The sequence below is a fragment of the Pseudophryne corroboree genome, chromosome 2 (assembly GCF_028390025.1).
Source record: "Pseudophryne corroboree isolate aPseCor3 chromosome 2, aPseCor3.hap2, whole genome shotgun sequence".
NCBI lineage: Eukaryota > Metazoa > Chordata > Amphibia > Anura > Myobatrachidae > Pseudophryne > Pseudophryne corroboree.
Window position 1 is genome coordinate 407645445 of NC_086445.1, and position 129027 is coordinate 407774471.

At 44.1% G+C, this 129027-nt stretch overlaps 1 protein-coding gene and 1 pseudogene across 1 annotated transcript; one reads left to right on the plus strand and one right to left on the minus strand.

The window, feature by feature from the left end:
* Nucleotides 1–9973: 9973 nt before the first annotated feature.
* LOC134992196 (sodium/hydrogen exchanger 4-like) lies at nucleotides 9974–111416 on the minus strand. Its single transcript, XM_063950767.1, has 10 exons — nucleotides 110970–111416; nucleotides 73279–73538; nucleotides 62094–62311; nucleotides 57904–58106; nucleotides 54291–54377; nucleotides 30924–30994; nucleotides 19659–19817; nucleotides 12520–12613; nucleotides 11061–11180; nucleotides 9974–10078 (listed from the first exon to the last, which is right to left on the minus strand). Exons 1-10 carry the CDS (start codon nucleotides 111399–111401, stop codon nucleotides 9974–9976), a joined length of 1749 nt encoding a protein of 582 aa, XP_063806837.1. The 5' UTR covers nucleotides 111402–111416.
* LOC135051390 (5S ribosomal RNA) lies at nucleotides 20708–20827 on the plus strand (annotated as a pseudogene).
* Nucleotides 111417–129027: the final 17611 nt, after the last annotated feature.

Consider the following 129027-nt stretch of genomic DNA (forward strand, 5'->3'; position numbering starts at 1 on the left):
AAGTCGTCCAAATACGGCAGTATCCTGACCCCTTGATGGCGGAGTACCACTGTCATCACCGCCATGACTTTTGTAAAGACTCGCGGAGCCGTTGTTAAACCAAAAGGTAACACCCGAAACTGGTAATGGCAGTTGCCAATTGCAAATCTCAGGTATTGCTGATGAGACACTGCTATAGGAATATGCAGGTAAGCATCCTGTATATCCGGGGAGAACATGAAGTCCCCAGGTTCCAAGGCCAGAACTATAGAGCGAAGGGTTTCCATCCGGAACTTGGAAACCTTCACAAACCGGTTCAATGCCTTGAGGTTGAGAATGGGCCAGGAGGACCCATTCGGTTTCGGGACTAGAAACAGTGGAGAATAGTATACCCGGCCCCTCTGCGCAAGAGGCACCTGTACTACGACTCCTGTATCCAGGAGGGTTTGTACCACCGAATGTAGAGTGTTTGCCTATGTCTTGTCCAACGGGACATCTGTCTGGCAAAATCGATGAGGGGGATGGTTTTAGAAGGCTATGGCGTAACCTCGACTGACAACTTCCTGTACCCAGGCATCTGAAGTGGTCTTCAACCATTCCTGGGTATACCCAAGAAGCCGGCCCCCCACCCTGGGATCCCCCAGAGGGAGGCCCGCCCCATCATGCAGCAGGCTTATCTGTCTTGGAAGCTGGCTGACGGGCCGCCCAGGCTCTTTTGGGCTTAGGCTTACCAGGCTTGGAAGTGCGGGCCTGCTTGTTGTACGCCTGACCTTTTGCTTTACCTGAAGGACGAAAGGGACGAAAGGAAGTACCTTTAGCCTTCGACACAGTACTTGGCAGACAGGCAGTTTTGGCAGTAGCCAAGTCAGCCACAATCTTATTTAAATCCTCCCCAAACAGAATATCTCCCTTAAAAGGGAGTACCTCAAGGGTTTTTCTAGAGTCCAGATCCACAGACCAGGATCTCAGCCACAATATCCGGCGAGCCAGGACTGACGTAGTAGAGGCCTTGGCTGCCAACATACCGGCATCAGAAGCCGCCTCTTTAATATAACGAGAAGCTGTGACAATATAAGACAAGCATTGTCTAGCATGGTCAGAGGAGATTTCAGCATCTAACTCCAAGGCCCATGCTTCAATGGCCTCTGCAGCCCAAGTAGCTGCAATAATGGGCCTTTGTGCAGCACCCGTGAGGGTGTAAATCGCTTTCAAACAACCCTCCACACGTTTATCCGTAGGCTCTTTTAGAGACATGATGGTGGTGACCGGTAGAGCTGAGGAAACCACTATCCTAGCCACATGTGAGTCCACTGGAGGAGGCGTTTCCCAATTCTTAGACAGCTCCGGCACGAGGGGATAGCGAGCCAGCATCTTCTTTTGAGGCACAAACTTCGTACCCGGGTTTTCCCAGGGTTCATGACGTATATCAATTAGGTGGTCAGAGTGAGGTAAAACTTGTTTAATCACCTTCTGACGCTTGAATCTATCTGGTTTCTTAGGAGGAACGGATGGCTCGGGGTCATCCGTAATCTGTAAAATTAAGTTAATAGCCTCCAAAAGATTAGGCTCATTGTAAGGGCTTGTATTTTAAAGTGCTGCTTGGATTTGTAAGTGTGAGTTGGTAACAACAAAAGGTGAGTTCTGATTATTCTCTGTCTATCCATATAGAGATAGTAATATTGTGAGAGAAAGTTAATCTAAATCTGATTGTATGTATCTATACTGGTTTTTTTTTTTTGTATCTGTACTGGGTTGTTTTTTTTGTTGGAGGGGGAAAAAAAGTGTGAGGAGAAAGCCAGGGGGAGGGGGTTGAATCAGGTGTGAGTAATCAGGAGGAGGAGGAGGGGCTGACTAAAGCAGCTGGCTGAGCCTATATAATCAGTGTTTAGACTCATTGGAGCTTGCTCATTGTAAGGGCTTGTATTTTAAAGTGCTGCTTGGATTTGTAAGTGTGAGTTGGTAACAGCAAAAGGTGAGTTCTGATTATTCTCTGTCTATCCATATAGAGATAGTAATATTGTGAGAGAAAGTTAATCTGAATCTGATTGTTTGCATCTATACTGTTTTTTTTTGTTTGTATCTGTACTGGTTTTTGTTTTTTGTTTTTTTTGGAGGGGAAAAAAAGTGTGAGGAGAAAGCCAGTGGTAGGGGGTTGAATCAGGTGTGATTAATCAGGAGGAGGAGGGGCTGAGTAAAGCAGGTGGCTGAGCCTATATAATCAGTGTTTAGACTCATTGGAGCTTGCTCATTGTAAGGGCTTGAATTTTAAAGTGCTGCCTGGATTTGTAAGTGTGAGTTGGTAACAGCAAAACGTGAGTTAGAATACAGAAAAAGGTGAGTTTTATAATTCACAATCAGGAACACACATATTTGCAGTACCATTAAACTTCTGGTGAGGCTGCAAGGGGCTGACCTTGTGAGTGAGTGAGAGGGTCTCTTACTTGGAGTAGCAGAGGGGCTGTGATTGTGCGTGGGTGAGAGGCATTTTTTTTTAAGCAGAAGCTGTAAGCCGAGTGAAAAGAAGGTGCAGTGAGCTGGAACAACTGCAACTGCTAAGTGGAGTATCGGTGCCGCAGGAGAGAGTACTACGGCTGCATAAAAGTGAAGGACCAAGAACCGCACAAAGATAGATAAGTATAAGCCAGCTTAATTATTGTATAAGTGAGATTGTTTGTCTTCTACTTTTTCTTTTTGCTTCTTTTCTTTGAGAGTAACAGGGAGTTAGACCTTACAAACAATATGGGAGGGGCTGTGATTGGGGACCTCACTCAGTGCATGTCGTGCAAGATGTATGCACACCTGGAGCTACCGGCCCAGTGTCATTACATCTGCACGAGGTGTATGCGAACGGTTGCCCTGGAAGCCCAGGTAACTGATCTAGAGCAAACTGTTACGTGACTGAGGGAGATTCACAATCTCGAGCGAGGTTTAGACAGAACGATGGAGGAGTTGCGGGAGGGGTCACTGGTAGAAGAGGATGATGATCAGGTAGCCAGCTGGGTCACAGTTAGAAGGAAGAAAAAGAGGGGGAGGCTCGACATCTCCGAACTATCAAACCCGAACAAATTTTCCCGACTGGACGAGGAATCGGAGGATGATAGTGAAGAAATGACGGTGCCGGAGGAGACTGCTACCTCTAGCATCCAGAAGAGCGGTCCCTCTGGCGCAGTTGGGATAAAAGATAGTGAGGTACCTAGTCAGATGGTGGTGGTAGGGGATTCTATCACCAGGAAGGCAGATAGGGCAATCTGCTACCGGGACCGTGATCGCCGTACAGTCTGTTTTCTCCCAGGTGCTCGGGTACGGCACATCGCGGACTGGGTAGATAGATTGTTGGGAGGGGCTGGGAAAGACCCGGCGGTCTTGGTGCACATTGGCACCATTGACAAAGTTAGCGGAAGGTGGGATGTTCTTAAGAAAGACTATAGGGACTTAGGAAAGAAACTTAAGGCAAGGACATCTAAGGTAATATTCTCCAAAATATTACCCGTGCCACGCGCTAGTCCAGGGAGGCAGAGGGAGATTAGGGAGGTAAATGTGCGGCTTAGGGATTGGTGTAGGAAAGAGGGGTTTGTGTTCCTGGAACACTGGGCAGACTTCTCAGTCAGGCGCCATCTCTTTTGTCGTGACGGATTGCACCTGACTGAGGAGGGGGCAGCGGTGCTGGGGGGAAGGATGGTTAGAAGGTTGGAGGAGATTTTAAACTAGGAGCCTGGGGGGAGGGTTTAGCTAGAAACTACGGGTCATGCAGTGAGAATAGTGGGGATGGCGGTAGTAAACAAAATGGGGGAGAAGTTGGGGGGAGGGTAAGAGCAGGCGGTAAGGTTACTAACATGGGTACTAAAAGAGATTTTACCAAAGCACTAACCAATGACGATTACAGGTCATCATTGCTACATAAGGTGAAAGATGTCCCTAACGCAAGGGAAAATACTTATCTTAGTTGTATGTATGTAAACGCTAGAAGCATTACTGGTAAAAAGGGCGAACTAGAAATACTTGCAGCAAGAAAACAGTATGATATTATAGGCATTACTGAAACTTGGTGGGACGAATCTCATGATTGGACAGTCAATCTAGAGGGCTATACACTGTTTAGGAGAGACAGACTAAATAAAAAGGGTGGAGGGGTGTGTCTTTATGTAAAGCCGTTTTTAAAACCTGATATACGGGAAGATATTCAGGAGGGGACTGTAGACACTGTTGAGACATTATGGGTAGAAATTGCATCTGGGGAAAAAGGAATAAAAAAGTTAGTATTGGGTGTATGCTATAGGCCGCCTGGTATCAACGTATCTGATGAGGAATTGTTACTAAAGCAAATTGAAAGAGCAGCAGGAGTAGGAGACATAGTAGTGATGGGAGATTTTACCTATCCAGAGATAAACTGGAAAAACGATTCATGTGATACTGCTAGGGGCAATATGTTTTTAAACACACTTAATGATAACTACTTAGTTATACTACTTGAGGAACCAACTAGGTACAATGCAATCTTAGACCTGGTACTAACAAACAATGGGGATTTGGTATCAGGTATTATAGTAGGGGAACCCATAGGAAACAGCGACCACAATATGGTCACATTCAATATCAGTTTTCATAGACAGCCCTATGCTGGCTCAACTAGGACTCTAAACTTTAGCAAAGCGAATTTTGAAAAGATGAGGGTATTTTCCAGGGATATTGAATGGGAAGGTTTGTTTTTAGGAAAAAATACTACGGAGAAATGGGAGGTGCTAAAATTCCTGCTAGCTAAAAATACACTCAAATTTATACCTAAGAGCAGCAAAAAAGGAATAAAAATCATAAACCGATGTGGCTTAACAAAAAGATAAAGGAACTTATGGGCACGAAAAGGAGAGCATTTAAAAAATACAAATCTGACGGGGAAGCAGAGTCATTTCAGCACTATAAGGAATGTAACAAAATAGGCAAAAAGGAAATAAGAGCGGCTAAAGTAGAAACTGAAAAACTAGTAGCAAAGGAAAGCAAAGCGAATCCCAAAAAATTATTTAAATACATTAATAGCAAGAGATTAAAGAAAGAGAGTATAGGCCCTTTAAAAGACAAGTTGGGAGTCTTAAGCAAAAATGATAATGACATAGCGGACACACTAAATGAGTTTTTTTTAACAGTATTTACTAGAGAGGACCCAATTCAGGGACTAACACATAATCTCAATAATGAGAATATCCCACTGATAGGTACTTATTTATGCAAGGAAGTAGTCTGTGACCGATTAAAACATTTAAAGATTAATAAGTCACCAGGTTCCGATGGTATTCACCCAAGGGTTCTAATGGAGCTTCACTCTGAACTTGCAAAACCGCTATTTTTGATCTTTAAGGATTCAGTAATGTCAGGTATGGTTCCCAAAGACTGGCGTATAGCGGAAGTAGTGCCTATATTCAAAAAGGGAAGTAAAGCTGAACCAGGTAATTATAGACCAGTTACTCTTACATCTATAGTGGGGAAAGTATTGGAAGGTATTCTAAGAGATAGTATTCAGAAGTTCCTTGAAGTCAATAAGGTCATTAAAAGGAATCAACATGGGTTTATGAAGATTTCCTTATTCTTCTACAAGTCCACCTTCTTCCAAACAATCCTCACATCCAAGAAAAAACGTCCTGTGCAATAGATGTCCTTGCAAAAAGGGAAAAATATAAAGGCACATATAGTGTAGTATTTTTTGATTTTAAAATTGATAATTTATTTTGATTCCAAAAAAATATATAAATGATGATAATTTACATAAAAGTGAAAGCAATCACTTTAACATTAATAAAAGATGGAACCGTACCGTGCCAAGCTCCCAGCATGGAGCATTGGAAAGAGCAACAAATGTTGGAGTTTTCCGGAATTCCTCCTTACTCCTTCCAAGCTAGACGCCGACAGCAAGACTGGGTAAGTTCCTTTCCAATTGTGGATGCAGGTAAATGGATCAGGAAGCCGCCAACGCGTTTCGAGTTCTTAACAACTCTTCCTCTGCCCTGAGGAAGAGTTGTTAAGAACTCGAAACGCGTTGGCGGCTTCCTGATCCATTTACCTGCATCCACAATTGGAAAGGAACTTACCCAGTCTTGCTGTCGGCGTCTAGCTTGGAAGGAGTAAGGAGGAATTCCGGAAAACTCCAACATTTGTTGCTCTTTCCAATGCTCCATGCTGGGAGCTTGGCACGGTACGGTTCCATCTTTTATTAATGTTAAAGTGATTGCTTTCACTTTTATGTAAATTATCATCATTTATATATATTTTTTTTTTTGGAATCAAAATAAATTATCAATTTTAAAATCAAAAAATGCTACACTATATGTGCCTTTATATTTTTCCCTTTTTGCAAGGACATCTATTGCACAGGACGTTTTTTCTTGGATGTGAGGATTGTTTGGAAGAAGGTGGACTTGTAGAAGAATAAGGAAATCTTTCTGGGACAATATCACAGACTTTTCTCACCCAGCCATTTTATTCATATGTGTTTAAGGTGGTAGCGCCCAAGCTATATTCAAAAATTTATATTTAGATTATTCAGTATTGGTGATTGGGAATCACCTGAATATATCTAGGCAGCTTATAATCCACCAAGCGCTATTGTCTGATCCATATTTTCATATTATGGGTTTATGAAGGACAGATCCTGTCAAACCAATTTACTTGGCTTTTATGAAACAGTAAGCACAAACCTAGATCAGGGTAAAGAGGTGGATGTAATCTTTTTAGATTTTGCCAAAGCATTCGACACTGTACCACACATGAGACTTATCTACAAGCTACAAGAATCAGGGCTAGGAAGCACAATATGCACTTGGGTCAAAAACTGGCTAGATAATAGGGAGCAGCGCATTGTGGTTAATGGATCTTTTTCAACTTGGACTGAAGTGCTAAGTGGAGTGCCGCAAGGCTCAGTATTAGGACCGCTATTGTTCAATATTTTCATTAACGACCTAACAGAAGGTGTCAATTTTTGCGATGATACCAAATTGTGTAAAGTTATAAATGCGGAGGGGAATGCCCAGTCGCTTCAGAACGACTTAGTTAAATTAGAAGCTTGGGCAGTGAAATGGAGAATGCGCTTCAATACAGACAAGTGTAAGGTAATGCACTGTGGTAACAAGAACAAAAATAACACCTACCTACTAAATGGGGTAAAATTAGGGGATTCTGTACTGGAAAAGGACTTAGGTGTCCTCATAGATAGCAAACTAAGCAGTAGTACCCAAAGTAGGACTGCAGCAAAGAAGGCTAATAAGATATTAGTATGCATAAAATGGGGAATTGATGCTAGGGACGAGAGTATTATACTCCCGTTATATAAATCACTTGTGAGGCCACACCTTGAATACTGTGTACAATTCTGGGCACCTTACTACAAAAAGGATATCCTGGAGCTAGAAAAGGTTCAAAGGCGGGCGACCAAACTAATTAAGGGTATGGAGACGCTGGAATACGAGGAAAGTCTTGCAAGACTAGGCATGTTTACACTGGAAAAGAGGAGATTAAGAGGGGACATGATCAACATTTACAAATTTATAAGGGGACAGTATACAGATCTTGCGCAGGACCTGTTTTTGGTTAGATCAACACAGAGAACTCGTGGACACTCGCTCAGGTTAGAGGAGAGGAGATTCCGCATAATACGGCGTAAAGGCTTTTTTACAGTAAGGACGATACGTATTTGGAATTCCCTGCCTGAGGGAGTTGTAATGGCAGACTCAGTCAACACCTTTAAGAATGGGTTAGATAAATTCCTAATGGATAGGGATATCCAGGGTTACGGGGCATAGTCACGCACTATGGTTATTATAAAAAAGAGGGGTAAAACGTAACGGCAGTCATCAACTTCAGTCAAAATTTTCTACAAAATAATCGTGCATAGGAGACCACAAATAGGTTGAACTCGATGGACAATTGTCTTTTTTCAACCTTAGATACTATGTTACTATGTTACATGTGAACCACCCTCCCCATCAGCCGTATCCGAGTCAGAACCTGTGGGGTCAGTGTAAGTGCCGTCTTCATCCGACGAGGTGTCAGTGACAGCAGTGGATTGTGAGGAGACAAGCGCTCGCTTAGAGGACCCCTTGGACGTAGGCAAGCGACGGTCAGACTTTTTAGTAGTCAGGGACTGGTTCACTTCTTTATTTGAGCAGTTAAATCGTCCGCCTACGGCGGGTTAGCTGCAGGGACCACAAACGGTTGCACCGGCATTGGGGGTCCCATAGGGGGTGTTAGTTTATGAACTAGCGTATGCAGAAGCGTGGAAAAAGCGTCCCACGGCGGGTCATTATTTGCCACCGTTGCCACCGTCCCACTGGGGGGCAAGGAGCCCCCAGAACCAGAGCCCAAAGCTGCTATATTCTCCTCATAGGTATCTGCGGCTTCAGCAACACCGGCAGTGTGTTCAGCCCCAGAACTGTTACCCTCAGAAGCAGACATGATATAACTTGCAGTATCAGGTAACACAGTACAATTTGTCAGCAGCACAATACCTCTAGCCCAAACCCCTGCGCAGTGTAGTCAGCACCAGCAGAGATAAAGGAGAGATATGGTGACTAAATCACAGAGAAAAATACGGAATACAGTATATCTTTGTGAAAATCCTAGATTAGATAAAACCTGACGCACCAAGCCCCCTCAGGTTATAGAATATAGGGATAGCAGGTTGAGTGAAAGACACGAAATGGACACCACTCAGCTATCAAATGCACACACAAATAGTCACAGTCTGTACAATGCAGAGGTTATTACTGACAATAATACTGCACTGGACTAGCTTACACAGCTATATAACAATAGATATAACAGTACACAGTAAGAACTGGATGTATATCACAGGGTAATTGTACTAGGAAACCCTGACTAAATGCACTCTTTCTTAACTAACACTGACTAAAAAAGGCAGGTAGAATACTTAAGTGTCTTGTAAAGTCACAGCACTGACAACCAGGCGGCTTTACATAGGAGGATTTGCCCAAGCATTCCCAGGAACAGTGAGCTGAGGGATAATGGCGCCGCAGACACTGCCAGGGAGTGAGGGAGAGACAGATATGCAGCTCCAGGGCGGGAACATTTGCGGGAAATGGCGCCCTGGGGCTGGGGGAGGGGCTCCAGGTCTAAGCCTTATCCCCTCTGCTGGCAAAACCACCGGGTACTGCGGGCTACTTGTAAAAAAGGTTTAGAGAGAACCTGACCTGCACCCATGCCCTGGTGATCTAGTGGGATCGCCTGTACTGCCACAGTGTCCACCGCCAGCGCGCGCGGCCCGCCTCCCACCGGCCACGCCGGATCGCGATAAAGTGCGGGTCCCACGAGCGGGACCCACTTACCTCCTCCTGAAGTGTGGCCACGCGATCCCGGAGAGCCCCAGCCGTGTGTGACTAACTTGGAAGAAAACCGGAGCCTCCTGCTGTAGGTACCCGGCAACCAGGGCACGGGAGTGTACAGCGCCGCTGGGGGAGAGATGGAGCTGCAGCAGGCAATGTCTACTGACATCCAGCACAATCTGTGCCTCTGCTGCAGCCCTTGTAGTCTTCTTGTTTCCTCAGAAAAAGCTTTTTCTAGAGCTGCTGTGAGCAGCTCTTCCTGTCACATGCTTGCACTGCAAGCACCAACTACAAACTGAGCTCCTGTGCACGGAGGCGGGGTGATATAGGAGGCGGCGCTATGCATCTTGGGAAGAAGGTCAAAGCTTTTGAGCCTGTTGGTGCTTCGGATCAAGATCCTACTCTACACCCCTATGTCTATCCTTGTGGAGCCCAGTGTACCCCGCAGCAGAAATAAACTTTACATGTATGTTTTTACTTGAAATATATTTGAATACATCCATTATATTCTAAATCAGTTTTATAGATTAGAATAACATAGTGGGCCTATTTGAATTGTATTGCTTGATACACATTTACTTTTCACAATCTTTACCTTAATGAGATGTAACTGTGAACTTTAATGTATATATGTGCACACTTAATTCAGTTTTGAACATAATTTTATTTATTTATTTTTTACAGAAATTACCTTGAAAGGATTCTTGTTGATTATATTGTCCCGCATTATAAGAGTTATGGGGAAGTGATAAAAAGCGTACATTTCTGGCATCCGTCTGTTAATAATGAGAGAAATAACACAAGTGGTACTAAATTACTTTGGTTTATCAAAACTGTATAGTTATCCTTCAAATACCTTTCAGAACCGAATCTTACTAAAGTGGTTTTAATGTCCATGTTCTAAAAAGATGATCTTTATAAATATATAATGATTTTGTGCCAGTTACACATCAACCAATTTTTTTGTGGAAATAAAGCACATGTAAGTCATATTTATTACTTTACTTTACTGTATGTGCAGGAAAACTATTTCCACAAACAGCAAGTTTATTTCTAGTGCTGTAAATGGTGAAAAATTAATATATTAGTGGTCAGAAAGCCTGAATTATGTATAACACCAGTTTTTTTCTAGGAAACTGTGCAGATTTAGCCATAAGCTGTTTAAAAAAAAAAAAAATATGGCATATTCAATTAAAGAACACCTTTAATATCACGCTCCTTCAGTTTTTGGACTCATTACCTAAGCTTACTTGCCTACAAGCGCAGAATGTCTGAGAGACTCTCACATTTTGGGGATTTCTTCCTGACACGCGGTAGAGCAAGCATCCCATTCAGACATGTGTGTTTGCGTGTCCTCTTAGGTAATCACACTCTATACCCTTACTGATACATTATACATACTAGGGCAGATGTATTAAGCCTGGAGAGGTGATAAAGCAGTGATAAATGCAAGGTGATAATAACGCACCAGCCAATCAGCTCCAATATGTAAATTGACAGTTAGGAGCTGATTGGCTGGTGCATTATCACTTTGCACTTATCACTGCTTTATCACTTCTCCAGGCTTAATACATCTGCCTCGTTTTTATTAGTTCACTTGTAACCATGATCACCTATATGGTTTGTATATGAGGGAGGCCCAATAAACTGCAAAGTGTCTAATACAGTACATGCAGAATTGCATAATTTGTTTAAAGTAACTCTGCTCCATCTGCAGATGATGGCTATAACTGAGCATTATGATTGTGTATTCCATACCTGTCTTCCCCATGGCAGGCTGCTTCCTTTCCTGATGCTTGAAAAGCGACGAACGAGTATCTCTCGGTTTTGTCTCTCACTATCTTCTTTTGGTAGATTGTACTTGACATATGAAGATGTCTGTGCAAAAAAGAGTATAAGTTCATTTTAAATACAATAATTATAGAGAATTCCACTATTACAGTTTTTTTTCTTCTTCTTAACAACAGGAGCTCTCTCGCCTTGTCTAGACTAAAGGCACATTTGAAATTGTAAGTTGCATTGATACATTTTAAAGGAAGATTGAACATTACGATATGGGAGCCCACGTATGGCTTACCAGCAGGAAGGGATATAGACAATGCTAAAATAGGAACACAAAAGTATAACATACGCATGCGCACAATCAACTAACGAAAAGCTCTTAGACTGGGCAAACACTTGACGAACGATATATTGGTACATCTGCTAGTGTGTATGGGTGACCCACCAACCAAACAATATGTCATCCGGAGAATCCACAGTGAGCTAGCATATTGAAATGTGTCTGTTGGCCAGACTTACTGAGCAGGCAGTTGGTAAGTGTGTACGCATAAGATCATTTGTACATGAACAATCACCAATCATTTTGGTTGGCAGATCGACTGGATAGCCAATCCGGTGGAAAGTGTGAACCCAGATGCCGTTAATACTGGTAATAATCATCAGCATGTTTTTACAAGAGCACTTAGCTACTCATAACTGATACAGAGCTATAGTGTATGCATCTCTCTGTCTGCCGCATGATTGCCCCCTTAAAGTACTCAGTCTACTGTATATCAGAAAATCTCTCCCTTGTGACAATCTCACGCAAATATACAGCTCATACATGGTATGCGGCCATGAATAGAGGCAATTTATACTACACAACTCAGCAACCGGCCCATAATATGATTAACGCAAGACTAGGATGTTCTTTGTCCTGCAACGCTGTGTGCTAGTGCTAGATGTCTACTTGTGTGGTTTCAAGATCATTTTCCTGTACAGTTTATTACAAGTGACTACCCAAAAAAAGAAATGATGGGAATACAGTGGCTCCAAAACTAGATGCTTGCATAATCATGTGGAATTATATTGGTTGTCATCTGTGCTATATGGAATGATAAGGAGGGTTTCCTTTCCTTTTTAGGATGTCATTTTAAGTTATACTGTAGACAGGGCTGCGGAAACTTCGAGTGCGGACAACCCCTACAGATACCCAGGTAATCTGTACCTGCTTCCTCCCCATCTAAGAGAGCCCATGACTATATGCAAAGTTATTGTAGATTTCCAGGGCATAAAGGATTGCACCATGCACAAAGTGAACAAAAACACCCTACATTTATAAAGAAACAAAACAAATACTAATGACTATAACTTGGCCTATATCACAATAGCTAACATCTCACTATTGCTGCCATTAGAGTCCATTTAGTATAATATTTAAATAAACACATCTTACCCTTTGCCGGACTCGATACAGGCTGTTTGTTAATATGCCTTTCATCTGTACAACATCTTCTGGGGAAAATGCAGTTTTTCTTCTTTTATATGTTCTACAAATGATTAACAGAAGACACTTCTACATAAATGCAAAAAAACAAGTGCGGACTGTGACTGAGCTGTACTGCCTACAAGATCTCAGAGAGCATGGCTACAGCTGTACCTCTCTGCCAGCGCCACTGTAATCACCAGGAAAACTATGTAAATGCAATATTCCCAAAGATCTGTGCATGCGCAGTAGAGAAATCACTGGGAAAATGTTGTGGGGGCTATTTTCCGGGAGTTCTGCATACTGCATGGTGTCAGAGTCTACTGGGTGCATGCACAGCTGAGCGAGGAGGTTGCCCGCACGGAGACTGCCATTGGTTCCCCTCCTCTCTTAAATTGCCCCTACATCCACTGGGAATATGCTGAAGTGCTTCCAACGTAATGTAACTAAAATAACCTGTATGTTATATCATTCCGGAATTCTAAAAGGACCTAGATAAAAGCGAAACAAACAAAAGTAACAGCATGCTCACTACTGCACTTGTATTCTGTTTGTAAAAGTCGTGCATAATAAATATAACAAACTGGGGGAGATGTACTAAGCCTGAAAAGTGATAAATATCACTGTGATAAAGCACCAGCCAATTGGCTCCTAACTGTCATGTCACAGGCTGTGTTTGAAAAATGACAGTTAGGAGCCGATTGGCTGGTACTTTATCACTGTGATATTTATCACTTTTCAGGCTTAGTACATCTGGCCCACTGTGTCAAATGTCAGGTTATATGTCATAAAGTGTATCCAGTACCCATTTTGGAGATTAAGGGGTCTATTTACTAAGCCTTGTGTGGAGATAAAGTGGATGGAGATAAAGTACCAGCCAATCAGCTCCTAACTGCCATGTCACAAGCTATGTTTGAAAAATGATAGTTACGAGCTAATTGGCTGGTACTTTATCTCCGTCCGCTTTATCTCCATACAAGGCTTAGTAAATAGATCCCTTAGGGTATGTTTTTCTAATCCGCCATCCCTCAATTTCATTTTGGAATTGTGAATGGTGGATAGATGGGTGATGGCATAGACAACAATGATCCATGATATTTGTATGTACAGCTGTCTCTCCTTTCAAAAAAGTAACAGGGGAAACATGAATTAATATGGCTGTGCAAACAAACGCCAAGGGAAAATGTAAGAAAGTGCAAAAAGCTGACATAACGCTTTTTTGGAATATCGTGAGATTGTCACCGTTTTTGAAGGCATCCTGCCACAAATTGCCATCCCAACTTTTCCTATTTATAAATCCAAATCACCCAAAACATTAACCTGGTTACAGAAGGAGGATATCCCACCCAAACAAAAATTGCTCCAACAGACAGATGATTGTGATCAGTGCCGTAACTAGACATTTTAGCGCTGTGTGCAAGAAACGGCATCGGCGCCCCCCATGCAAAACAGGGGCAGTGCGCGCCGTAGGCGTGCGCAAAAAATATAGAGGCGTGGCTTCATGGGGAAGGGGTGTGGCCACAAAATAATACCAATTCATATAACGGTGCACAGTAGTCTCCATTATTCAAATTACGCTGCACAGTAGTGCCACTACACAAGGTAGAGCCCCTTTTACACATTATGGCGGACAGATTCCCCTTTTTTACACATTATGGCAGACAGCGTCCCCTTGTTACACATTACGGCAGACAGCGTCCCCTTTTTTACACATTACGGCAGACAGCGTCCCGTTTTTACACATTACGGCAGACAGCGTCCCCTTTTTTACACATTACGGCAGACAGCGTCCCCTTTTTACACATTACGGCAGACAGCGTCCCCATTATTACACATTACGGCAGACAGCGTCCCCTTATTACACATTACGGCAGACAGTGTCCCCTTATTACACATTACGGCAGACAGCGTCCCCTTATTACACATTACAGCAGACAGCGTCCCCCTATTACACATTACGACAGACAGCGTCCCCTTATTACACATTACGACAGACAGCGTCCCCTTATTACACATTATGGCAAACAGCGTCCCCTTATTACAGCAGACAGCGTCCCCTTCTTACACATTACGACAGACAGCGACCACTTTTTATTTTCAACCACATCTGTAAGCTAGGGTAGGACATAACTCTGCCCGCTAGCAGTGGCTGAGCTCTCTCACCCGGTGCAAGTGGCCCTCCCCCCGCAGCAGTGACTCCCTCCTGGCGGCAGCAGCTCTTCCCCCGCAGCAGCGCTTCTCTCCTGGTGGCAGTGGATCTTCCCCCAGAGGCAGCGGCTCTCCCCCCAGCGGAAGCGGCTTACCTGGAGGCAGCGGCTCTTCCCCGGCAGCAGCGGATAACCCGGAGGCAGCGGCTTCAGAGCGGGTCACTTCCCCATGGTCTCTCCATCGCCTACACAGGGGCCAAGAGATGGCGCGGGAGTGCAGGGGGAATATGCGCTCTAACTAGGTGTGCGCTTCTGCACACACCTAGTTACGGCGCTGGTTGTGACAGACAAAATTCTGAAATCGCATCTTAGCTGTCACACTGTAAGACACCCTGTCACACTGTAAAACCCCAAACCTCTAGTATACCCCAACCTGGTACCACTGGTTGATGGCTAGCAGGGTTAAAAACAAAATCTGTGTGCCACTTAAATTATTATAATTGCTTTCTGTGTCCTTTTATTATTAACTAAGCTTATCTGGGGCCCCTTTTTATTAAACTTATCTCAGGTCTCCTCCCCCCTGTGAAGATACCGGGTTCCAAATCACTCAGGCACGGTGGTAGATGAAAAACCAACAGTGGTTTATTGAACAGAATGGGTTATAACAGCTCAGCACACTTCTTAAATCCAATTCCACACAACAATTCCCACCACAAACTCCTGACAGAACATTACTTATTAGTCAAGGAGCATAGAATCTCCCTTAGCAACACAGAGTCCCAGATAAATCCAATATAATGGGTTTCACAGCGGATCCCTGGCAGAACATTACTTCTTAGCCTAGGGTCAAAGAATCTGTCTTCAGCTCTCTGGGTAGCTCTGCTTATACCCCAGCTGCTTCATATTGCAGGGGTATGTGTGACTTCTTTGTCTTAGGATCTTACAGCATTGGAATACAATACATATTCTAATCAAGGTGATTACATCAGCCAGTGAGCCACCATGTCTGGTCAGCGGGTGAAGTGAGCGACCCGCTAGATTGGCCTGCATGCAGGCCAATCTAGCAGCAGCGATAGCGATGCACGGGGCTGTGCATCGCTATTGCTGTAGGGGGTACACACGGAGCGATAATGCTCAAATTCTAAGCATTCTAGTCAGATTGCTTAGAATATCGCTCCGTGAGTACCCCCCTTTAGACAATGGGGAGTAAGCAAAAAGGGACAATGGTACCTTATATGACTCACCTTTTGAGTGTCTACTGTGGTGTTTGTAAACAATAGAAAACTACAGTCAGGTCTAACATTAATACATTATCTAAAGGGTAACAGATAACAACACAATTGCATATGTTAACAATATTAAGATTGATTTAAACACAGTATTGGGTGAGCAGCAATGGACATGTTATGGAGAATGAACAAACAGACAAATTTAATGTATACAGATACGGGTATAAAAAGTACATATTTGACTTGGGAAATGAGGCATAGCTATATTGTCACAGACTATATTTCCTCACACCCACTAAAAATAATTTCTGATACTGTTTGTCTCCATTATCACTATTTATATTTTTTGTACTGTCATCTTATTACAAAATAATGTTTTCCAAATGTTACGGGAGTGTAGTGGTTGTTACACCAACCTGTCTTTATCCTCTTTCTTGATCTGATAAAAGGGAATACGGATAAAAACCATAATCAACAGACCTGGCTGCTCGGCCACAAATGAGCAAACTTTGGTAAGCCCTCGTACTATGGACCATATTTGGGAATGTTAGCAAACCAAGAAAGTAAGCAATTAGGCAAAACCATGTTGCACTGCAGGGGGGGCAAATATAACATGTGCAGATAGAGTTAGATTTGGGTGGGGTGTGTTCAAACTGAAATCTAAATTGCAGTGTAGAAATTAAGCAGCCAGTATTTACCCTGCACAGAAACAAAATAACCCACCCAAATCTAAATATCCCTGCATGTTACATCTGCCCCACCTGCAGTGCACATGGGGCCTAATTCAGACCTGTTCGCTCGCTATGGTTTTTTTGCAGTCCTGCATTCGCATAGTTGCCACCCATAGGGGAGGGTATTTTCACTTTGCAAGTGTGCGAACGCATGTGTAACAGAGCTGTACAAACAGATTTTGTGCAGTCTCTGAGTAGCCCAAGACTTACTCAGCCGCTGTGATCACTTCAGCCTGTCCGGGACCGGAATTGACATCAGGAACCCTCCCTGCAAACGCATGGACACGCCTGCTTTTTACCAACCACTCCCAGAAAATGGTCAGTTGACACCCACAAACGCCTTCTTCCTGTCAATCTCCTTGCGAACGCCCGTGCAAATGGATTCTTCACACAAACCCATCGCTGAACGGCGATCCACTTTGTACCCGTGCGTCGCGCCTGCGCATTGTGGTGCATATGCATGCGCAGTTTAGACCTGATCGCCCGCTGTACGAAAACACAGCCTAGCGTTCAGGTCTGAATTAGGCCCATGGTTTTGCCCAATTGCTAACTTTTTTGGTTTGCTAACAAACCTGAATACCCCCCTATATAAGCAGTCAATCAGGAGCAGTATTTATTGTGCATGGATCTTTTCTGTGACTATTAGATATTTTTTTTATTATATCAAACTTGGAGTTTCGCTTAATAGTGAATATATATTGAAATGAAATAATAATAATAATAATAATAATAATAATAATAAAAAATCAATATTGTATAGTGATGTGGTAGGTAAGTGTATGCTGTGTTCATTGAATGTGAAATTCTGATTCTGTGATATAGATTAGGACACTTATGACCTTTGTGAGACATTCTGGCTACTCCTGATTTATACCCATGTGTTAATTTACCCCTATTAAACGCTGACTTTGATTGACCTTGGAGAGATGGGAAAACTATTTTTTTTAAACCACTTTAGGGCAGATGCAGCGCTGGAAGTAAATTGGGCATACTCCAGTACAAAAGAATAGTGCCTGGAAAAAAAATGTATATTCACTCATATGGAGTGTTGTACGCATAGCCAGATTAGGGGGGGGGGGGGGCACAGGGCATACTGTATCCTGGGCCCCCCTTTGTTAGGGGGCCCCCCAGCCTGAGCACACCAACATTGCTGGCTTTCCCTTATGCAGTAGCAGAACCAGAGAGCCATAATGTGAGCGGGACAGTATGCATAGCAGGCAGAGTATCTGGTTTCATGAGCTACTGATGAAGCTTTCCGACCAGATGAGAGATGGAAGGGTGGAGAGAGCTGTAAATGACACAGGGATCCCACCTTGTCCTCCTCCCCAACTGGGTGTCTGAGTCCTGTGTAATCTGTTATTTAATGAGGGTCTAGAGAGAGACACACCCACATATAGAGTCCTCCTGAGTCCTGTCCCAGTGTGTAAGTAGTACAGAGGCTGCTGCTATTCTTGCATGTGACCAGATAAATTATAGATTTTATTTCTATGTGTATTCTAAGGTTGTTTAAGTTGTCTTTGTTCCACTACAAGAACATTTTATAAAATAGTTGTCATTCAATTAGGTGGAGCTATAAACAGTAACCAGGCATTATTAAACTATTAGTTTAAATCTAATATACCCCATTGGGTTAAATTTAATATACACAATCCATACCTCCCAACATGACCCAGTCCTGGAGGGTTAACATTCCGTCTTAAGTTATGATTGCAATCACCTGTGCTGAAACAACTTTCTTATCTATTAAATAGTTCAACACAGGTGACACCAATCATATATTAAGAGGTTAGTCCTGATAGAGAGAATTTTGTCTTTCCTGGAATGGGTAATGTAGAAGGGTATGCACAATCTGATATACTCTTCCCCACATTCCAACGTGGGGCCCCCCTGTCTTAAGTGCCACGGGCACCCCCAAGGCTTAATCCGGCCCTGGTTGTATGCATCTAAAAATATGACCACCTTTGCATGCGCACCTGGTTTTCTACAAATTATCATCGTCAGCATACAGGTACACCTGCCCTAAGGTTATGTGCAACAGATACTGCTTCAAACAACCATATTTTTGCTTACACCCAGGTCTGAGGAGCCCACATTAACCTAAGTACCTTCACTGAACTTTGTATGACAAGTCCATGTTACAATCTAGTTCCAAGTGTAGATGCAATGAAAATGCAAATGGCTGCATATACTACACTAGTATGTGTCTATGTTTGGAGTTTGTGCAGGGCAAATCCACCAAGACACTTGCTACAAACTGGGGTATAATCAACTCTGCATCAGCCCAATTGAAAGCAAACAAATTTGTGCATATTGCGAGTATCAACTCGCTGTTGAGGCTTTATCCCTTATACCAGCACAGAAATAAGTAAAATTAGAGCTATTTAATTTTTGCATTCCTCCTGTATTCCTGTATTATATACTATTAAACATTAATTTATAAGATTCTGTCTCTGTGTTCTTAAAGAATTCATTGACCACACAGTTCGACTTGTACAAGCAATACCTACCTCTAATACAGGTTATTATTTAACTAATGATAATGCTGGTTGATTTCAATTTTTGTGGCATATAAATGGGGATATGTTAGTTGAGAAACCTAAGATTTTCTGTTAATATGTCAACTCTTGAAGCAATCCTTAGTGATAGTGGAATTTGTGAATTAATTGTTAGCATTTGATATTTAAATGCATGCTAAAATTTTATTTATTTTATAAACATTTACTTTAATTTTTATTTACTATATATATTATTTACAAGTGTTCTCTTTGGATTGTTTATAAATGTAGTTAATGTATTCACTTTGATTTGTCATGTATTGTATATTGAGGTTTATATACAGGTACATTGTAAAATTAAAACTACCCCATTGTACACTATGCTATAGTCAATAAACGTAGTGATGCAAACCTGGAACTTATATATTTCACTAACTATATAAAAACACCAGTAACATACTTTACATGATAAAAGAAATGAAATAGAAAAAAAAAAAAATCACTCACTGTAATGAGGTCAATGAAGTATCTTTGCTTATGCCAATTTTTGTCATCTCAATGGCTTGCTTAATCTCAAGCTTTTCATGAAGGGAAACTATACTTGATTTAGGCTGATTGTCACGGATAAGAGCTTTTCGTAGAAATTTGTTGTCCACTATTTTAAATCTGAAACAAAAGCAGTTTATACAAGTTTCTATTGGCAGACACCAAAGTACAAATTAACATGAGCATTCAATATGATTACTAGCTGGTTACTGTGCACTGTAAAATGGGTACTGGAAATAAGGACTCTGTGACACACTGGGGTGATTCAATTGTTGAGTTTGAAAAGTCAGTTGGGTGTCTGTTTTTTCCTATCTAATAGACAGGAAAAAACAGACACCCAACCGACTTTTCAAACATTTGAGTTCCCCCCACTGTCTTTTACTGGCATCAGACACTGAGCATAGCATACACCTACTTGGGGCTGGTCACACAGGTACGTAACTTAAAATGAACAAATGAAAATAAATGTTTTAGCACTACCCATGCAGAAGGCTGCTAGTAATTATCCTCATGTACATCATTATCTGCTTTGGTTATTTAAGCCATTACCAGCTGTTTATTTGTCCTCTTTTTCATTATAGCCTCTCTGACATCTTGTAAAGATTTTTCTCTGTTGCAAATGTATGTTCAGGCCTTAGAGGCTCATATATAATGAGATTATGGATCTGTGTGTGTGATATAAACTTCTAAAGGCTATATAACATGTACTTCACCATTGATGTTGAACATACAAACCAGTATACAACATTTAAAACAGCAACGGTATTGCCATAATTGTTGCCTCACCATATATCACCACTTTATCCCGGCTATGCAGGCGGATGCCCCTGTATAGGATAATTGCACAGGATAATTGCCTTATTATCACTACCGTATTTTTGCTATAATTGCATCTTTTATCTATGGGCATAAGATAATATAGATACTTAATACACATTTGATCTATATCAACTTGGATACACATTGTTGGCGACACGGGTATTGGGATTGACTGAACGGGCAGATCAAATAATTGCGGACATACCCCACTGGAGATGCCCAATCTCATCTGATCTTGGAAGCCAAGCAGTGGAGGGCCGGGTCAGTACTCGGATGGGAGACCACCTTGGAACACCCTGGTACTGCAAAAAATTCTTCTGCCCGATCTAGAGTGATCCTCAATAATACCACTTGGCATTCGGTTCTGTATGACCTATGATTTAATTTTCTACGTCAAAATAATCCTGAATAGGATATCTGTAGAACAAATGATGGTCATATACTACACAAAGGAGTTACTGTTATCATAGTAAACCTATTAGCCCATAGATTTGGATTTCCGGTATTTACTGTGGTATTTAAAACCACATGAATTATACTTAATACAGTGCTATATTTTCACGTAGCTATATTATTCACGTACTATTTACTCCCATAATTACTTTTCAATAATGAACCAATAAAGTTATGTTTTATCAGTATTGATTAATATATACCTAATCCTCTGAATTAGAGTGCTCCCACACAAGAGTCTACTTTCCAACTTTCTAGTGTTGGTTTTTCTTGCTTGATATTTTCTTGACTCCAGGGAGCACCACTGATAGCAACACATATATGCAAAATAATTACTAATCCACATGCGCAAAGTTGCTGTATCTATAAGCAATTTAGCGTCATAAATCAGTTTTTCAGAGGGCATTGATAGTTTATTGCAGACTAGTGCGGTCCCAAAAAAAGCTCTTTTCCACTGCCCATGCTTAACAGCCATTCTGCTGCAACGACCTGCAACCACCATCTGCTACGCTCTTCTGGCACAGCCAAAATCCACAGTCCTTGGCACTATAAAACTGTAGTCTACTCGCCGGCTCTAACAGTCATCAGTGCAATATGCAGTGGGTGAATGGGAGTTTTAAACTCCTCTCCTGCTTCTGACTTCCTGCTGGCTTCGGGTGTAGTGGAAAACCCGGACTTCTATTTTTCCACTTGGAGCCGTGCAATCCAGAAAGCCCAGAGTTCCAAATTACTAATGCAGGTGCAGAATGTGCAGTTCTTGTTTTCCTCTCTCTTGAAGAAATGTGAGCAATTGTGGTGAAACACAAGCCCTCTCACCACAGCACATATAGTCTTGCTCATTTATTCCTCTAGTACTAGGACAGTGGTTCCCAAATTTTCTCAAATCACACCGCACTAGAGTTGTGAATGGATGAGAAACCTGTTGTACACCTGCATGCAGTGGCGGTTCAAGAGGTGGGGCTGCAGCGCAGTCCAAAATTCAAATGGGGGAGCCACACCAACTGCCAGTGAGTCCTGGTCAGCAATGTTTGGCAGTTTTTGGGGTGGCAGTAGGTGTGGCTTCCCTATTTGAATTCTGCACTGCACTACAGCCTCACCTCTGGAGCTGCCACTGCCTGCAGGTGTACCACAGGTTTCTCATCCAGTCACAACTCTAGTGCGGTGTGATTTGAGAAACCGCCTGCAAGTGCCCTGATCCACATTAGGGTGCCATGACACCCAATTTGGGAACCACTGCTCTAGGTCTTAAAGGACACAGTCTTATCCTGGTTCTAATTCTACTTATTAGACTGTTCTTTTAACCACTTGCCTGGCATGGTCGCATCAGATGCGACCATGCCTGCAAGTGCTCTATCTGACCTGGTCGCACGGGATGCGACCAGTCAGATAGAGAGTGTTAGAAGCGGCAGGGAAGTGAAACTTCCCTCCGCTGCTGCTGTCAGAGGGACCGGAAGGTCCCTCTGCCTCCCTGCACTCTCCCCGTGTCTGCCGTGCTGCCGATCACTGCTGATCGGTCAGCACGGCAGGATCTCCCCCCTCCACCGGCGGCAGACAATGGCAGCCACTGGGGAGAGTAAATAAACCCTCGCTAGCTTCCCCCAGACCCCCCCTGCATACCTCGAGGCTGTCTCGGCTTTCAAAATGAAAGCCGCGATGGTCACAATGTTCCCGATGTTCCGATGGTCGCGATGTTCCCGATCGAGGTTTCGATGTTTGGGGGAAAATATTTTTTACAAAAAAAAAATATTTTCTTTTTTTTTAACTAAAATCATTTGGGATAGGGTTAAATTCATGTTCTTCACCTAATTCACTCATAAAACCCCCCGACAATTTCAGAACTTTTTTTGCAAAATAAATCGTCAGTTAAGTGGTTGAGGGACAATTTAGAGTTGTATCTAAGTTTGCCATAAATGCATTTTATTTGCAGGGCCCAATTACCTAGGAACTCTCATGTGCACAATTCATTTACAGTGACAATCCTTTTTTTATGAATATTTACATGTATCGAAGATTGATGACATTTTAATTATTTGGAAAGGGGGGCAAGATGCTTTTAATTAATTTTTATCATGTATTAATACTAATGACTACAATTTATCATTTACATCCACTTTTGATTAAAATAAATTGAATACTTATACTGAGTCCTTTCACATAATGAAGATAAGATCATATCAAGTAATTTCATCAAAGATGTGGATTTGAATAGCTATGTACACTTTCAAAGTGGTCATGCAGAACATTGGAAACGTAATTAATATCCCCCAATCCGAATTTAGCCACATTAAACATAACTGTAGTGAAGATAAAAAATTGGAATAGGATCGATAATTTCATTAAGCGCATAGAGTGAAAACAGATATTAACAATATTGAGTCACTTTCCTATTCAAAGATGGGTGAAGGTTTTTATATTTAGCGTACCCCCACTCACGCTGTTCGTGGGTATGTAAAATACATCAAGGTATCTTTGTTCTTCTAAACACGCAATCTAGATATTCACAGTATCAAATATCTAAGACGTAAACCTGGGTATCGTACCCCAACTCACACAGCTATGGGAATATGGACTCCTATCAAGGTTTCTTTTCCCTCTTATTCCAAGGTCTGGTTCCTGATGTGCGCTTCTGTCTCAGGATCACCTCGTATGCAAGGGAAAATAACAACAAACAATGTGTAGTATCTTCTACACCTAGTTGGAATTTTTTATCTGTGATATTGTTCTCATATGGACACACACCCAAATCGATCCACACATGTATTAGGTCATTAATTGTGCACCATTGCGAAAAGAACCCTCCACCGTTCTTTAAAATCGATTTGCGTACCCCAACTCACACAGTAATCAGTGGGGTGACTTCTATAAAGGTATCTTTATGGTGTTTCAGAAAATCTTGTGGGCGTACCCCAACTCACAGGTAAGTAGACAACGTCTTTCCCATCAAGGTATCTTTACTGTGTCCTCACATACAGCAGGTTCGACAGTAGAAACCAAGAGGCTTGTAGTCTCCAAAAAAGTTTAACAATTTATTTCCTCAAGGGAACATATAAAGCAATCCCAACAACATTAAATATGATGGTGGAACAATTCCATAAAAGTCTTTAAAAATTACAAAAATTCCCCCCCAAAAAAATTGCAAAAAAAAAAAAAAAAATACATCAAACATAAAAAAGGTCCGTCACTGTTAAAAAAGGCTACTCACACAGCAGTCTGTCGACGCGTTTCGGTCCTTAGACCTTTGTCAAATTTTTTTTGAATTTTTGTAATTTTTAAAGACTTTTATGGAATTGTTCCACCATCATATTTAATGTTGTTGGGATTGCTTTATATGTTCCCTTGAGGAAATAAATTGTTAAACTTTTTTGGAGACTACAAGCCTCTTGGTTTCTACTGTCGAAACTGCTGTATGTGAGGACACAGTAAAGATACCTTGATGGGAAAGACGTTGTCTACTTACCTGTGAGTTGGGGTACGCCCACAAGATTTTCTGAAACACCATAAAGATACCTTTATAGAAGTCACCCCACTGATTACTGTGTGAGTTGGGGTACGCAAATCGATTTTAAAGAACGGTGGAGGGTTCTTTACGCAATGGTGCACAATTAATGACCTAATACATGTGTGGATCGATTTGGGTGTGTGTCCATATGAGAACAATATCACAGATAAAAAATTCCAACTAGGTGTAGAAGATACTACACATTGTTTGTTGTTATTTTCCCTTGCATACGAGGTGATCCTGAGACAGAAGCACACATCAAAAACCAGACCTTGAGGGAATAAGAGGGAATAAGAGGGAAAAGAAACCTTGATAGGAGTCCATATTCCCATAGCTGTGTGAGTTGGGGTACGATACCCAGGTTTACGTCTTAGATATTTGATACTGTGAATATCTAGATTGCGTGTTTAGAAGAACAAAGATACCTTGATGTATTTTACATACCCACGAACAGCGTGAGTGGGGGTACGCTAAATATAAAAACCTTCACCCATCTTTGAATAGGAAAGTGACTCAATATTGTTAATATCTGTTTTCACTCTATGCGCTTAATGAAATTATCGATCCTATTCCAATTTTTTATCTTCTACTTACAATAATTTGGATTAGGGGTGATATCCATTTGGATTGATATTTTCTATAAGCAGCATTTCTCCTGCACCAAAGTGTGTGACCTACAATAAAACAATTTTTTAAATTTAGTTCCATAACTGTAGTGAAGACAAAACATGTAAGTAACATCTAGATTTGTATGCTAATCATTTTAAGGAAAGACAGTATCCTTCTGAATTAATTGATCAAGCCGTATTCAAGACTCAAAATACTGATAGGATTTATTACAATATCAAAAAAGAGATGGGTGTTAGGATTATTACTATATATAATGATCAAGAGACGTTAATCAAGAAGTATTTTAATAAACACTGAGATGTATTGAAAACTGATCCCATATTAAATAAGGGTGTGGTATAAAAGATAGATAGTGTCTAGTTAGACAGTCAATAGATAGACACCATATGTTAGACAGACATTAGGTCGTCAGGGTCAAAAGGTCGACAGGGTCAAAAGGTTAACATGCAAAAAGTAGACAGTACAACAGGTCGACAGGGTCAAAAGGTTGAAAGGTTTAAAAGGTCGACATGAAAATGGTCGACAAAAAAGGTAGACACCATGTTTTTTGCATTTTTGTGGTTTGTGTGGATAGATTGGTCAACTGGGACCCCCAATTATAGGAAGGCATACCCTCGCGGGGCTCACTTCGCTCACCACGCTTCTGGCTCGGTGGCTCGCTGCGCTCGCCACAAGGTTTATAACCAACTCTATGCTGACATGGATAGAGAAGGTATGAAATAGTCCAAAAACATGTTAAATAAAAAAAAACCATTTGTCTATCTTTTTTATGTCAACATTTTTCATGTCGACCTTTTGACCCTGTCAACCTTTTGACCCGGTCGACCTTTTGTACTGTCTACCTTTTTCATGTTGACCTTTTGACCCTGTCGACCTAATGTCTGTCTAACATATGGTGTCTATCTATTGCTGTCTAACTAGACACTGTCTATCAACCGGATACCATTAAATAAGGTACTACCAGACAAACCACAAATTATGCAAAGAACAGGTGTCTTAAAGACATATTGGCGCCCAGTATGTTGAAACCCTTTGTCCCAGACAAAAAAACAAAAAACAGCCTGGACAAATAGCTGTATGGGTTTTTATACAAGTGGTCATTGTAATATATGTCCATTTGTACAAAAGAATGCAAAATCTTTTTAAAATACCAATGGGATGCACCTTTTTTTGTAAATATCTCCTTTTTATTAAATATACTTTAAAAAATATATATATTTTAAATAAATTATTTTCAATATACAAAATATTTGAATATACTTAAAAAATATCTATGCTTATTCTGGTCCTATTAATTAATTTTTTAATTGATTGATGTGTTAATATAATTTTACCTTTGTTGTGTCTTATACATTCTTCTTCTATTACAGTGTTGTCTATATACCTTACTAAAGATGGTGCTTGAATTGAACCTTTGCCCTAACCTAAAAGACTAAGTCAGCGGTCTGGACTATATTTGTACTCTGTAGAGTTCCCTGGAGAATACTACTGATATGGAGCAGCCCTGAGGGCTAATAACAGATATTTGGACTCTTACAAGTTTATTTGGAAGCTATATCAGAGCTATAGAACAAGCCAGTTCCGGTCCGCGGCATGTTGAGAAGGTTGGAAGTCCGAGAAAACCTATTGAAACGTGCCACTTCTACTTCGCAGCCATCTTAAGAGAGGTACTTCCGGTACAGCGGCCATATTGGTGTGGGAATTCGGCGTGAACCGCATATAATGCCTACAAGTTGTGGAATACATAATTTATGTATATATTTTCTCATGTATTTGAATAATCACTACTTTGGGAAATTTTTTATCTGTATACTCTGTAAAGGGCATAATCAGAAAGGATGTTTTTCCGTAGTTTAGTATATAGCACCTTCTTGGTTGGGGCATCAAATTTCGAGTTAGATAACATTTGTATGTAGGAAATGAGGTAATTTCCTGTGTGGGGCAGTCTGTCACAGTTGCTTCCTTTCTGTCATTAGGTAAGGCATAAAAGGGATCTCAGGGTGACTGGTAAAACATCCTCCTGATGAAGTCCTAGATAATTTGTGGGACGAAACGCGTTTAGGAACGCCTTTGCGCTGTTTCCTTTACATGGACTGCTGATTGATTTTCCCTCAGATAAGCTCCATGTTTTTAACTTAATGTATGATTGGATATATCATGATTAAAAATGTTTATGTATACATATCTCTAATATCTACATCATTTGCTTCCTACATGGTTTGTTGTCACTGCAACCGACTACTAAAACCATAAAGATCGGTATTCACTTGGACAAGTTATGGTCAAAGCGTTTAAGGCAGAAACACTAAAAAAATAAATTGCCATTACTTTATGGTACGTGCGCCATTCATTACCTTTTTGCTTAAATCCCCCAGAGAATTTGAATATATTGCACTAGGAGGCGCTTGTATGTCATGATTCACAGATATAAATATATATATGTGTGGACAGGGAATGAGGTACTACAGGCGACCACTGGTGCCAGATAATATTATAAAAACTAGGCAGTTTAGTAAAAAAGGAAAATCAATTATTTATGAAGCACTAAAACAAACCCAGATCTTAAAAAGGTGGGAATTAATACAGAAAAAATACATACACAAAAAATGCATAAAATACTTGTAAAAAAACTCCAAGAGAAAAGGAGCATAAAAAGTAGGACATAAAATATACAGGAATAAAAGCAATCAAATTTCAAAGAAAAGAGGAGTAAATATCTTAACTTAGTGTTTGAGGTTAGATCAAGGTAGCACCTTGGGTCCTACTTTTTATGCTCCTTTTCTCTTGGAGTTTTTTTACAAGTATTTTATGCGTTTTTGTGTATGTATTTTTTCTGTATTAATTCCCACCTTTTTAAGATCTGGGTTTGTTTTAGTGCTTCATAAATAAATGATTTTCCTTTTTTACTAAACTGCCTAGTTTTTATAATATTATCTGGCACCAGTGGTCGCCTGTAGTACCTCATTCCCTGTCCACACACTTTTATTCAAGGCATCTATACCAGTGCCTTATCTTACCTGAGGTAAATAGGCTGACGCCCTAATAAACTATAGGGAGTGCCCACTAAGCAGTTCTTTTTGGTTTTTTAGTCATTTTACTGTTTGGTCCTAATACTAGTGTTGATATTAGAGATACTGCATCTGTGGCGCTGACAGCTTCATTGGTACACATAAATATATATATATATAAATAAATAGAAAAAATATATGATTGCACTATAGAAATATTTGCACTAAAGAAAGAAATGTTTTTATATACTGTACTTGTGCTGCTGGCTGTTAATTGGATACATGCATACTTTTATTACATGTCTGTGTTATGAATGGTGAAAGTGTCATTACTCATATTCATTTTGTCTATAACATTACGTAATTCAGGTGTGGTAGCACTCATTAGTGCACACAGGGCAGTAGTTACAGGAGAACTTGTGAACTATTTAATTGAGATTTTCAGATGTTAATAATAGTTTGTGCAATGGGCAGGTCTGCATTGTCAGTAATACACTGGTTTGTGCTTGCTCTGTCACTGGCTGGATGGATTTGCCTGACTCATTACAGTCAATTGAAACAGGAATGATTGGGGATATCTTCTTCCCATGTGAATAGTTGCAGACATTTTTATACCACAAACTAGGTGACTTTCATTAAGGCTGGTGTCACTCAGGTTGCAACAAGAAGGGCTAAGCATACCACCTCATTCCACCACACATTATGGAGATTTGCTGCATGCCAATGACTGTTCCTAGTAGTGATGTTTGGCTACGTCAGCCACTCACCAAGTGGGGGGATCAAATATGTACCAACATAGTGCCCCAGTTGTAGGGTAATTGCTGCCAGCACAAGGCTCCCTGGCCTCACCTGCTCTTGGAGACAGCAGGAGTAATTCAGAGTTGATCACAGCAGCAAATTTGTTAGCAGTTGGGCAAAACCATGTGGCAGATTTAACATGTGCAGAGAGAGTTAGATTTGGGTGGGTTATTTTGTTTCTGTGCAGGGTAAATAATGGCTGCTTTATTTTTACACTGCAATTTAGATTTCAGTTTGAACCCCCCCCTCCGCCAAATCTAACTCTCTCATGTTATATCTGCCCCCCCCCCCTGCAGTGCACATGGTTTCGCCCAACTCCAACTGCTAACAAATTTGCTGCTGCGATCAACTCTGAATTATGCCCAGTATCCGGTTGATAGATCGACAACGTATTGGTCAACAGTCAATAGGTTGACACCATATTATCAACATGCATTAGGTTGACAGGTACAAAAAGTCAACAGGTTCAAATGGTCAACATGACAATGGTCGACAATTTTTTTGGGAGGTTTTCACATACAGTATTTTCTCAACATTTGCATGATTTACTATCCACGTGAGACCTCTATTTGGAGTAGCGACCTGCAAGCAAAGCAAGCAAGCAAAGGGTACATGTTTGTACTGATGGTGGTCACATAACATGAAATATACAAGATTTGGCCCAAAAAACATGTGTCGACAATGAAAGTGTCAACCATTGTCATGTCGACCTTTTGTACCTGTCAACCTAATGCATATCGACCATTTGGTGTCGACCATAACAATGTCAATACATTGATCCATTGTAGTGTGTAAACTGTTGCAGCATCTCTTTGCTGGGCGCTCTGCCGGATTCAATCTTAATCACTTACTTTGGATAAGGACTGTTTAGTAACTGGCAGAGTACTAACAATGGATGCTGGGATCAACAAAAGTCAGCGAGGGCTTTGATCTCTTCAGCACAGAAATACTGTAAGCAGGGATTGGCGTCACACAGGAACAAACAGAATCTTATAAGTAATGATGACAAGCTGAATCGTATTAGCAGGGCAGTTTTAACAGCATTGTTGACCCTGGGCAAAGTATGCACTGGGGCTCCTATCCACCCATTCACAGGAAAAATATAAAAATAAATAACTGACCCCTTGCGCTATCTTTCCACATGCTTCCAGTTTCCACACAGTGATTGGCTATCAGCACTCTGATTGGTGGATAGCTCCAGCGATCCACCAATCAGCATACTGACAGCCAATCACTCTCTGGCAGCAGACAGGAAGGCAGGAAGAGAATGCTGCACTCTGATTGGTGGATAGCTTCGGCCATCCACCAATCAGCATGCCATTCACTGTCTTGCTGCAGGCTTGGAGACAGGTAGAGAATGCTGCCTGGCCATTCTGATTGTGTGTAATTTGCAATCAGAGTGGCTGGGCAGCATTCTCGACCTGCCTCCCAAGGTGCTTAGGAGGCACAAGCCCGAGGGTGGGAGTAGATGGCCACTGCCTAACCCACACTTTCTTGAAGGCCCCTATAATTGTGGGGCCCATGGACAGCTGCCCAGTAAGCACATACGTTAAGATGGCCATGCTTATTAGTGATGATGATTATTGGTTCACATACAGCAGCTCTTATAACAGATGCTCTTTTAAGTGCATACACACTCCATAAGGTGATTTTACACATGGTAAGTGGATGACTACTGCTTCTTTTTTATGGTTTCTACACTATGCTTCTGGGAGGAAGGGGGGGGGGGCTGCATACATCAGACTACAGCTGTATTAACCTGTACAGACTGTACATCTTATCTGTGCACATTAGTCAACCGGGAAGTGGATGTTTGGTCATGTGGCTTGATGTACATGGTAATGCAGCCTGGCATAGCCAATATCTTATATGTACAATGTACTTATAACGCTGTTTGCTCTCTTCTATCTCAAAAGCCCATTTTATTATTTCTCGAATTCTGTTGTTTTTGTATACATTGCTTGTTCCTTAAACCAAAAATGGATTCTGAGGGAAAGACTGTAAAAAAACACTACTTACTTTTCCCTCATTTGATAATGTCCAAAGTGGCCACATATATCTGCGATGCCTGTCTTCAGGTGTTCCATTAACTGTTTGAAGAAAGTGTATATGTACACATTAAGTAGTAGACAGAAACACATTATTAAAACAGCATGTAGGTCAGTAATGTTGGCCAGAATCAAAACAGTTTGCTGGTGTCAAAGATGCTATGTGTGTCTTCACTTCTTCTCCAACAGGACACCATGTATGTATGTATGTATGTATGTATGTATATATATATATATATATATATATATATATATAATTAGTGTGGATAGGCTATTTAAGAGCGACCATTTGACCATTTAAACCAATTAAAATGAAGACAGAACAAAGGATACCAGACTTATGGTTGTTTTAAGGTCGACCTGGTGGATGGCACTCCATGTTATTAAATAATGGTTCACAATTTTATGACAAATTTGCACAATCAAGTGTGCTACAAGTTTACTATCTTGATTTAAAAAAAAACAGAAAAAAAAATATTTATGAAGTGCTGTTGAAGTTTCCAGCTACTAGGTGTATACTTCACGTAGCACCAGGGAAACCTAGAACATCTTGCATGATTGTACTTTAGTATCAATTATTAAATATGATGCATATTGTACATTAACAGTATTTAAGATGTTCACTGGTTGTCATTGGCGTGCGGTGAGGTCAGTGGCTGGTGAGGCACTGCAGCCATAATGTCCGCCAGATCCTGCTGATTACCCCTACCGCCGCCGAGCCAATGCCCACTACTGCCTCTGAGCCAATGTCTGCTGCCACCGCCAATGGCTTACAAACTTGCCTACCATCAACTGACCCAGCCCTCCGCCACTAATTTGCATCTCAGTCCGATGCCGCCAATGCCCGCTGCCTGCCTGCTCATCATACTTGTGATATATTGTACATTTTTATAGAAAAATAAATAAAAATTAGTGTTTGGGAAGGGAGTGGGAGGAGGACATGAATTCAATTTTGTTGTCCAGGGCTTCCATTAACTTAATGGAGAAGGGTCTGAATGGGTTAAAAAATGTAAAAAAAAAAATGTGTGAGGTCCCCCCTCCTAAGCATAACCAGCCTCGGGCTCTTTGAGCCGGTCCTGGTTGTTTAAATACTGGGAAAAAATTGGACAGGGGTTCCCCATATTTAGACAACCAGCACCGGGCTCTTAGACCGGTCCTGGTTCCAAAAATACGGGGGACAAAAGATGTAGGGGTCCCTCGTATTTTTAAAACCAGCACCGGGCTCCACTAGCCAGGGACATAATGCCACAGCCGGGGGACACATTTATGTAGGTCCCTGTGGCCGTGGCATTACCCCCCCAACTAGTCACCCCTGGCCGGGGTTCCCTGGAGGAGTGGGGACCCCTTAAATCAAGGGGTCTCCCCCCCTCCAGGCACCCAAGGGCTAGGGGTGAAGCCCGAGGCTGTCCCCAGCACCCCTGGGCGGTGGGTGCCGGGCTGATAGCCATAAGTGTGTAAAATAAAGAATATTGTTTTTTGTTGTGGAGCTACAAGGCCCAGCAAGCCTCCCCCGCTTGCTGGTACTTGGAGAACCTCAAGTACCAGCATGTGGGGAAATAACGGGCCCGCTGGTACCTGTAGTTCTACAACAACAAAAATACCCAAATAAAAACACAACACACACACCGTGAAAGTAAAAATTTATTAAAACACACTTACACACTCACACATACTTACCTACATCCCACGCCGGTCACGTCCACTTGTCCAGTAGAATCCAATAGGTGGTTCCTGTAAAAATGAGAGAGAGATTACTTACCTACATCCCACGCCGGTCACGTCCACTTGTCCAGTAGAATCCAATAGGGGTACCTGTAAAAATGAAAATTATACTTACAAACGAAGTAATCCAAAGGAGGAGAGAGAGAGAGAGAGAGAGAGAGAGAGAGAGAAATGAATGATTATTATGTACTCGCTGACGCGAGAAGACGTTAGCACAGACAGGGGAGAGTGCTGCTGCCGGCTGGCCTGTAGCTTTGCCCCCAGTAGCTGTGCCCCTTGTGGCTGTGCCCCTGTAGCTGTGCCCCTTGTAGCAGTGCCCTGAGTAGTTGTGCCCCCTGTAGTTGTGCCCCCAGTAGCATTGCCCCCAGTAGTTGTGCCCCTTGTGGCTGTGCCCCCTGTAATTGTGCCCCTTGTAGCTGTGCCCCCAGTTGCTGTGCCCCTTGTAGTTGTGCCCGCAGTTGCTGTGCCCCTTGTAGCTGTGTCCCCAGTTGCTGTGCCACCTGTAGCTGCGCCCCTTGTAGTTGTGCCCCCGTAGCTGCACCCCTGGTAGTTGTGCCCCCGTTGCTGCGCCCCTTGTAGTTGTGCCCCCGTAGCTGCGCCCCTTGTAGTTGTGCCCCCGTAGCTGCGCCCCTTGTAGTTGTGCCCCCGTAGCTGCGCCCCTTGTAGTTGTGCCCCCGTTGCTGCGCCCCTTGTAGTTGTGCCCCCATAGCTGCGCCCCTGGTAGTTGTGCCCCTTGTAGTTGTGCCCCCGTAGCTGCGCCCCTTGTAGTTGTGCCCCCGTAGATGTGCCCCTTGTAGTTGTGCCCCCGTAGCTGCGCCCCTGGTAGTTGTGCCCCCGTAGCTGCGCCCCTGGTAGTTGTGCCCCCGTTGCTGCGCCCCTGGTAATTGTGCCCCCATAGCTGCGCCCCTGGTAGTTGTACCCCTGTTGCTGCGCCCCTGGTAGTTGTGCCCCCGTAGCTGCGCCCCTGGTAGTTGTGCCCCCGTTGCTGCGCCCCTGGTAATTGTGCCCCCATAGCTGCGCCCCTGGTAGTTGTACCCCCGTTGCTGCGCCCCTGGTAGTTGTGCCCCCGTAGCTGCGCCCCTGGTAGTTGTGCCCCCGTAGCTGCGCACCTTGTAGTTGTGCCCCCGTAGCTGCGCCCCTGGTAGTTGTGCCCCCGTAGCTGCGCCCCTGGTAGTTGTGCCCCCGTAGCTGCGCCCCTGGTAGTTATGCCACCGTAGCTGCGCCCCTTGTAGCTGCTCCCCGTAGCTGCGTCCCTTGTAGTTGTGCCCCTGGTAGTTGTGCCCCCGTAGCTGCGCCCCTGGTAGTTGTGCCCCCGTAGCTGCGCCCCTGGTAGTTATGCCCCCGTAGCTGCGCCCCTTGTAGCTGCGACCCCGTAGCTGCGTCCCTTGTAGTTGTGCCCCCGTAGATGTGCCCCTTGTAGTTGTGCCCCCGTAGCTGCGCCCCTGGTAGTTGTGCCCCCGTAGCTGCGCCCCTGGTAGTTGTGCCCCCGTTGCTGCGCCCCTGGTAATTGTGCCCCCATAGCTGCGCCCCTGGTAGTTGTGCCCCCGTTGCTGCGCCCCTGGTAATTGTGCCCCCATAGCTGCGCCCCTGGTAGTTGTGCCCCCGTTGCTGCGCCCCTTGTAGTTGTGCCCCCGTAGCTGCGCCCCTTGTAGTTGTGCCCCCGTAGCTGCACCCCTTGTAGTTGTGCCCCCGTAGCTGCGCCCCTTGTAGTTGTGCCCCCGTTGCTGCGCCCCTTGTAGTTGTGCCCCCGTAGCTGCGCCCCTGGTAGTTGTGCCCCTTGTAGTTGTGCCCCCGTAGCTGCGCCCCTTGTAGTTGTGCCCCCGTAGATGTGCCCCTTGTAGTTGTGCCCCCGTAGCTGCGCCCCTGGTAGTTGTGCCCCCGTAGCTGCGCCCCTGGTAGTTGTGCCCCCGTTGCTGCGCCCCTGGTAATTGTGCCCCCATAGCTGCGCCCCTGGTAGTTGTACCCCTGTTGCTGCGCCCCTGGTAGTTGTGCCCCCGTAGCTGCGCCCCTGGTAGTTGTGCCCCCGTTGCTGCGCCCCTGGTAATTGTGCCCCCATAGCTGCGCCCCTGGTAGTTGTACCCCCGTTGCTGCGCCCCTGGTAGTTGTGCCCCCGTAGCTGCGCCCCTGGTAGTTGTGCCCCCGTAGCTGCGCACCTTGTAGTTGTGCCCCCGTAGCTGCGCCCCTGGTAGTTGTGCCCCCGTAGCTGCGCCCCTGGTAGTTATGCCCCCGTAGCTGCGCCCCTTGTAGCTGCTCCCCCGTAGCTGCGTCCCTTGTAGTTGTGCCCCTGGTAGTTGTGCCCCCGTAGCTGCGCCCCTGGTAGTTGTGCCCCCGTAGCTGCGCCCCTGGTAGTTATGCCCCCGTAGCTGCGCCCCTTGTAGCTGCGACCCCGTAGCTGTGTCCCTTGTAGTTGTGCCCCCGTAGATGTGCCCCTTGTAGTTGTGCCCCCGTAGCTGCGCCCCTGGTAGTTGTGCCCCCGTAGCTGCGCCCCTGGTAGTTGTGCCCCCGTTGCTGCGCCCCTGGTAATTGTGCCCCCATAGCTGCGCCCCTGGTAGTTGTGCCCCCGTTGCTGCGCCCCTGGTAGTTGTGCCCCCGTAGCTGCGCCCCTGGTAGTTGTGCCCCCGTAGCTGCGCACCTTGTAGTTGTGCCCCCGTAGCTGCGCCCCTGGTAGTTGTGCCCCCGTAGCTGCGCCCCTGGTAGTTATGCCCTCGTAGCTGCGCCCCTTGTAGCTGCGCCCCCGTAGCTGCGCCCCTTGTAGTTGTGCCCCTTGTAGTTGTGCCCCCGTAGCTGCGCCCCTGGTAGTTGTGCCCCCGTAGCTGCGCCCCTGGTAGTTGTGCCCCCATTGCTGCGCCCCTGGTAATTGTGCCCCCATAGCTGCGCCCCTGGTAGTTGTGCCCCCGTAGCTGCGCCCCTGGTAGTTGTGCCCCCGTTGCTGCGCCCCTGGTAATTGTGCCCCCATAGCTGCGCCCCTGGTAGTTGTGCCCCCGTTGCTGCGCCCCTGGTAATTGTGCCCCCATAGCTGCGCCCCTGGTAGTTGTGCCCCCGTTGCTGCGGTCCTGGTAATTGTACCCCCATAGCTGCGCCTCAATCACACACATATATAAAAAATAAAAAAAAAACATACTTACAGCTCCTGCAGTGCCGTCATCCGTCTCCGGCCGCCGGCTCGTCTCTGCTGTACTATGGGAGAGACGTCATGACTCATGACGTCTCTCCCACTGTAGCGCCGCTCAGACACTAGGGGTCAATTATGACCCCTGTTGTCAGTCAGTCAGCGGCGCCGGCTGCAGCGGGCGCCCACACAGCCCACGGCGCCTGCTGCAGCCGGGAAGGGGGCTCGCTATTGATTGGACAGCGGATCCAGCACTGGATCCGCTGGGCCAATCACATCTGGGGCAGTGACAGGGGCGTGCATTCGTCGGGGCTGAATGCACGCCCCTGATATTGCGGCACCAGTATAGGTGCCGCTTCCCTATACTTTCTCAATGGGCTTTCACAGCCCATTGCAGCGCCCCGCCCCCTGCCCACCCCCCGCTGCCCGGAATTTAATGCTAGGTGCGGGAGGCACCTCTCCCGCTACCTCCCAGCCCAACATTTTCATGGGGGGGAGAGATTATGAAAATAATAAAAGTAGATATTTATCACAGACTCTGTTATAAATATCTTCTTTTTATTATTTTAATTATTATGACAGGGGAGGCACTGCCTCCCCTGCCTCCCCTGACTGCACGTCCCTGCTGGTTGTACATACTGTATTTCACCACTGGGCATCTCTGTGCTTCATTCTAGAAATGTCTATGCTCAAATAAGATTGTGTTAGAGCCTGGCTTCTACACACAACCATGTTGTCTGTGCCATTACAGTCAGTGGGGTAGATGTATTAACCTGTAGAAGGCATAAGGAAGTGATAAACCAGTGATAAAGCAGTCTGAAGTGCAAGGTGATAATGCACCATCCAATCAGCTCCTAACTGTTAATTTACATATGGGAAGTGATTGGCTGGTGTGTTTATCACCTTGCACTTATCACTGGTTTATCACTTCCTTATGCCTTCTCCAGGTTAATACATCTGCTCCAGTGTCTGATAGGGTTGGGTACTAATTGCCTTACTAGCAATTTGACACAGTAGTCTGATCACATTAATTTTATACTCATTATCTTCCAAATCATATAATTGGCTGGATACATTTGGTTATGAAGCCATATTGAATTTGTGCTTAATGTTTTCTGCTGGGACTATGCTGCTGTGTCTCATTGTACAGTAATTTCTAGGACTTTTGTATTCTTTCATAGTGATCAGTTTCCTGTCCTGTACTGAAGAGTCGATGGTAGGAATTTCCCATTTTGCACATTGCCAGCATGGACAGTGCGTAAAGCGGTCCTTGAGAGGTGGTGGAACTCACCCCCTCGCACCAGCTCTAAAGGGATTGTGTGTGCCTTATGCGCGCGCCGCAAAAAGGGATGTGGTCTCAAAAAACAATGGGGCATGGTCACCCAATAGTATCCCCTATTTAAATTATGTAGAGCTGCCACCAGTACAGATGTCCCCAGTAGAGCTGCCCTCTGTAGTTATGCCCCCAGTACAGATTTCCCCAGTACAGATGCCCACTGTAGTTACGCCCCCAGTACAGATGCCCTAGTAGAAGTTGCCCACTGTAGTTATGCCCCCAGTACAGATGCCCCCTGTAGTTATGACCCCAGCAGAAGCTGCCCCAGTACAGATGCCCCCTATAGTTATGCCCCCAGTACAGATGCCCCCTATAGTTATGCCCCCAGTACAGATGCCACCAGTAGAAGCTGCCCTCAAGTAGCGCTGCTTCACACACACACACACACACACACACACACACACACACACACACACAAAAAAGCCACACACACAATACTCACCATCCCCGCTCCTGCTTCCGGACCGCTGATCTCCACCTGGCTGCCCGCTCCTCGGATCTATGGGAGAGATGTCATGGCTTCTCTCCCATAGCGCCGCATAGCCGCACACAGCGGAATCCGGAGCTCAGCAGTGAGCTCCGGGTGCCGCTGAGAGGAAGGTTGATGTCTGCTGGTAACACAATCTCAGCGGGCGCCCAGCATCTCCATACGCAGTACCGGCTCACTTTAACCTCTGAGCATGGAACATTAGCATATCTGTTTATTAGTGTAGGTACTGATCTAAATGAGGTTACATGGTCATGGCATTCACAAAGTAAGCAAAACTGCACTATAAACCTGATGTTTATTTCAGATATACAGTATATTATACAGTATATTGATATTAGAGATGAGCGCCTGAAATTTTTCGGGTTTTGTGTTTTGGTTTTGGGTTCGGTTCCGCGGCCGTGTTTTGGGTTCGACCGCGTTTTGGCAAAACCTCACCGAATTTTTTTTGTCGGATTCGGGTGTGTTTTGGATTCGGGTGTTTTTTTCCAAAAACACTAAAAAACAGCTTAAATCATAGAATTTGGGGGTCATTTTGATCCCAAAGTATTATTAACCTCAAAAACCATAATTTACACTCATTTTCAGTCTATTCTGAATACCTCACACCTCACAATATTATTTTTAGTCCTAAAATTTGCACCGAGGTCGCTGTGTGAGTAAGATAAGCGACCCTAGTGGCCGACACAAACACCGGGCCCATCTAGGAGTGGCACTGCAGTGTCACGCAGGATGTCCCTTCCAAAAAACCCTCCCCAAACAGCACATGACGCAAAGAAAAAAAGAGGCGCAATGAGGTAGCTGTGTGAGTAAGATTAGCGACCCTAGTGGCCGACACAAACACCGGGCCCATCTAGGAGTGTCACTGCAGTGTCACGCAGGATGTCCCTTCCAAAAAACCCTCCCCAAACAGCACATGACGCAAAGAAAAAAAGAGGCGCAATGAGGTAGCTGTGTGAGTAAGATTAGCGACCCTAGTGGCCGACACAAACACCGGGCCCATCTAGGAGTGGCACTGCAGTGTCACGCAGGATGTCCCTTCCAAAAAACCCTCCCCAAACAGCACATGACGCAAAGAAAAAAAGAGGCTTTTTACTGATATTTGGTGTTTTGGATTTGACATGCTCTGTACTATGACATTGGGCATCGGCCTTGGCAGACGACGTTGCTGGCATTTCATCGTCTCGGCCATGACTAGTGGCAGCAGCTTCAGCACGAGGTGGAAGTGGATCTTGATCTTTCCCTAATTTTGGAACCTCAACATTTTTGTTCTCCATATTTTAATAGGCACAACTAAAAGGCACCTCAGGTAAACAATGGAGATGGATGGATGGATACTAGTATACAATTATGGACGGGCTGCCGAGTGCCGACACAGAGGTAGCCACAGCCGTGAACTACCGCACTGTACTGTGTCTGCTGCTAATATATAGACTGGTTGATAAAGAGATAGTATACTCGTAACTAGTATGTATGTATAAAGAAAGAAAAAAAAACCACGGTTAGGTGGTATATACAATTATGGACGGGCTGCCGAGTGCCGACACAGAGGTAGCCACAGCCGTGAACTACCGCACTGTACTGTGTCTGCTGCTAATATATAGACTGGTTGATAAAGAGATAGTATACTCGTAACTAGTATGTATGTATAAAGAAAGAAAAAAAAACCACGGTTAGGTGGTATATACAATTATGGACGGGCTGCCGAGTGCCGACACAGAGGTAGCCACAGCCGTGAACTACCGCACTGTACTGTGTCTGCTGCTAATATAGACTGGTTGATAAAGAGATAGTATACTCGTAACTAGTATGTATGTATAAAGAAAGAAAAAAAAACCACGGTTAGGTGGTATATACAATTATGGACGGGCTGCCGAGTGCCGACACAGAGGTAGCCACAGCCGTGAACTACCGCACTGTACTGTGTCTGCTGCTAATATATAGACTGGTTGATAAAGAGATAGTATACTCGTAACTAGTATGTATGTATAAAGAAAGAAAAAAAAACCACGGTTAGGTGGTATATACAATTATGGACGGGCTGCCGAGTGCCGACACAGAGGTAGCCACAGCCGTGAACTACCGCACTGTACTGTGTCTGCTGCTAATATATAGACTGGTTGATAAAGAGATAGTATACTCGTAACTAGTATGTATGTATAAAGAAAGAAAAAAAAACCACGGTTAGGTGGTATATACAATTATGGACGGGCTGCCGAGTGCCGACACAGAGGTAGCCACAGCCGTGAACTACCGCACTGTACTGTGTCTGCTGCTACTATAGACTGGTTGATAAAGAGATAGTATACTACTAATATTATATACTGGTGGTCAGGTCACTGGTCACTAGTCACACTGGCAGTGGCACTCCTGCAGCAAAAGTGTGCACTGTTTAATTTTAATATAATATTATGTACTCCTGGCTCCTGCTATAACCTATAACTGGCACTGCAGTAGTGCTCCCCAGTCTCCCCCACAATTATAAGCTGTGTGAGCTGAGCAGTCAGACAGATATATAATATATATAGATGATGCAGCACACTGGCCTGAGCCTGAGCAGTGCACACAGATATGGTATGTGACTGACTGAGTCACTGTGTGTATCGCTTTTTTCAGGCAGAGAACGGATATATTAAATAAACTGCACTGTGTGTCTGGTGGTCACTCACTATATAATATATTATGTACTCCTGGCTCCTGCTATAACCTATAACTGGCACTGCAGTAGTGCTCCCCAGTCTCCCCCACAATTATAAGCTGTGTGAGCTGAGCAGTCAGACAGATATATATAATATTATATATAGATAATAGATGATGCAGCACACTGGCCTGAGCCTGAGCAGTGCACACAGATATGGTATGTGACTGAGTCACTGTGTGCTGTGTATCGCTTTTTTCAGGCAGAGAACGGATTATATTATGTACTCCTGGCTCCTGCTATAACCTATAACTGGCACTGCAGTAGTGCTCCCCAGTCTCCCCCACAATTATAAGCTGTGTGAGCTGAGCAGTCAGACAGATATATATAATATTATATATAGATAATAGATGATGCAGCACACTGGCCTGAGCCTGAGCAGTGCACACAGATATGGTATGTGACTGAGTCACTGTGTGCTGTGTATCGCTTTTTTCAGGCAGAGAACGGATTATAAATAAAAGTGGTGGTCACTGGTCACTATCAGCAAAACTCTGCACTGTACACTACTGAGTACTCCTAATGCTCCCCAAAATTAGTAAATCAAGTGTCTCTCTAATCTATTCTAATTCTAAACGGAGAGGACGCCAGCCACGTCCTCTCCCTATCAATCTCAATGCACGTGTGAAAATGGCGGCGACGCGCGGCTCCTTATATAGAATCCGAGTCTCGCGATAGAATTCGAGCCTCGCGAGAATCCGACAGCGTCATGATGACGTTCGTGCGGGCGCGCTCGGGTTAACCGAGCAAGGCGGGAAGATCCGAGTCGCTCGGACCCGTGAAAAAAAACATGAAGTTCTGGCGGGTTCGGATTCAGAGAAACCGAACCCGCTCATCTCTAATTGATATTACAGAGTATAAAACACAAACACACAAACAGTGCTTTTCAAACCTGGTCCTCAAGGTACTTGTCCATACTTGAGCATAGGTGACTTACCTAGTACCTCAGGCATTTTTATATCCTTAGGACCTGGGGGTATGTCTAATAGGATGTTGGTTGCAGAGATGTGAGGTGATGTAAATGGCTGGGGAGGCACTGGCTAGTACCAGAGCTAGATTTACACACAATATATGGGCCAAAGGGGTCATCTGGGCAATATACACAGGTGCAGCAGTATATACTGCTGGAAATTCGGTGAGATTTGATCAGACTATTCTTGACTACAAAAATTATTACAATAATACAAAGAAGATATTTCTAATATATTCTTTGTATTTTTCATATACTTTATATAGTCAAAACTTTAGCATATACGTTAGTATGGCAGTAAAGGCTCTGCCTCACCTCACTGCACGTCACTTAGAGATGAGCGGGTTCGGTTTCTCGGAAACCGAACCCCCCCGAACTTCAGCCTTTTTACACGGGTCCGAGGCAGACTCGGATCTTCCCGCCTTGCTCGGCTAACCCGAGCGCGCCCGAGACGTCATCATCCCGCTGTCGGATTCTCGCGAGGCTCGTATTCTATCGTGAGACTCGGATTCTATATAAGGAGCCGCGCGTCGCCGCCATTTTTTACACGTGCATTGAGATTGATAGGGAGAGGACGTGGCTGGCGTCCTCTCCGTTTAGAGTAGAGTAGAGAGTAGAGAGTCTAGAGACACTTGATTTACTAATTTTGGGGAGCATATTAGGACGGAGTACTACTTGCTGATAGTGTGACCAGTGACCACCAGTTTAATTAGTCCGTTCTCTGCCTGAAAAAAAACGATACACAGTGTGACACAGTCACATACCATATCTGTGCTCAGCCTCAGTGTGCCCTCAGTGTGCTGCATCATCTATGTAATACTGTATATCTGACTGTGCTGAGTGCTCACTGCTCACACAGCTTAATTGTGGGGGAGACTGGGGAGCAGTTATAGCAGGAGTACATATTTTAACAGTGCACACTTTTGCTGCCAGAGTGCCACTGCCAGTGCCAGTGTGACTGACCAGTGACCACTACTACTTGCTGATAGTGTGACCAGTGACCACCAGTTTAATTAATCCGTTCTCTGCCTGAAAAAAAACGATACACAGTGTGACACAGTCACATACCATATCTGTGCTCAGCCTCAGTGTGCCCTCAGTGTGCTGCATCATCTATGTAATACTGTATATCTGACTGTGCTGAGTGCTCACTGCTCACACAGCTTAATTGTGGGGGAGACTGGGGAGCAGTTATAGCAGGAGTACATATTTTAACAGTGCACACTTTTGCTGCCAGAGTGCCACTGCCAGTGCCAGTGTGACTGACCAGTGACCACTGACCACCAGTATATTGTGATTGTCTGCCTGAAAAAGTTAAACACTCGTCGTGTGGTGTTTTTATTCTATAAACGCATTCTGCTGACAGTGTCCAGCAGGTCCGTCATTATATAATATATACCTGTCCGGCTGCAGTAGTGATATATATATATTTTTTATATCATTATCATCCAGTCTATATTAGCAGCAGACGCAGTACGGTAGTCGACGGCTGTAGCTACCTCTGTGTCGGCAGTCGCTCGTCCATCCATAATTGTATACCACCTACCCGTGGTGGTTTTTTTTTTTTCTATCTTCTTGATACTAGTAGCTTACTTTAGGAGTCTGCAGTGCTGAGCTGACAGTGTCCAGCAGGTCCGTCATTACATAATATATACCTGTCCGGCTGCAGTAGATATATATATATATATTTTTTATATCATTATCATCCAGTCTATATTAGCAGCAGACGCAGTACGGTAGTCCACGGCTGTAGCTACCTCTGTGTCGGCAGTCGCTAGTCCATCCATAATTGTATACCACCTACCTGTGGTGTTTTTTTTTCTTCTATCTTCTTGATACTACTAGTAGCTTACTTTAGGAGTCTGCAGTGCTGAGCTGACAGTGTCCAGCAGGTCCGTCATTATATAATATATACCTGTCCTGCTGCAGTAGTGATATATATATATATATTTTTTATATCATTATCATCCAGTCTATATTAGCAGCAGACGCAGTACGGTAGTCCACGGCTGTAGCTACCTCTGTGTCGGCAGTCGCTAGTCCATCCATAATTGTATACCACCTACCTGTGGTGTTTTTTTTTTTTGTTCTATCTTCTTGATACTACTAGTAGCTTACTTTAGGAGTCTGCAGTGCTGAGCTGACAGTGTCCAGCAGGTCCGTCATTATATAAAATATACCTGTCCTGCTGCAGTAGTGATATATATATATATTTTTTATATCATTATCATCCAGTCTATATTAGCAGCAGACGCAGTACGGTAGTCCACGGCTGTAGCTACCTCTGTGTCGGCAGTCGCTCGTCCATCCATAATTGTATACCACCTACCCATGGTGTTTTTTTTTTTTCCTATCTTCTTGATACTAGTAGCTTACTTTAGGAGCCTGCAGTGCTGAGCTGACAGTGTCCAGCAGGTCCGTCATTATATAATATATACCTGTCCGGCTGCAGTAGTGATATATATATATATTTTTTATATCATTATCATCCAGTCTATATTAGCAGCAGACGCAGTACGGTAGTCCACGGCTGTAGCTACCTCTGTGTCGGCAGTCGCTAGTCCATCCATAATTGTATACCACCTACCTGTGGTGTTTTTTTTTCTTTTCTATCTTCTTGATACTACCAGTAGCTTACTTTAGGAGTCTGCGGTGCTGAGCTGACAGTGTCCAGCAGGTCCGTCATTATATAATATATACCTGTCCGGCTGCAGTAGTGATATATATATATATTTTTTACATCATTATCATCCAGTCTATATTAGCAGCAGACGCAGTACGGTAGTCCACGGCTGTAGCTACCTCTGTGTCGGCAGTCGCTCGTCCATCCATAATTGTATACCACCTACCTGTGGTGTTTTTTTTTTCTATCTTCTTGATACTACCAGTAGCTTACTTTAGGAGTCTGCAGTGCTGAGCTGACAGTGTCCAGCAGGTCCGTCATTATATAATATATACCTGTCCGGCTGCAGTAGTGATATATATATATATTTTTTATATCATTATCATCCAGTCTATATTAGCAGCAGACGCAGTACGGTAGTCCACGGCTGTAGCTACCTCTGTGTCGGCAGTCGCTCGTCCATCCATAATTGTATACCACCTACCCGTGGTGTTTTTTTTCCTTCTATTTTCTTGATACTAGTAGCTTACTTTAGGAGTCTGCAGTGCTGAGCTGACAGTGTCCAGCAGGTCCGTCATTATATAATATATACCTGTCCGGCTGCAGTAGTGATATATATATATATTTTTTATATCATTATCATCCAGTCTATATTAGCAGCAGACGCAGTACGGTAGTCCACGGCTGTAGCTACCTCTGTGTCGGCAGTCGCTCGTCCATCCATAATTGTATACCACCTACCCGTGGTGTTTTTTTTTCTTCTATTTTCTTGATACTAGTAGCTTACTTTAGGAGTCTGCAGTGCTGAGCTGACAGTGTCCAGCAGGTCCGTCATTATATAATATATACCTGTCCGGCTGCAGTAGTGATATATATATATATTTTTTATATCATTATCATCCAGTCTATACTAGCAGCAGACGCAGTACGGTAGTCCACGGCTGTAGCTACCTCTGTGTCGGCAGTCGCTAGTCCATCCATAATTGTATACCACCTACCTGTGGTGTTTTTTTTTTTTCTATCTTCTTGATACTACTAGTAGCTTACTTTAGGAGTCTGCAGTGCTGAGCTGACAGTGTCCAGCAGGTCCGTCATTATATAATATATACCTGTCCGGCTGCAGTAGTGATATATATATATATATTTTTATATCATTATCATCCAGTCTATATTAGCAGCAGACGCAGTACGGTAGTCCACGGCTGTAGCTACCTCTGTGTCGGCAGTCGCTCGTCCATCCATAATTGTATACCACCTACCTGTGGTGTTTTTTTTTTTTCTATCTTCTTGATACTACTAGTAGCTTACTTTAGGAGTCTGCAGTGCTGAGCTGACAGTGTCCAGCAGGTCCGTCATTATATAATATATACCTGTCCGGCTGCAGTAGTGATATATATATATATATTTTTATATCATTATCATCCAGTCTATATTAGCAGCAGACGCAGTACGGTAGTCCACGGCTGTAGCTACCTCTGTGTCGGCAGTCGCTCGTCCATCCATAATTGTATACCACCTACCCGTGGTGTTTTTTTTTCTTCTATTTTCTTGATACTAGTAGCTTACTTTAGGAGTCTGCAGTGCTGAGCTGACAGTGTCCAGCAGGTCCGTCATTATATAATATATACCTGTCCGGCTGCAGTAGTGATATATATATATATTTTTTATATCATTATCATCCAGTCTATATTAGCAGCAGACGCAGTACGGTAGTCCACGGCTGTAGCTACCTCTGTGTCGGCAGTCGCTAGTCCATCCATAATTGTATACCACCTACCTGTGGTGTTTTTTTTTTTCTATCTTCTTGATACTACTAGTAGCTTACTTTAGGAGTCTGCAGTGCTGAGCTGACAGTGTCCAGCAGGTCCGTCATTATATAATATATACCTGTCCGGCTGCAGTAGTGATATATATATATATATTTTTATATCATTATCATCCAGTCTATATTAGCAGCAGACGCAGTACGGTAGTCCACGGCTGTAGCTACCTCTGTGTCGGCAGTCGCTCGTCAATCCATAAGTATACTAGTATCCATCCATCTCCATTGTTTACCTGAGGTGCCTTTTAGTTGTGCCTATTAAAATATGGAGAACAAAAATGTTGAGGTTCCAAAAATAGGGAAAGATCAAGATCGACTTCCACCTCGTGCTGAAGCTGCTGCCACTAGTCATGGCCGAGACGATGAAATGCCAGCAACGTCGTCTGCCAAGGCCGATGCCCAATGTCATAGTACAGAGCATGTAAAATCCAAAACACCAAATATCAGTAAAAAAAGGACTCAAAAATCTAAAATAAAATTGTCGGAGGAGAAGCGTAAACTTGCCAATATGCCATTTACCACACGGAGTGGCAAGGAACGGCTGAGGCCCTGGCCTATGTTCATGGCTAGTGGTTCAGCTTCACATGAGGATGGAAGCACTCAGCCTCTCGCTAGAAAAATGAAAAGACTCAAGCTGGCAAAAGCCCAGCAAAGAACTGTGCGTTCTTCGAAATCACAAATCCACAAGGAGAGTCCAATTGTGTCGTTTGCGATGCCTGACCTTCCCAACACTGGACGTGAAGAGCATGCGCCTTCCACCATTTGCACGCCCCCTGCAAGTGCTGGAAGGAGCACCCGCAGTCCAGTTCCTGATAGTCAGATTGAAGATGTCAGTGTTGAAGTACACCAGGATGAGGAGGATATGGGTGTTGCTGGTGCTGGGGAGGAAATTGACCAGGAGGATTCTGATGGTGAGGTGGTTTGTTTAAGTCAGGCACCCGGGAAAACACCTGTTGTCCGTGGGAGGAATAGGACCATTGACATGCCTGGTGAAAATACCAAAAAAATCAGCTCTTCGGTGTGGAAGTATTTCAACAGAAATGCGGACAACATTTGTCAAGCCGTGTGTTGCCTTTGTCAAGCTGTAATAAGTAGGGGTAAGGACGTTAACCACCTCGGAACATCCTCCCTTATACGTCACCTGCAGCGCATTCATCATGTCAGTGACAAGTTCAAAAACTTTGGGCGACAGCGGAAGCAGTCCACTGACCAGTAAATCCCTTCCTCTTGTAACCAAGCTCACGCAAACCACCCCACCAACTCCCTCAGTGTCAATTTCCTCCTTCCCCAGGAATGCCAATAGTCCTGCAGGCCATGTCACTGGCAATTATGACGAGTCCTCTCCTGCCTGGGATTCCTCCGATGCATCCTTGCGTGTAACGCCTACTGCTGCTGGCGCTGCTGTTGTTGCTGCTGGGAGTCGATGGTCATCCCAGAGGGGAAGTCGTACTCGTAAGACCACTTTTACTACTTCCACCAAGCAATTGACTGTCCAACAGTCCTTTGCGAGGAAGATGAAATATCACAGCAGTCATCCTGCTGCAAAGCGGATAACTGAGGCCTTGGCATCCTGGGCGGTGAGAAACGTGGTTCCGGTATCCATCATTACTGCAGAGGCAACTAGAGACTTGTTGGAGGTACTGTGTCCCCGGTACCAAATACCATCTAGGTTCCATTTCTCTAGGCAGGCGATACCGAAAATGTACACAGACCTCAGAAAAAGACTCACCAGTGTCCTAAAAAATGCAGTTGTACCCAATGTCCACTTAACCACGGACATGTGGACAAGTGGAGCAGGGAAGGCTCAGGACTATATGACTGTGACAGCCCACTGGGTAGATGTATGGACTCCCGCCGCAAGAACAGCAGCGGCGGCACCAGTAGCAGCATCTCGCAAACGCCAACTCTTTCCTAGGCAGGCTACGCTTTGTATCACCGCTTTCCAGAATACGCACACAGCTAAAAACCTCTTACGGCAACTGAGGAAGATCATCGCAGAATGGCTTACCCCAATTGGACTCTCCTGTGGATTTGTGGCATCGGACAACGCCAGCAATATTGTGTGTGCATTAAATATGGGCAAATTCCAGCACGTCCCATGTTTTGCACATACCTTGAATTTGGTGATGCAGAATTATTTAAAAAACGAGAGGGGCGTGCAAGAGATGCTGTCGGTGGCCAGAAGAATTGCGGGACACTTTCGGCGTACAGGCACCACGTACAGAAGACTGGAGCACCACCAAAAACGCCTGAACCTGCCCTGCCATCATCTGAAGCAAGAAGTGGTAACGAGGTGGAATTCAACCCACTATATATTTCAGAGGTTGGAGGAGCAGCAAAAGGCCATTCAAGCCTATACAACTGAGCACGATATAGGAGGTGGAATGCACCTGTCTCAAGCGCAGTGGAGAATGATTTAAACGTTGTGCAAGGTTCTGCAACCTTTTGAACTTGCCACACGTGAAGTCAGTTCAGACACTGCCAGCCTGAGTCAGGTCATTCCCCTCATCAGGCTTTTGCAGAAGAAGCTGGAGACATTGAAGGAGGAGCTAACACAGAGCGATTCCGCTAGGCATGTGGGACTTGTGGATGGAGCCCTTAATTCGCTTAACAAGGATTCACGGGTGGTCAATCTGTTGAAATCAGAGAGCACTACATTTTGGCCACCGTGCTCGATCCTAGATTTAAAACCTACCTTGGATCTTTCTTTCCGGCAGACACAAGTCTGCTGGGGTTCAAAGAACTGCTGGTGACAAAATTGTCAAGTCAAGCGGAACGCGACCTGTCAACATCTCCTCCTTCACATTCTCCCGCAACTGGGGGTGCGAGGAAAAGGCTCAGAATTCCGAGCCCACCCGCTGGCGGTGATGCAGGGCAGTCTGGAGCGACTGCTGATGCTGACATCTGGTCCGGACTGAAGGACCTGACAACGATTACGGACATGTCGTCTACTGTCACTGCATATGATTCTCTCCCCATTGAAAGAATGGTGGAGGATTATATGAGTGACCGCATCCAAGTAGGCACGTCAGACAGTCCGTACTTATACTGGCAGGAAAAAGAGGCAATTTGGAGGCCCTTGCACAAACTGGCTTTATTCTACCTAAGTTGCCCTCCCACAAGTGTGTACTCTGAAAGAGTGTTTAGTGCCGCCGCTCACCTTGTCAGCAATCGGCGTACGAGGTTACATCCAGAAAATGTGGAGAAGATGATGTTCATTAAAATGAATTATAATCAATTCCTCCGTGGAGACATTGACCAGCAGCAATTGCCTCCACAAAGTAGTACACAGGGAGCTGAGATGGTGGATTCCAGTGGGGACGAATTGATAATCTGTGAGGAGGAGGATGTACACGGTGATATATCGGAGGATGATGATGAGGTGGACATCTTGCCTCTGTAGAGCCAGTTTGTGCAAGGAGAGATTAATTGCTTCTTTTTTGGTGGGGGTCCAAACCAACCCGTCATTTCAGTCACAGTCGTGTGGCAGACCCTGTCACTGAAATGATGGGTTGGTTAAAGTGTGCATGTCCTGTTTATACAACATAAGGGTGGGTGGGAGGGCCCAAGGACAATTCCATCTTGCACCTCCTTTTTCTTTCATTTTTCTTTGCGTCATGTGCGGTTTGGGGGGTGTTTTTTGGAAGGGCCATCCTGCGTGACACTGCAGTGCCACTCCTAGATGGGCCAGGTGTTTGTGTCGGCCACTAGGGTCGCTTAGCTTACTCACACAGCTACCTCATTGTGCCTCTTTTTTTCTTTGCGTCATGTGCTGTTTGGGGAGTGTTTTTTGGAAGGGCCATCCTGCGTGACACTGCAGTGCCACTCCTAGATGGGCCAGGTGTTTGTGTCGGCCACTAGGGTCGCTTAGCTTACTCACACAGCTACCTCATTGCGCCTCTTTTTTTCTTTGCGTCATGTGCTGTTTGGGGAGTGTTTTTTGGAAGGGCCATCCTGCGTGACACTGCAGTGCCACTCCTAGATAGGCCAGGTGTTTGTGTCGGCCACTTGGGTCGCTTAGCTTAGCCATCCAGCGACCTCGGTGCAAATTTTAGGACTAAAAATAATATTGTGAGGTGTGAGGTGTTCAGAATAGACTGAAAATGAGTGGAAATTATGGTTATTGAGGTTAATTTTTTGAAAAAAACACCCGAATCCAAAACACACCCGAATCCGACAAAAAAAATTCGGTGAGGTTTTGCCAAAACGCGTTCGAACCCAAAACACGGCCGCGGAACCGAACCCAAAACCAAAACACAAAACCCGAAAAATTTCCGGTGCTCATCACTAACGTCACTGGTGGGTTGTAGGCAGCCACAAGTTTTTGATGATTTAGCTGTTAGATTTAAAGCCACAATTTCTTCAATTACAAAGTCAATTTTGCCTTTTAAAATAGCATTGTGCTTTGGGGAATTAGTTTGAAAAGCACTAATCTGTTGTGAAAGTCAGTCGCAGTGTGAGTGGTGTGTGTAGTAAATTCCCCTTTGTAACTGGCAGAGTTAAGATAGATTTTAAGACTGAGGAGTGGCCACATCCAGGAGCATGCTGTTGTTGGCATTAGCCTCAGTTCTTCCCTGCAGCAGGAAAGATCAGAACATCTGACCAATCAACCACGGGACTGCGCATCGTTATCGCTATTATTCATAGACACTTTTATGAACAATTTCTTGTTCTGGTCAGAAATGGCCAAATCGATTATAATATCGTCAGTGGTGCAAGTAGAATTTTTTTCTTATTGGTACTGATAGTAAAAATGGGTGTGGTCACGTGTCACAAGGGGGCGTGGTCACATAAAACTAGGGGAGTGGCTTCATGACAGTAGGGGCATGGACACATTATGCCACACACCGTAATGCCTATTACACATTATTCCATACACAGTAATGCCCATTACACATTATGCCAGACACCATAATGCCCATTACACATTATGACACACACCGTAATGCCCATTAAACATTATGCCACACACCGTAATGCCCATTACACATTATGCCAGACACTGTAATGCCCATTACACATTATGCCACACACCGTAATGCCTATTACACATTATGCCAGACACCGTAATGCCCATTACACATTATGCCAGACACTGTAATGCCCATTACACATTATGCCACACACCGTAATGCCTATTACAGATTATACCACACACCGCAATGTCTATTACATATTATACCACACAGAGTTATGCCACTGAAACCATTTTATGTCCCACACACAAAAATGCCCTTACAAATTATGCCCCACATTAAGGCTTCTATTTACTTTGCTGCCAGGGGTTTCATGGCCAAAGATGCAGCTTTCTACAACTTATCTTGGCGGTGCAAGTGCACTTCCGGATAAAGCTACATATGGTGTGGCGTAATTATACATTTTGCGCCCCCCCCATGACATTTTAGTGTCACTTACTTACATGCATTATGCCCCCTGTAGTGCAGCTTACACAAATAATGCTCCCTGCAGTGCTGCTTACACGCATAATGCCCCCTGTAGTGCCGCTCACACACAAAATGCCCCCTGCTGGGCTGCTTACAGTACGTGCATAATGCCCCACTTGGGTCACTTACACACATAATGCCCCCTGCAGTGCCGCTTTCACACATAATGCCTCTAGTAGGTCTTATCACCCTACATGCTCATCGCCAGGGGTTTCTTGCTCGTTGCCAAGTGTTACATGTTCATTGTCAGGGGTTTCTTGCTCATTGCCAGGGACTGCATGCTCATTGTGGACAGAGCCCCTGCGCCCTGTGGTGCCGATGGTGGGCTGGTGGTTCTGCATACCACCAACATATTTCTTAATGGTAGTCCGTACAACCCCATATCACCCTACTTTAAGCACTGAATATCATCTAGTGTATTGGCACCTTAAGAAGACTCACTGATAGGGTACGGGTCATTGGGTCGACTCAACTTAGGTCGACAGTCATTAGGTTGACCACTGAAGGTCGACATGGGCATTAGGTCAACATGCACTAGGTTGGCATGGGCATTAGGTTGACATGTACTTGTTCAACAGGTGAAAAGGTTGACATGAGTTTTTTAGACTGTTTTTGGTGTTTTCTTCGGAATGTGACGGGGAACCCCAATTAGTGCACCGTTTCCCCTTGTATGTCTCGCTTCACTCGCTATGCTTCAGGCAAGGTGCCTCACTCCACTACTGCTGCGCTCGGCACAGGTTACCGTTCCAATCGTAGTCCATGTGGATCGTCAAGTATGGGGGCAAAAAAGTGTTTATATAGGTCCCTGCGGCCGCAGCATCATTCCCCCAACTAATCACCCCTGGCCGGGGTTCCCTGGGGGATTAGGGACCCCTATAATAAAGGCCCCCCCCCCCCTCCAGGAACCCAATGGCCATGGACAAAGCCCGGAGCTGTCCCTGGCACACATCGGCGGTGGGTGCCAGGCTAATAGCCATTGTGTTTGTAAAAAAGAATATTGTCTTTTTTGCTGTGGAACTACAAGTCCCAGCAAGCCCCCCCTTATGCTGGTACTTGGAGAACCACAAGTACCAGCATGTGGGGCATTAAAGGGCCCGATGGTACCTGTAGTTCCACAGTAAAATAAATATTCAAAAAAACACAGGACACACACACCGTGAAAGTAAAATTTTATTTAAACATACATGCAAACTTACACACTCACACAATGTCGCACGGAGCCCCTCGGTCCCCTTGTCAAGTAGAGTCCACGGGTACCTGTAAATAAAAATGTTACACTCACCTAATCCTGTGTAGATCGGTCCTCTTCGTTCCAAGTAGGCATCCCAGGGGTTAAAAACAACAAACCGCCACAGCCTCTCCGGGACTTCTGGCATCTTCTATCTTCTTTCTTCACCTGTAGGGCAGTGAAGTTTAACCTCTTTTGCATAGCCGCTTCCTCCCCCCCACACACACACACCAGGACTTCAGTTGTCTTCTGGAGCTTTTTCCTGCTCCTACCCCGGGCTGACGGCCAGGAATTCCCACTAGCTTCTATAAGCCAGCGCCAGGGGGAAGGTGATGACATGGTAGGCCATGACTGACTCACGGTGGCCATCTTGGATTTCAAAAATGGCTTTGAGAGCCATTTTTGAAATTGGCAATGCTGCCATAATATCCGCCGAGTCCCCTGCCGATGCCCGCTTCCACTGCCATCGCTCCCGCTTAGATCAGTTACCGCTCCCACATTGCGAGTTGATCGCTCGCTAGTAGTTTTTAGCAGCCATGCAAACGCTATGCCGCCGCCCACTGGGGAATGTATTTTAGCTTAGCAGAAGTGCGAACGCATGTACAGCCGAGCTCTGTAATAACAGTTTGTGCAGTTTCTGAGTAGCTCTGAACCTACTCAGCGCTTGCGATCACTTCAGCCTATTCGTGTCTGGATTTGACGTCATAGACCCGCTCAGCGAACGCCCAGCCTCGCCTGCGTTTTTTCAGACACGCCTGCCTTTTTGCAAACACTCCCTGAAAACGGGCAGTTGACACCCAGAAACGCCCCCTTCCTGTCAATCTTCTTGCGGCCGTCAGTGCGACTGAAAACTTTGCTAGAACCTGAGCACAACCAAAAAGTACTTTGTACCCTTATGTCGCGCGTGCGCATTGCGGGCCATATGCATGCGCACAAATGCCATTTTTTCACCTGATCGCTGCGCTCCGTAAATCAAAAGCGAGCGATCAACTCGGAATGACCCCCATAGTCTCTCCTTGCACAGAACTACCAGCTGGATAGCTGGATACAGTCAATGTCAGTGCTGAATCTGGTGCCCAATCATATCCTCCTCAGTGACAGGGGCTTTCCAGCACTTTATCACTGTCTGCGGGAAACTAATTTAAGTCACTTTCAATACAGGAAAATGATTTGAATAATACAGAACTATTCTGTGTCACAAGTATCTTCTTTTTATTGTTTTAATCATTAATGACAGGGGAGGTACTCCCCTGACTGCACGTCCCTGCTAGGCAAGTTTGAGACCCCCCTCCTTCAAATAATCGCTCAGCTGCATGAACATCTGCATTGGTAACAAATCTGCATAAGGCCCTAGGTTACTAGTCCTTATGAGTCGATAGGCTGCATTCACAGGATTATTGGTTCAGAACGTTGTATTTCTAATTCAAAGAGCCCGGGCTGGTTATCCTTTTTTTTTTGGGGGGGGGGAGGGACGGCACTGACATGCGGGGCGTTCCCACGCATGTCTGAGTGCCTGATCATCGCTGTGCTAAATTTAGCACAGCCACGATCAACTCGGAATGTCCCCCTACATCCGGCCCCAACCTGTTTGACACAATGGTACTGTATGGCCCCTAGTAGTGTGCACAGAGTTCTCACATACTGCATTTTCCGTGAGAGATACATGTGCTCCATATTTAAAGTCTTGTATATTGACGATCATTGTCAGCAATTTCTTTTGCTAAGAATCAGCATTGTGTCCTCCTAGTAATGAAACTAGAGATGTATTTCTTCTGTTCTATGTGTAAGATCTAAAATAGCTTAGCTCTTTCTCATAAATGTGCTATTTCTGTGTAATCATAGCCAGACAGACCCGGAACATAAAAATTTAATAACTGTGCACAATTTTAATATGCTTACCCGTGTATGAATCTCTTGATTCACAGTCTGCTCTCGAGATGTCCTCTTCACATTCAGAAATCTAACCAAAGGTCCAATGGTCAGTCCCTACAGGAAAATGTACGTACATTACACAATTTTACATTACATGGTATGTGAACTCGATTATATTATATTTATATACAGTATATTAATAGTTGACAAAGGTATCAGGTGGGATTTTTTTCTTTCTTTCTGAATATTGTCTAGGATGTTTATAACTATTAAGGAGACAGTTGTGGGGATCCCAAATTATTAAAAATAAAACTGCGGACACTTTGGCCACACCCTTTCTAATAAAAAAAGCACCCACTAGAAACAACAAAGAATTTACTTCTCAACATAAAAAGAAAAATGTAAAATTAATTAGTTAAATTAGTGTGGTCTACAAAGCATAAGGAAGATGCGAGAGAAGCCCAAATTTGTGGTTAGTCCCAGCAAGATGACTAGATCTCCTGATTCCTGCCCATTTTCTAGTAAAGTACGCAGCAGCTGCGGATTGGCATACCTGGACGCCGGACCGGATTCCGTTTGGCCGGTCTGGTCGTCCCCTCATTGGCTGCCCACCACACCCATGCAGGCTGCCAGCCACGATCGCGGCAGCGTTCACTGAAAGATTCTGCGCATGCGCAGAAGCTCAGTGAAGCACTTTGAAAATGGCCGCCATTTCAGCTTCTGCGCATGCGCAGCAACCCCTCCTCCCCATAATGCATAGTATTCGGAGCCGTCGGTCACTACTAACAGCTCTGCCTCCCCTCCTGCCGCATCACATGTTCCGCCTCCCCTCCAGCCTGGGCCGTCACAGCAAACACATTGCAGTGACTGCACAATGGACTTGTGGCTGCTGCAGCTAGCAGGCACAGCAGGAGCCAGCAACCAGCCAATTCTGACTGCGTCACACACCAGTTGTGTGACAGTCAGTAAGTAATGTACAACTAACTGGTGCAATATGTATAACAACTAACTGGTTCAATGTATGTATAATGTGCTTTACCTGGTGCAATGTGTATAATGTGCTCTACCTGGTGCAATAGGTATAACCTGCTCTGCCTGGTACAATATGTATAATGTGCTTTACCTGGTGCAATGTGTATAATGTGCTTTACCTGGTGCAATGTGTATATTGTGCTTTACCTGGTGCAATGTGTATAATGTACTTTACCTGGCCCAATGTTTATAATGTGCTCTGCCTGGCGCAAAGTGTATAATGTGCTCTATCTGGTGCAATGTGTATAATGTGCTCTGCCTGGTGCAAAGTGTATACCATGCTCTACCTGGTGTAAAGTGTAGAATGTGCTCTATCTGGCACAATATCTATAACACAATATCACAATATCTATAACATGCTCTACCTGGTGCAGTGTGTATAGGAGGATCTACCTGGTGCAATGTGTATTATAAGCAGCACCAGGTAGGGGCGCTGTGTGGTGTAATGTGAATTGGCACTATTATGTGGCCATGCCCCTTCCCTGTGAAGCCACACCCCTAAAAGTGCACCTGGGGCGTGCACTTTCCATTCATGCCTATAATCAGGCCTTCTGAGCAGTAATCCCGCCCACTTGACAGACTCCACCCCCTCAACAGACCCCACCCCTATTAGGGCTGCTTCCATAATTTTCCCGGGCTGGTTTTCAATCCCATACTGTAATCACAGCTCCATATGAATGGGGCAAGCTAGAAGGCAAATAGCCTAAGGATGTGAGTGCCCAGCTCCACCCTACAAAATGGGCAGCAGCATCTCCTCTCTGCCTTTCAGTGCTTCTCCCAGAGAGGAGCAACAAAATGTTGGCAAGTCTGGCACAAAATGGGGAGATAAAGTACCAGCCAATCAGCTCCTAACTGTGATATTATAGGCCGTGTTTGAAAAATGACAGGAGCTGATTGGTTGATAATGTATCTTTCTACACTTTATCACTCTCCAAGGCTTAGTAAATCTGCCCCATAGTTGTAAAAGCTGTATGTGTCACTATATAAATTGTTGCTATGTACCTCAGTTAGGATCAGTGCTGTCTTTCTGGTGGTACTCAGGAGTCAGCAGTACCAGTATTTTTTTTATATATATAAATTCTTTATACTATTTCCATAAACAGAAAGAAATGAGTGAAAGTGTGGAAGCAACTACAAATCTTGTTTCAACCTGTAACTTTAGGTGAGTGGCAGCACCTTTCTTCATAGACTATATTGCACTGTTTAGGAATATGAGGATTCATCCACTAATGAGTACACCACAATCCACTTGATAGTCATGCTTGTCTAGGAGCACAACCTCCATTGCCATACATATATTGTACAGAGAGGGTGACTTAAAGATGGACTAATATCATTACTTCAGCAATGCTAAAAGAATGCTAATGGGAGGTGTCTGAGGGCTGAAGACATCTACTACCAGCACTGCAGATACGAATGCTGCGTCCGAAGGCACACCACCAGATGACCATCACGACCATTGGTTGCAGCATCGGCCATCTGAGCAGTAAGAAGGCTGAAGATGCTCCAGTTTTTTCAGGAATGTTGCATGGCACCCCCCCCCCCCCTGCTCCCAAATGGCCCTAGCCTGCCAATCAAGCTGCGGCTTAGGGGGTAATGTGTGCGACGATGCATGTGCAGATCGGGTCCTGCGCATGCGCAATCCACCTACCATCGGGGTTGGACACCAACCATTGCAGGACCCACTTCTTCCTCAAACTCAGCCATTTCTCATCCTAACCCTCTGTTCCACGCTCACTGTCTACCCCATCTGTGTCACCCCTCTCTGTCTGCCCCACCCCTTTAGAATGTAAGCTGTCAAAAACAGGGCTCTCTAACCTCTTATGTTTTTTCTTCTCTTACTTAGACTATCTTCTACTCCATACTCCCTAGGGCGGCACCTAACCCTCGGTTTCTGCCACCCTGATCATGTCAGCTGTAGCATAAATGTTTATAAACCATGTACTTGTCCTACATTGCCTTGTACTGTAAAGGCCCATACACACTTGACGATGCACACGTCATTAACGACCGTCGTTAACGACTTCCCTTGAACAGCTGAGCAAACGACATGAGCATACACACTACCAACGACCAAAGACCAAAGACCAAAGACCATTCATCGTTGAAGCATCCAAGCTGAACAGTTTATTAAAATAATGAGCTGGGAACAAGGCTGGTGAACAGTGGCTTGGTCGTTGGTCGTTCACACCATACACATTCAACGACATCTCTGGTCGGTAACGACCATAGTGGAAATTGAGCGTACATGCTCCACAGATAAGCGAGGGTCGTTAACGTCACGCGGGGCCGCGCATCGGTGGTCGTCGGATGCATACACACTTGACGATATAATGAGCGACATCGTTGATGAGGGCTGAAATGAACGACGTCGCTCATTTTATCGTCAAGTGTGTATGGGCCAAAAGTCGCTGTTTTCTTGTTTTGTTTATTTGTTTATGTACTTTGTGGCGCCATATAAATAAATGATATTTAAAAAAAAATCTATAATATTAATATTAATACTACTATCCTAGTTCATCTGCTGAGTGAAATTTCTAGCACAATATTTCAGGTACATGTTTTAGTTAATTAATAAGTCACATGTTCTACTGAAACACAGTCTTACCTTAACAAATACTGTGAAGTATATAACTACAATTGTTGACGTGATAAACATTTTTTTCCTAGGAAATAACAGAATTGGTAATAAAAATACAAGAGAGAAGCTACTGGCGCCCCGTAAACCACTGTAGGCAATGATGAATTGGTCTTTCAAATTGAACGGGTATGTCCGGAAACGGTTTATGATAGGAAACAGAAGAAACACACCTAGAATGCAAAAAGAGAAACAATACATAAAGTTTTGAAAATATGTTGGTTTATATTTATGACCTATAAGATAAACTATGCACTTAAAAGAAAATAATACGGAAACATTATGTATGGTTTTCTAATTATATAAAGCTTTTCTCGCTAAAGTGGTTGTATCGATGGGAAATCGTCATCATTTTGGGATACGGTCATTAGGGTGACACAACTTAGGTTGACAGTGATTTGGTCGACCACGGAAGGTCGACACGGACATTAGGTCGACATGCACTTGGTCGACATGGACATTAGGTCGGCATGTACTAGGTCGACAGGTCAAAAGATTGACATGAGTTTTTCCCATTTTTTCCCATTTTTTGGACTTTTTCATAGTTTACGATCCACGTGGACTACAATTGGGAACGGTAACCTGTGCCGAGCGCAGCCGTAGCAGAGCAAGGCACCTTGCCCGCAGCATGGCGAGAGAAGCGAGCCATGTGATGGGACACGGTGCACTAATTTATGTTCCCCGTCACTTTATGAAGAAAACAACACCAAAAAAAGTCCAAAAACTCATGTCGACCTTTTTACCTGTCAATGTAGTACATGTCGACATAACGCCCATGTTGACATAGTGCATGTCGACATAATGCCCATGTCGACCTTCAGTGGTCGACCTAATGACTGTCGACCTAAGTTGTGTCGACTCAACGACCCATACCCATCATTTTGGGGTAGGCAATAAGCGACCCTCCAGCTACTGTTGCAGGGCATGCTGGGATGTATAGTGCCGCAGCAGCAAGAGGCCCTCTTATTGCTCACCCCTACTTTAGACAATGCTTTTGACAGTGATAGGTTGTTATCGCAACTCATTTCATGAGAGAAAACAAGAACACTGCCATATTTGAGAAAAAGAAGTTTAGCTGGTTAATATTATCTTGACCATTATATTTCATAAAAAGTTCCATATGATGTGTTGCATATTGCACACAGGAGCAGGACCCATAAAGAACAGACATGTATCCACATATTACAGACAGGACTTGGTCCCATCAGGCAGGTAGTAAAATACCCTACCTTTACCTGGAAAGTGTGTCTTATATGATGAGCCTGAGATTAGAAGGCGTGGTGGAAACAGCAAACTTCAACATAAGGACTGCCAGTAGGCACAAATTAGGCAGTGTCATAACCATAACCCAGTTACCAAACTCTCAGAGCATCAACTACAGAAGTTAAATATGTCTTGGAATATTGGGCCTAATTCAAAGAGTTTTGGAGTAAGCACAGTATCTTAATAAGTGATGAAGAAGAGGGCTCCAAATGACTTTTTTTCCCCAATGACTTTTATATGATTTAGTAAGTATTTTGTAATGAAAACACTTGTCAAACTGAGGGCCGGATGTCGTGCCGCCCAAGTTCAGTGGCCATGCGGGATGCCGGCAGACCTCGAATGTTTTTTTAAAGAGGCAATCACTTACAAAATCTATCTTTTACCACTTTTTTCATAGAAGCTACATACTGCTACAGAGATACTGTATACTGTATGGGCTGATACAGAGTTGTATGCATAACCAGTGTAATTTCTTATTGCCGGAGAGCCGTGCGATCGCATGGGGTGCCCACCGTGGCACTTTGTGACTCCTTCTGCTCCCCCTCCTCCCTATTCCATAGTACTCTGCTCAGGAGGTGGAGCTTTGCGGAATGACTTGGTTGTGTCGTGACGTCACTACACAACCATGTAATTTCGCAAAAACTCTGCAACCCCGAGCAGAGTACTATGGGCGTGAGGTGGGGGAGTAGAATATCAGTGCTGGCAGACACCCTTGACAATGAGCATTACCCTTGGCAACAAGCATTACCCTTGGCATGAGCATGGATCCTAGAGCTTGAAACCCCTGGCAACGAGCATGACACCCAGTGCATGAAACCCCTGGCAACGAGCGTGACACCCAGCACATGAAACCCCTGGCAACATGCAGGTAATTTAAAAGTATTTAGAAGCTTTGCTGTAGGGCATAAAGTATCATGGGCATTGTGGTGTATGGCATAATATGGTGCAAGAGGCATTACTGTGTGGGGCTTAATATGGTGGAATGTTTTTTTTTTTCCTGTGGTGGCCGGGTCTGTTGTTGCAGGGTCAAAAACTGTGGTGTAAGGTAGTCTTTTCCTGTGAGGCCATGCCCATTATAGCAAGGTCACGCCCATTTTAGCAAGGCCATGTCCCTTTTAATGTTTATTGGGGGGAAGGTGGGGGGGCGCATTTTTTTTTAATGCTCTCTTTGGGAGCAAAATGATCTAGAAACAGCCTTGTGCAGAACATACAGTAGTCACATACAGTAGTCATAATTAAGCATTTCCGTAACATAATATACATTTGTAAAGGAATGCTAAATTCAACATTCATTTTTTATTATTTATCCTTACACCCCAAATTATAATATGGTGCAAATAATTATCAGTTTCTCTGGTGCCCGATTTTATATAGCTTTAAGGCTTAACTATGTTCCAGGTAGGCAGACAGCTTTAAAGCTACAACTAAACTAGCAGCAGTGCACTGTTATCAGTTGTTAAGGCACTGTGGCTAATTACTTGTCTCTTCCCATGTAACATCAGTCAGAAAACATACATCTACTGTATAGTAGCTTGCCTGACCAATCTGATGCAGTAGTGTAGCTATTCACAGAGGTCACCCAAATCCTAATTGGTTTATGGCATTTTATAATAAATAGTTAAAACTGAGTAACATAAAAAAAATGTTTGCTTGATAATGGCTGAGTGGTTAGGTCAATATTTTAAAGTGTCAGCTATAACTTATTTATCACAAAAATAAAATTAGAATTATTAACATGAATTGCATGTCATCATTATCATTTCAGTTTATGAGTAAAAATAAATTGGGGTTTAGTTCTCCTATTCAATATCTTATCATAACCAATGAATGTACAGTATGTATTGACTATGACAGGTCATCACAATGTGCATCACAATCTGGGATTTCTCTATATTATGTAGATTCCCTACACTATAGCAGATCTTACAACGTGTTGATCTGTGTTACTACAGTCTAAAGTGATGGGTGATCGGGGGTGATATTCAATTGTTTCTTTCTATTGCCCTTGATGCACCAAGAGAGGTTGGGTTTAGCTGCGTAAAGCAGCTAACCCAAGCAAACTAATGGGCAAGGTGCAAAAAGTCCTATTTGAGCGATCAAGTGGGTTACTTTTAACTTATTTCAGCTCTCCACCCGCGGGTGGTGCAAGGTGATATGCCAGCACTGGCAGCCGATCACACCTAAATGGAGTAACAATTGAATAGCTTCATTGGGCGTCATCTACTGACTGAAAGAAACAATTGAATATTGCCCATTATGGGTGCTTTGGGGTAGATGTAAGAAGGGTCGTTATGGGAGCGAAGCGGTATCAGGGCCATTATGTGCTGATACCGCTTCTCCAACATGAATGAAGGAGGAGAAGTGTGCTATATGACAGGGGCGCTAATACATCTCAGCACTGCTGCTTCCTGCTTCACCTCGGTAAATACAAATGGGTATAATACATTTACCCCTTTATCTCTATCACTCTCCAAGGCTTAGTATATATGCCCCTATATCATTTTAAAGTTTAAAAAAAGTTGAATTATCTAGTATTGTGTACTACATTTTCTATGTGATATAAAATACTGTGGGGCTGATTTATCAATGAGCTTTATTATATGCAACAAGTTTTAAAACTCGTTGCTTATAATAAATGGTGCTCCAGCCAATCAGCTCCTGTGTGTGTGAAAAATGACAGTTGGGAGCTAATTGGCTGGAGGACCATTTATCATACGCAACAAGTTTTAAAACTCATTGCGTAAAGATAAAACTTGTTGATAAATCAGCCCCTGTGTGTTGAATTCATTCATTTACTACAGCATTTGCACTGTAATGCAGCTTGAACGGACTGTGATTGTGCTATAGGATACTAGCAGTTTCTAACTTATAAAATGATATAACTTAAAACAGCTTACTCAGTGCTCGCCAAATCAGACAGAAGAGTAGAGTGAAACTGACAAAAGCCCAGTTCCACTCATGGTTTTTTCCAATTGTGGTGACGCCCATGAAGATAAATATGAGAGTCTCGCTCACGCTGCTCATCATCTTCATAAAGTATTTAATTGTCGTGCTTGAATTCTTTGAAATGTTTTCTTCAATATATTTTTTCATGGTCATCGCGCAGGCTGTCATGCTGTTGGGTATAAAAAGCTAATGAATCTTTCTGTATCTGTGGTAACATGAGAAACATGTATCTAAATATTAGCATATTGATTTATTAATGGAGTGCATTGTGGGAAACGTACTGCTCTATATTTCAGTCTTTGAGTTACACTGTTAATCATACATTTATGACATATTACTTTGGGAAAAATGAAATGAGCAAATACAGAATCTATGAAACACTGAACCTCGCATTTGTGTTACAAAACAGTTGTCAATGGTGGTCATTCCGAGTTGATCGCTAGCTGCATTCGTTCGCTGTGCAGCAATGAGGCAAAAAATCAGCACTTCTGCGCATGCGTATGCGGCGCATTGCTCACGCGCGACGTACTATTACAACGAACGATGTAGTTTCACACAGGGTCTAGCAAAGCTTTTCAGTCGCACTGCTGGCTGCAGAGTGATTGACATGAAGTGGGCGTTTCTGGGTGTCAACTGACCGTTTTCAGGGAGTGTTGAAAAAAACGCAGGCATGCAAGGAAAAACGCAGGCGTGGCTGGGCGAACGCAGGGCGTGTTTGTGCCGTCAAAACAGGAACTGAACAGTCTGAAGTCATCGCAAGCGCTGAGTAGGTTTTGAGCTACTCTAAAACTGCACAAAAAAACTTTGTAGCCGCTCTGTAATCCTTTCGTTCGCACTTCTGCTAAGTTAAAATACACTCCCATTGGGAGGCGGCATAACATTTACACGGCTGCTAAAAACAGCTAGTGAGCGATCAACTCGGAATGACCACCAATAAGTAGCTGTTAATTCATTTGATGTACATGAAATTTACACAAATGCTTCAAGGATACAAACGGGATCCGGTCAGGATACCAGCCGTCGGCAGTCGAAATACAGATGCCGGAATCCCGACACTGCTCGGAATGCCAGCACCGACATCCCGACAAAGCCCACAATCCGGCACCGGAATCCCAACCACTGGGATCCTGAACGAGGGTTTGCCAGGGTGCAGACAAGCCTCTAGGGGAAGGAGAGGTTAGGTTTAGGCTTGTGGGAAGGATAAGGGTTAGGCTTCGGGAAAGGGAGGGTTAGGGTTAGGCTGCGGGCAGGGGGTTAGGTTTAGGCACCCCTGGGGAGGGTTAGGTTGCGGGGAGGGAGGAGGAGGAAGGTTAGGTTTAGGCTCTGGGAAAGGGAGGGTTAGGGTTAGGCTGCGGGAAGGAGGTTTAGGTTTAGGCATCACCATGGAGGGTTAGGGTTAGACTGTGAGTGGGAGGGGAAAGTATACTTACCTAGCCTTTGTTGGGATTCTCAACATCAGGATGCCGCTGTTGGTCTACTGACCGCTGGCATCCCGAATGCCAGCATATCATACCCAACCCATATACACACATGCATAAACTATACTGTATATATTTTAATGGCATTACTGTATTACAGGAGCATCTTATGAGGGTAGGGGTCCCGAGTTCAGAGTCTACCATGCATGCTCCATTTTCCCAGTGATTTCTCTATTAAGCCTGCACATATCTCTGGGAAAATGAGGCAGCCAACGCAAAAGGAAAGTTTACAGAATGGGTGCAGTGTGTGCAGTGTGGGACAATGTGCCCCAAACACCCTGTGATGTAGATACACTACTGCTGCATGAGGAAGTAACCAATTACATGTACATTATCACTTTATTGGAAGTTTCCTTTGTAAGTTATTTTTTTTTTTTTTAATTATTGGCCAGTCACGACATTGGTTTGCTTCCTTGTGGCTGGCCCCGCTCCAATAAGTGATATCCCTGCCTCTTACTCCCTGCAAACTGTTATCTAGTATTCTTTGGCCCTTTACCCAAATCAGGGCTAAGGTGTTGTCATCCCAGAATCTACTGCTCTGTTCCTGACATCAGGCATGTCCAAGGTGTTGGTGATCTTGCACCTAAGGATCCCCCTCACCAACCATTAATGTAACTAACAATAATCAACTAAAACACAACTAACGCCATCTGATGATGATCTCAGTTCCCACAATAACTTTACCATTCGGGGGCCACATTAGGCCACTAATGGAGAATGGGCCTGTTACTTAAAACATGCTAAAACTAGGCTTTGCACGTGTGTAACAGGCCTATGCAATTTAATAAATAGGCCCAATAAAGTGTTGAGGGGGTCCTGCTTGTGAGAGTTTAAGGTCTATAAAAGTGATCAAAAGATTTTTAGATGTTTATAATTCTCATATTCATTTTAGTAAGCTGCATCATCTAAGCTGCTTTTACCATATTGACCATGAGTGTGGTAAATACATTTATTATATACAGTGGCGCAAAAAAGTATTTGGACAGCCACCGATTGTGCAAGTTGACCCACTTAAAAAGATGAGAGGTCTGTAATTTCCATCATAGGTACACTTCAACTGTGAGAGACAGAATCTGAAGAAAACAACAACTAGGAATTCAAATTGTATGGTTTTTAAACAATTCATTTGTATATTCTTTTGGAAAATAAATATTTGGACAATCAAAAAGTTTAACTCAATACTTTGTAATATAACCTCGGTTGGCAGTTACAGAGGTCAAACGTTTCCTGTAGTTCTTGACCAGGTTTGCACACACTGTAGCAGGTATTTTGTCCCACTCTTCCATGCAGATCTTCTCTAGATCTGTCATGTTTTGGGGCTGTCGCCGGGCAACACGGACTTTCAACTCCCTCCACAGATTTTCTATTGGGTTGAGGTTTGGACACTGGCTAGGCCACTCCAGGACCTTGAAATGCTTCTTATGGAGCCACTCCTTAGTTGCCCGGGTGGTGTGTTTGGGGTCATTGTCATGCTGGAAGACCCAGCCACGTTCCATCTTCAATGCTCTTACTGAGGGAAGGAAGTTTTTGCCCAAAATCTCACGACACATGGCCCCATTCATCTTCTCCTTAATACGGATCAGTCGTCCTGTCCCCTTTGCAGAAAAGCAGCTCCAAAGCATGATGTTTCCACCCCCATGCTTCACAGTGGGTATGGTGTTCTTGGGATGCCATTCATCATTCTTCTCCCTCCAAACACGGCGAGTGGAGTTTAAACCCAAAAGTTCGATTTTGCTCTCATCTGACCACATTACTTTCTCCCAATCCTCCTCTGGATCATCCAGATGGTCACTGGCAAACTTTAGACGGGCCTGGACATGTACTGGCTTAAGCAGGGGGACCTTTCGGGCGCTGCAGGATTTAAATCAATGACGACGTAGTGTGTTACTAATGGTAACCTTTGTGACTGTGGTCCCAGCTCTCTTGAGGTCATTGACCAGGTCCCCCCCGTGTAGTTCTGGGCTGATTCCTCACCGTTCTCAAGATCATTGATACCCCACGAGGTGAGATTTTGCATGGAGCCCCAGGTCGAGGAAGATTGTCAGTGATCCTTGTATTTCTTCCATTTTTTAATAATTGCGCCAACAGTTGATCTCTTCTCACCAAGCTGCTTGCCTATTGTCGAGTAGCTCATCCCAGCCTTGTGCAGCTTTACAATTTTGTGCCTGGTGTCCTTAGACAGCTCTTTGGTCTTGACCATGGTGGAGAGGTAGCAGTCTGACTGTTTGAGGGTGTGGACAGGTGTCTTTTATACAGATAACCAGTTCAAGCAGGTGCCATTAATACAGGTAATGAGTGGAGGATAGAAGAGCTTCTTAAAGTAGAAGTAACAGGTCTGTGAGAGCCAGAAATCTTGCTGCTTGGTAGGTGTCCAAATATTTATTTTCCACAAGAATATACAAATAAATTGTTTAAAAATCATACAATGTGATTTCCTGTTTTTTCCCCCCAGATTCTGTCTCTCACAGTTGAAGTGTACCTCTGATGGAAATTACAGACCTCTCTCATCTTTTTAAGAGGGTCAACTTGCACAATCGGTGGCTGTCCAAATACTTTTTTGCCCCACTGTAAATCTAATGGTCAGTAATTAAATGTTTAAGAACAATTAAAAATCAATGACTGTACACTAGTGCAATTTACCACATGTAGTGATTATGCAGCTACAAATTGTTAAATAAATAAAAGTCTTCCCTAACAAAAGAAGAACAACTCCACAGATTCTATCAGTAGCTCTAACAATAAACTTTTGTGCAAACTTGTATCCAAACAATATAAATGTCAATTCTCCCATACCTAAAGTTACGCTGAAATACAAATACTGTAGATATCATACACAGATTTGTTGACAGTATCCATTTAAAATTAATATATTATTCATTTAGTTATTCATTTCTATTTTGCTACTTCCTGTTACATTACTGGCTGAAACTCACTAATACCCCTTTTACACTCGCAGGAAAGGTCATTCCCGGGAATGTGTCCCGGTATATTTGCCGGGACACATTCCCGGGAATGACCTTTTCACATTAGCGGGCTGACCCGGCATATTGCCGGGTCAGTGACGTCACCGCTGAGTCTCCCGGAGGCGGTGCTTGGAGATAATCTTCTCCGAGCACCGCCTCCTCCTATGAAGAGAACGGGTGCCGGGTCGCCTTGACCCGGTATACCCGTTTACACTGGCAGCTTCCCGGGACGGTCCCGGGTTCAACCCTGCTTTAGACCTGGGATGAAATCCCGGGATGCTCGTCCCGGGAAATTGTCCCTGTACCCATTTACACTGAGAAAAATCCCGGGATGATGCGCGTTCACGTGCAATATCCCGGGATTTTTCTGCGAGTGTAAAAGGGGTATAATGCTCCTGGTATTTTGTGAATCCAGTACTTTACAAATATTTCACTTTATCATCAGGAAATTAAAAGTAGTCATGCAAGTACCACTCTTGGTTTTTTTTATAATATACATCAATTAGAGAAATGTTTAATTTGGTTTTAAAAACTAGAACAGGGATCTATTTAGGAATGACAACCGCACTTTAGTCGTGAACTAGCAAGATAGCTAATGAGATGGACAACTGTGGTTCCTGCCAGAAACAGTAATGTACGGTGTAAGCACTTAACACATAAAGGGCGGGATGTACTAAGCCTTGAAAAGAGATAATTTCACTGTGATAAATTACTAGCCAATCACCTCCTAACTGTCATTTTTCAAACCCAGCCTGAGACATGGCAGTTAGCAGCTGATTGGCTGGTATTTTATCACAGTGAAATTATCACTTTTCTAAGCTTAGTCCAAAGGGAGAGATGTATCAAAGCTTGGAGAGAGGTAAAGTGGGGAAACATAAAGTACCAACCAATCAGCTCCTAGCTGTCATGTTACATGCTGTGCAAAAAAATTACAGGAGCTGATTGGTTTGTACTTTATCTCTCTCCACTTTATCTCTCCCCAAGCATTGATACATCTTCCCCCAAAATAAAAAAAACAGAGAAAGTACCGCGCTTGGGATATAAATAAGTAGTTCAAATACTACCGGTGAACTAAACTGCATACACACAGATGCTAGGAGACCTCTGCTTTAAACAATATACAATTTATTAAAAAAACATATAGACACAACATAACTCTGACTGATTAAAATATATACCACAGTATGTATATATATTTAGACTGTTGAACACCATCCCCTCCAACAGGTGTGCCATCCCGACCCAGAGCGGTGACGTCCTCACCACCTGAGGATCAAGGGTTAATTAAGGAGCACCCATTCATCACCGCCGATACCAGCGGGTGAGACGCCAGTGTAAGCAAAATTTGGAGTGAGGAGGATAATACGCTACAAACGGGGAGGTTACGAACTGTACCTAGAGGAATCTTATACCGCCCAATGTAGGTACGTAAGACTTACATGGTCACTCATATCTTCATATTGCCGGGACGCTGGCTTTATCTCAGCACACAGGAGCATAAAACTCAATACCATCAAACTCATGGACACTTTATGATATATATTTTAAACATTTATTGCTATCAGTATCTATCACATATTCACGAGTTTCAGTGGTTGATATAATGTTTCCACTTGTCATTACCAGCAAGTTCAACAGTCTAATTATATATACATACTGTGGTATATATTTTAATCAGTCAGCGTTATGTTGTGTCTATATGTTTTTTAATAAATTGTATATTTGTGTAAAGCAGAGGTCTCCTAGCATCTGTGTTTATGCAGTTTATTTCACCAGTAGTATTTTAACTACTTATTTATATCCCAAGCGCAGTACTTTCTCTGTTTTTTTTCTGTATGCTATTGCTTGAGACCTTAAACCAGTCTCTAAGTACGTGCAGCTGGGAGTTGATTATTTATTATTATTATCATCCTTTATTTATATGGCGCCACAAGGGATCCGCAGCGCCCAATTACAGAGTATATAAACAAATAATCAAGCAGGAAAACAGCAACTTACAGTTGACGACAATATAGGACAAGTACAGGGTAAATAAACATAGCTACATCAGCAGATGACACTGGAATAAGTATCAGGTGGCAGAAGACTGCTGGATTTGGTGCAGTTGAATATTATTAAAGTAAGAAAAGGATAAGCACATGAGGGAAGAGGGCCCTGCTTGTGAGAGTTTACATTCTAAAGGGGAGGGGTAGACAGACAGGGTTGAGACAGATGGGGTACATAGAGAGCGTGGAACAGAGGTTTAGGATGAGATTTGGCTGGGTTTGGTGAAGAAGTGGGTTTTGATAGCCCGTTTTAAGTTTTGTAGAGAGGTGGAGAGTCTGAGGGGGAGAGGTAGGGAATTCCAGAGAAGTGGTGCAGCACGTGAAAAATCTTGGAGGTAGGAGTGGGAGGAAGTAATCCATAGGCAGGAGAGTCGGCGTGCATTAGCAGAGCGAAGAGGACTGGTGGGAGTGTAAAGGGAGATAAGGTCAGAGATGTAGATGGGAGAGGAGTGGGTGAGGGCTTTGAAAGCAAGTGTGAGAAGCTTGAAATGGATTCTGAAAGGGAAGGGGAGCCAGTGAAGGTCTAGTAAGAGAGGAGAGGTGGACGTAGTGCGTTTGGTGAGGAAGATGAGATGGGCAGCAGCATTGAGGATAGATTGGAGTGGAGAGAGGTATTTGTCAGGAATGCCAGTCAGGAGGAAATTACAGTAGTCCAGTCTGGAGATGACCAGTGAGTGGATAAGAGTCTTAGTAGCATCCTGGGTCAGAAAGGGTCTGATCCTGGAAGTATTTTTTATATGAAAATGGCAGGTTTGTGAGAGGTGCTGAATGTGTGGTTTGAAGGAGAGGGAGGAGTCAAGGATTACTCCAAGACAGCGCACTTGGGGGCTAGAGGAGATAGTAGTGCCATCAATAGATAATGAGATTGTAGGAGGTGAGGTTATGCGGGAGGGAGGGAAGATGATCAGCTCGGTCTTAGACATGTTAAGTTTAAGAAAGCGCTGGGACATCCAGGAAGAGGTAGCAGAGAGACAGTTCGAGATACGAGTGAGGAGAGCAGGGGAGAGGTCTGGAGAGGAAAGATAGATTTGAGTGTCATCAGCATAGAGATGATATTGGAAACCAAAAGAACTAATGAGCTTACCTAGTGAGGACGTATAGAGAGAGAAGAGAAGAGGACCAAGGACAGAACCTTGGGGTACCCCTACAGTTATTGGAAGTGAGGGGGAGGGGGAGTCATGAGAGGAGACAGAGAATGAATGGTCAGAAAGGTAGGAGGACAGCCAAGAAAGGGCAGTGTCATGCAGACCAATGGAGTGAAGGATTTGCAGTAGGAGAGGATGATCCACAGTGTCAAAAGCAGCAGAGAGATCCAGTAGAATAAGTAGAGAGTAGTGTCCCTTAGATTTAGCAGCATGGAGGTCATTGCATACTTTTGTAAGGGCAGTTTCAGTGGAGTGGAGAGGACGGAAGCCAGACTGGAATGTGTCAAGCAGTGAGTGTGAGGAAAGAAAGGAAGTAAGGCGGTTGTAGACAATACGCTCAAGGAGTTTGGAGGCAAAAGGGAGGAGAGAGATGGGTCGGTAGTTGGAGAGAGTGTTTGGATCAAGGGTAGGTTTTTTAAGAATAGGAGAGATGAGTGCATGCTTGAAGGCAGAGGGGAGAGTGCCTGATGAGAGGGAGAGATTGAGAAGGTGGGAAAGATGGGAACAAGCAGAAGGAGAGAGGTAGCGGAGGAGGCGGGAGGGGATAGGGTCAAGTGGGGAGGTGGTGAGGGGACAGGAACGAATGAGGGCCATGACTTCCTCTCCAGATACATGGGAGAAAGATGTCAAAGTTGGTGCGAGGGATGGCGAGGGTTGATAAGGGATGGGAGAAGGCTGGTTACTGATGGTCTGGTGTGATGTGATGTCCTGACGTATGGAGTCAATTTTGGATGTAAAGTAAGTGGCAAAGTCAAGAGCAGAGAGTGAGGAAGGAAGACGAGGTGGAAGTGGGCAGAGGAGTGAGTTGAGAGTGGTAAAGAGGCACCGGGGGTTGGAAGACTGGGAGGAGATGAGGTTTTTGAAGTATGACTGTTTAGCTAGAGAAAGGGCAGCACTGAAGGATGAGAGCATAAGTTTGAAATGGAGGAAGTCTGCCTTAGAGCGTGATTTCCTCCAGTGTCGCTCAGCAGTACGTGAGCATTTTTGCAGATATCTGGTGCATTTGGTGTGCCAGGGTTGAGATGTTAATTTGCGAGGGTGAATAGTGGTTGGTGGAGCAACAGAGTCAAGAGCAGAAGTAAGGGATGCATTGTATGTGGAAGTGGCTTGTTCAGGGCATGAGAGACAGAATAGGAGAGAGAAGTGAGTCAAACAAGGAGAAAAAGAATGTGGTGTCAATAGCTTCAATGTTACGCTTAGTGATGGTAGCCTTAGGAGGTAGAGATGGGGAAGTCGAGAGAGATAGGTTAAAGGAGAGCAGGTGATGCTCAGAGAGGGGAAATGGGGAGTTGGAAAAATCAGAAATATTACAGCGGTGAGTAAAGACCAGATCCAGTGAGCTCCCATTCACATGGGAGGATGAGGTCCACTGGGAGAGACCAAGTGAAGAGGTGAGGTTAAGGAGTTTAGAGGCAGGGGATTGTATGGGGATGTCAATAGGGATGTTGAAATCGCCTAGGATAATGGAGGGAATGTCAGAAGAGAGGAAGTGAGGAAGCCAGGAAGCAAAGTTGTCGATGAATTTGGAAGCAGTGCCAGGGGGGCGGTAAATGACAGCTACTGTAAGATGTACTGGTTGGAAGAGGCGTATAGTATGGACCTCAAATGTAGGGAATGTAAGGGATGGTTCTGGTGGTATGAGTTGGTAGGAGTAACTAGAAGGTAAAAGGACCCCAACACCACCCCCATGGTGACCCCCAGGTCGGGGTGTGTGTGTGAATGTGAGGCCCCCAGCAGAGAGAGCAGCAGGAGAAGTAGTGTCAGAGGGCGTAATCCAAGTTTCAGTAATGGCTAGTATGTGTAGGGAGTTGGAAATGAAAAGGTCATGAGTGGGGACCAGTTTGTTACAAACAGATCTGGCATTCCAGAGGGCACAGGATAAGGGGGTATGAGCTTGTGGGAGAGATGTGAATGAGATTATCAGGGTTGCTGTAGCGATGAGGTGAGATTAACTTTGAGGGCAGGGATGATGAGAGAGTGGTAATGGTGCGGGTGCCTGAGCTAGGAGGGGAAGGTGGGCAGGGAGGGAGGTCAGTGTGATGTGGATGGGGGTGTGGGGAGGTGACAGGGAAGGGAGAGAGGGAGCAGGGCTGAGTTGTGGGGTAGCAGGACCATGGGGCAGAGGTGATTGAAAGTGGGGTAACAGGAAAGGAGGGGGAAGGAAACAGAGGGATGGAGGGGAGACAGAGGAGGGGAGAGAGGAGGAGGTGTAGGAGACTAGGGGGGAAGGATAAAGATATATTATTAGGTAGACACCGAGTGATGTGGGGAGTATAAGAAAGCCTTGACATAGTGTTAAGTAGGTAAATAGGTTGAGGGAAAGTGGAAGTAGGAGAGGAGAGTGTAAGGGAATCCGAGCAGAAGAATTGCAGAAATGCAGGTGAGAAAAGCAGTGTAGGCTTAATGGGTGTAGATTTCGTATGAAATGAGTCAAAAGCGTAGATAAAGTGGGTGCAGAAATGTATCTGGAGTGTAAGAAATGAAAGGATTGTGAGAGGTTTAAGAAGCGATGGAAATTATGTTAGATGTTTTAAGTGTTTGCAGGTAAAATTGCATTGGTGCAGCTGTGCTTAAAAAACAAAATGACAATAATACAGATACAAGCATTTGTAGGTGAAATGGATGGTTTTTGAATTGTCCAAGTTAGGTAGTTCTGTGCTATTTAATCAGATGGAACAATCAGGAGGTGAGTGATCTGAGGAGTAAGTGACTCACATTTGTTATTAGTTTTCTTTGTTTTGTTAGATTGGTGTGCTTCTGTTTTCCTTCTTTTTCACTTCGATTGAACGCTGATGGAGCTGCTGTTTAGTGGCAATTTTATCACGCTTTGATAAAATGCATGCTTAAATAGTAAATGCACAGCCAAACGGCTTTGCACAGCCTACACCATTGATAACAGATCCTTTAAACTGATCCTAAACAGCGCCGGGAGGTGGCCTAGCAACCACCAATATAGTTTTAGTTATCATCCCCCAAAATGTCATAAAATAAATAATTTTATAAAGAGTTGTACAGCTACTTGGTTTCAGAAACTAGGGTACATACGTGTCCCCCTTTTGGGATAATGCTTTAATGTTTTGGGCTCTCTTGTAACTTTTACTAAATACATTGTATTATTTCTGGGGGAAGGAGGGGGTTCTATTGTTTTCAGTCTTGCCTCTATATTATCAGCTAGAGCAATTATTTTTCTTGCCTTCAGTTATAACACATTTTCTGAATACACTCCATAAGATACATATGGATCCAGATTGCAGCTTTGTGTCATACTCCAGGGCATTAAAATTAATAAACTCTGCATTATAATACAGTATATACAGTACACATTGCTAAAAACAACAGAAGAAAAAGAGAGCCTCCGTATTTAGGAAAGATGAAAATATTTAGAAGCAGTACATTAAATGGATAAACACTTCAAATGAAGACACTGAGATAGAACGGCTAACGACACTGTGAGAAAATAAAGAACCAAATTTACAATGCAATGAAATCATTGTATAATACTCACGCCAAGATTCCAGAGAGGTAGAATGCTTCTGCAGACAGGTAGGATAAATAACTGAACATGAAAACAAGTAGAGGCTCAATAGAAGATATGTTCTTGGTGAACCGAGTGATGAATGCAGATACAAAACCAAAAATAATCCCAAAAAACACTCCACCAATGCCAACCATAAAAAAACGCCCTATACCAGCAAGAATGTCCACTGCTTCAATGGATTCATATGTGTGCATTTGTGTGAGTGAGATAAAAATGTTATATAGTACCTGTAAGAGAAGGACAAAGATATAGATTGTTACACAATGGCAACACAATAACATCAATATCATAGATGTGTGTATTTGCTTTACAGCCACTGTCTGACTTCTCAGCTATATTTTGTCAGTGTCGGACTGGAACATGAGGGGCCCGCCGGGAATATGCAGTGTCAGGGGCCCATGATTAGAGGTGTGGCCAGCCTCCAAAGGGGGTGTGGCCAGCTACCACAGAAGTTTTGCTAACCATTATAGAGTACCTGGTCTGGACTTCTTGATAATTTATATAGTAATTAATGCTAGTGCATGCATGATAATGTGCCAGATTAATGACAGCAATGTACTGTAGAGAATACATCATAATCCTGTGCAGTATAAGGTAACATATGTATAATATATAATTCAAGTGCACAGTCTAGAACCTGATCCTTAGAGGAAGAGGGTAGTGGGGCCTACCGGTAGTTTCCCCTGTACCCCTGTGGGCCAGTCCGAGTCTGTATTTTGTAGTCCTTTTCCATCCCAAATTGTATTCTATTTCATGAGAAAGTAGTAGAGGTATTACCTTGGTTTAAGTCAATATGGACATCAGCTAATATGGACACCTTCCTTTCTTCTAGTTACCATTTATCAAGTACTTCTATAAAATGATAGAAGCTGATTAGCTGTTATGGGTAACTTCTCCAAATGCCAGAAATGCACCAAATGGTTGTTTAGACAAATTGGATAAATCAAATTTGCCTAAACAATTTGCCTGAACAATCACGTTCATCTGTTTTCCATTGTTTCGGAGCATTTGCTCTCATACATGTACCAGGCTTTGTTTTCACCCAGCCAACTAGTAATCTTTTGCTAAATGGACAGCTTTAGACAATGATATCAAGTGGCCACTGTTGGTTTTTGAGTGTAAATATCAGAAATTGTGTATCAGTATATTAAATGGAAATGTTTCTCAGAAACCCCACTGATACCTATATTACATAACACTTTGTGAAAAGAATATGTGCTCACACACTTCCGTGCAGTTTATCTGAGTTTGACAAATCTTTTCTTTTGTTTCCAATAGATTGTAAAGTAATTTTTCAGGAGGAGATTTATACTCAATGCAAATGTATTTTACAAGAATCAATATATTCATTCCTGTATTTGCAAAGTGCATTAATTAAACAGAATGTACTATGCAAAACAACACACTTAGATAAATTCATCCACCAGGAAAAGCACATTGCTAATTCAAATATTAATTTGCTAGTAATCAAAATAGCAAAAGCTACATGGTGTATTTGTTAACATTGGGGGATGGATTCAGATTTAAGAGAAGAAAGCAAAAAAAAAACAAAAAACATAGGAGCAATTTGCTCTTGGAACAAACCAAATGCATTTCTATTTTTTGCATGCAGGGCCCAAATCCTGTCTGTTTCTACGTGTAGCCCACAAATGCTATTCAGCTTTGTTCGCACTGTAAATGGAAATCTAGAAATAAGTAGTGACACAACCCTTTTCATCTTTAAATCTCTCTGCATGTTTTAAAACTGCCCCTTCTGCTAGGAAGCAGGGTTTTGCCTAGATGCAAACTGCTCTTTTCTTGGAGAGGCGATCACAAGACCACCTGTTGGGATCCCGGCGGTCACAATGCCGACGCCAGAATCCCACCAGACGTTGAAATGCCACCGCCGGAATACTGGCGCCACACACTTTCCGCCCTTTATGGGTGTCCACGACACCCAAAGAGGGAGAATAGAGCCTTGTCCGCAGCATGGCGAGCACAGTCAGGGGCTTTCTAGCACTTTCCCAGCTCACGGCATACTGGTGGCCATCATGACAGCCCGGATCCTGGCCATCGGTAAATCGTATGTATTCCTTTTTTTGGTCTGGTCCTAACAGGCCCTATGGGTATTTTTTGGAACAGTGAACGACAGCATTGTATAGAGCAAAAAATATTTATAATTTTTTAGGCTTATGCAATAAGGCAATACACAAGGTAAAAGTAAACATTCATAGCTGCAGCGTAACACTGTATACCTGTACTATCATACACTGAGCATCTTTATGCCATACGGAGCATGATGTCCAGCGTGACTGAGATGTTCCAAGATGAGCAGCATATTGTATTTCGTTTTACATTTTGCATCTTATGCTGGGTACACACTGGAAGATATATTGGCCAATCAGTTGGTTGTCCAATATATCTTTTGCTGATCTGCAGGTGTGTACAAGCAATATGTCTGTGAAAGACGTCTTTCACAGATATATTGCATCTGCTGTGCGACACAGCAGATGACCAATATATCTGCAGATATATTAGTGCATCTTTCAGTGTGTATGAACAATCTCCATCAGCATATATAGCTGCAGATCGATTGAACAGCAGATATATCTTTAAGATATATTGGTGCATCTTTCTGTGTGTATGAACAACCACCATCTGCAGATATATCTGCAGATCGATTGAACAGCAGATATATCTGCCAGTGTGTACCCAGCTTTAGTCACATTGCAGACACAGTGAAAACCCACTAACAGGGTCCAGTTCATGTTTGTGCGCACTTGTCTACGAAGCTGCGATTTTGTAGGATACACAATTGCTAATCATTGCTAGTGAAACTGCCACACAGAAAAGAAGACAAACGCCTGCCAGAGCCATCACAAACTAATTTGCAACTGCGGACACACATACAGGTCAAAATGCAAACATGAGTTTCTAATGATTTTTTCATTGAAACCGACTTGTTCATACTTTACCATCCCAGTGGACCCGGATGGTGAATTAAATAGTTTGCCGAGCGCAGCGAGGCACCATGCCGGAAGCATGGCGAATGCAACGAGCCATGCGAGGGGACGCGGTACACTTATATGATGTCCATGTCGACCTATGTCGACATACACACAAAAAATCTGTATTTTGACATGTCGGCATTTTACATGTCGGTATTTTGACCTTGTCTGTATTTTAAATGTCGGTATTTTGTCCATGTCGGGATTTTTACCTTTTCGGGATTTTGACCGTTGGTCAATTGCTGTCGGGATTTCGACTGTCGGGATTTTGATTGGAGGTATTTCATACCGATCCCCGGGATCCTGATCTGTGAAATCCCCTCTTCCCTAACTCCTAACCCTAACTCTTCCTTCCCGCAGTCTAACCCTAGCCTCCCCCCGTAGTGCCTAAACTTTACCTCTCCCTGGTGGTGCCTAACTCTAACCCCACCTCCCCTCAGCCTAGTCCTAACCCACCCCCTGCAGCCTAAACCTAACTTCCTAGCCCCCAGGCCCTAAGCTAGCCGCTAAAGTTACAGTCGGGATGGCAGTAACTAGACATTTCAGCGCTGTGTGCAAGAAACAGCATTGGTGCCCCCCCCCCCAGCTTTCACACACACCTATACAAAACAGGGACAGTGCGTGGCGCAGGCGCAGACACGCATAAAAAATATAGGGGCGTGCCTTCATTGGGAAGGGCCGTGGCCACAGAGCTCCCTTTTTGTACGAATTACAGCAGGCAGAGCTCCCTTTTACACATTACGGCAGGCAGAGCTCCCTTTTACACATTACGGCAGGTAGAGTCCCCTTTTACACAGTACGGCAGGTAGAGTCCCCTTTTACACATTAGGCAGATAGAGTCCCTCTTTTACACATTAGGCAAGTAGAGTCCCCCTTTTATACATTAGGCAGGTAGAGTCCCCCTTTTACACATTACGGCAGGCAGAGCTCCCTTTTACACATTACGGCAGGTAGAGTCCCCTTTTACACAGTACGGCAGGTAGAGTCCCCTTTTACACATTAGGCAGATAGAGTCCCTCTTTTACACATTAGGCAAGTAGAGTCCCCCTTTTACACATTAGGCAGGTAGAGTCCCCCTTTTACACATTAGGCAGGTAGAGTCCCCTTTTACATATTAAGCAGGCAGAGTCCCATTTTTACACATTAGGCAGGCAGAGTCCCCTTTTTTACATATTACAGCAGCAGAGTCCCCCTTTTTACACAAGAGAGAGAGTGAAAGTGTGAGTGTGTGTGTGTGTGTGTATAAGTATTATACTTACCACTGACCAGCTGGCAGACCTCGCTTCTTCTCCTTCCTGCCTGAGTCCTTCTCCTCCCCCCCCCCCCCAGCTAGCAGCTCCTCGCAGAGCAGGGCTGTGTGGGAGACTGAGTAAGCTGGGAGAGACGTCTGACGTCAGCACGTCTTTCCCGAGTTGCATGGGGTGGCAAAATGGCATCCAGAGGCGGAAACTCATGTCTCGGGAGCCAGAGGTGGCACTAGCCAATTTGATGCCCTAGGCAAGATTTTGTCTGGTGCCTCCTAGCACTGCTGCTAGTTCTGCCTCTAACCCAGCACCCCTCTCTCAGCACAGCACCCATCACCTGGCAGCACAGATCACAGCAGCAGCCAGCAACACCCCTCACTCCTCACCCATAGCAATCCTCACTTTGGTGCCCTGTGCCAGTAATAGCATTGGCACCCCCACCCCCAATATCTTAAATAGGGACGGTGCATGTCCCAAAAAATGGGATATTTTTTTCTGAGAAAAGACGTGACCACACAATATTACCCCCAATTCAAATTACGCCACACAGTAGTGCAACCTTATCACAGTACATCACACAGTAGTGTCCCCTTACCTTATACATATTATGCCACATAGTAGTGTCTCTTATTTACGTTATGCCACTCAGTATTTTTCCTTTACCTTATACATGTTATTCACATGACGCCACCCGATATAGCTCCTTATTCACATTACACCACCCGGAATTTTTCCTTATTCACATTAAACCACCACGCAAGTCTCCATATTCACATTACGTAACCCTATATTGCTCCTTATTCATGTCACGCCACCCCATACTTCCTTTGGCACCCCCCAAAAAATAGAATATGTTCTTCTGCGCGCTCCCAAAAAGGGGGTGTCGTTTCCTAACATGCCCCCTGTTCATAACTCTAGGGGGCATGCCCAGCAGAAAGGTGATGCGCTGCTGGATTATCCTCTCCCAAAATGCCAACTCACAAGTAGTGCCCTATACACATTACGGCCACAGAGTAATGCCCTTTAGCACATAATATAGATTTACACAAAAGTATTTCTCCTTAACATATAGATAATGCATATGTAATACCACTTTAAGTAATGCATCACCCCGACTCAGTGACTCACCACCCCTGTGTCCCTCAAGCAGCAGGGCTCCGAGGCAGGCAGGATGGCTGGCCCAGTCTGCAGCACACAGGTGAAGGGGTTGTGGCTACTGCTGCTCCTCCAGCCTCTCTCCCCGTGGCCGCTCCCATGATGCCATGCGTGGGGGAAGGAAAGGTAGACATCACCGTGACTGTGTTGTGAGGACAGCCCGCGGCTGATCAGTGCGGAGGCTGGGATGCTGTAGAGTAAAGCCACCGAGACCAGAGGGGCAGCAAAGTCTGTAAAGAGGCTGCACCTTGGTGAGAGGACGCTGTTGGTAGTGGCGAGTGTGCACCGTCAGATTAGACTGCGCTGGCTGGGATATTTCAGCAGCAGTGCTACGGTCGATCACCCTGCTTGCCCACCGCTGCCCGAATATTGAGCTGACCCTAGGCTTGCAGTGCATGCCCCTAGGCATTGCTCCCGAGTTTATTGCAGCAGTGGAGTTGGGAGACATTAAAGTGCAATAAGGAGTATACAGGTGCGCGGCCAACAGCAGCAGGTAGGAGGAAGGTCAGTTCCTCAAGATTAAACAGTAAAAGAAAAAAGGGTGTGTACCTGCGCTGGCTGTATGTATTAAATTAATACATTAAATAAAGACAATAATAATGATAAATAGTAAGAATAACAATAATAATAATGAAAATGGATGGTTTGTTCTATATAAAAAAGTAACAATTTAATCATAACATATCACATAAAACAATTATTAAAAATAGGGAATTCCTCTTGCCACTAGGTGGTAGTAAAAACTTGGATTAGCTTATCTGGACAGTAATGAGTAAATGTTATGGTCTCCAATATTAGAATTGTCCATTCCTATAGGCTAGGACAGCCTCCCTCTGCGCATTCACTGTACTTAATATGTATTTACCAGATCCCCTCGTTGGTAAGCATCAGCCTTGGAACAAGTCCTTTATATAGCTGTAGGGGTGAATCCAGGTGGAGATGAGATCCAGTGGTGGGAGATGCGTCCAAATTGTGCCAAGGAGGACACGGCTTTTGCAGGCCGCTGTGGAGCACGGAGTCCAGAAAAAGCAAATGTACTCAGGTCCAATGAAAGAAAGCTCAACGCGTTTCACTGGTAAGATCCAGCTTCCTCAGGAGTTGGGAGACAGGTGGCGGCACCAGCAGGAGTGGAGATAGCGGCTGTGCGAGTGTGGGGTGTGCTGCCAGATGGTACGCCCTCAGGGAATTTGCACTGTGGGCAACGCACCATTTGCACACACCTAGTTACGGCACTGCGGGATGGCGTCTGTCTGGATTCCGGCGTTTCTGTCTGCTGACCCTGCTTTTGGCGACGGGATCCCGTCAGCCAGCATCTTAACCGCATCTCATTCAGAGAATAGAGTACTTTACACTAACTGGAGAATCAAGTAAACTGCTGTCTACTGAAATAGTGTGTATGGCATCTTGAGTGTTATGATGGGCTCTAAAGGGAAGGCCAAGTGACTGAGGGGTAAATTTAGTAAAGGTTTATTTCCATATTGAAATTTAACCATGCACTTAAGAACCTATACCCCCGTAACCTCTGTGGTACCTCAATGAGCTGCTGTTCCTCTGATTCAGGTTCCTGGGTCATCTCAGTCAGGCGGTGATGTACACACCTCAGGAAAGTGCAGAGCAGTGACGTGCGGTGAGGTTAGTGACTGGTGAGGCACTGACTGATTGTGGCCCGTCCCCCCCCCAAAAAAAAAAAAAAACAACACATAAGGTTCCCCTTATTTAAGCGAAACTAGCGCCAGGCTGAACCAGACAGAGGGGATAATGCCATAGCAGGGGAGACACTCAGTATGGGGTCCCCCTGCCATAACATTAAACACCCCTCAGACCACTCAGCCCAGGGCTGGAATTCCTCAGAAAGTAGGGACCCCAAAAATTATAATGGAGTCCCCCCTCCTGAGCAACAATCCAGTGCTATGCCCCACACCCCTGGTGGCGGTGGGAGTGGAGTTCATGGTAGGACAATATTGTTCTTTACAGGCGGCCTATAGGTCCCTGCAAGCCTGCCTCAGCATGCCGGCACTTGGAGAACATCAAGTGCCAGCGTGCCCGGACACTAAGGGCCCGATGGCCCCCGTAGTCTGTGAAGAAAATATTAAAATAAAAACACAACACCTAATGATTTAATAGTTTATTATACTGCATCTTCACCTGGAGGTGGAGGCCTTTAAGCTCTTTTTCATGGCCACCGCCGTCCCAGGGCTTCCAGGGTCTTCTATATTCGGGAGCTCTTGCCTTCTCCCGCCCCACCGATGGACTGACAGCCTCGCCGCTGACTTATTTATGCCAGTTGAGGGGGCGGGCCGATGATGCTGCGAGCTGTGATTGGTTCACGGTGGGCATCTTGAATTTCTCTAACGTCCTAAGTGGATGCTGGGGACTCCGTAAGGACCATGGGGAATAGCGGCTCCGCAGGAGACTGGGCACAAAAGTAAAGCTTTAGAACTACCTGGTGTGCACTGGCTCCTCCCCCTATGACCCTCCTCCAAGCCTCAGTTAGATTTTTGTGCCCGAACGAGAAGGGTGCACACTAGGTGGCTCTCCTGAGCTGCTTAGTGAAAAGTTTAGTTTTAGGTTTTTTATTTTCAGTGAGACCTGCTGGCAACAGGCTCACTGCATCGAGGGACTAAGGGGAGAAGAAGCGAACTCACCTGCGTGCAGAGTGGATTGGGCTTCTTAGGCTACTGGACATTAGCTCCAGAGGGACGATCACAGGCCCAGCCATGGATGGGTCCCAGAGCCGCGCCGCCGACCCCCTTACAGAGCCAGAAGACAGAAGAGGTCCGGAAAATCGGCGGCAGAAGACGTCCTGTCTTCAACAAGGTAGCGCACAGCACTGCAGCTGTGCGCCATTGCTCTCAGCACACTTCACACTCCGGTCACTGAGGGTGCAGGGCGCTGGGGGGGGGCGCCCTGAGACGCAATAAAAACACCTTGGATGGCAAAAAATGCATCACATATAGCTCCTGGGCTATATGGATGAATTTAACCCCTGCCAGAATACATATAAAAACGGGAGATAAGGCCGCCGATAAGGGGGCGGAGCCTATCTCCTCAGCACACTGGCGCCATTTTCCCTCACAGCTCCGTTGGAGGGAAGCTCCCTGGCTCTCCCCTGCAGTCACTACACTACAGAAAGGGTTAAAAAAGAGAGGGGGGGCACTAATTACGCGCAGTATTAAAGATACAGCAGCTATAAGGGGAAAAACACTTATATAAGGTTATCCCTGTATATATATAGCGCTCTGGTGTGTGCTGGCAAACTCTCCCTCTGTCTCCCCAAAGGGCTAGTGGGGTCCTGTCCTCTATCAGAGCATTCCCTGTGTGTGTGCTGTATGTCGGTACGTTTGTGTCGACATGTATGAGGAGAAAAATGATGTGGAGACGGAGCAGATTGCCTGTAATAGTGATGTCACCCCCTAGGGGGTCGACACCTGAGTGGATGAACTGTTGGAAGGAATTACGTAACAGTGTCAGCTCTGTATAAAAAGACAGTGGTTGACATGAGACAGCCGGCTACTCAGCTTGTGCCTGTCCAGACGTCTCATAGGCCGTCAGGGGCTCTAAAGCGCCCGTTACCTCAGATGGCAGATATAGACGCCGACACGGATACTGACTCCAGTGTCGACGGTGAAGAGAAAAATGTGACTTCCAGTAGGGCCACACGTTTACATGATTGAGGCAATGAAAAATGTTTTACACATTTCTGATAATACGAGTACCACCAAAAAGGGGTATTATGTTCGGTGAGGAAAAACTACCTGTAGTTTTCCTGAATCTGAGAAATTAAATGAGGTGTGTGATGATGCGTGGTTTTCCCCCGATAACAACTGATAATTTCAAAAATGTTATTGGCATTATATCCTTTCCCGCCAGAGGTTAGGGTGCGTTGGGAAACACCCCCTAGGGTGGATAAAGCGCTCACACGCTTGTAAGAACAAGGGCTCTACCCTCTCCTGAGATGGCCGCCCTTAAGGATCCTGCTGATAGAAAGCAGGAGGGCATCCTAAAAGGTATTTACACACATACTGGTGTTATACTGCGACCAGCAATCGCCTCAGCCTGGATGTGCAGTGCTGGGTTGGCATGGTCGGATTCCCTGACTGAAAATATTGATACCCTAGATAGGGACAGTATATTATTGCCTATAGAGCATTTAAAAGATGCATTTCTATATATGCGTGATGCACAGCGGAATATTTGCCGACTGGCATCAAGTCTAAGTGCGTTGTCCATTTCTACCAGTAGAGGGTTATGGACACGACAGTGGTCAGGTGATGCGGATTCCAAACGGCATTTGGAAGTATTGCCTTATTAAGGGGAGGAGTTATTTGGGGTCGGTCTTTCAGACCTGGTGGCCACGGCAACAGCTGGAAAATCCACGTTTGTACCCCAGGTCGCCTCTCAACATGAGAAGACGCCGTATTATCAGGCGCAGTCTTTTCGTGGGCAAGCGGGCAAAAGGTTCCTCATTTCTGCCCGTGACAGAGGGAGAGGAAAAAGGCTGCAGAAATCAGCCAGTTCCCAGGAACAGAAACCCTCTCCCGCCTCTGCCAAGCCCTCAGTATGACGCTGGGGCTTTACAAGCAGAATCAGGCACGGTGGGGGCCCGTCTCAATGAATTTCAGCGCGCAGTGGGCTCACTCGCAAGTAGACCCCTGGATCCTTCAGGTGATATCTCAGGGGTACAAATTGGAATTCGAGACGTCTCCCCCTCGCCGTTTCCTAAAGTCGGCTTTACCGATGTCTCCTTCTGACAGGGAGACAGGTTTGGAAGCCATTCACAAGCTGTATTCCCAGCAGGTGATAATCAAGGTACCCCTCCTGCAACAGGGAACGGGGTATTATTCCACACTGTTGTGGTACCGAAGCCGGACGGCTCGGTGAGACCGATTCTAAATCTAAAATCTTTGAACACTTACATACAGAGGTTCAAATTCAAGATTGAGTCACTCAGAGCAGTGATTGCGAACCTGGAAGAAGAGGACTACATGATGTCTCGGGACATCAAGGATGCTTACCTTCATGTCCCAATTTACCCTTCTCACCAAGGGTACCTCAGGTTTATGGTACAGAACTGTCACTATCAGTTTCAGACGCTGCCGTATGGATGTCCACGGCACCCCGGGTCTTTACCAAGGTAATGGCCGAAATGATGATACTCCTTCGAAGGAAGGGAATTTTAGTTATCCCTTACTTGGACGATTCCCTGATAAGGGTAAGATCCAGGGAACAGTTGGAGGTCGGTGTAGCACTATCTCAGGTAGTGTTGCGGCAGCACGATTGGATTCTCAATATTCCAAAATCGCAGCTGATTCCGACGACTCGTCTTCTGTTCTTAGGGATGATCCTGGACACAGTTCAGAAAAAGGTGTTTCTCCCGGAGGAGAAAGTCAGGGAGTTATCCGAGCTAGTCGGGAACCTCCTATAACCGAGCCAAGTCTCAGTACATCAATGAGATGGTTCTGGGAAAAATGGTGGCTTCCTATGAAGCAATCCCATGCGGCAGATTCCACGCAAGAACTTTCCAGTGGGATCTGCTGGACAAATGGTCTGGGTCGCATCTTCAGATGCATCAGCGGATAACCCTGTCACCAAGCACAAGGGTGTCTCTCCTGTGGTGGTTGCAGAGTGCTCATCTTCTAGAGGGCCGCACATTCAGGACTGGGTCCTGGTGACCATGGATGCCAGCCTGCGAGGCTGGGGAGCAGTCACACAGGGAAGGAATTTCCAGAGCTTATGGTCAAGCCTGGAGACATCACTTCACATAAATATCCTGAAGCTAAGGGCCATTTACAATGCTCTAAGCTCAGCAAGACCTCTGCTTCAAGGTCACCCGGAGTTGATCCATTCGGACAACATCACGGCAGTCACCCACGTAAACAGACAGGGTGACACAAGAAGCAGAAGGGCAATGGCAGAAGCTGCAAGGATTCTTCGCTGGGCGGAAAATCATGTGATAGCACTGTCAGCAGTATTCATTCCGGGAGTGGACAACTGGGAAGCAGACTTCCTCAGCAGACACGACCTCCACCCGGGAGAGTGGGGACTTCACCCAGAAGTCTTCCACATGTTTATAAAACTCGACAAGTATTGCGCCAGGTCAAGGGACCCTCAGGCAATAGCTGTAGACGCTCTGGTAACACAGTGGGTGTACCAGTCAGTGTATGTGTTCCCTCCTCTGCCTCTCATAACCAAGGTACTGAGAATTATAAGATGGAGAGGAGTAAGCACTATATTCGTGGCTCCGGATTGGCCAAGAAGGACTTGGTAACCGGAACTTCAAGAGATGCTCACGGAGGATCCGTGGCCTCTACCTCTAAGAAGGGACCTGCTCCAGCAAGGACCCTGTCTGTTCCAAGACTTACCGCGACTGCGTTTAACGGCAGGGCGGTTGAACGCCGGATCCTGAAGGAAAAAGGCATTCCGGATGAAGTCATCCCTATCCTGATCAAAGCCAGGAAAGATATAACCGCAAAACATTATCACCGCATTTGGCGAAAATATGTTGCGTGGTGCGAGGCCAGTAAGGCCCCGACGGAGGAATTTTCAACTAGGTCGATTCCTACATTTCCTGCAAACAGGAGTGTCTATGGGCCTGAAATGGGGGTCCATTAAGGTTCAAATTTCGGCCCTGTCAATTTTCTTCCAAAAAGAACTAGCTTCAGTCCCTGAAGTTCAGACGTTTGTGAAAGGGGTACTGTATATACAGCCTCCTTTTGTGCCTCCAGTGGCACCTTGGGATCTAAATGTAGTTTTTGGGTTCCAAAAGTCACATTGGTTTGAACCACTAAAATATGTGGAGTTAAAATATCTCACATGGAAAGTGGTCATGCTGTTGGCCCTGGCCTGGGCCAGGTGCGTGTCAGAATTGGCGGCTTTATCCTGTAAAAGCCCTCATCTGATTTTCCATTCGGACAGGGCGGAATTGTCCTCAGTTTCTCCCTAAGGTGGTTTTCAGCGTTTCACCTGAATCAACCTATTGTGGTGCCTGCGGCTACTAGGGACTTGGAGGACTCCAAGTTGCTAGACGTTGTCAGAGCCCTGGAAATATAGGTTTCCAGGACGGCTGGAGACAGAAAATCTGACTCGTTGTTTATTCTGTATGCACCCAACAAGCTGGGTGCTCCTGCTTCTAAGCCGACTATTGCTCGTTGGATTTGTAGTACAATTCAGCTTGCACATTCTGTGACAGGCCTGCCACAGCCAAAATCTGTAAAAGCCCATTCCACAAGGAAGGTGGGCTCATCTTGGGCGGCTGCCCGAGGGGTCTCGGCTTTACAACTTTGTCGAGCAGCTACTTGGTAAGGAGCAAATACGTTTGTAAAATTCTACAAATTTGATACCCTGGCTGAGGAGGACCTGGAGTTCTCTCATTTGGTGCTGCAGAGTCATCCGCACTCTCCCGCCCGTTTGGGAGCTTTGGTATAATCCCCATGGTCCTTACGGAGTCCCCAGCATCCACTTAGGACGTTAGAGAAAATAAGAATTTACTTACCGATAATTCTATTTCTCGTAGTCCGTAGTGGATGCTGGGCGCCCATCCCAAGTGCGGATTGTCTGCAATACTGGTACATAGTTATTGTTACCAAAAAAATCGGGTTATTGCTGTAGTGAGCCATCTTTTCTAGAGGCTCCTCTGTTATCATGCTGTTAACTGGGTTTAGATCACAAGTTATATGGTGTGATTGGTGTGGCTGGTATGAGTCTTACCCGGGATTCAAAATCCTTCCTTATTGTGTACGCTCGTCCGGGCACAGTATCCTAACTGAGGCTTGGAGGAGGGTCATAGGGGGAGGAGCCAGTGCACACCAGGTAGTTCTAAAGCTTTACTTTTGTGCCCAGTCTCCTGCGGAGCCGCTATTCCCCATGGTCCTTACGGAGTCCCCAGCATCCACTACGGACTACGAGAAATAGAATTATCGGTAAGTAAATTCTTATTTTCAGAAATGACTCTGAGGCGCCATTTTTGAAATGAGTATCTGGCTATCCACTGCCGAACTCTGCAGAATGGCTAACAGGGACTGGTTCCTCTTGCATCCAGGTCTGCTGCTGGCCACACTTTCTCCACCGGTTCCCACTGCCACAAATGCACACAACCCCTGCCGTGTCGCGCAGCCACATGAGCCCACTGGCCAGCAGATCCAGTCCAATCTCATCTGCGAGACTGACATGGGCGTGCTTTCATGTAGGCTGAATGCACACCCCTGTCATTGAGGCACATATACTGGTGCCGCTTTTCAGTTATTTTTCAATGGGCCTTTACAGCCCATGGCTTGGCCGCGCCCAACTCTTCCCGAACTTTACTACTGTCAGCGGGAGGCACCTCTCCCACTGCCTTCTATCCCCATATACAGGCATATTCATAGAGGGAAATGATTAGAATGATTCAAAGAAGATATCTATGACACAGAATCTGTGTTACAAATATCTTCTTTGTATTAATTGAATCATTATGACAGGGAAGCACTGCCTTCCCTGCCTCCCCTGACTGCACATCTCTAATGCAGAGTATACCACAGCCTTCTAATTGGAAATGAGCAGCTTGGTTCTCTGAGATCTGAGCTCACCCAAACTATTAGGATCCTAGGGAATCCGAGCCATTACTCGAGTTTTCCGGGCAGGCTCTGATTCCAAAATGTGGGAAAACATCATCTTCCTAGCATCGGATCTTGTGTGTTTTGTCCCTCCTGTGGTAATTTGGGCACCATATGACACAGGACAACCGGAGGGAAGGGAGCTTTAGCGGGAACTTAAACAAAGAACACTAATGGGCACCCACATGTCCCTAATGTTAGTAATACTGGCCCCGCATGTCCCTAGTGTTAATAATACTGGCCCCACATGTCCCTAGTGTTAGTAATACTGGCCCCACATGTCCCTAGTGTTAGTAATACTGGCCCCACATGTCTAGTGTCATTAACACTGGCCCCACATGTCCCTAGTGTTAGTAATACTGGCCCCACATGTCTAGTGTCATTAATACTGGCCCCACATGTCTAGCGTCATTAATACTGGCCCCACATGTCCCTAGTGTTAGTAATACTGGCCCCACATGTCCCTAGTGTTAGTAATACTGGCCCCACAAGTCTAGCATCATTAATACTGGCCCCACATGTCTAATGTTAGTAATACTGGCCCCACATGTCCCTAGTGTTAGTAATACTGACCCCACATGTCTAGCGTCATTAATACTGGCCCCACATGTCCCTAGTGTTAGTAATACTGGCCCCACATGTCCCTAGTGTTAGTAATACTGGCCCCACAAGTCTAGCGTCATTAATACTGGCCCCACATGTCTAATGTTAGTAATACTGGCCCCACATGTCTAATGTTAGTAATACTGGCCCCACATGTCTAGCGTCATTAATACTGGCCACACATGTATAGTGTCATTAATACTGGCCCCACATGTCTAATGTTAGTAATACTGGCCCCACATGTCTAGCGTCATTAATACTGGCCCCACATGTCCCTAGTGTTAGTAATACTGGCCCCACATGTCCCTAGTGTTAGTAATACTGACCCCACATGTCTAGCGTCATTAATACTGGTCCCACATGTCCCTAGTGTTAGTAATACTGGCCCCACATGTTTAATGTTAGTAATACTGGCCCCACATGTCCCTGGTGTTAGTAATACTGGCCCCACATGTCTAGCGTCATTAATACTGGCCCCACATGTCGCTAGTGTTAGTAATACTGGCCCCACATGTCTAGCATCATTCTTACTGGCCCCACATGTCCCTAGTGTTAGCAATACTGGCCCCACATGTCTAGCATCATTAATACTGGCCCCACATGTCTAATGTTAGTAATACTGGCCCCACATGTCCCTAGTGTTAGTAATACCCCACATGTCTAGCGTCATTAATACTGGCCCCACATGTCCCTAGTGTTAGTAATACTGGCCCCAAATGTCCCTAGTGTTAGTAATGCTGGACCCACATATTCCTAGTGTTAGTAATACTGGCCCCACACGTCTAATGTTAGTAATACTGGCCCCACATGTCCCTAGTGTTAGTAATACTGGCCCCACATGTCCCTAGTGTTAGTAATACTGGCCCCACATCTTCCTAGTGTTAGTAATACTGGCCCCACATGTCCCTAGTGTTAGTAATACTGACCCCACATGTCCCTAGTGTTAGTAATACTGGCCCAACATGTCCCTAGTGTTAGTAATACTGGCCCCACATGTCTAATGTTAGTAATACTGGCCCCACATGTCCCTAGTGTTAGTAATACTGGCCCCACATGTCTAATGTTAGTAATACTGGCCCCACATCTCTGGCATCATTAATACTGGCCCCACATGTCCCTTGTGTTAGTAATACTGGCCCCACATGTTCCTAGTGTTAGTAATACTGTCCCCACATGTCCCTAGTGTTAGTAATACTGGCCCCACATCTTCCTAGTGTTAGTAATACTATCCCCACATGTCCCTAGTGTTAGTAATACTGACCCCACATGTCCCTAGTGTTAGTAATACTGGCCCAACATGTCCCTAGTGTTAGTAATACTGGCCCCACATGTCTAATGTTAGTAATACTGGCCCCACATGTCCCTAGTGTTAGTAATACTGGCCCCACATGTCTAATGTTAGTAATACTGGCCCCACATCTCTAGCATCATTAATACTGGCCCCACATGTCCCTTGTGTTAGTAATACTGGCCCCACATGTTCCTAGTGTTAGTAATACTGGCCCACATGTCTAATGTTAGTAATACTGGCCCCACATGTCTAATGTTAGTAATACTGGCCCCACATGTCCCTAGTGTTAGTAATACTGGCCCCACATGTCTAATGTTAGTAATACTGGCCCCACATCTCTAGCATCATTAATACTGGCCCCACATGTCCCTTGTGTTAGTAATACTGGCCCCACATGTTCCTAGTGTTAGTAATACTGGCCCACATGTCTAATGTTAGTAATACTGGCCCCACATGTCCCTAGTGTTAGTAATACTGACCCCACATGTCTAATGTTAGTAATACTGGCCCCACATGTCCCTAGTGTTAGTAATACTGGCCCCACATGTCTAATGTTAGTAATACTGGCCCCACATCTCTAGCATCATTAATACTGGCCCCACATGTCCCTAGTGTTAGTAATACTGGCCCCACATGTTCTTAGTGTTAGTAATACTGGCCCACATGTCTAATGTTAGTAATACTGGCCCCACATGTCCCATGTTAGTAATACTGACCCCACATGTCCCTAGTGTTAGTAATACTGGCCCGACATGTCCCTAGTGTTCGTAATACTGACCCCACATGTCTAATGTTAGTAATACTGGCCCCACATGTCCCTAGTGTTAGTAATACTAGCCCCACATGTTCCTAGTGTTAGTAATACTGGCCCACATGTCTAATGTTAGTAATACTGGCCCCACATGTCCCTAGTGTTAGTAATACTGGCCCCACATGTCCCTAGTGTTTGTAATACTGGCCCACATGTCTAATGTTAGTAATACTGGCCCCACATGTCCCTAGTGTTAGTAATACTGACCCCACATGTCCCTAGTGTTAGTAATACTGGCCCCACATGTCCCTAGTGTTAGTAATACCAGCCCCACATGTCCCTAGTGTTAGTAATACTGACACCACATGTCTAATGTTAGTAATACTGGCCCCACATGTCCCTAGTGTTAGTAATACTGACCCCACATGTCCCTAGTGTTAGTAATACTGGCCCACATGTCCCTAGTGTTAGTAATACTGGCCCACATGTCCTTAGTGTTATTAATACTGGCCTAGCTAGATGGACGTAGGCAATTAGCAAAACATACTTCTTATTTTTATAGTGAACATTATTATTACTTGCATTTTGGCTAAGCGCGACACTGTTGTTTCTTTTTAATCACTGCCCGCAGTTCAGCCCAGAGCGCCTAATACAGGGGCAGCATTATCCCTTTACTGGTGCACACTGGTGCTGTAACTGCCCACGGTGCAGCCCAGCATTAGTCCTTGGTGCACACTGGTGTTTTTTTCTCACTGGCCACTGTGCAGCATTAACCCTTTATTGGTCCACACTTGTGCATGCCACCAATACATTAATATAAGCGCAGTGATATTCAGCAGTGTGTAAAAAATAAATATAAAAAAACTTGTGTGTTTTTAGAGACAGGTCATGCCACCACATATAAGTGCTGTGAGTCGCAGTGTAAAGTTGTTGTCAATTTAAAAAAAGTAAATCTAAAAAGCCCAAAATAAGAAAGAAAAAAAAAAGATAAAGAAAATTTTAAAAATAAGTGTGTGTTTAGGGCCAAGCCGATTCACCTCATGAATAATATTTAAGCACTGTGAGAGTAGCAGTGTGACGTTATTTTAATTTGTTAAAAAAGATGTGCTATAGATGTGCTATAAACTGCTGTGTGTTTATGCCGCTGCTCTGTTGCTCAGTAATCAGGCAGCTTGGTTAAAATAATATTGGGGGTCATTCCGAGTTGTTCGCTCGTTATTTTTTTCTCGCAACGGAGCGATTAGTCGCTAATGCGCATGCGCAATGTCCGCAGTGCGACTGCGCCAAGTAAATTTGCTATGCAGTTAGAAATTTTACTCACGGCATTACGAGGTTTTTTCTTCGTTCTGGTGATCGTAATGTGATTGACAGGAAGTGGGTGTTTCTGGGCGGAAACTGGCCGTTTTATGGGAGTGTGTGAAAAAACGCTGCCGTTTCTGGGAAAAACGTGGGAGTGGCTGGAGAAACGGAGGAGTGTCTGGGCGAACGCTGGGTGTGTTTGTGACATCAAACCAGGAACGACAAGCACTGAACTGATCGCACTGGAAGAGTAAGTCTCGAGCTACTCAGAAACTGCACAGAGAAGTCTTTTCGCAATATTGCGAATCTTTCGTTCACAATTTTGATAAGCTAAGATTCACTCCCAGTAGGCGGCGGCTTAGCGTGTGCAAAGCTGCTAAAAGCAGATTGCGAGCGAACAACTCGGAATGAAGGCCATTATGAGCTGTGCGGTGGTCACAATTTACTGGGAATTAATGTTATTGAGGTTAATAATACTCTAGGGAAAAACAACAACAAATTATATGATTTTATCTGTTTTAGCAATTTTTAAAAAAAATACAGATCCAAAACCTAAACACGTTGGGGCGGTTTTGGCAAAACCAAAACCCAACGACGAATTGGAACCAAAACCAAAACACATGGGGTGGCCACCATTTATCAACTTCTAGTGGCAATTTGACCACAGCCATATGAGTTGATCGCAGCAGCAAGTTTGTTAGCTAGCTATATATATATATATATATATATATATATATCTATATATCTATATATATAGCTATATATATCTATATAGCTATATATATATATATATATATATATATATATATATACATATACATATATACACTGTAGTTATTTATTCTTTATATATATATCTATACACATACTCTCCTGGAATGCGGCACTCCTGGCGGCTTCAAATAAGAAACTTCAAACAGGCATGCCTGTTTGAAGTTTCTTATTTGAAGCCGCCAGGAGTGCCGCATTCCAGGAGAGTATGTGTATAGATATATATATAAAGAATAAATAACTACAGTGTATATATATATATATATATATATATATATATAACAGGGCCGAAACTAGGATTTCTGTCACCCGGGGCAAGGCAATAATTCGGCGCCCCCCACCACCACCAAAAAATAAATAAATAAATTAAATAAATCAATAAAAAAACAGTAGTACTGTACTGTACAGTGTGCTATTTCTTTTATAAGTCCGATGAGTGCCGCCTCGATCGCTATATCTACCTAAACTCTATGGAGGAGGGCACCAGGGCCCGCTGCTTGGTGATACTGTGAGTGCCGGGGAACACTGCAGCTATATATATATATATATATATATATAGTCCTTGGGGTCCGGCACCCCTAAACAATAGTAGCAATGGCCCAGGTGCCCTCTGTACTAAATAGTATATTGTCAGGTGTCACATCATATAAGCCAATGTTACGAGGCCCGTAGCCCAAAGGGGCAAAGGAGAGGCTACGGGCCCCGGAACATTGCTTGTTTGATGTGACACCTGACAATACACTTGTAACACTTCAAAAGACCTGCCTGAGTGGCGAAATATTTATATATCTATATTTCTACATGTGTATAATATATATTTATATAAATAATATATACACATATATATATATATATATATATATGCATACATATATATATATATATATATATATATATATACACATACAGTATATATATAATATATATATATTATGTGTGATACTGGTTGCAAAAACATTTACATTTCTTGACAGAGCAGTCACAGTGTATATTTATTAAGCTCCCCCCTCCTCCTACATCAGGGCTGTGTACTACTGCAGCCAGCCAGCCAGGCTTGTAGCCTATTAGCCCCGGCCCCCAGTGCTGATACTTGGCCAGGCAGCCGCAGCACGAACCTACTTTTTTGGTGCGCATGCAGGGTTTTCTACTGAAGACGGGGCCGCCAGAGACTCGAGACTCCCGCCTCTGGCTCCGTCCTCTCTGTTGCCGGGTGCATGCGTGTGATGTCACGTGCGCGCGCAACGTCATGACGTCACACACGCGATGTGCCGGCGTCCGCATCCCGGAAGCGCAGTGAGCCTCGTCTAGTGCTGCTGGCACCGTACAGCAGGTCACTTGCTGTCGGGGAGCCAGCGGAAGCGATCGCTGCAGAAGAACTGGGCTCATTAGCGCCCCCTAGAGCACAGCACCCGGGGCACGTGACCCCCTAGCCCCCCCCTAGTTTCGGCCCTGTATATAATCTCTCTCTGCTCCCTGCTTTAGATCAATCCTAAGCCTCCGTGCAGTGAGTGAGGCCAGTGTCTAGGGCTTTCAGCGGGTGCTGGAGGTCAGAGGGGCGGCAGGTGACGGTGTGCACACAGCCGTGTCTCCGTCCACCGGAAACAGCGGCCGCCAGGTGGCAAAGATGCGGCCGGGGAGGGCTTGCAGGAGGCGCACTCGGTGGACGGGAAAAGGGAGACTAGAGACATGGAGACGCAGCCGCGACGGGTCCATCACGGCACCATTCGCGGCTGCGGGTGGCAATCGTGGGGGGTGAGGGAGCAGCTTTCAAGGAGCCAGGCAGAGTTCCCCGCACCCCCTTGACTCCCTCGCCCGGGGCACGTGACCCCTTAGCCCCCCCCCTAGTTACTGCCATGACATAAAGTATATGAAAAATACACAGTATATATTACAAATATCTTCTTTGTATTATTCTAATAATTTTACTGCTGCATGTTTACATAATGCCCACATGAATACTTTGGCTCATATATTGTGTGTAAATCTGGCTCTGGTACTCACCAGTGCGTCATGAGCCATTTACCTCACCGCACGTCCCTGACTCTTACATAGTGTAAAAACTGGGATTGGGATGTCCCGCCTCTTTCAGAGGCTGAGCTGTCATTCACAGCTCAGCCCCACCCATGGCTCCATCAGGCAGCAGACTGCAGATGGGCAGAGAATGACTGATGTGCTCAGGCTGATGCTTTACATGGCTATGCGTAAGGCAGCTCCTCCAGTCTCCCCTCTCCAAAACCGGGACATTTGGGAACCCCGAACACAATTGCGGGGATGTTTGGACAAACAGTCAAAAAACGGTATGATCCCGATCCTGAGAGAACCAGGACATAAAACATCCCTAGTCAGGAAGATTATATAATAGCTACAGTACTTAATTGAAACAAGAAGGAGGAACAGTAAAAGTTGGGTTGAAGAGTAATGTCAGTCAGTTTATTATTCTCAAGCTCATTGTCTGTTAGGTAAAGGATTAATGCTATACCCAATGGAAGAGAATGGAAATCTGAAAGTTACTTCCACTTGGATGAACCAGTGCTATAGCCAAATGATTCAGTTAAGTTCTATGTTAAACTATGAAGTATTTGTTGTAGAAGCCTCTACCAATATTTGGAGGAACAGTTAAAGTTTTTAAAAAATCAGTGGTTCCTAAACTTTCTCAGATTACAACCGCCTAGAGTCGTAGGCCCTCATTCAGCTTCAGTTGCAGTTTTACTAAAATAACAAAACTGCAACTAGCTGTGATCGCATGTTGGGGGCCGCTCAGCACAGGGCAAGGCCTCCCAGCATGCAAATACCTGGCAGCGATGCAATCACAATTCAATTGTGAAGACGCAGAGCAACTATTTTCCAGGTTGCAGCAGCTGTGAGACATCACCCGAATCATCCCCCATTTCAAACGCCATGCCCGCCGAACCCCGCGTCACCTCCCCCGCAATGCCCCATACCGCCTCACGAACACCACTACCTGTCAATCAGGCAGAGGCGTTCACATAACTGATATGTGGTCACATCTCCCCACCCACGCAGTGTGGGTCCCGCATGTGCGCACTGTGGGGGATTGCGGGGAGATGTGATCGCATCTCAGTAGCATAGCCTACTGAATACCCCCCTTGGTCATTTCACAGAATCCCTTGAACAAAATTTTCTATTCAGATGCTCAGAAAAATATTAAAATGAAAAAATTGTGCTTACCTGCCATGCTTAAGTTCAGTTATGTGATGGTGGACAAGCTGTACTTCTGTTTGTCCACATTGCTCTGATCGCAGTATTGGTTTCACCTATGACATTAAGCAGAAGGAGGAAAGAAAGGTGTGAAGGTGTGAGACGTGGAAGATAAATGAAGAGGTGTGGTGCCAGCGGACAGTGGAAAGGTTAAACTGGAGTCGGGAACAGATGGGATAGGGGGCAATGCTAGTGATATATACAAAGGAGGGACAGAGAGGCACACCTAGGGAGTCAGGATAGGTACACAGAGAAACTGGTACATATACAGGAAAGACAGAAAGATTAATACAAAAATGGTGGCAGACGCAGGTTCGAGCAAGGACACAGAAGAGTGTGCTGCAAGCAATGGGGGAATGGAGTCAGGGTTACAAAGGACAAGAATAAAGAGGAAGAGCAGGTTGGGAAAGGACATGCACAATTTAAGGAGTGCTGCCTGTGTGGGCATGGCACTGCTTCTCTAAATCTTTCAGCAGTGCACAGATCAGCTTATAAAGATGGCAGCCCAAATCATTTGATTTGGACTGAACCACGTTTCTGCCACAACCCTAAAATATGATGCCCTAAGTCACATAATGAGCATAGTTTGGGAACCACTGAAATAAAGTGTGTAAACTTTACCACTGATAATGCTACAAATGAAAAATGGATATTTAAGATGCCCTTAACTGTTTAATGGACAACAGATGGTTCTCTGTTTTATATTAGTGGAGTGGCTATTATCAGTTTCCTGTTCATCCAGTCTAGAGGTGAAATACTAATTTCATATCCCCTAGGTTTCTAAAAGTTTGTAAGGAACCTGCAGGGCATCTGTGGAGTACCAGAATATTTTCATTGGTTACTCTGTGAGTACTCAACTATGGGATTACTGAACTATGTCAATGATGTAACAGTATTTAGAAAGACCCTTGAAGAATTAAATGATAATTGCTGGCTAGAGACTTACTGAGGTATCCAAGTACCCGCAGTCAATGACAGCAGGTAATCATATCGCTGGGGGCTCTATCCTATTAGCCACAATGTGGCACGCTTCTCCCCCCGATGCAAGCATTTATCAGGGGGAGCACCCGAAGCATAATCCGCGATGTGTCCTGCCGATGCCGGGATAACACATGGGATCAGGGACTTATCCCTGTCCCCGCGTGTTATTGCACGATCGAGGGTCCAATTTCAGATGATAAAAACGGCCTCTAATTGTATAATGACCACCGGTCATTAATCGTGATAACTGCCTGTTTTTCTGGCCGAAACAGCATTGGGGCTAATTGGATACCTCCCTTAAAATAACAAAAAGGACAGTAACAATTACCTTTGTTATAAACATACTTATACTAGCTAAGGAAACCATTGAAGAATATGAAGGAGATATACTAAGTCCTGGAGAGTGATAAAGTAGAGAGAGCAACTATTAACCAATCAGCTCCTAACTGCCATGTGACAGGCTATATGTCATTTAAACAGCAATATAACGGCAATTTGAAGTTCATGATTTTTTAGTTGTTCGCTATATAATGTATCTATATAAATGTATAATTACACTTGACAATCGAGCTTTTATTTATGTTCCTTCTAGCTGTAATTTTAATACGGGTATGGGTCATTAGGACGACCACACTTAGGTCGACAGTCATTAAGTCGATCACTATTGGTCGACATGCATTAGGTCGACATGGCCACTAGGTCAACATGGTCATTAGGTCGACATGAACAAGGTCAACATGGAAAAAGGTCAACATGATTTTTTTACTTTTTTTGGTGTCATTTTCTTCGTAAAGTGACTGGGAACCTCAATTAGTGCACCATGTCCCCTCGCATGGCGAGCGAAGGTGCCTTGCTGTGCTTGGCACAGATTACTATTCCCAATCATAGTCCACGTGGATCGTAAAGTATGAAAAAGTAAAAAAAATTAAGAAAAAAAATGTGAAAAACTCACGTCGACCATTTTCCATGTCGACCTTGTTCATGTCAACCTAATGACCATGTCATGCTGACCGAATGCATGTCGACCAATAGTGGTCAACCTAATGACTGTCAACCTAAGTGTGGCCGACCTAATGACCATATCCCTTTTAATACTGCATTATTATAAAAATAAATGTTAACATAACCTTTCTTTAAATTGCCTTACAATAAAAAGGAGTTCTGGGATGCGGACAATATACCGCCTGTTGGGATCCCGGCATTCAGGATTCCGACACCGGAATCCAGACAGACGGTACAATGCCGACGGACGGGATCCCGATAGATGCCTGGAATTCCCCATCGGGTGGTGGTCCATGCTACCACCCAAGGGGGAATAGAATAGTGTCGCTCGCTACCGGGCCCGCAGCATGGCGATCACAGTGAGCCGGCAATGGGACTCACTACACTCACTGACGGGATTCCAGCTGTCAGGATTTCGACACTGGCCTCCTGACCACCAGGATCCCATACTGAATCCGGAGTTCTAATGCATATGTGTGGTAATTCTGCGGAGGAAGATAGGGACATATACTCAGAGTGCACTCTGTTATTTATATAAAAATTGATAGATAGATCCCACATGTAAGGAATTTTGGTATGCAGAGATGATTGACAGAAAGCATTCAATATGCCTAGCAGGTTTTTAAACCCGAGGCTTAGGTCAGCAGGCACAGACTAGACAGTGGTAATAGTTCTAGTTGCTAGTTGTTTTTGTGTGTGTATATTAGCAATTTCATTGGTCACACAGCTAGGGGTGGGGTGTAGAAGTGCTTTAGGGTATTTCTATACATTGTAGAAGATTCTAGTTACTCTTGAATGTCGGACATCACACCCACCCTAGTTGTTGTTGGCTTGTGAGAAAAATGACTGCAGTGTCTGCTGGCTTTAGACCTTGAGGTGCTCTCCTTTCCAGAGCATGGGTTTGGCTGATTCTACCTAAATTGGGTTATCGGCACCACCAGTTCAGGTGTACCTTTGTGATTTGTGTCATTGGGAAGGGAGCTGGATAGTTCAGTGGACCTTTCTGATTTGTGTCATTAGGAAGGGAGCTGGATACCTTAAGTGGAGTAAGATGGGATGGCAGAAGGTCCCCATCTTGGGCTTGGAGTTTGCAACTAACAGCAATCCACACTAGTGGTTTCCTTTAACTCTGAATAGAAGTTTTCAAGGTACATGATTAATTATTTAGTTATTTATTACCAGTTATTTCTATAGCGTACACATACAGTATTCCTGCAGCGCTTTACAGAGAATATTTGGTAATTTACAGCATTCGCTGATCAGTGAAGCTTACAAACTATGGAGGTAATTCAGACCTGATCATAGCAGCAAATTTGTTAGCAGTTGGGCAAAATCATGGGGTATATTTACTAAGTGATAGATATTTGGGGGTTGGGGGCTGCGCTAATACCACTTTGTTTATAAAGTAGCAGCAGGGAGAAAAGGGGTTTTTTCCACTCCCCCTATCTATAAATAATGTGAAAAGAAAAAAGGGATCCCCCGCGCTCACTCTATACAAAGTTCAGGCACACATAACTTTGTTAAAAGATTTTTTATTTTATTGTGAATGGTTAATAAGGTTTTTCAGAAATACATTTTTTTTTTTAAACTTTAAGTTCATATATAAAAAAATGTTTAGAAACTATAACTGCATATATATTAAAAAATTTTTTTTATATATATAAAAAAAAATTTTATGCAAGAAAAACTTCATATATATATATATATATGTATAGAAAAAACCTAATACCGGTATACAACAGACATATAAGACAATACAAGATAGTGGGAAAAAAGGAGTAAAGGAATAAATTGGAATATATGATTATTTAGATTATTTAGACAGACACGCTTCAGTGTTTTACTCTGTCTATATTCCTATTATGTTTGTATCCCGAAATGCACCATTTGTATGTCTCTATTATGCTCGTATATCAATCTGTGTATATACACAAGTCTTTATCAGAGGTGCTCAGCTCGTCCTTATGCAGAAGGGGACGTCCCTCTAGAGAAGGGAAAGTAGACTGATGTGTAAGAGTTCTCCGTGGGTTAGGGGGTATACTGTGAATAATCTTCTTTCCCCACTAACCTTATGGATGTCTTCCCGTGCTGGAGACTTGTGTCTCAATTCGTCCAGAGGATGTTGGTGTCTGCCGGCAGACAGATCAGCTGTTCACAACGGCGGTCCGGCTTGCAGGTTTTTCCAATCCGTTGCTCCACAATCGACGCGTTTCGCCTGCGTAATCAGGCTTCGTCAGGATGATCGATCCCTCCATCCTTCTGGTTTTTAACACAGGTTTTGCCCATACTCGTGAGGCCAAAACGGAACGTCACTTCCGCCCTTATTGTATAGAGCACTATATGCATCGTTTTCGTATTAGGCATATTGTGTTCACACTGGATTTTTTGTATTACCTTAGTGGTAGGCAATATATGTCCTTGGTCCAGGGTTGATGTTTGGTATTATAATATTTTTTGTTATAAGACAGCGCCCATAGAAGGAAAGTAAAACACACATATAGTAGAGACAACATAAAACATAAAAACATATACACAGCTAAAATATTTATAGAGAAGAGGATATTTTTATCTTGACACATCCTTATCTACTATGTTAAAGATCTTGTTATATAGTATCCCTAGTGTCAATTATGTTGCAGGGATCATTTTGTTGCTATCTGCTGGAAAGCTATAGAACTTACAGATAGCAGTTAAAATAGCAGTTTGAAATCTTGTACTTATAGCATTACAGTAATCATGATATTAACAACTTGCATATGCATTAAATTCTTTATTTATGTAATCTCTGTCTATGTTTATTCTCCAGCGGTTGCATGAATTATTTTATGGTAGCATTTGGGAAGGTTAGTTGAAAGATAGGAAAAAAGGGGAGGAAAGGGGAAGTGGGGAGGTAGAATAGGAGGGGGGGGGGGGGGGGGGGAGAAGGGAGAAACGGATGCCATTAGTCAGGAATGAAATATTATACTTATGTATATTTTATACTTCATATGGTATAATAGATTTTTTACGATGTCAAAAAAGGGTGTAGTTCAAAATCTACGTTTAAACCTCTTGGTACTAATGTCCCTAATTCGAAAATGAGTTTAGCTTCTAGATCCTCTTGAAGGAAGAAGCTAAACTCATTTTCGAATTAGGGACATTAGTACCAAGAGGTTTAAACGTAGATTTTGAACTACACCCTTTTTTGACATCGTAAAAAATCTATTATACCATATGAAGTATAAAATATACATAAGTATAATATTTCATTCCTGACTAATGGCATCCGTTTCTCCCTTCTCCCCCCCCCCCCCCCCACTCCTATTCTACCTCCCCACTTCCACTTTCCTCCCCTTTTTTCCTATCTTTCAACTAACCTTCCCAAATGCTACCATAAAATAATTCATGCAACCGCTGGAGAATAAACATAGACAGAGTTTACATAAATAAAGAATTTAATGCATATGCAAGTTGTTAATATCATGATTACTGTAATGCTATAAGTACAAGATTTCAAACTGCTATTTTAACTGCTATCTGTAAGTTCTATAGCTTTCCAGCAGATAGCAGCAAAATGATCCCTGCAACATAATTGACACTAGGGATACTATATAACAAGATCTTTAACATAGTAGATAAGGATGTGTCAAGATAAAAATATCCTCTTCTCTATAAATATTTTAGCTGTGTATATGTTTTTATGTTTTATGTTGTCTCTACTATATGTGTGTTTTACTTTCCTTCTATGGGCGCTGTCTTATAACAAAAAATATTATAATACCAAACATCAACCCTGGACCAAGGACATATATTGCCTACCACTAAGGTAATACAAAAAATCCAGTGTGAACACAATATGCCTAATACGAAAACGATGCATATAGTGCTCTATACAATAAGGGCGGAAGTGACGTTCCGTTTTAGCCTCACGAGTATGGGCAAAACCTGTGTTAAAAACCAGAAGGATGGAGGGATCGATCATCCTGACGAAGCCTGATTACGCAGGCGAAACGCGTCGATTGTGGAGCAACGGATTGGAAAAGCCTGCAAGCCGGACCGCCGTTGTGAACAGCTGATCTGTCTGCCGGCAGACACCAACATCCTCTGGACGAATTGAGACACAAGTCTCCAGCACGGGAAGACATCCATAAGGTTAGTGGGGAAAGAAGATTATTCACAGTATACCCCCTAACCCACGGAGAACTCTAACACATCAGTCTACTTTCCCTTCTCTAGAGGGACGTCCCCTTCTGCATAAGGACGAGCTGAGCACCTCTGATAAAGACTTGTGTATATACACAGATTGATATACGAGCATAATAGAGACATACAAATGGTGCATTTCGGGATACAAACATAATAGGAATATAGACAGAGTAAAACACTGAAGCGTGTCTGTCTAAATAATCTAAATAATCATATATTCCAATTTATTCCTTTACTCCTTTTTCCCACTATCTTGTATTGTCTTATATGTCTGTTGTATACCGGTATTAGGTTTTTTCTATACATATATATATATATGAAGTTTTTCTTGCATAAAAATAATTTTTTTATATATATAAAAAAAATTTAAATATATATGCAGTTATAGTTTCTAAACAATTTTTTATATATGAACTTAAAGTTAAAAAAAAAAATTATTTCTGAAAAACCTTATTAACCATTCACAATAAAATAAAAAATCTTTTAACAAAGTTATGTGTGCCTGAACTTCATATATCTACTAAGGTCCCGATTTTGTCCGAGTTTTTTCTTTTTTTTGCCATCTCAGGAATTTACTAAAAACAAATCTCGGCAGTGTTGGGGCTATTTGTATGGTTTTTCCTGGCTGAGTTCACAAATACGAATGAATAGACCATTGGTCAAACACACCTGTTATTTGATACAACTCGGTAATTTACTAAGAATTTGTATTCACAATCACTGCCGACAATAGTCAAACACTGCCGGGAAAGCATAGAATTCGTACAAAAAAGCAGTTTTAAAATAGACCTGCTTTTTGGTGGCATGTTCAGATAGTCATGCACGGATCAGTGAGATCTGTGCATGCTTATCTGTGGAAAGGGGTCTGAAAGAGATAAAAAAAAATAATTGTGTGGGGTCCCCCCTCCTAAGCATAACCAGCCTCGGGCTCTTTGAGTCGGCACTGGTTGTTTAAATACCGGGGAAAAATGACTGTGGTTCCCCCGTATTTAGACAACCAGCACCGGGCTCTTGGCGCAGCCCTGGTACCAAAAACACGGGGAACAAAAGACATAGGGGTCCCCCGTATTTTTAAAACCAGCACTGGGCTCCACTAGCCAGAGAGATAATGCCACGGCCGGGGGACACTTTTATATAGGTCCCTGCGGCTGTGGCATTACCCCCCATCTAGTCACCCATGGCCAAGGTTCTCTGGAAGAGTGGGGACCCCTTAAATCAACGGGTCCCCCCTCCAGGCACCCAAGGACCAGGGGTGAAGCCCGAGGCTGCCCCCCCCATCCTTGGGCGGTGGATGGGGGGCTGATAGCCTTTGTTTGTGTGAAAAAAGAATATTGTCTTTTGTTGTAGAACTACAAGTCCCAGCAAGCTTCCCCCGCTTGCTGGTACTTGGAGAACCACAAATACTAGCATGCAGGAAAATAATGGGCCCGCTGGTACCTGTAGTTCTACAACAAAAGAAATACCCAAATAAAAACAACACACACACACACACCGTGACAGTATAACTTTAATTAACATACATGCACACTTATACACTCATACATACTTACCTAGTGTCCCACGGAGCCCCTCGGTCCCCTCGTCAAGTAGAATCCAATTAGTAACCTGGAAATAAATAAATAAATACTCACCTATTTTCCAGTGATGATCGGTCCTCTTCATTCCATGTAGAATCCACAGGGTTTAAAAAAAAAAAAACGGGCCCAACGCACCAAAGGGGTTCCATGTTTATACATACGCGTGTGTCCCTCTTTAGGTGAGGACAAAGTTGGGAGGTATGCATATACGCTTGTGCTCACTTAGAGTAGAGTCTGATTCTGAACTGCACACAAAATGGCTGTAGCTGTGGGCAGCCTTGCAAGCCTAATTTACTACATAATGCAGAGATTTCATGTGTCTGCAAGCGGAAGCCCTTGCTGCCCGTTGATTTTATACTAGCCACCGCAACCATCATCAATAGTATGTGCTCTTGCATCAGCCCCATGCTAGGTGTGAGAGATCTGTCAGACACAGGCTTCCCTTACCCTTATACACGACACAGAATAACACAGAGATTTAGCTACACACCCATTACACTCCCATAAGTCAGAGAAGCCACATTGTCACTGCCCAGTACAGTACCCACCCCAAACTGCTCTTTCATGGAATGACAGAGAGTTCTGTCCAATTAAGAATAGCTAGGACACACTGAAAAATGTGTAAATTCATATCTGCACATGTGCTGTGTGCAAACACTGTCTGTTTGTGTCTGATAACGCCTATCTTATTGCTAGTCAGCATTGCTTTACATTAAAACCCATTCACAGGATTTTTTTTTTTTACAATCCTAAATTTTTTTTTACATGTTGATGAGTTATTGCGATCATCAGAAGGAAATGTTTCCAATATACTGCCATTATCACAATATTCGGTATCTACATGACTTTCATATATCAGTTCCAAGTGTGTATTATAAATGAGTATTCACCATTACGTCTACTGTACTGACATACATGCAGGAGTCAGCTTAAAAATGTAAATGGTTTTTAACAGACTTGTATAGCAGAAACTACAGAACACAAAAATGAATTGTGATTTTTAGAATGACAGTTTCTCCCAATATTAGTTCATTAGTTACTTATTCTGACCTTCCTGGTTGCAGCCATTCCTTTCCTTTAAGATTCCTTTCATCTTAAAATACAATGGATAAAAGAAGTATGTACACACACTCTGCTTATATAAATGTATGTGATGGCTTTTTTTCCGCCAAGTACAGTAAATAGCCAAAGAAAGTGCTTCCTGCACTCTCCCAACTCTTAATAGAGAACACTGCAAGGCAGACATGCTAAATGTGGAAATGTTTTGTATTAACAGTTTTGTAGGACTTTAGCTTCATCTATCCATTTGCCTATTTACCTAACGTACAAAAACACATGAAGATTCCAACTGACAACCTGACTACACATTTGTACTGTACACATTTCCATTTCACCAGGCGCAGACTGGAAGCCTGGTAGTTCTGTATGTATTAATGGACTGGTCATATCAGCCTCAGTCAGCATCCCATTCCTGCTTTTGATAAAATAGTGACAGGCTGCAGTCAGGTGTGTAAGAGGTAGGGGAGGAACTATACAGTACAAAACACCTATCTGCAGTGACGTATTACATATATTACTGTCCAGAGCAGTAATGGCTCTGGCCCCAACAAACATGGGGCTCTGGCCCCAACAAACATTAAATAGAACTTGACGAATAACAGAACTTGTGGCGTCTTATTGGCTCATGCTGCTACACCCCTCCTCCTATCGAGGAGAAATGAGTCTTCTATTTCGGGACAAATGTTAAAATAAATAAATAAATGCATTTTTAAATCTTTTATGTTATGATGTCAGTGTCTGTTCCATATTTGCCATGTTCTGTTTTGTAATGTCTGTATGCTTCCACTCTTAAAAGCATGACTGCAGGAAATGTGTGTTAATTAAATTGTGAGCACAATTCTATTCAAGTCAATCAAAGGTGCAAGTTGGTTTTGATATTTTATATTTATAGAGAGTATATAGAGACCTAAAAGAGCACATGCACCCATACTGCTTTTTCAGGGCTTCAAAATAAGAGCCCTGGCCCCATTTTCCCTTTGTTTCACAGAGGAACAAAGGAAATCTATATAAGCGCTGCTATAAGGAATGAAGATACATCTAACTTGCTTTTTTTTTTATATTGTTCATAGTAGTGTTACAGCATCTAATGTTGGTCATGTACTGTACATCATTTTAAACTATATTCTTTTTAATGCCCAGATTTATCAAGCCTTGGAGAGTGATAAATTGCACGGTGATAAAGTACCAACCAATTAGCTCCTGTCATTTTTCAAACACAGTCTACATTAGCAGTTACATAGCAGTTAGGAGCTGATTGGCTGGTATTTTATCACTGTGCTATTTTTCTCTCTCCAAGGCTTGATAAATGAGCCCCTAAGTCAGGGGTGCTTTAAGAGAGCAGAAGGCCCGACTGCTGCCTCCTCTGTTCGGTCCCCCTCCTCTCTGCTGGCAGCTATGGAGAGTCTGAGCACTAGAGGGCTCAGACTCTACTACACATATGCAGATCACCAGGAAAATGGTGCTGCAGCCATTTTCCCAGTGATTTCTCTACTGCACATGCACAGAACATAGTGAAAATAGCTGCTGCGCCATTTTCATGGTGATTCCACAGTGCTGCTGACGTCGGCGCGGGACTCAGGAGGGGTACGTTTTAAAAAATGGGTGCAGCATGTGCGGTGGGGGCCCCCTCTATTCTCAGGGGCCCATGTGCACCGCACACACTGCACCCATTATAGATACGCCAGTGCCCAAGTATATTAACCATGTGTGGCTATTTTTGAACACAGCAACATTTGATAATGTGGGATGCGGCTGGCATCCCGCACCTCTAACAATCTAACGATCTCGGACTCCATTACATCCCGCCGTATAGGTCTGATGGGTTGGTTCAAAATGAACAATATTTACATTTGAAAAAATACATACAAAATTAGATGTGTATGCATAGGCATATTTATACTGGGTGCAGGGTGTGCGGTCCACACAGACACCGCATGCTCCTTGCAGCCAGAGTATACTTACTTTGAACCAGTAAGTGGTCCCTCCTCCACCACAGTGACATTTTCTTAATGACACCTTTGGGGAGATGGTGCTGTGCAGTGTAAGCAAAGACTTTGGCCTTTGCTCTCTTGTGCGCTTGTGCCTTCTTCCTAAATATCACTGGGTAGATGGTGCTGCGGAAGAGTAGGGAGCCACCTGCCAGCACTAGGTAAGATTGAGTGCTGGGAGGGCAATGCAGACAACCACCTCTGGCTTTAATACATCCCTGCATGTGTGGCTCTGACACCGATTTATGCCAGTCTGTCACATACTGTACATCAGGCATTCCCAATCGTGGTCCTCAAGGCACACCAACAGTGCAGGTTTTAGTGATATTCAGGCTTCAGCACAGATGGTTAAATCAAAATAACTAAGGTACTAATTAAGTCACCTGTGTTAAAGCCTGGATATCACTAAAACCTCCACTGTTGGTGTGCCTTGAGGACCGCAGTTGGGAATACCTGCTGTACATCCATTTATGTCATACTTGCCTACCTGACCCTCTCCATGAGGGAGAAAATGCTCTGTTCCTGGAATTTCCTGGTAATGTATGATTGCCATCACCTGTGGTGAGCTAGGTAATTGATAAGAAAGGTGTTTCACCACAGGTGATGGCAATCATACATTACCAGGAAAGTCCAGGAACAGAGCATTTTCTCCCTCATGGAGAGGGTCAGGTAGGCAAGTATGATTTATGTAGCTCAGGAAACACACATTTGCAATGAGACATCAATAAAACAGACACACTATCCACTGAAAAAAAGTAAAAAATTGTTAAAAATAAACACTCAAAAGCAAATGATATGCCTAGCAACATAAAACTAACCTTTCAGGGCCAGCAGTACATTCACAACCAACAATTACACAGTTGACTAGTGCTGGGAACTGTGATCATCATCATCATCATCATCATCATCATCATCATCATCAATGCATATATAGTTGCCACTGGTCCCCCGCAGCTTTCTGAGTATAGTATGGCCCAGATCTATCAAGCCTGGGAGAGTGATAAATAGCACGGTGATAAAGTACCAACCAATTAGCTCTTAACTGTCAGTTTTCAACACAGCCTGTAACATGGCAGTTAAGAGCTGGTTGGTTTGTACTTTATCACTGTGCTATTTATCACTCTCCAAGGCTTGATAAATCTGGGCCATATGTCTTATTGCTGTACTGTATGTTTTTGCAGCTACACACAGGGGCGGATTTAGGAGTGAGGTCACCCCTAGGCACAACAGACAACTTCATTTTAAGTATGCATCTGAAGATCGAGAGTCCTTTTGGTCCTCCTAGGTAGCTAAAGTGGTAATATGTGAGCTTGAATTAGAGTTTCTCTCAATGTCCCTTCCTCTCCTGAAATCTAGAAAAGCAATGCATTCAAGAAAAACACAGAAAAACTGTAATTTGTCAAGGTGGTGTTCAAAGAGACGACCTTAAAGTGATGTTTTTACTTTTTCTGGTATTCATAGGTCCTTAGTGGACTACGATTCTGCAAATGGTCACGCCAACATCTGCAGGGAGGCACTTCCAAACTGATAGCTGCACTAGTTTATGTGTATGGCACTGAGGCAGGTGCATATGTATAAACTTTATTCACTGTTCATCCAAATGCATTGCTGTTCATAAATAAATATATTTCTGCATTTTTATTTAATAGCTGAGTTTATTCTAATGGAGCCTCATTTAAAAATATTAAAAGTTTATTTGTTTGGTTTAAAAGAATATTTTAACTACAGTATATCAAAAACACTATTTAGGTGTTAAAGTGTCTCACCCACTGTTTTCAAACAAAGAAATCAACATTGTCTTAATGCAGTAATAAAATCCGTCTTTTCATTCTTAACTCGCCATTGGCATGGACAGTGGCCCTCATTCCGAGTTGATCGCTTGCTGCCATTTTTCGCAGCGCAGCAATCAAGTGAAAAAGTGGCAAATCTGCACATGCGCATGGTATGCAGCGCGCATGCGCTAAGTACTTTCACACAAAACTTTGTAGTTTTACCCAAGCTCAAGCGATGGTTTTCAGTCGCTCGAGTGTTCGTAGTATGATTGACAGGAAGTGGGTGTTTCTGGGTGGCAACTCAGCGTTTTCAGGGAGTGTGCTAAAAAACGCAGGCGTGCCAGGCAAAAACGCAGGAGTGGCTGGAGAAACGGGGGAGTGGCTGGCCGAACGCAGGGCGTGTTTATGACGTCAAACCAGGAACTAAACAGACTGCAGTCATCGCAAGATAAGAGTAGGTCTGGAGCTACTCAGAAACGGCATGAAATTTTTCCTGAGCAATTCTGCTAATCTTTCGTTCGCACTTCTGCTAAGCTAAGATACATGCCTAGAGGGCGGCGGCCTAGCGTGTGCACTGCTGCTAAAAGCAGCTAGCGAGCGAACAACTCAGAATGAGGGACAGTGTCTTTTGTTATGTATTGGTGAATTTCAAAAAGTGCTAAAATGTTGTAGGGGCACATTCATCATGTAAAAGGTCTCATTAGAGATAATGTAGGATTGTATTCACTGTGATAAACTACCAGTTTCCTGTCAAATTCAAACCAATTCATTATACTTCATCAAGATAATTTTGATTACCAGAAAGCTGCTCTTTTTGAAGAGAGAGCTTTTCAGTAGTGTGAGACAATTCACCCTCTTCTCTCCAATGGCACTTGCGCCTTTTTTCATCTCAGGCATGCGCAGTGTACCAGCACAGATGCCCAGAGATCATCAGTGGTACTGGATGGAGCGAGCGGAGAATTGCCAATCTGCCTCCCTATTCTATTTTAAAGTATGGAGATCTGTAAGATTTAAAGCATAGAGATCCGGAATGAGGTGGAGGCAGTGAGGACACAGCGGGGAGAGATCTGAAAAAATCCCTCTCCTGCATAAGTTGCCATGGAAATAGGAGCTTATCAAGACTTTCAGGGGCCGGTACATCATCTTTGGGTTGCATACACCCAAGTTCCAAATAAAAAATGCTTTTTCGGAACTTAGTGAATGGTATTATTTCTATGCAGAAACTTTTGGGGGAGCTACAGTACCAGTAATAACTCCAGCATTGCATGCTTAATGAATGATTATGAGTCAGTTCTTGTAAATTACAACTGAACATGAAAAGTTTGAAAAAACAAAAAAAAGATTTAAGTGATAATGAACAGGCCAAACACACAGGATATTTTGTATCTTCATGCAATTTGTAGTTGCTGAATTCTGCTAAATACTAAAATCAAATATAATTTGACATAAACCACCAAATGAAGCTAAAGCCCTCACATGTTATCATAATCTACAGTATATGAGCTATTTTTGTAGTAGCTTCATTTACAGTATTCATCTTTGATATTTATATTTAGAGTTGTCAGACATCAGTGTTTAAATTATTATCATCCAAAACCACCTAACGCCTTATTTTTCAATCAGTCCCTTTTCTTGCAAAAATACGGAATATATTGTGCTCACCACAGTGCAATAAGGGTGCTGTCACTGGTTTAAAAGAAAAGAAATTGATCCTTTGCACTAACCAATATAATATGATATTTTATCATCCAGAATCATGCATTTTTCTAACTAAAATTTTGCCTTCCCTTTTTATCTCCAATACATTTTCCTGTCCATTTACCTCTTAATAGATATTAGATAATAGTGTGTAATGTTTTTGCACTGTTATATGATGCAGCTTATATTATCAATACATACAAAGGCAGTAAAGCACAGTAAACAACAACCAAAGAATAATAAAGATTGGACAAAAACAAAAAAACAGAAAATTAAATAAATAAAATTAATGAGTCTGGCACCTGTAGGCAGAGACATCACTGATAGCGGTGATGGAATCCGGAATCAAGGTCGACATGCAAAAAGGTCAACATGAGTTTTTCACATTTATTTTTATTTTTTTAACTTTTTCATACTTTACAATCCTCGTGGACTATGATTGGGAATGGTAACCTGTGCTGAGCGCAGCAGTAGCAGAGCGAGGCACCCTGCCCGAAGTGAGTTAACATGCTAGGGGACACGGTGCACTAATTGAGGTTCCCGGTCACTTTACGAAGAAGAAAACAACACCAAAAACCATGAAAAACTCATGTCAAACTTTTTTCATGTCAACCTTGTTCATGTCGACCTAATGGCCATGTCGACCTATTTCTAGTGTCAACCTAGCCACTGTTGACCAATAGGTGTTGACCTAATGGGTGTCAACCTAGACTCTGTTGACCATGAATCCCATACCCGCGGTGACACCCGGTGCAGGAGGGTACATTGTTCGGGCTGGCAAAAATGGGCATGGCCTCGCAGGCAAAGCGTGTGGCCTCATGGTCCAAACCCTCATTTTGTTACTCCAGGGGTCCTGGAGATGCGGGTTGCCCCCCAGGGACCAGTGTAAGTGCAGTGCTGGCTCCTGCACAGTAACAGGAACTGGGTACTGCCCATAATGTCACAGTGCAGTACCCTGCTCCTATCACTGAAGAGGAGTTAGCACTTTGGTGTCACCCCTCGGCGAGTTACACCTGGGTACGGGCCGCACCCCTGTTGTGACGCCAGTGTCTGTAGGGTAGAATGTATGGGTTAAAAGTAATGCTTATAGCACTTTTTTGCAAATATGTGTAGAAGCTGATGTACAGTGTATTACAAAATCCCAGGTTGTGATAAGCTGAACAATGTCTTCTACACGTTTGCATTCATTTTATTTTATTTATTTTATTTCATTTTCTTTTTTTCTCTCAACTTGTATTACTCCTTGGTTGGTTTTTTTTTTCTCTTTTAGTAGATACTTGAAGATGCACATTATTTTTTAGATTCCCTCCCAGTTACAATGCCTATGACAAGTTATAATTGCATATCTTTCAATTTTCCAATACATAAACAGAATTGTCTAAAAATTGTCTAAAATTTCAGTTTTGTAATGCATCACTTACAGATCCGATCCACAGCAACATTGTGCTGTGTATCCAACAATTCTATAGATATGTTACTACTTACCACAGTTATACCATCGTTCAACAATGATTCTCCAAAGATCATCATGTATAGCTGTTCATTCACAGATATTTCCTCAAAAATAGCAAGGACAGCTACGGGGTCCACTGCTGAAATCAAGCTTCCATATAACAAATTCTGTAGCAGAGATACATCCTGCAAACCAAAGGCTTCAATCTGACAGATACCATATAGGGAAATTCCAATGCCAAAAGCATTAATAATAGTCCCCATCACTGACCACCAAATAATGGTTCCAATGTTTTCAAAAAAAGGACGAGTTGGTAAAAAATATCCCCCTTCCAGTACGATTGGAGGCAGTAGATAAAGGAAATAGATATCTGTCCTCATAGCAGGCGGTGCTTTGTGATCTGTCCCATAAATAATTGCCCCAAGTAGCACACCAATGGCAATCAGGATGCAACTTTCTGGCATAATTGATGGCAATTTGTGATACAGGTGAAATCCTGTAAGATATAATACAAATGTAAGATTTGTAGATTCCAAATAAAATAATACAGTGTTCCAGGTCTACTTAGGCAAGAGACACTCATTTATAAGTGGTCAGCACCAGTACATTTCAATTCAGTGCATATTCTCATACTAACAGTTGTCTAATGTTTTTACCGTTGTTACCATTTTAATACTTAAATATATTTATTACTTATAGCAAAATTGCATATGGTTACTTATTGGTTCCAGTGTTCTTACCATATCTCCCATGTTATCGCTTTTTCTGCTGACATCAAGTGTAATCCTCCACAGTGGTCAGTGACAGCAATCCGGCTGTAAGAAACTAATATATAGGGGGCGGGGGTTCTCCTGGGGAATGCTGTACATGACTGGACTTAACCATTACCATGCCATTGCTGTCAAATACAGCAATCAAGTGGATCAAAGAAATCCTTTAGTCTAACTAAATGAATGAAAGAGCATCACTGGATTACCACATTTGCTTATTTATGACAGTTCCCTAAATTTTGGGATCCTAATAAGGACAACGTTACTTGACAATCTAACTATATTCCCCCCATTCTCTCTTAAATTAGGGAATGCAGAGGGTAATCTAAATATGATGGAAAAGACAATGTTAATATTAGAAACGTACATTATCCAACCAGAAATGTACATTACCTAGCCAACCATGGCTAGGTGGTACTCTAGTGCTGTCTATACCAATGACCTTTGTATTTATTTGTCTGCCCAAATCACAGTCCACACCAGACCAACCAACAGGGGAGATTCCCCTGTGAATTTGTTTATTTTTAGTGGCGTAACATCACTAATGTTGTACCGCTGAAGGGAAGAGCCAGAGCCCGGATCAGGAGCCATAGCATGAAGAATGAGCAGGCCGGTCAGCCAGAAAAAAGTCAGACAGAAGATAAGAGGGGGATGGAGCTAACTAGGTGTGGTAGTACTGGGTGGATAGTAACAAGGTCATGAGATTGGAGGTACTGGGGGTCATGAAACTGGAAACACAGGGTGGTTCATGAGGGTGGAGACACGGGGTTATGATACTGGAGACACAGTGTGGCTATAAGGCTTGAGACACAGGGTGGCTATAAGGCTTGAGAGACACAGTATGGTGGTCATAGGACTAGAGAGACATAGAGGGTGGAGCATAAAACTGGAGAGAAGGGTGGGTTTAGACAGGAGAAAGGGGGGCTTGGGACTGGAGGACACAGAGGGACTTGAGGCTGGTAAAGCGTGTGATTGATGTTAGTTTCCCAGCCAGGAAGGTGGAGGGTGATTTTCTGGAGGTAGACTTCCAACCTGTGGAGGGAGTTCAGAGAGATTCGTGGAGTGAGCGAGTGAAGTATGTGAAAGGAGCATTGAGAGCTATGTGGAAGTGCAGTGAGAGCTATGGAGGGACAATGTGATTAGCAATACTAATCATTCGGCCTTGATAATCAATGTCTCTCGTCATCACAGCTTAAAAAAACATGAGTACTGTTTACACAAATATAAACATGGGTGGACATACCATATATCAAACATTCTAAAGAGGAAAATCTGTCCATAGTAAGCAATCAGATGCTATTAATCATTTATTTCGTATTTTCTATAAACTGATAGCTGTAATATGATTATTTGCTACTGACAAATTCTCCACTTGGCCTCTTTGGAAGGTTTCATCTCTACTCGAGTCAGGTCTTTATCAGTTATCTTATTTGCTTTTGTTCTCTAACAGACTAATTAGGGAGTCTACGTACTAAGCCTTGGCGAGAGAAAAAATGTACAGACATAAAGTACTAATCAGCTTTTAACTGCCATGTTACAGGCTGTGTTTGAAAATTGACAGTTATGAGCTGATTGGCTAGTACTTTATCTATCTCCAAAGCTTAGTACATAGACCCCTTATTGGTGAGTTCTATCCCTGAACAAGTGGAAACATTGGGACAAGCTTTTGACAGTGAGTTCTGCAAGTGAGTCATAAGGGACTTATTAGGTCACCCTAATAACCCTGATTATTCTACATTTCAAATAAAGTAAGCAGGATATCCTACTTCTATCCTACATACACAAATCTTTGGTCAGGGTCTGATTCAGGGATGTAGAGTACACAAATGCAATCATGGCGGCTGTGCAAAAATATGCAAATGACACACTGGGATTATTATTGAGACTCCCACTAAAGGTACCCCTGAATTGCAGCTTGCGTACAAAGACGCAACCATCAGATGCACATCAAGAAAACACTGACCATCTGAGTTGCACTATGACCACGCAGCAGGGGGGCAGGAAGAAAGACTTTGTGACATTTCTACTACATACGGCACTGAAGTCACAAGTAGTAACACACCTGCAAAATGATCACGACACACCTGCGTTTTGCTGCCACTCCCCATTACCTCTCCCAAATGGGCCCTGACTGTCAATCAAACTGTGAATAAGTCCTCTCTGTGACCACCTTTGCAAGACCATGGTGGCACTGCACCGTGCGGCTTATGCTGGGCACTAACTGGACAATATATCATGTAATAATCAGCGTGTGTATACAAAAGATATGTCTGTGAATGATGTCATGCACTAATTGGACTTATATCATGTAATAATCAGCGTGTGTATACAAAAGATATGTCTGTGAATGATGTCATGCACTAACTGGACAATATATCATGTAATAATCAGCGTGTGTATACAAAAGATATGTCTGTGAATGATGTCATTCACAGACATATCACATTGGCTGTGATGCACAGCTGATGACCAATATAATTTATCTATAATTTATCTTTATTTATAGTGGTGCTTCGTGTAGGTTTTCCGGTTCGTCCGGCATGTACTGTAGGTGTGTTGGATTATGCAACTGATCCAGAGTCTTCGTGGGAGCAGCAGCAGTGTAGCGGTATCAGCGAGAGACAGGAGCGCTGGATCCTGCCACCACATAGCAGAGACTGGAGGAGACAGGTACCGGAGCTTTGAGGGAAGTTTGGGCAGAGGTGTATCTAGGGGTCCGAGCACCCCAGGCAAAGTAAGGGACCTGCGCCCACCCCCCATATTTGAAATAGGGAAGGTGCATGTACTGTAACTTTGTGTGTATTATACATATACTTATGCCGGGCATTGTAGAGACATATATATACATGTATATATATATATATATACACACATATATGGCAATAGTAAAATTGGTGCCTTGGGGCTGTTATAACACCCCTAATTATACAATAGAGTGACACAATGTCCAAATATAATCTTATATTAAAAAAGCAATCAGTAGGTTCCAATATACAAGTTTATTAAGATTTATAAAAAAAAAAACATCTGAAACTGTAAGGGTATAAATGTTCTTAAAATGTTCATCCACCACTAACAACCAGTGGTGGTCCACATAAGAGCAAGTGTACAGATATTTCTTTCACGAACTCCTCCTTCTAAGATGAACTAAAGATCTCTGCATCCCTTGCTTCTGTGAGCTCTGGCAGCAAGGGCTGCTGGGAGCTGTAGTTTATGCAGCATTTTCTTTATTGTAATGTAGTGCGGCACTGGACCACAGCACTTTACAGTGGCTCCCTCCGCTGCCTGCCGTGGTTGTTGCAGGGGTGGGTGAGGAATAGCCAGGGGAAGGGGGAACAAAGGTGCTGCCTCTACGAAGTGTATCTACCCCCTGGCCGCGGGTGGCACCGTCGGGTGGCGCTCCTCCTCAGCTGGCGCCCCTGGCGAGTGCCATCCTTGCCAATGGGTAGATACGCCTCTGAGTTTGGGATGCACACAGGCCAGGGGGGCTGGGACACTGCTGGAGGGGTGGTGAGTGCTGTATCTATCGGGAGTTCTGGACTGCTAGTAGGATCCCTATGCAGCCAGCGGGAGCCATCAACGGGAGTCTTGGCCAGTGGAGCAGTAAGCTGTGGGAGCCAAGGCTAGCATGTGTCCCAGCCAGCAGGAGACCTTGACATCGGATATATCTTTTGATGGCAAAGATGTTTATGCAGTGTGTATGAACAACCAGCATCGGCAGATATAGCTGCAGATTGGTAGATCTACAGATAAATCTTTCAGGTGAGTACCCACCATTAGGCCCTTGTGCGGACAACTGATAATTGATCAATTGCTGAATTTTTTTTAGTTTGCGTACATCTCTGAATCAGGCCCTCTGCTCACTAAAGCAAATAACTGTATGTTCTAGTGCACGCAAAGTTTCTTTATTCATTCACACCACTCAAAAATCGCTAAAAAGCATCTGCAGCTACCCCTGAGATTGATGTTGTTCAGTGCTCGATTATGATTTCTTTGAATTCCCTTATGCTAACCTGAAGCATAGTGGTTGCTGGGCACTAGCACTATTGTATATATAAAAAGGGTGGTTTAAGGCTGTGTTTTGCCTTTATGTAATAAAATAAAGGACCTGTCATGCAAATTCAAAGATTCACATTTTGTAAAGGATAGTATAATTATCTACCACTAAATTAAATGTTAGCAATATAATATAGCTTTATGCATCTACAATATTTTCCAATAATGAAACAATAATAGTAAAATACAAAATATGCTATTACACCGAGAATGTGTCTGGATGTAATAGACTGAAACAACATTTCATTTAAAACTATTCTTCTGTTTAGCATCTAAAAGTAAAGACATAATAACTATTGTACATACTTTACTCTTATGTCAGTAACGTGATTCTTGAATATCATTATACAGTATATATAAAAAAATTATGTGAATATGATTTCAATACAACAATTTAAAAAGCATGTATAATTATTTATTTTTAATAGTTGACCCTTTTTTAGTTATTTACCTGGTTTATTATATTATCTAAACACATTATGCCAATCACGAGTTAATGTTATATGATACTTAGCTTTCCAATCTAGGTCAAGAAACTTTGACCAAAACTGCAGTAGTGGGTGGTTTGTATCATATCATATGTAAAGAACTTACCAAGTTTGGCATAGGAGGCGAGAATAATCCAAAGTGTGATTTCATAGGGAATCTGTACCAGGTCATAATCCACAGTAAAGATGTGTATTCTTTCATCGTTTTCAGAATTTTCCTTTCCCGGTGTGTCAGTGGTGATCTGTGAGCTTCCACATGTGCTCTTAATAACCATCACAATTGTTAGAAAAATACTGAGTTCCATATTTAAGTTTTTCATTTGGCAACACTTATTCCATGGTAAAAATCTACTTCTCCTTCCAGATATGCAAATTTACTGCGAGTCATCCATAAAACATTCTGTTGTGTATTCTCTATTTTCAGCACATAAATACATATATATATATATATATATATATATATATATAAAGTATTCTAAAAGGCAGCCTGAGAGAATGCTGGTAATCAAATTTCTTCTTTGTAGAACAAATCACCTGGTCAGAGTATTTACCTAAGATACCATTCATTTTTGTCCAAATGAAAAGCTTACGATAGTCACCAGCAATTCCTCCCACAACATGTTAGCCTGCCCATTTGTTACTTACAGCAGGTCTACAACTGTGAAACCTGATCCATATGTATACTGCTATTATCAGTAGTAGTGTGGCATGCACAGGTGTGGTTTGTGCTTTGCCAGTACGTGTTTGCAGATAATAAGATTGCCACCTTGTGAAAAGTCATGTAAACTACAATTTCATATGAAAACCTTCATTGCTGAGGTTTTTCTCAGCCCTGTGCTGGGTCCATCCTTCTACATTCCCATTTATCACACTCCAACATCATTATCATCTTTTTATGCAGTATCCTCACAAATGATGGAATTTTCAGAAAACACCTCTAGTCATTTTGTTCTGTCTATCATGTGAATAAAAATGTAAATAAAGTGGACAAAAAAGTTTTTATTTTTTATTTTTTTAAATTGACATTTCAGTAAAGATGATCACCAGACAATAATTATAAGCACATTGGCCCTCATTCCGATTGTTCGCTCGGTAAAAATCTTCGCATCGCAGCGATTTTCCGCTTAATGCGCATGCGCAATGTTCGCACTGCGACTGCGCCAAGTAAATTTGCTATGCACTTAGTAATTTTACTCACGGCTTTTTCATCGTTCTGGCGATCGTAATGTGATTGACAGGAAATGGGTGTTACTGGGCGGAAACAGGCCGTTTTATGGGCGTGTGGGAAAAAACGCTACCGTTTCCGGAAAAAACGCAGGAGTGGCCGGAGAAACGGAGGAGTGTCTGGGCGAACGCTGGGAGTGTTTGTGACGTCAAACCAGGAACGACAAGCACTGAACTGATCGCAGATGCCGAGTAAGTCTGAAGCTACTCAGAAACTGCTACGAGGTGTGTAATCGCAATATTGCGAATACATCGTTCGCTTTTTTAAGATGCTAAGATTCACTCCCAGTAGGCGGCGGCTTAGCGTGAGCAACTCTGCTAAAATCGCTTTGCGAGCGAACAACTCGGAATGACCTCCATTGTTTCAAGGAAGGGTTCTTGTTTCCAAAAAAGTGCATGCTTCTGAATGTATACTTCTCAGGTTGGAGAAGTTCTCGTCTATGAATGGATTCAATTATTTTCTGCAGTTTAGCATATGTTGCATGGTCATCATAATAATCAACATGCAAATGAAGATGCCCTCACATTTATAGACAAGTTTGGAGGAGATATAGGTACAAAAAGTCTCTCCACTATTATTTTTCCTTTTTATTTCTTTAATCTATCAAAAAGGCAAACAGTAGCAGCCGCTCAATCATTCCTGGAGATAATTATATATCAGGTGCTAGAAAAGGGGAGGGGTCACAGACAAACAGCAGACAGAGGTGTGCTCCCCCTCCCCCCCCGATATCCCCCCAGCACACTAAACATTACCTGTAACCATACCTGAACCTACCTGGTAATAGAGTTTCAGAGATATTGGTCATTTGCAAAGACATGTTTAGCTGCTGAGCCGCGTCAAGGCTTCTCCGATATCAGCAGTCCTAACACTACATAATGGCAGTGCCCACATAGGTGTTAGGGTCTTCTGCTCTGTGCTGCCATGTCGTCATGGCAACCGGGAGACAAGTGCTAGCGGAGTAACCTGAGCGTAGGTGATACTCCGGTTCGGGTCTTTTGCTGTGCAGTGGTTACAGGCTCTGTGCACGGCAGGGGATCCGGTGCTGGTTTTTGTGCTCACAGTCTGTGAGGTCTGAGTGGGGCGTGGACAGCACCTGCTATATAAACCCTCTTCTCAGGTTAGGCAGATGCTGCTGAATCTTTGTTGGTTAGTCAGTTCCTGAAAGCTAGCTAGTACTGTGTAAACTTTGTATTTGTTTGTTACTAACTGCTAATAGGCCTTGGGATTTTGTATTACACTCTGCCAATCCAGACCTAGCAGTAAGACTGGAGTCAGTCGTTTAACCTGCTGGGGTTCTTTTGCTACTCTGTGAACCTAGCAAGTTTGCGGCTGTATTCTCAGACTTGCCTGCCAAAATCCTTTCTCACTGTGCAAGGTGTTCAGGTGTCAGTTTAGTGGCAGTAAGCTGAACCAGTGCACTGCAAGTGAGGACTAGGATTGTGGAGACTCTCCTTGTGTCTATTATTCCATCTCTGACCAAGGAGTTTACTGCCACACCCGTTGGTAACCCTTTAGGGTTTTTGCTGTTGCCCTTAGCAACAACATTTCGGGTTCTCTACGTATTAAATCACAACATCTCGCTTCTTTCCATCTGAGCATTCCTAATACTAGGGAGACACCCAGTTTCTTAGCCTTTGGGCTTCTCTGTTCACTTTGTGTTTATTTTGTTACCCTATCACCTTCTGTGTATGTAATGTCATATTCCCCAGTCTGTCTGTGAGTTCATTTGTTTTGCATCCCTCTCCGTTCAGACACCAGTACATTCCTGCTGGCACTGGTGTGCATAACATATTCAGCAGCCAAATACTCCTGTTGAAATTTGTGGGAATATGGAGCATACCCCTCAAAATACTTTGCAACAGGTGGTCGATCAGGTGCAGGTCCTGACTCGACAATTTAATGATTTGTCTACTAAAATGCACACCTCGCAGGCCGCTGGCGGAGCTCCCGCAGCAGCAGTACCTTCAGGGGTTAAGGAGCCGAAAGTAAATCTCCTGGATCGTTTTTCTGGAGATCGCTCGCAGTTCTTTTGTTTCAAGGAGAGCTGCAAGCTATATTTCCAGCTTAGGCCTCAGTCTTCTGGGTCGGAGATTCAGCGGGTGGGCATAGTGATTTCCTTGCTACAAGGAGACCCACAGGTCTGGGCATATGGGTTGCAGCCTGACTGTCCGTCGCTTAAAAGTGTTGATACTTTTTTTTACGGCACTGGGCATGCTGTATGATGACCCTGACAAGACGACCTCAGCCGAGGCTCAGATTTCGATCCTTAAGCAAGGGCGAAGGCCAGTTGAGGTTTATTGTACGGAGTTTCGGAGGTTGGCCCATGATACCCAGTGGAATGACCCAGCCCTGAGACACCAGTACCGAAGAGGTCTTTCTAACCAGTTAAAAGACCAACTGGTACAATATCCCTTGCCTGATAGCTTGGATCAACTAATGCAGTTATCCATTCGGGTGGATAGACGGCTGAGAGAGCGCAGGCTTGAAAGGGAGACCGAGGTTTCCTTCTTTCCCAAGGGAACCTCAGACTCTGAGGAATTTTCAGAGGAGCCTATGCAGATTGGGGCTACCCGCCTCTCCTCGCGTGAGAAGACGCGGTGGAGACAGCAGGGGTTATGTTTGTACTGTGGGAATAAAGGTCATGTGGTAGTATCATGCCCAGAAAAGCCGGAAAACTTCAGGGCCTGAGGGTGATGGGAAATATCCTGTCAGGCCAGAAGTCAGAATTTCCCAAGAAGACTTTTATCATTCCGATGACCTTGAAGATCCTCGGTCAAACTGTCAAGACTGAGGCCTTTGTGGACAGTGGGGCCGACAGGGTTTTTATGGACCGCCAATTCGCCCTGAAACACTCTGTTCCCTTAGTACCCTTGGCATCGGAAATTGAGATTTGTGGGTTAAACGGGGAACCATTATCCCAGGGTAAAATTACCTCTTGCACTAGCCAGATTTCTTTGTTTATTGGAGCCACACACTCTGAAAAATTGTCCTTTTATGTGACTGTCTGTACTTTTGCCCCATTGGTGTTGGGGTTACCCTGGTTAAGGGCCCACAATCCTCAATTTGACTGGGTCTCTGGGGAGATTCTTAGTTGGGGTACTGATTGTTTCAGGAGTTGCTTGAGCCTTCCAGTCAGGCTTTCGCAGCAAAGTTTGCCAGGATGTTATGCAGATTTTGCGGACGTGTTCTCCAAAAGAGTTGCAGAGGTACTACCTCCCCATCGCCCCTATGACTGTGCCATTAATTTGTTGCCGAATGCTAAGCTTCCCAAGAGCAGGTTGTACTCCCTGTCACGTCCTGAGACTCAGGCTATGGCAGAGTACATTCAGGAGAACTTGGCTAAGGGATTTATCAGACCTTCACAGTCTCCAGTTGGGTCGGGGTTCTTCTTCGTGGGTAAAAAGGACGGTTCGTTGCGACCCTGCATCGACTTCAGGGAATTGAACCGTATCACGATTAAAAACTCATACCCACTGCCTCTCATTTCGGTCTTGTTTGACCAGCTTCGTACTGCCACCATTTTTTCTAAGATTGACCTACGCGGTGCGTACAATCTAATCCGAATAAGAAAGGGGGATGAATGGAAGACTGCCTTTAATACCCACTCAGGGCATTATGAATATTTGGTGATGCCTTTTGGGCTCTGTAATGCCCCGGCAGTCTTCCAGGACTTCATGAACGATGTGCTCAGGGAATATTTGGATAGATTCTTAGTTGTATACTTAGATGACATCCTAATCTTCTCCCATTCCCTGGAGGAACATCGGAAGCATGTACGCTTAGTCCTCCAGAAACTCAGAGACCACCGGCTTGGGGCGAAGCTGGAGAAGTGCGAATTTGAAGTTCAGCAAATCGCATTTCTAGGATATATTATCTCCCCAGAAGGTTTCCAAATGGAGGGTTCCAAGGTACAGGCAGTCCTGGACTGGGTGCAGCCCACTAGTTTGAAGGCGCTTCAGCGTTTTCTGGGCTTTGCAAATTTTTATAGACGATTTATCGCTGGATTTTCGTCTATAGTGGCGCCCTTGGTGGCACTCACTAAGAAAGGGGCGGATGTTGCTCACTGGTCTTGTGAGGCCAAAGCGGCTTTTGCCCGTCTCAAAAGGGCATTTGTCTCGGCCAAGGTGCTGCGACACCCAGATCCAGAGCGTCCTTTTGTGGTGGAGGTGGATGCCTCTGAGATGGGTATTGGGGCAGTGCTCTCTCAGATGGGGGTGTCTGATAATCGCCTTCATCCCTGTGCTTACTTTTCCCGTAAATTTTCGCCTGCCGAGATGAATTATGACGTGGGTAACCGGGAATTGTTGGCTATTAAGGATGCACTCGAGGAGTGGAGACACTGGCTTGAGGGGGCTAAGTTTGTGGTCTCAATTCTCACCGACCATAAGAATTTGGCATATTTAGAGTCAGCGAAGCGCCTCAATGCCAGGCAGGCACGATGGGCTTTGTTTTTTGCTTGCTTTAATTTTTTGATAACATATCGCCCTGGGTCAAAAAACATCAAGGCTGATGCGCTCTCGCAGAGTTTTGCTCCAATCCAGGAGACCACCGAGGAGCCATTGCCCATTGTGTCCCCATCATGTATTAAAGTGGGCATTACTCTTGTCATTAGTCCTTAGAGCACAGGAGCAGGCTCCTCCAGACCTTCCGGTAGGTCTTTGGTTTGTGCCTCCTAGGTTAAGACAGCGAGTGTTCCTGGAATTCCATGCCAAGAAGTCGGTAGGTCACCCGGGTATTGCCAGAACTCGGGAGTTGCTATCTAAGGCGGTGTGGTGGCCCTCGGTGGCTAGGGATGTGGATCAGTGGGTTCGGGCATGTGACATCTGTGCCCAAAATAAGACTCCTAGAGGGGTTCCTGTTGGCCCATTACATCCACTCTCTATTCCATCTAAGCCATGGACCCACATTTCAATGGATTTTGTGGTGGACTTGCCCAAATCCTCGGGGATGACAGCCATCTGGGTTGTCGTTGACAGGTTTTCGAAGATGGCGCACTTCGTTCCATTGGTTGGGCTGCCATCAGCCAGACGCCTGTCTGAATTATTTATGCTGCATGTTGTGCGCCTCCACGGGTTGCCACTTGATGTGGTCTCTGACCGCGGATCCCAGTTTGTGGCCAAATTCTGGAGGGCATTTTGTTCCGATCTCCAGATTTCTGTCAGCTTGTCGTCAGGCTACCATCCGCAGTCTAATGGGCAGACTGAAAGGGTGAACCAGTCCTTGGAGCAGTTCCTCAGGTGTTATGTCTCCAAGTGTCAGACTGACTGGGTTGCTCATCTGTCCATGGCGGAGTTTGCCTATAACAACGCGGCTCACTCTGCTACAGGGATCTCTCCCTTCCTTTGTGTGTATGGGCATCATCCTAAGGCCAATTCTTTTGACCCCCTGGACTCCACGCCTGGTGGTTCCTCTGTGGTTTCGGTCCTTAGAGGTATTTGGAGGAAAGTGAAGAAAGCCCTTGTGTCTGAGTCATTAGTGACCAAAAGGGTTTTTGATAAGCGGAAAAGACCCTGCAGCTTCAAATTAGGAGACTTCGTCTGGTTGTCTACCAAGAATTTGAAGTTGAGACAGCCATCTCATAAGTTAGGCCCCCGGTTCATCGGTCCTTATAAGATCACTAGGGTTATCAATCCGGTGGCATTTCAGTTAGATCTACCCCGTTCTTTGGGTATCAATAAAACATTTCATTGTTCCCTTTTAAAACGGGCGATTAGTAATCCTTCTTCTAGTGGAAGACCTTCCCCTCTTCTGATACGTGGCCAGAGGGAGTTTGTTGTTGAAAGGATTCTTGACTCCAAGATGGTTCGGGGTCGGCTGTCATTTTTGGTGCACTGGAAGGGGTATGGCCCGGAGGAGCGGTCGTGGGTGCGCAGTTGTGATCTTCATGCCCCCAGACTGTTACGCTCTTTCTTCTCGCAGTTCCCCGATAAACCCGGTGGTAGGGGTTCTTTGACCCCTCGTCAGAGGGGGGGTACTGTTAGGGTCTCCTGCTCTGTGCTGCCACGTCGTCATGGCAACCGGGAGACAAGTGCTAGCGGAGTAACCTGAGCGTAGCTGATACTCCGGTTCGGGTCTGTTGCTGTGCAGTGGTTACAGGCTCTGTGCACGGCAGGGGATCCGGTGCTGGTTTTTGTGCTCACAGTCTGTGAGGTCTGAGTGGGGCGTAGACAGCACCTGCTATATAAACCCTCTTCTCAGGTTAGGCAGATGCTGCTGAATCTTTGTTGGTTAGTCAGTTCCTGAAAGCTAGCTAGTACTGTGTAAACTTTGTATTTGTTTGTTACTTACTGCTAATAGGCCTTGGGATTTGGTATTACACTCTGCCAATCCAGACCTAGCAGTAAGACTGGAGTCAGTCGTTTAACCTGCTGGGGTTCTTTTGCTACTCTGTGAACCTAGCAAGTTTGCGGCTGTATTCTCAGACTTGCCTGCCAAAATCCTTTTCTCACTGTGCAAGGTGTTCAGGTGTCAGTTTAGTGGCAGTAAGCTGAACCAGTGCACTGCAAGTGAGGACTAGAATTGTGGAGACTCTCCTTGTGTCTATTATTCCATCTCTGACCAAGGAGTTTACTGCCACACCCGTTGGTAACCCTTTAGGGTTTTTGCTGTTGCCCTTAGCAACAGCATTTCGGGTTCTCTACGTATTAAATCACAACATCTCGCTTCTTTCCATCTGAGCATTCCTAATACTAGGGAGACACCCAGTTTCTTAGCCTTTGGGCTTCTCTGTTCACTTTGTGTTTATTTTGTTACCCTATCACCTTCTGTGTATGTAATGTCATATTCCCCAGTGTGTCTGTGAGTTCATTTGTTTTGCATCCCTCTCCGTTCAGACACCAGTACATTCCTGCTGGCACTGGTGTGCATAACAATAGGGCCATGTGATTTGTCTACAGTAAGGCCTCATGATAAAGGCTCATACTAAAACGCATCCATACAGAGAGCTAGCATACCTGGGAGCCACCCTCAGGATCTCCCATTAGCACTAGGAACAGCATGCCTTCCAAATGCTGCTCCCATTCAATGCCTTCTCACATGTGCAGCCAAACAGAGTTAGCTGCCTATCAAAAAGGACTTACTGCTTTTTTTACCTGGCTGCCCGCGAGCCCCACCAGTTATTCGGCTAGAGGGCACTCCTGCAGTGCAGTGCAGTGGGGTGTATGCAGGGCATGTCACCAGAGTTGCAGGCTTAGCAGAGGTGAAGTACCTGAAGATGTTTTCAGATGGATCTCTAGCCCCAAGTACCAGGCTAAGAAATGCACACAAATAATGATAGACATGAAACCAAGCTTATTGATAGATGCAATGGTTGTATAGATGCATAGACCTCTGCATTTGGAGAAATAAACCTATTTTCCTTTGGCTGTAAGTACAGCCAACTTGTTTTCAACCCTGAGTCAGTCTCACTCTGCTGTATAAATCTCACAAAGTACAGCTGTGAATCAATAAAGATTAATTTATGTGGATCTGGGGACAGTGGAAATACAGGAAAAGGGAGAAGAATGAAGATGTTGGGACAGATGTAATACTGTGCGAGTTTTTAGGCAAATTCCAACTTGCAAAACTTTCAAATGTAATACAGTGTGAGCTTTTAGTAAAAAAAAACCCACGTGCATGCAAGATCTGGCGAAAATATGGTCCAGAAACTTAGTGGTTAAACTCAAACTTTGTTATACGAGTTGCATTACAAGCATAGGCGTACATACAAGGTGTGCCTGGTGTGCACAGGCACATCCTAATGCTGGCACCCCTCTCACATGCCTGCAATGATTGCCAATCGGATCCCTCTCCACCAAAATGCTTAGCCTGACAATGCGTCCCACGCCTCCTCCCAAGTTGCCCCGGCCTTCCATTACTACCCAGCCCCCTCTTCCTATATTGCCTTGCTCTGTAGTGTCAGATCCAGAAAAGTGCATGCAGAGGGCGGTGCTGTGTTTACTTTTGCCTAAGCCGAAGCTGGCCATCGGGAGATACCGCGGATGAGCTGAGCCGGAGGGGTCAGTAGACATGGATTGGCTTATAGGGTAAGCCTGAAAAAGCTGCCTGTGGGGCAGTGCAAGCCTGATAATGTGGCAAGGTGCAGGAGCAAGGGTAACATGAAGGAAAAGGGGTGATCCGGGTGCAGGCGGCAGTAGGAAGAGTGGAGGGTCGTTGGAGAGATGTCCTGGGAGTACACCAGTGAGGTGTTAGGTAATGTGGATAATATGCAGATGAATGGGTGAGAGATGACTTGGAGAATTAAGGTGTGAGGGGTTTTGTGGGATCAGGGGGTGAGAGGGGACATGGAGGGTCTAGAGGAAATAGGTAATGTGGAGGAGATGAGTGATGTTGAAGATTAGGGGGGTGGCGATAGGTGATGTAGACGATTATGGGGAGTGATAGGTGATGTGGATGATTCGGCGTATGATAGGTGATTGAAAGGATCGGGGGGAAGGGAATGCGTAGGATTGGGGATGGGGCAAGAGGCTATGCAGAGGATCAAGGGAGGGTGGGAGGCAGTGCGGAGGATCAGCGGAGGGTGTGAGGTGATGCGGAGCATCAGGGGAAAGAGCAAGAGGTGATGTAGTGGATCACGGGGTAGGGATGTGCGAAGTGATGTAGAGGATCATTCACCTAAGAGGAGCAGCTGCAGGAGAGACAGGTGTGACTGGATGGAATGGCTGCTGAGCAAGATTAACACACACTAGTCCAGCTGACATAATCATCTGCCTGACTACCAACCCTCACTGTACACTCTATTTAATCAAATTCCCTATTTAATCAATTTCCCATATTTTTTCTTTGCAGTGAGTGCCAATAGGCGGCGCTAGACACCCCCAATGGGCAGAGCTAGTCGCACCACTCTGACGGTGCACCCCCTAATAAAATGTGCTGCGCACGCCTTACAAAGTACAAGTTTTGACAGAGACATGCACAGATCAGTGAGAGCCATGCATGCTTCTGTCTGTAAAAGTGTTTAAATAGTAAAAAAAATAAAGAAGACGTACAGCCCCCAAAGCATAGCCTGCCCCGGGCTCTTTGAGCCGGTCCTGGTTGCTAAAATACAGGGGAAAAATTGAGTAACAACCAGCACCAGGCTCTTGGACCGGTCCTGGTTCCAAAAATATGGGAGACCCCCTACGTCTTTCTTCCCCCGTATTTTTGGAACCAGGACCAGTCAAAGAGCCAAGAGCTGGTTGTTAAAATACGTGGGACCCCTAGTCTATGTGTTCTGGTTGTGCTTTGGGGGTGGGGCCTACACGTCTTTCTTTTTACATTTTTTTAACTGTTTAAACACTTTTACGGATAGAAGCATGCATGGATCTCAATGATCTGGGCATGCTTCTGTCAAACTCGCCAGCCAGAGGCTGGTCTATTTTTAGGACAGATTTTGTTAATGTTTTAGGTACAAGTTGTAAACTTACATCCTATTACATTGCCTGAATTGTATGTCTGCAATGGCAAAACATCTGGATGTGGGTATTGCCATTGCAAGTTTGGGGATTGCAGGAAACATGTGAGTTTGCATGTTCCCGCAACCCATTACATTTGTGAGATGGTCAAAATGTGCGAGTTCAGTGCTAAACTCGCATTTTTGTCCAAATAGCATCCCATTACATGTGTTCCATTATCCCTGTGCTGCTGAACAGAGCTTAAATGTAAGCAAGTGCCTAGTTTAGCTACGAGGTAAATGCAGCCCTGAGACTACTATGGAATGGGTCTGGGACTCAGGGTCGACAACAAAAAGGTCGACACACCTTAGGTCGACGCCAATTGGTTGACACACCTTAGGTCGACATGGACAAAAGGTCGACATGGACAAAAGGTCGACAGGAACAAGGTCGACATGGAAAAAGGTCGACATGAGTTTTTTATGTTTTTTTTGGTGTTGTTTTCTTCGTAGAGTGACCGGGAACCCCAATTAGTGCACCGCGTCCCCTCGCATGGCTCGCTTCGCTCGCCATGCTTCGGGCATGGTGCCTTCACTCCGCTCCGCTTCGCTCGGCACAGATTACCGTTCCAATCGTAGTCCACGTGGATCGTTAAGTATGAAAAGGTTCAAAAAAAGAAAAGAAAAACATAAAAAACTCATGTCGACCTTTTTCCATGTCGACCTTGTCCCTGTCGGCCTTTTGTCCATGTCGACCCTTTGTCCATGTCGACCTAAGGTGTGTCGACCAATTGGCGTCGACCTAAGGTGTGTCGACCTTTTTGTTGTCGACCTGGAGTCCGGATACCTATGGAATAGCATTATGGGCACAGTCCCAAAGGCAAAATTTTGCCTGCTCCAGCCCACAGCATTGTTTTCCAGCTGCTGTCTATAAAGATATTCCCTTATGAAGGGTATGCTTTTATATACTGAAATGTTTTTCCAAATACATCCACTAGAGAGCAGTAGCATCATAGATATATGTGCTTGTGATGTGTAAGTCTGTACTGTAACTTACAAACTGGTTTATCTGAATATAGTAAAGGGATTACACACCTAGAGATGTGTGCTGAGCGATCTATCACAGACCGTTCAGTACATGCAGGCACAATATAGCACCGGCGATGGCGATGCGCGGCCCTATCGTTGGGTGGCATACACACGAGAGATCCATGCTTTACTTCTAAGCAATCTAGTCAAGTAAAGGGGGGGTACACACCTAGATGTGTGCTGAGCGATCGATCACAGACCGCTCAGCACACATCTCTCCCCCCACTCAGAGAGAGAGAGAGAGAGAGAGAGAGAGGAGTGAAATATGGGAAATGAAGAGGAGAGGAAAAAAGCCTGGCAATATTGGTCATAATTGCTAATATATATAGATGCATGTACAGTATGTGTGTGTATACAGGTAAGTGTGCATATACACAGTACCATGATGAATGGTGTACAAGTGGTGCCCCTACTCAAGGCACAAGGGCAAAGTCAATGAGGTGGCACAGGTGCGACACTGACGACACCTGTTGTTGGATTGTGGGGTACCTTTAGAGGTGCCGGAATGGGGTTCAGAGTGCATGGTGCTCTGACTACCTTAGCAATCTATTCCAGGTGCCAAAAGGGATGTCTGAATATCTTTACCATCCACGTACCTTAACCATTCATTTTGGGTGATGGAATGATAATTACCCTTACTCTCCTTTCTGGGTGTATAATAAATATCTGATCTTTACCATTCTTTTCAAGAGCTGGAATGAAGATCTGACTACCTTTAGTGCCAGAATACTTTAGCAGAGTGTACAGAAAATACTTCTTTTTCTCAACAATTGCATCTGTGGTCCACGTGAACACTAAGTGATGCTGCTCTTTGTGTCATAAACCAGTGTTCCTAAAGGGCTTAAGGCCTAATTTAGAGTTGATCGCAGCAGCAAATTTGTTAGCAGTTGGGCAAAACCATGAGGGTAATTCTGAGTTGATCGCAGCAGCAAGTTTGTTAGCAATTGGGCAAAACCATGTGCACTGCAGGGGGGGCAGATATAACATTTGCAGAGAGAGTTAGATTTGGGTGGATTATATTGTTTCTGTGCAGGGTAAATACTGGCTGCTTTATTTTTACACTGCAATTTAGATTTCAGTTTGAATACACCC

Coding starts and splice junctions, on each gene's coding strand:
- LOC134992196 (XM_063950767.1), bottom strand. CDS start 111,401: ATGCCAGAAAGTTGCATCCTGATTGCCATTGGTGTGCTACTTGGGGCA. Junction 11,181..12,519: donor TGTATCGAGTCCGGCAAAGG/GTAAGATGTGTT, acceptor TTTTTTGCACAG/ACATCTTCATATGTCAAGTA. Junction 10,079..11,060: donor GCCTGCCATGGGGAAGACAG/GTATGGAATACA, acceptor CATTATTAACAG/ACGGATGCCAGAAATGTACG.